General features: G+C 41.5%; 1 protein-coding gene across 2 annotated transcripts; it reads left to right on the top strand.

The window, feature by feature from the left end:
* Nucleotides 1-86958: 86958 nt before the first annotated feature.
* Nucleotides 86959-143884, top strand: STING1 (stimulator of interferon response cGAMP interactor 1). Of its 2 annotated transcripts, none has more exons than XM_063447474.1 (8): nucleotides 86959-86971; nucleotides 88779-88883; nucleotides 95844-96097; nucleotides 105261-105447; nucleotides 111248-111356; nucleotides 111490-111728; nucleotides 114493-114679; nucleotides 143585-143884. In XM_063447474.1, the coding sequence occupies exons 3-8, from the start codon at nucleotides 95844-95846 to the stop codon at nucleotides 143692-143694; spliced, it is 1086 nt and encodes a 361-aa protein (XP_063303544.1). In that variant the 5' UTR covers nucleotides 86959-86971; nucleotides 88779-88883; the 3' UTR covers nucleotides 143695-143884. The 2 variants fall into 2 exon arrangements, with proteins under 2 accessions (XP_063303544.1, XP_063303542.1); XM_063447472.1 differs by lacking the exon at nucleotides 86959-86971 and adding an exon at nucleotides 87252-87324.
* Nucleotides 143885-144179: the final 295 nt, after the last annotated feature.

Raw genomic sequence — 144179 nt, 5'->3', positions numbered from 1 at the left:
TCAGCTCCAGATCATTTGGGGGATTTTGTACCGTGATGCACCTGCTCCCCGGGGGGTGATGGGAGAGAGCAGAGTTGGGGCTACACCTTTTATTTTTAAAATTCCCCCTACTGCAGCAAAGCAGTACCCCCCAAAAAAGAGGGGGCAGAGAAAAGATACTGTATATCACTGTCCTGGACAGCCTGGACTCTGCATTGGGGACTGCTTCAAACGATACCACACACTGGTCCATTTTTTTTTTTTTTTAACATTTGCCGTTCAGTTTTTTTTTTTTTGTTATGTTTACCCTATGCATGGGGGGCATTGGTGTATTAAGGAGGCCTTGCAGAAAACAACCTGGAGTGTTTTCTTGCAATGACCAAACAACAGGCTCTCCTAAATCACAGTCAAAAAGCAATGTGTGTGTAAAAATGAAAATTGAACAATTACCATTACTCTCTCCAATTTTTTTGGCTAAAACAGTTGCATCAAAGGCATCAAAGCACTCCATATACAATAAATCTGGGTGTCTATGTTTCAAATATATACACTTTCATGGCAATAAATAAAACTGGGGTATGTGATAAGCCCCAAGCTAAATATAGGCCTATAAGAATAAATACTCTCAAGTTCAACTCAAATTACAAGTCATACAATTGTAACTGGACCTTCCAAAAATCCTGGAAAACCTATGTGTGTTTTCTTGCAATAACCAACAACAGGCTCTCCTAAATCATAGTCAAAAAGCAATGTGTGTAAAAATGAAAATTGAAAAATTACCACCACACACTTTCTCCAATTTTTTGAGTAAAACGATTGCATCAAAACACTGCATATACAATACGGTGGGGTGTCAACTGTTCAAATATATGCATGCTCTTTGCAAGAAAATAAATTGGGATATCTGAAAAGGCCCCCAAAAAGAAGATATGTAAAACTTGAAAAAAACATGTCAGATATTTGGCTTTGCTCCCCCCAATCAACCCTACAAACCTATGCATAGGTGGTATCACTGTACTTAGGAGATATTGCTGAACACATATTGGGGTGTTCTTTGGCAGTAACACCTAACAGGAGCTGAGAATCCATGCCTAAAGTAGAATAAGTGTGAAAAATAACACAAAAAAGGACTACCCAAACGTTTGACAGAGACTGGTGGTAGAATTAGTGCATGGAAAGTGTTAACATACCACCATTTGAAATACCCTAGGGTGTCTACTTTTTAAAAACATATGGTTTGATGGGGGCCAGCTATAAAAATGTCCCAAATGGGTGCATGATGACCAGCTGTAAAAATTCCACGTTGGAAAACTGGAATGCGCACCCTCTAAATAATTTCTTTTAGCCCCAAGGGAACCCAACACGCCTATACATGGGTGGTATTGCTGTACTCAGGAGATGTTCCTGAACACATATTGGGTGATATTTGGCAGTAACACCTAACAGAAGCTGAGAATCCATGCCTAAAGTTCGAAAAAGTGTGTTTTTTTGTAAAAAAAATTAATCATATTTAACTTTTTTTTTTCTAGTACATTTTATAATATGATGAAAATAATGGTATCTTTAGAAAGACCATTTAATGGTGAGAAAAACAGTATATAATGTGTGGGTCCAGTAAATGAGTAAGAGGAAAATTACAGCTAAACACAAACACCGCAGAAATGTAAAAGACCCCTGGTCTTTAATGGTAAAAAAATTGAAAAACGGCCTGGTCACTAAGGGGTTAAAGGTGACCATGTGAAAATTATTTGGACAGCTTCTTTTCCCCCCTAGAATACCTTGGGTTGGTTTCTCCATTTTTATTTTTTTTTATATTTACTTTACTTTATTTAACAGAAAATAAACGTGCTTTCGAAAATAGTGTTGATGTGACTGTTGTCCTTCAAATCCAGGCTATTTGCCTGCTGGTAGTACGTGAAGCTAGCAGTCAAATAGTTAAAAAAAAATCCTCTGCAGTATGAGGGTTAACAAGTGTGAAGGCTGGCCAGCTCCACTCACTGACAGATTACACTTCACACTTTACTCCAAAAACTATATGCAGTAAATGTCATGGTATTTTAACCCAAAGGTTTAATATTACTAACGCACTAACGTGTACCTTTTCATTAGAACATGTGGATTATAGAATACCTGTTGTTGCCCCTTTAAGGGATGTCTAGACAAATGAACTTTTCACAACAAATAGATGTTAATAAAATGATTATAAACTTTAGTGTGTAACTGTTGAAGAACAAAATGCTTCAAACAGGTGGTTATAGCTCTGCTCTGAAAATCGCCTCTTACCTCTCTGTGTCCTTTACAGTCCAGTCTGTAAAATACTTTTTTTTTATTCTTGTAAATTACAGCACTATTTTCCATGAGTCATCTGTATTGCTTGGCATGATCTATACTCCCCATTCAGAAGGCTGGTGATAAAGGCCACAGTGGCTGTGCCTGTCCATTGAAATTAAGGAAGCTGAGTCATCAAAGCAGCTGGCTTGTTATCAAATGGAATGATCTGCAAGCAGCACAAACAGAGCAGATATTGGTCTGTAATGGAAATAAATGTATCAGATTATGGTCCTCTTAGAAAAGCAGAGAATACCATGTAGAACGTTTGAATTATAATGTAATAGCAACATTGACATTGTTTCTCTGATTTATTTGATTCTCTCAACTTTCTTTGTATGTATGTGGTGCTACTAAGGAATTCAAAAGGACAATCTAAGCACTGGAAATACAGTGTGCTGTAGTGGTTATGGTCCCATGAGTGCCAAAAGTCAAACCATTCTGCCTTCTTCTGCTGTAGCTAAAGTAGAAGTTCCCCTTTCACATTAGATATATACATTTTGTCATTATTTGGATAGAATACATTTCGTCAGAGTGTCAGCTCAGATGAAGTGGTCTGGGTGCCTGAAAGACATTCAAGGGCTTGGACTCTCCATTTAAAGGACCACTCTAGGCACCCAGACCACTTCAGCTTAATGAAGCGGTCTCGGTGCCAGGTCCAGCTAGGGTTAACTAATTGTTTTATAAACATAGCAGTTTCAGAGAAACTGCTATGTTTATCAATTAGTTAAGCCTTCCCCTATTTCCTCTAGTGGCTGTCTCACTGACAGCCGCTAGAGGCGCTTGCGTGATTCTCACTGTGAAAATCACAGTGAGAGCACGCAAGCGTCCATAGGAAAGCATTATGAATGCTTTCCTATGTGACCGGCTGAATGCGCGCGCAGCTCTTGCTGCGCGTGCGCATTCAGCCGACGGGGAGGAACGGAGGCGGAGAGGAGGAGGAGAGCTCCCCGCCCAGCGCTGGAAAAAGGTAAGTTTTACCCCTTTTCCCCTTTCCAGAGCCGGGCGGGAGGGGGTCCCTGAGGGTGGGGGCACCCTCAGGGCACTCTAGTGCCAGGAAAACGAGTATGCTTTCCTGGCACTAGAGTGGTCCTTTAACTAGCTGCTCTGTAATGTGCCTTGACATTATCAATCAAAATGTGAAAATAAAGTTTAAAAAAACAACTTAAAAAAGGTTCCCATTGATACTTATTAAAAATAATCCTCAATGTTATCCTTAACTATTTAGCTACCACTAAGGGGCCCCAATTGACGTAGTAAATATTATCACTGGTATGAAGAAAACTGACAGGCTTAAACTAGAGCCAATACATTAGCCTTGTAAAACACTATTGGAATGCATTGTAACACTAACTGGTAAAGCCTAATCACCCAACATCACACCCTGCAATTACAGCACTAATACTGAACTGTTTAATTATCCATCATAGACCTCTATGTCCATCACAGAGCTTCCATACTTATCACTGACCCCATCAACCATGGGGACACCTGGGAGGGTTGTGAGGGTTTTTTTTTTTTTTGGTTTGCTGTGTGCCTTTCAGATACATATGTAGAATTAAAATATTGCAATATATTGTGCAAAGACTTGCATAACAAGATTTTAAAGGAAACACCTGCAGATCTTTTCTAAAGCTCTGCAATGCTGAGTAGCTGTTTAATTCAACTTCAGGAAATGCATGTTGAACCATTTAATTGATTCTGCATACTGTAAAATCACAATGTCTTGATTTAGTACCTGTAGAAGATTAATGAGTGCCCATGTCTAGAAAAGTGGTTCTTAACCTAGTTTAATCAGGGTTCCCTATTAGTGTTGTCGCGAACCCGGAATTTTCGGTTCGCGAACGCGAACTTCCGCAAATGTTCGCGAACCGGCGAACCGCGCGAACCGCCATTGACTTCAATGGGCAGGCGAATTTTAAAAACAACAGGGACTCTTTCTGGCCACAATAGTGATGGAAAAGTTGTTTCAAGGGTACTAACACCTGGACTGTGGCATGCCAGAGGGGGATCCATGGCAAAACTCCCATGGAAAATTGCACAGAGTCTGCTCTTAATCCATAAAGGGCAGAAATCACCTAACATTGACACCTGTCCTCAAAGCCCAGCCCTGATATACACTGACACAGAGCAGAATAGAGACTGTTCCCCCTACATATGGTCACTTGGCAGATATGGATTGACACCTGTCCTCAAAACCACTGATACACACTGACACAGAGCAGAATAGGGACTGTTCCCCCTACATAGGGTCACTTGGCAGATATGGATTGACACCTGTCCTCAAAACCCCTGATACACACTGACACAGAGCAGAATGGAGACTGTTCCCCCTACATAGGGTCACTTGGCAGATATGGATTGACACCTATCCTAATGATCCCTGATACACACTGACACAGAGCAGAATAGAGACTGTTCCCCCTACATAGGGTCACTTGGCAGATATGGATTGACATCTATCCTAATGATCCCTGATACACACTGACACAGAGCAGAATAGAGACTGTTCCCCCTACATAGGGTCACTTGGCAGATATGGATTGACACCTGTCCTCAAAACCCCTGATACACACTGACACAGAGCAGAATAGGGACTGTTCCCCCTACATAGGGTCACTTGGCAGATATGGATTGACACCTATCCTAATGATCCCTGATACACAGTGACACAGAGCAGAATAGGGACTGTTCCTCCTACATAGGGTCACTTGGCAGATATGGATTGACACCTATCCTAAGGATCCCTGATACACACTGACACAGAGCAGACTAGAGACTGTTCCCCCTACATAGGGTCACTTGGCAGATATGGATTGACACCTATCCTAATGATCCCTGATACACACTGACACAGAGCAGAATAGAGACTGTTCCCTGTCCACAGAGACCATGATACACACTGACACAGAGCAGAATAGAGACTGTTCACCGTCATCATCACACCGTACCTCCATGTGTTTAATGCTGCCTGCCTGAGACATATCCCTGTTATCTACATCCTCTAGCAATAATGGTTGCGCATCACTCATTTCTTCAAACGGGTGTGTGAATAACTCCTCTGACATACCAAGTAAAGCGGCTGTGGTGCTAGTTTTGGTGGTGGCGGCAGGCGGGTGAGTGCTATCTTGAGAGGTGCCTGAAGCTAAGCTGGAGGAGGATGGTGCGTCAAGGTTCCGAGCGGAGGCTGTACAAGATTGGGTGTCCTGTGTTAGCCAGTCAACTATGTCCTCAGAACTTTTCAAGTTCAGGGTACGTGGCTTCTGAAAACTGGGCATTATTCTAGGGCAAAAGGGAATCACAGCACCACGACCACGACGGCCCCTGCGGGGTGGCCTGCCTCTGCCTGTCATTTTTTTGGGGATTAGTGGTACTATGCGTGCAAGCTACTGTGAGACCAGATATGATTGGCAATGTGAACTGTAACAGTTCTGCAGAGCCTACACTGTAGGCCTGAGACACCCGCTTGAAGACAAGTAACTGCTATTCAATCTATAACAGTGAAAAACAAATTTTGGTTGTAAAAGCACGCTATAGAGACACAAGATATGAGTGGCAACTGTCAAAGCACACTGGCACAGGTCTGCAGAGCACACGCTGAAGTAGGCCTGAGACACCCGCTTGAAGACAAGTAACTGCTATTCAATCTATAACAGTGAAAAACAAATTTTGGTTGTAAAAGCACGCTATAGAGACACAAGATATGAGTGGCAACTGTCAAAGCACACTGGCACAGGTCTGCAGAGCACACGCTGAAGTAGGCCTGACACCCAGACGCTTGCAGACAACTAACTGCTCTTCTATTACAGTGAAAAAAAATATTTATTTTAAATCTAAAGCTTAAGCTATTGTAAAAACAGATATCAGTGGTGGCACTGGGCAAGAGGGCACAGTATCCACTGTGAAACTCACACAGAAGCTGGCAGGCAGGCAACTGCTCTTCTATTACAGTGGAAACAAAGTTTTGGTTTTAAAAGCACGCTATAGAGACACCAGATATGAGTGGCAACTGTCAAAGTACGCTGGCAGGGTTGTGCAGGGCACACGCTGAAGGAAGGCCTGACAGAGCCGCTTGAAGGACACTGACTGGCTGCTATTAGCTTACACTGGAAACCTTTTTTCTTTGTAAAAGCACGCTATAGAGACACCAGATATGATTGGCAACTGTCAAAGCACGCTGGCAGGGTTGTGCAGGGCACACGCTGATGGAAGGCCTGACAGAGCCGATTGAAGGACACTGACTGGCTGCTATTAGCTTACACTGGAAACCTTTTTTCTTTGTAAAAGCACGCTAAAGAGACACCAGATATGATTGGCAACTGTCAAAGCACGCTGGCAGGGTTGTGCAGGGCACACGCTGAAGGAAGGCCTGACAGAGCCGCTTGAAGGACACTGACTGGCTGCTTTAGCTTACACTGGAAACCTTTTTTCTTTGTAAAAGCACGCTATAGAGACAGCAGATATGATTGGCAACTGTCAAAGCACGCTGGCAGGGTTGTGCAGGGCACACGCTGAAGTAGGCCTGACACCCAGATGCTTGCAGACAACTAACTGCTCTTCTATTACAGTGAAAAAAAATTATTTATTTTAAATCTAAAGCTTAACCGATTGTTAAAACAGATATGAGTGGTGGCACTGACTGTGCAAATGGGCAAGGCATTCAACCTCACACAGAAGCTGGCAGGCAGGCAACTGCTCTTCTATTACAGTGAAAAAATTTTTTTTATTTTAAATGTAAAGCTTAACCGATTGTTAAAACAGATATGAGTGGTGGCACTGGGCAAGTGGGCACAGTATATGCTGTGAGCCTGACACACAGGCTGGCAGGCAGGCACCTGCAATTACATTACACAGGAAAAAAAAAAAAAAAAAGCAGCCTGATGTTCTAGCCCTAAAAAGGGCTTTTTGGGGTGCTGTCCTTACAGCAGAGATCAGATGAGTCCTTCAGGATTGTAGTGGACACTGAATACCCTAGCCTAGCTATCAATTTCCCTATGTAATCAGCAGCAGCTAAACTTTCCCTCCTCTCACTAAGCATGCATCTTCCGAATGAATCGAAAATGGATGCTGGGAGGGAGGTTGGAGGGTGTGGAAGGGAGGGAGTGCTGCTGATTGGCTGTAATGTGTCTGCTGACCGAGAGGCACAGGGTCAAAGTTTGCCCAATGATGACGAATAGGGGGCGGATCGAACTGCGCATGTGTCCGCCCGCCGTGGCGAACGCGAACAAGCTAATTTCGCCGGGAACTGTCCGCCGGCGGACAGTTCGGTACATCACTATTCCCTATCATGTACATGCTATTAACTTAGAGACCCAGTATTCAGTTGTACAATTAGCTTGGGGCATATTCTAAATTTGAATATAACAAATACTAAAATAAACAATTCAATTAAATAACTTCATTAGATTCTTCACATTGTTAAAAGGGTCTTCAATATCGTGGGACATGTAGTAGTGACATTATAAACACCCTATTATTGGCTATTACCTGAGGTCTACCATCTAGGTGATATGAAGTACCAATTACAACCAGTGGGAATTCACTAACATATCATGGGGGGGGGGGGGGGGGGGGGGAGGAGGGGTATTGCTTCTTCTGATCCAGGGTTAAGCTCCATTGTTCTAGAAACAGGGTGATTAATAAACTATAATTCTTCAAACTGACATCACAGATCTCAGAGTTCCTGGTTATCTGAGGCTAAATACATAAATTAGAGAAATCATCTAAGCACCAAAACCTCTTTGTGAAGTGATTTTGGTGCAAAGACCAGGTACTGAGGATAGTGGTGTTGTGGAGACAGGCACAGGCACTGAGGGTAGGGGTGTTGTGGAGACAGGCTCAGGCACCAAGGTAGTGGTGTTGGGGAGACAGGCTTGGAGACTATGGTGAGGCCTAATAGAAAGCAGTTGTTGTTGGAGGATTCTATCATAAGAGGTGTGGAGACGGACAATGATGGTCTTGTGAGATGTCTTCCCAGAGCTACTGCTCACAGAGACAGGAGACGTATTTGTAATATTGTTAAGCGAGCAAAGCAGGAAGGGGAATTGGATGTACTTGTCCATCTGGGGACAAATGACTTGGCTTGCAATGAGGTTTCAGAGGTTAAGGAAGTTCTTAGTGTTTTTGCCAATGATACACGGCAGGTTGCTTCCACACTGTCATTCTCTGAAGTTCTGCCTGGGAAGGCAAGAAAGGGGGAAGGGTGGCCCTGAATGTGAAGGATAGCATAAAATCTAGCCTAATAAAAGTTAGCGAGGCGAACATAGAGTGTGTTTGGGTTACGTTAGAATTTGGAGATCACACAGTAACTCATGTAGTGATTTACAGGCCCCCAGGACAAATAGAAGACTTAGATAATCTACTATTTGAGGAAATAGCTAAAATGACAATGAAGGGGGTAGTTATCATCATGGGTGACTTTAATCTTCCTGATGTGAACTGGAAATCCAAAATAGCTGCTTGTGCCAGGAGCACAGATGTTCTAAACTCCCTACTGGGATTGTCTCTAAAACAGCTTGTTGAGGAACCAACGTGTAAGGAAGCCATACTAGATTTAGTATTAACAAATGGAGATTTTGTATCAGATATTACTGTAGATTAAAGTTTAGAATCCAGTGATCATCAGTCAGTGTGGTTTAATATAAGAACAGTGACTGAGTCACACCACACTAAAACAAAAGTTTTAGACTTTAGAAAAACAGATTTTTTCTAAAATTAGAATATGTGTAAAGGAGTCATTATCAGACTGCAGCAATTTAACCCCTTAAGGACCAAACTTCTGGAATAAAAGGGAATCATGACGTGTCACACATGTCATGTGTCCTTAAGGGGTTAAATGGAGTCCAAGAGAAATGGGATTATTTAAAAGTTGCACTGCTGAAGGCAACAGAAAATTGCATTAGGCTTGTCAGTAAAAGCAAAAAATTCAAGAAACCCTTGTGGTACTCCGCAGATGTGGCCAAAATAGTAAAAAACAAAAAGTTAGCATTTAGTAATTATAAAAAAACAGAGTGAGGAAGACAGAATGATCTATAAGATTAGGCAGAAAGAGGCTAAGCAAGTTTCCAAATCACAATTTGAAAAAATAGCATTTTTAGATACATAAATGAGAAAAGGAAAGTAAAACAAGGATTAGTTACATTAAAAACAAAAGAAGGAAGGTAAGTAGAAGAGGATAAAGGTCGAGCTGACTGCCTCAATGAATATTTTTGTTCAGTATTTACAGATGAAAATGAAGGGAAGGGGCCTCAGTTAGGAAAAAGGACAAATTAGTCATTTGTTACATGTGACTTTACAGAGGAAGAGGTTTTATTTCAGCTGTCAAAAGTAAAGACAAATAAGTCAATGGGACCTGATGGAATACACCCACAGTTATTAAAATAGCTTAGTGGTATACTAGCAAAACCATTAACAGATTTATTTAACCAATCATTGTTAACAGGAGTAGTCCCAGAAGATTGGAAGTTAGCGAATGTTGTGCCCATTCACAAGAAAGGTAATAGGGAGGAGACGGACAACTATAGGTCAGTAAGCTTTACTTCAGTAGTGGGGAAAGTAATGAAAACCATGTTAAAGGATCAGATTGTTGAGACAACATGGGTTTACTTGGGTTTACTTGAGGGAGATCATGCCAAACTAATCTTATTGATTTTTTTTGAATGGGTAACTAAAATAATAGATCAGGGTGGTGCAGTAGACATTGCTTACCTAGATTTCAGTAAGGCTTTTGACACTGTTGCACATAGAAGGCTTATCAATAAACTGCAATCTTTAAGTTTGGATTCCAATATTGTTGAATGGGTAAAACAGTGGCTGAGTGAAAGGCAACAGAGGGTTGTAGTCAATTGAGTATATTCAAAGCATGGGCTTGTCACCAGTGGGGTACCTCAGGGATCTATACTTGGACCCATTCTCTTTAATGTTTTTATTAGTAATATTGCAGAAGGTCTTGATGGTAAGGTATGTCTTCTTGCTGATGATACTAAGATATGTAACAGGGTTGATGTTCCAGGAGGGATAAGCCAAATGGCAAATGATTTAGGTAAACTAGAAAAATTGTCAGAGTTGTGGCAACTGACATTTAATGTGGATAAGTGCAAGATAATGCATCTTGGGCGTAAAAACCCAAGAGCATAGTACAGAATATTTGATAGAGTCCTAACCTCAACATCTGAGGAAAGGGATTTAGGGGTGATTATTTCTGATGACTTAAAGGTAGGCAGACAATGTAAGAGAGCAGCAGGCAATGCTAGCAGAACGCTTGGTTGTATAGGGAGAGGTATTAGCAGTAGAAAGAGGGAAATGCTCATGCCATTGTACAGAACACTGGTGAGACCTCACTTGGAGTATTGTACGTAGTACTGGAGACCGTATCTCCAGGAGGATATTGATACTTTAGAGAGAGTTCAGAGAAGGGCTACTAAACTGGTTCATGGATTGCAGGATAAAACGTACAAGGAAAGGTTAAAGGAATTTACATGTATAGTTTGGAGGAAAGATGAGACGGGGGGATATGATAGAAATATTTAAATGCATAAAGGGAATCAACAAAGGAGGACACTATATTTAAAAGAAGAAAAACTACCACAAGAAGAGGACATGGTCTTAAATTCAAGGGGCAAAGGTTTAAAAATAATATCCGGAAGTATTACTTTACTGAGAGGGTAATGGATGCATGGAATAGGCTTCCAGCTGAAGTGGTAGAGGTTAACACAGTAAAGGAGTAAACTATAAGATAAGGCCAGGGACTAATGAAAGTATTTTAAAAAAAAAAATTGGGCAGACTAGATGGGCCGAATGGTTCTTATCTGCCGTCACATTCTATGTTTCTATGTTTCCATGTTTCTATATGACAATGTAAAACACTGCTGTTCAAGAAAAATATTAATAACCTATGGGGACTGTCAGGGAGCCACTAGAGACACCCCCTCATTGAACATGTTCAATTATTGACAGTTTTCATCGTTGGTGGTGCTTAAGGGTATGAATGCTTCTCCTAGAGCAGCACTGTAAGTGCTTCTCTGTGGGAAACATTCAATTGGACAAGCACAATGTTTGTCATGCATGCCCAGTAGGTCCACGGGATCTTCTACCAGGATAATCTCACAAGAGGATCGGTTAACCTTCACAGGGTTATTTACTAATGGGAGGATTGTTGGAAAATCAAAGTAATTTTAAAATGTAATACAAAATAGCATAACTGACATGTAGATTTTATTTTACATTTTTGCTTCTGTGGCCTAAAATTTGAAATGAAATTTGAATTCTCAACAGTTCAAACTTTAGTGAATACCGTGTTATACAAAATACCATGACAATGTACATACTTATACAAGTAATCATGAATACATTTGAATTTCTTCTATGACAAAAGTAATTTTTTTGTAGTCTGTTTGTATCCTTTTATTTGTATACATAAAATTTCATTCACTAACTGCCTGGTACAGGACCCCTGATGGCCTACACCGCATGAATGCAGATAACGGGGAGGAGTGCTGGAGATGCGGGTCGGACACTGGTACTGTGCTCCACGTTTGGTGGTCCAGTCCTGGTATCTCTCCCTTCTGGGTAATGGTGAACACTAAAATTAGGGATATCTCAGACCCATAGCTACCGCTGCAGCGTTTGCCCATACTATTGCACCACACAGGTATGACACTGAAATCCAAAAGAAGTCCTTTACAATTACCCACATATTGGAAACAGAAGGGTGTGGCCACCTTCTGGCAATGGTTTGACAGGGTGAGAGAAATCTATGCTATGGAAACAATGACTGCAGCCTTACAGGGTTGCTCTGAGAAGTGTACCGAGACATGGGCCCCATTGTTGATATACATAGCCGCGAATCACTCAAGCACCTAAACTAACTAATTTCCCCGCCCCCTCCCTCTTTTTTTTTCTCTTTTATTTCTCCACCCCCTCATCACCCTGTAAACTACTAGTCCCCTCCCCCCAAGACAGCCAACTAACCTGACCACTCTACCCCTTGGACTGGAGACAAACACACACTCGGAGGTTCATCACTTACCAGTTATGCATCTCTAATCTGACTAGATGATCTGGTGGGACACCACAATTCTTAGCTACAACTACTCCCCTTATATACCGTATGTTACACAAGTGTACTGCAATAGACAAAGTATAAAATTAAGGATTGCTAGAAAAGAAATCTACAGTATGTTAGAGTAATGAGATATAAACATGTACAATAACTGGGACAACACTGGTTCATGGATCTGTCTACTGCATGTTTCTCCACTATGCATGTTCTCATATTGACACACACACACACACACACAGCACCCTCATACACAGCATCCTCAGACACACACAGCAAATTAAATTCTCTGGATTTTCTACCTGGGTTATCAGGTAGGTCCCGCAAATTGTAATTAATAAAATGACTTAATTATGTAAAAATATTACATAAATATATACGTAGAATTAAATATATATATTATTTCGTTCTAAATGTATTTTGATATTAATATATTTATATTAATATCAAAATACATTTAGAACGAAATTACACATACCGTATATACTCGAGTATAAGTCGAGTTTTTCAGCCCATTTTTTGTGGTAGAGGTTAACACAGTAAAGGAGTAAACTATAAGATAAGGCCAGGGACTAATGAAAGTATTTTAAAAAAAAAAATTGGGCAGACTAGATGGGCCGAATGGTTCTTATCTGCCGTCACATTCTATGTTTCTATGTTTCCATGTTTCTATATGACAATGTAAAACACTGCTGTTCAAGAAAAATATTAATAACCTATGGGGACTGTCAGGGAGCCACTAGAGACACCCCCTCATTGAACATGTTCAATTATTGACAGTTTTCATCGTTGGTGGTGCTTAAGGGTATGAATGCTTCTCCTAGAGCAGCACTGTAAGTGCTTCTCTGTGGGAAACATTCAATTGGACAAGCACAATGTTTGTCATGCATGCCCAGTAGGTCCACGGGATCTTCTACCAGGATAATCTCACAAGAGGATCGGTTAACCTTCACAGGGTTATTTACTAATGGGAGGATTGTTGGAAAATCAAAGTAATTTTAAAATGTAATACAAAATAGCATAACTGACATGTAGATTTTATTTTACATTTTTGCTTCTGTGGCCTAAAATTTGAAATGAAATTTGAATTCTCAACAGTTCAAACTTTAGTGAATACCGTGTTATACAAAATACCATGACAATGTACATACTTATACAAGTAATCATGAATACATTTGAATTTCTTCTATGACAAAAGTAATTTTTTTGTAGTCTGTTTGTATCCTTTTATTTGTATACATAAAATTTCATTCACTAACTGCCTGGTACAGGACCCCTGACTCAAGCACCTGTATGTTAGAGTAATGAGATATAAACATGTACAATAACTGGGACAACACTGGTTCATGGATCTGTCTACTGCATGTTTCTCCACTATGCATGTTCTCATATTGACACACACACACACACACACAGCACCCTCATACACAGCATCCTCAGACACACACAGCAAATTAAATTCTCTGGATTTTCTACCTGGGTTATCAGGTAGGTCCCGCAAATTGTAATTAATAAAATGACTTAATTATGTAAAAATATTACATAAATATATACGTAGAATTAAATATATATATTATTTCGTTCTAAATGTATTTTGATATTAATATATTTATATTAATATCAAAATACATTTAGAACGAAATTACACATACCGTATATACTCGAGTATAAGTCGAGTTTTTCAGCACATTTTTTGTGCTGAAAAACCCCACTCGTCTTATACTCGAGTCAATGTCTGTATTATTATAATACAGACCAGGACCGCCGGGCTCATTACAAGCCCAGCGGTCCTGTTGGGGGCTGGCAGCAAGCTGTAACTTACCTTTCCTGCAGCTCCTGTCAGCTCCCTTCTCCTGCGTTCCAGTCAGCTCCCCTGTCAGCTCCACTGTAAATCTTGCAAGAGTCGCGGGGTCAGAGTGCGAGACTTACAGTGGAGGAGAAGGGAGCTGACCGGAACGCAGGAGAAGGGAGCTGACAGGAGCTGCAGCTTGCTGCCAGCCCCCCTCCTACACAGCCCATGCCACTGGACCACCAGGGTATTAGAGCCCCCCCTCTCTGGCCAGCTAACAAGCAGGGAGGGGGGGGACAAAAATACATAAATAAAAATGTAAATAATATTAAAATAAAAAAATAATAATAATATATAAAAAAAATAATAAAAATGCCCACCCCCCACCAAGGCTCTGCATCACATACACACACACACACACACACACACTGCCTTCATACACACACACACTGCATTCATACACACACTGCATTCATGCACACACACACTGTATTCATACACACACTGCATTCATACAAACACACTGCATTATATATACACACACACACACACACACTGCATTCATAATATACACACACTGTAAATACATATTCAATTCATATAATTTTTTGGGGATCTAATTTTATTTAGAAATTTACCAGTAGCTGCTGCATTTCCCACCCTAGTCTTATACTCGAGTCAATACGTTTTCCCATTTTTGGGGGGTAAAATTAGGGGTCTCGACTTATATTCGGGTCGACTTATACTCGAGTATATACGGTATATATATATATTTTTCTTTTTTTTTCAGTTTTAACATATTTATTTATAATTATTTATTTTATTTTATATATGTAAAGGCTTTGCCTGGAGTTGTGGGAGGGACTCCCCCCTTACCTACATCAGACGTTCGGAATTGGATCACTTCCGGTTCATGACTTCCGGGTCCCAGTCCCGGATAAGAACACCCTCAGACACACAGCACCCCTCTTACACCACTCTTACACACACACACACACACACACACACACAGTGCACCACTGCACCACTCACACACACAAGCTGCACCCCAACACATAATACGTGCCCCTCCCACATACAATACATCCAAACATAAAATATACACTCTGAATCCTCTACACACACACTCTGGGTCCTTTACACTCTAGATCTCCTACACACACACACTGTACCACCTACACATACTACATTCCTAACATACAAACTCTGGATCCCCCATGCACACACAACATTTCTTGTAAGCAAACACATACAACATTCTCTAAACACACACTCTCTACAACCCCTACACACACTATGCCCCCTATACACACACACACACTCTCTACAGCCCCTAGCCACACATATTACACCACAAACACGAATGAAATCAACCTATTTACACAATACCACACCACAATCAGCTCACTCTACACACACGCAATCCCACAAACAGGCTCCAAACACATGTACCATATGCTTTCCTGGCCCTTTGGTCCTCTGGTATCCCACTTATGGAGACACCAGAGACAAGTTAAAAACAAACACAGTGTTATTAAATTTGCTTGCGCTGTGCAGAACAAATACAGGGCCTTTTCCCATGCTTGAGCTCTTCAGCAGGGCTCTTTGCATTGAACTGACATGTTCACTTTGAGAGGGGGCGTGCTTGTCATTAGTCATGACAAAACACGTCCTCTCTGGCCCCGCCCCCTTCTCAGGGGGCCGCTGTGATTGAAAAATGCCCGGGCCAAATTTGTTTCCCAGTCCGGCCCTGCAGGGGAGGCTCAGTTTTAAATCACATAAATTGAGGGAATAAACCACTGGGAGACAGGAACTAATCCATACAGGTATCAATACACAATACTGGCAGACTGTTTTTTTTTTTTTTAGGTATTTTATGTTGTTGGCAGCAAGGGGAGGCATTACATAAGTATATGTGTGTATGTATGGTTTGTGTATATAGATATATGGATTGGCTCCCATATTAAAAGGAGTGTGTGCATATTGAAGCTCTTATTATCTACAGCGCACAGCCTCTTTTTATCCCCTTTATGTTTCATTACCCAGGAACGCCACACGTCAGTAGTGGCATTAACTGTTTTGTCTGGGTGTGATCTGTGGTCATATCACATATATTCATTATTTTTATATAAAGTTCAGTTTAAGATGGTTATATCCTGGTCAGTTATCAATTATGCTACTCACTTCATTACTATTTTAAGGCTAGTATTAACTGGGATTCCCCTACTTATTACTGTATGCTTACTTTTCAGGTTCAGGTTGGCTTATATCACTATTATGTTTCCTCAATCAAACCTCTATTATCACTTTCCAGTGAGTAAGGTGGAAGGGTAAGTTTTTTTTTTACTCTTTGCACATAAGGGGGAGTCCCTTGTTACTCATTATAACATATACTCCTCTTTCTGCTATCATTAGGTCTAAACCTCTCCTTTCACTATAGTTCTGTGTTGGGTTGTGACCACTTATCTGACATTACCAACACGCAAGTGGGTGTCAGGTATGTTTTTCCTAACCCTCCCCACTCTCAATTCTCCCCCCCCGCCCCCAAGGTTATGAGTTGACACTGTCCCAGTGGCCCACATTTGAGGATATTCGCCCCTCGGGCCAAATCATAGTTAGCTGCCTCGCACGGTTGCATAGAGAGGGCCTCCCTTGCTATCTTATGCTTTTAGTTGTCACCGAGAGGCCAACAACGTTTGTTGGCATATATTCCTAGGAAATAGATTCGCCACTTGGCACTAGATAGCCAGCCAGTAACCCATATGGTGCAGTTGCTGATTATGTTTTGAATATTTTTTCTTTTAGTATGCCTCAGCTCCCTGAAGATGCAGACAATTTGTCTCTCGTCAGTACTCCGGTCAGGTCCTTGTCTCCTAAATAGAAAGGCGACATTAGAAGCCCTACTTCTATACGATCATGAGAATTATTGAGAACCGCACTTATGCTTATGGTGATATTTTGGTGGTGTTAAAAGCCAGGGACCCAAGACTTAAACATACATTTTCTATACTTGATTTTGTTATTGCATTTGGTATATATTGGGATGTCATTTGCTTGGTATACCCGCATAGACGAGAGGAACTTGACCTCTCTTTGCACAAACTGGTGAACTTGGGAAATAAATACGGTGGCTCGTCTTTTTATGATTACCACCGGTCATTTTCGGCAAGGGCGTCTGCAATTTTGGCTCAGTACAACGTAAAACGTAAAAACTGGAGCTGCATGGGTACTGAGCTATTTTGCAGACACTTTGCTGGTCTAAAGACGCCGGCTTGTGCAATTTGTGCATCAACCTCGGAATAGACATCATTCTTGCAGAGGGTCATGTGCATGTATGTATATGTGTTTATGTGTATGTTTATGTGTATGTATGTGTGTTCATGTGTTTATGCATTTGCATATACATATTTGTGTGTGTGTGTGTGTGTATATGTATAAAGTGTACCATCTTCTGCACTGTCTGCTTGTTTTTTTCTCCCTCTCCCCATCACTCTGATCTTCAGAAAGTTATTTATGACCCTCTGCAAGAAGGGTGTCTATTTTCTAACAAACCTGTGTCTTATCTGCACTCATGTCCTTTTAACCCCTGTATCACAACTCAACTTTGAATTCTATGTGTCGTCTTGCTCAGAAATGCTTCAGACTTGAGAAAGGGAGGTTCTCCCGAAAGCTTGTCTTAAAAAACAATTGTTAGCCCAATAGAAAAGGTATTACAACATACAAATTTTATTTGTTTTTTACATATGTTGGAAGGCCATTTGGCCTGAATTTGTGGGAGGAGTTATGATCCTATATAAACCCTACCCCCCCACTTCCCTTTGTCGTCCAAGCTGTTTGTCTCCATAGTTACCTGCACTTCCGGTCATTGTTCCTGCCAGTCCTGCCTCGAACACTCTGTCTTCAGCAGCTCCTGCCACCGACCTCTGGTCGCGTCCACCGGCTGCCCCGCTGTATTCCTTACTTGTTACCCGGCTTCTTGCTTCCGGTCACGGGACGCACACATAAGCATCAACGCAGGAAATAGCATTCGGCGATTTCCCACGTTCGGGCCTAAAAACGCAGGGATAGGCTCCCTATATTACTTACCCATTCGTATAATTCTGCTGTTCGTGTACTTCTGCGTTCGTGCGGCTATTAGCCGACCGCAGAGTACACACTCTTTCGTTTTTCTTTCGTTAGTATTAAATACCGACCGCTTATACTCACCTACGTTCGCCTGTTTCTTACATACGTTCATTAGCCGAAACACGTACGAATAGCTGTTTTACTAGCTTTTCGTTTTTTCCTAATCTATCACATGCGGTCCTGTTATATCCCTCTTGCACTTTCATTAACCATACGCATGAAGTTTTATGCAGTTATTTGTATAATTTTAAGTATGTTTCTCAAATTTGTTCCTTTTAAAAAACATATGTACACAGTTCTCCCTACGTTTTCCTTATTTCAGAGTGTCACTATTCATCACCCATAGTCAGTTTTAATTATGCATAAATTCCCAGGGGCATTCTCTTAAATCTTAAAGATTACTCTTTTTTGATGTCAATAGGTCAAGCCCATCAAACCGCTTAAATTTATCCAGCTCCACGCTCAATTTGTCCATTAGGTCTTATTTCTAAAATCTCTATTTATATTAAAAAAACACTATACTCTGGTTCCTTATTTTTAAATAATGAACGTGTTTTAGTTTCTACTACTCTTCCTCAAGAAAACTCCAGGAGGTGGTTCCAGTATCCCGTATCAGGTAGAAAAAGGTTAACATTTTTACGTTTCTCCTGAGGCCTCATTTAGCCTCCACTGCCTTTTTTACTATCCCTCCCACCTCCCACAGTGGGCTCTAACTTCAAACACACAAGGTCTAAATATGCCTCACCCTCTATGTTACTATTATATTAATGTGTTAAATTTGTTTATCATTTCTACATATCATTACTTAGACCTGCACCATGTCGCAGATTCACTACGCCATCAACAAACCAACAGGCTACCTGGTCCCCGACGTTTCAGTATCAGGTATCATTAATCTTACTCACTACGATTACGTTCCTTCTAAGGCCTCATTTTGCCTTCGTATCTTTCACAAGTAATGCACATTTGTAGGAATCTCAAAATATTTGGACCAACGTTCAGGTCCCTCAGCTTACACTGGTTCTTACGCTACAGTTTCGCTGTTACACTCCTTTCCATACGTTCTACATTTTTACACTTGGCATACCATTGGCACGCCTCAGGCCTGCCAGCATTCTTTTACCCCTAGGTTCCTGGACTGGACCTGTTCTTTGCAGTATATATATATATATATATATATATATATATATATATATATATTTATACATATATATTGAAGTCGCCCTGAGCATTGTCTAAATATACAGGACAAACACTCGAGGTCAGTATCTACATACGTTACATACTTCCTTTCTAGAGACAAGCCCCGTCAGGTTAGAGAACTGGCTTTCAGGGTTAGGCGCTGGCCTTAGCTTTCCCAAATAATACTGCGGTCCGCGAGGTCTACACCCTCATCTCATACACGGAGGTTCAGCCCCACGACCAAATCATAGCTAGCCACCTCGCTCGCTCTTCTTTGGGCTACAGCTAGGTCTTCCCAAGTCACGGCCACACGTTTTGAATCTCTTACTGTCACCGAGAGGCCAACACCCTGCCACCTTGTTTGGTGGCCACAAAATCGCCTCGGCCCCAATCATAGGTAGAGCCTCTCACCGCCACTTGGCAATAGCAGGGCCTCACGTGTCACTTGGTCCTAGGTTAATTCTTCGCCTCGGCACTAGCTAGCAGGCCAGTTCTCCGGAGATCTCATCCCCACCTCTACGACACCTTACTTATCCAAATCATTATTTCTTTTCAGAATGTCACAAGAATCCATCCCAATAATCGGTCTACTGTTGAACAAAATACCCAGCACACCAGTCAGGCCTGGGTCTCCGAAGGAATCTCTCACCCTTTCTTTGTTAGTTCCCTTCTTTGTTCGTTCTATACATCCATACCCCTCATACAGCCCTATTTCGCCACCCAGCAGCTCAGGACTAACATTAAGCACTCTGCCTTCCACTACAATACCTCTACATATGGCCCTCACCAAGCCTTCACTCCATATGTTTACACATGGCCCACTACGGGCACTATGGCAATTCTGGACCCTCATTTGGGCAGTTACTTACGTCTAATTTCTAATATATGAGGGATAAAGAAATACAACCTTTCATACTACATTCCTAATATTACGCATGACCTCGTTAGGCCCACGCATGTCTTTTCACTCTCTCGGCACACACCCGAGAACCTGGTACCTATCACTATGCTTTTAACATATCCAGGCGTCTTGGGTCTGTCACAAATTTAACTGTTTAGTCCCTCTTACCACTCCTTCATCCCATGTCACTATACTGGGAGGCGGGCAGAAGGACAAGCGAGGCTGACCATTAATTTCCGGGCAAAGCGCTGGCGAGATATGACTTTAATGCTGGGGTATGCTATTTTCACTACATACAGGGTATAACACATCCGCTTCATCTGCTCCAGAACTCACACCTAGTCCACATATAGAGCCCATCTGTCACCCAAGATACGCCTAACTACGTCAACATTGACATCCTGGTATACTATCTGCATTTACACCCAGCTGGGCATATGGTAGATTCTGATGCCGGGTTTCTCACAGAGGTCTCACACATGCATTGGCGCCAACCCCATGGGTACACTCGTATGCCCTAACTTATTATCTACATCTATTGACCCACTTACGGTGGACCGCCTTCTGTCCACAGCAATCATACACGGCTTTCACGATCGGCCCTTTACGGTCTTCATGTTTTCTCATCTTGGTGTACCACTCCCATCGGGGTAGCCATTCACAGTACCCAAATACATTTGATCATAGACCTCTTCACACTGCCCTCTGCAGAAACCCTCTGCTGGCCGCTCCTAAATATATTCAGGTGTCCATCAGTCATCCACATTCTGGATGAATTGTTGTTGATTTTGCGGGTTCACAAACACCTAACAGTATTCACACTACCACACCCCCTATCCCCCCCGCCCTTTTCAGTTGGTCCCTCTTCCAGGCTTGTTTTCTGAGGCATAGTATTGGACTCCACTACTTTCCAAGCCAGCCTCCCAGATGTTCTGTTCCGCATTAGGAATGGATTTGTCCTGCTCCTGCGGAGTATTGCGCACTATTGGAGGGGGCTTAGGTCCTGGTTTAGGCCCCTCAACTTTGTTGTGCATATCATTCCGCAGGGTTGGTATCTTGTCCCTGGGCTACTTAAATTTGCTCCACGAGTTACCAAGCCCTGCCCAACCATTTGGGCGATCCAGCCAGGGCAGTTTTACACAATTGGAGTCGTTTTTGGCCGCATGGATCTCTTCGGTCATTCCCCCACTTTCAAACACTCACTTTCAATTCACACAGATGCAGTGGCACACACAGGGTTCGCAGCCTTTTTCGGCAACCACTCGTTAGGGATGCCTGGCCCACTGAGTTGGATGCCTTGCCGACCTTTGGAGAGATCTCTACTTTGTTGGAGATCTACCCTTTTGTGGTGGCCTCCCTCACTCTGGGTCATCTTTGGACCGGCAAGGCAGTTGAATGCTGCTCTGACGACTCCGCAGCCTGCGATTTCATTATCAAGTACGTTCATACTCACCGCCAGTGTGGCTGATTCGCAGGCTGATTTGGCAGGCTGCAACCCCTCAGTTCTTTCTGGTCTACATTTACATTCCTGGTGTCCACTACACAGCCGCTGACACTTTCGCACGCTCTAATTTTAAGGTCTTCTTTCAGGCACTCCCTATGATCCACTACATATCATCCAGGATACCACCATTCCATGAGCTAATCTTGGGCTAAGTACACAATTACACCACGTACAGGTGCGCTCGCTTCACGCAGTTTCACGACTACTCTAACACTCACGACAGGGCCTGTATATTGTACATGTCACAATTAGAGTTTGTTTGAATCAAGACTTTTGCAGTTAAATATGGTTATTTTTTGCCTCTTTCTCCAAACCTACTAAACAAGCATCTTACTTGAACCTCCTATGTCACTCAGCTTTACGTTTTCAAGGTCAACCACACACATCAGTCAACCACACACATCAGTTTTCAAGGTCAACCACACACATCTAAACCATCCATTAAGGTCGAGCTACATCATGGCTTCCTTTGTCAGCCTCTCTGTCACAAAGCGCTGCATCAGCAGCTTCAAGCTCTTACACCCCAGTCTACATCACTAAGTGTCGGGGCCACAGGCAATCCTCAGCGCAGTTACATATATACCTCAATCACAGTAAACACTCCTCACAAGCTTTCAGTACCCAGGCTGTATAAACTTGCATAAAGTGTGTTTTCTTTGAATCCTCTTTTGCCCTCTTTTACAGGCCTACTCGTACGTTGGTTTCGGCACACCTCAGCCAACTTTGCTTCTCCTTCTACATCCCATTACATATTAGATAAATTCCGAGCACAAGTTTGAAGGCCATTTGGCCTGAATTTGTGGGAGGAGTTATGAACCTATATAAACCCTACCCCCCTACTTACCTTTGTCGTGCAAGTTGTTTGTCCCCACCCACCTACACCCATCTATATTAACAATTCACCTTTGTGGGCCCTCTTTTACAGGCCTACTCATACGTTGGTTTCGGCACACCTTAACCAACTTTGCTTCTCCTTCTACATCCCATTACATATTAGATAAATTCCAAGCACAAATATATATATATATATATATATATATATATATATCAATACATACATACATACATACATATATATATATATATATATATATATATATATATATATATATATATATATATATGATCCAAGTATATAGTATTTCATTTTTAGTTTTTAACCTTTTTTTTAAACTTTATTACAGGCAGCAGGGGGACTACCTGTCATTCCAGGCACTCCACCTGCTGGCACTGCTATGGACGGCTATTCCATCCATGTCATTGTGAGGTCCTCGCAAGGACCTCGCGATCACATGGCCCAGTATGGCTGGATTGGCAGCAGGGGGACTCACTGAGATTCCAGGTAAGCCCCCCCATCGCGATCGCCGGCGTGGGATCACCAGCGTGGAATCACCGGTGAGCAGGTAAGTGGGAAGGCTGGCGTGGAGATGCTATGCCGCACGCCGGCGTTTAGAACCGGGTCCCCAAGGACAGAATAGCACGCCTGCCGTCCTTAAGGAGTTAATTGTGACAGGATAAGGGACAAAATGGAAAGCAGTGACCATTGCAACAGCATAGATATGCAACTGTTGCAGTACATAACAAAATAAAACAGATACATTGTATACGTACAGATCCATGTATATATTACCAATACATTAACATTTACTGTAAGGAGCCCATTGTAATTATTATTGCAAAGCGCTACGGAATTTGTTGGCGCTATATAAATGCCAATAATTATAATTGTGAGTTAACATTAAAATAAAGATACCGAAGCCCAAAGTGTCAATTTAAACAATATGACTAAAATCATATTATGATTATGATCAGTATTATTATTACTTATTTTTAATTTTTAATTTCTTTGTTTTTCAAATCAGGTTATAATTCTAACATTAAGAACATAGCAATGTGTAGAACAGTCCAGTCTCCAGGGACGCACTGCTTATGAGGTTACAAAATTAATACAGGATGGTTATAAGAAACATGTTGGACTATCATCCGTATTAAGCAAGATTAGTACATCACAGCGTTTTCTATGGTACTCATTATTATTATTATACATCTCTATTGATTAAAAAGTTCAAATACTGTATATATTAAAATTGAAATAGAAATGACACCACTGCAAGGGCTCAAAGTCCACAGGAGTTTTTATCGTCAGAAAACAAAAGGTAACAAACAGGGGGAAAGGTCACACCAAACACCTAACAAGTTTGAAGTCTACAGGTTAGACATAAGTGTTACCTTTATGGTTTTTTATTTATGCTTAGAGACTTATGCTAGTGACATTTTGGAGTTTTGCTGCCCCCGGTTCCAAGTTTTTTAAAATTTTGGTTGTACTGTATATGTTCTTCTTGTATTGGATTTGTACTGGATTAATGAACACAATTATGGAAATTTAGATATTGAAAAATATAAAATTAAGAGTTAAAGGGACACTCTAGATACTAAACTAACTTAAGGGTAGTGACGTAGTTTTGGTGCATCATATATGCCCCTGCAATCTCATTGCTCAATTATCTGCCACTTAGGAGCTAAGTCTGTTTTTATTTCGGTTTTTCAGGAAGTATTAAGGGAGACTGAGTGAGTCTTGGCCAGGGGAGGTGTTACTAGGGCTGCATAAAGTACCTTAACTTTTAAACAGCAGCTAATTAAGCGGTAAGACTGCAGTGGCATGATCTATATACGAAAAGTGCTTATTTTACCCCATCACAACCTAAATCTAATATACTTATTTTTATTTCCATCTATTTTGCAGAATAAAATGTATTTAATAAAGCCTCACTCATTCATACACGGGTTATGATCCTAATCGCTTGCCCTTTTGCTAGTCCCTGCCCAGGTCTCAAACGTTTTTTTTTCTGAATGGCGCCATTACAGAGAGAACATATACCATTTTCATATCTGTCTGATCCTGCCAACAAAGGAGAGATACAGCAATTCCAGATGATAGTTTCGGCTTTGTCTAGGCCTCATCAGTGAAATGTAGCTGATACCCCTCAAGGTACAAGAGCATGAGGTCCACAGTTGGATTACCTTTTTATCTCAGGGAAAGCCCAAGTTATTGCATTGCAACAAAAACAGAGAATATGAGTGATCTGAGGATGGGAAAAAGCTCTCACATTTTCTGAAAAAGAAAGCTCAACCCTGCATCCAAACAGTAAAGGACGTTTCAATAGGTTATACCATTTTTATAGTCAGAAAGGAGCAGTGAATGCACTCCACTGTTAGCATTACATTAGCTCTGCAGAGATGGATAAAGAAAGACAAAATTTACATTTCCTGGCTAATCTATGTCAGCATCACCTATTGGTTAAGCTCCTTCATCTCAGCTGATTAGAACAGGAATATTAATATTAAAATTAAAGTAAGCCATAAAGAATGGGAAGAACTCAGCTACAGTCCAAGCAGTTTGGGACTCCCTGGGTTAAAGTTACTATGTTTAAAAATAGTAGTTGAAGGTACTGGTGTGTGTTTATAATAATATCTGTGGGGAAACAATCCTATGAAGTGGTAAGGAAGCCACATGCATTGTGATAAATTTGGATATTCGTATATTCTTGTACTCACTCTTTGCCAGTATCCTCAGCTTTGTCCACTTTGGTAGCTTCAGAACTTTAACTAGGCATCTAACATATGTCATTCCTCAAACTAAGCAAGCAAGCAAGAATCATTGTCTTTAGAATTTATCGTATCACTCTTATTAGTGAAACATTGAGTTCCAAAGAATAAAGCGGAGTCCTACAGCCTGGACATAAAATCATCATATTCCCTTTTTACTCTTATTAGTGATATGTTAAGATGCCAAAGGATAAAGGTGTGTGTAAAGAGTCAGATATCTATTTTAAGGACCTACATAAGAAAAGGGCAATGTTACCAATGCAGTCAGCCATTAAAGAACTCGTGAAAAACGAATTGCAGAAACCAGAAAAGAGATTGTCTACACAAGGTAAAATTAATCGGCTAGAACCCTTTCTCGCCACTGACACAATACATTTTAAAATAGCACCAAAAGTGGACGCTGACACAAGAGTGGTAAAAATTCAGTCTTGCCCATTTACAATGTGGCTTTCTTGCGGGATCCAGTGGAAAAGCGCATGGATACAATCTTGATTAAAACATATACATCTCTGCTATGTATCCCTTTGTTGCTTTAACCACCCTATCTTGATGTTATGAGAGCATTGTAAATATATCTGGATAGAACAAAAGATGTTAGAAAAACTAACAGACTTTTCAACATTCCATCTGGATACCACAAAGCTTTCTTGGCTTCAGTCTCAACTATCTGATGAGTGATTACATCTGCTATTCAAAAAGCCTATAGGGTCACAATTACGTCGATCCCGAGGGCATCAAGGCTCACTCTGTAAGTGCTGTCTTGGCATGATGGGCATCCTTGGCGGACATTTCTATAGATGACATTTGTAAGGCTGCAATTTGGTCCACATCCAACACTTTTGTCAGGCACTATCCTCTGGCTGCTACATCTGCACCTACCTCCTCCTCTGGTTGTATCATTCTAAATTCTGCTGTGTCTCATTAATGCATTTATTTGTGGCAGTTAATTTTCTTGTTACTTGTCTCCCTCTTCCCCCCTTATGAACTGTGGAAGTTTCACAGGTGATGTTAACATGGATTAGCCAGGAAAACAGAACACTTTTTAAATACTTACCATCATTTTCTTTCCTTTGCTTATATCCATGTCAGCATCAAATGTTTCGTCCTTTGCCTCTTCTGGTTTACTTGGTTATGTGATTGCTGTTTTAGGGGTGGGAACTCACTTTATAGCTTACATTAATTTAGAATATTCATTTCCTAATCAGCTGAAATGGATGAGCTTAACCTATAGGATACCCATGTGCTGACATGAAAATTAGCCAGTAAAATAAAATGACAGTCATTATTTTTTTAAAGTTCTGTTTTTTGCTTTTATACTAACATTTCAGACTGTGTTAAATTTTGCAAGATAATAAAGGACACTTTATACTGTCTAAAGCTGTTTATTTCCCAAATATTTTTCTGAAGGCTAAATTAATAAATGAAAAATAAAAATTGTGTAAATTTACATGATTCCATTTTTTTTTACATATGTCTGCAAAGCAATATATGGTGGGCCCAGGGCAATTTTCGCACAAGGGCCCTGTGGTTTCTAGTTACACCTCTGCTTATATGCTTGTTAACGTATCCTTTGCTTCAAATACATGTAATTAAAAAAGAGCTTAGTAGGGACTGTTTTGGTGCTTAAAGTGACTCTTTGTTTAAAAATGAAACAAAAAATCTTTAAAAAAAAAAAATGTCCAATAATATTATGTATACATGATATCCTTCTTGGATATTCTAGGAATAGCTAACCATTTCTTTTATATTTTCTCCGAAAGAGGTGAAAATTCACTTTTTGAGAGAAGACTCTACAAAGTTATTTTATCAAAAATGTTTTTCTTTGCAAATTGTAGATTATGCTAGCTTTAGTGTACTGATAATCTTAATTTTATTAATGACAGGAGGCGAGTATTTGCTTAAGACTTTCTTTACTTAAGCTTCACAGCAGCCCTTTTTTACTTAGTAACAAGGTAACCAATCAGAAAAAAGATAACATGGTATAAAAGTCCCTCCCTGTGACGTCACTTCCTCTTTCTGGCTGCGAACCAAAGGAACGGGAAACTGTAAGGGAACCGATAAGAAATCCGGAATGCCAGACGAGAAAGTTGATGCTTGAGAGGGAACAGGAACGAAAACATGACTTCTAGGAGAGCTGAACTGATGCTTGAGATGAAACAGCAACTAAAGTTGTCCTCTTGAGGGGCTTTACGCTGAAACGAAAGAGCAGAGTCGAAACCAAGGATTAATCCGAGAATTGGACTTCTAAAATTATGGTGTCCAGTAATTAGAAAAAATCATATATAATAGACCACCTCCCCTAAAGTGTTAATTTATACAGCCATGGAGAGAAAAACTTAGCCCCTCCTGGTAGAATATACAATAGCGTGTTACTCTAATCTGAGATAAACTTACCTAAAGAGGCGACCTAAGGGGGGGAAAGAAAACGAAGGTGAATGGGTGGGAAATACTCGCCTCCTGTCATTAATAAAATTAAGATTATCAGTACACTAAAGCTAGCATAATCTACAATTTTATAACATGACAGGAGGCTTCGTATTTGCTGTTTTAACGCTCCCCCAGGAGGGCTAAGGAAGCGTGCACAGCTGGACGAAAGTAGAAGTTGCGGAACGTCTGTTCCCTGGACCAGTCTGCTGAGCGAAGGATATCCCGAAGGGAGGCTCCAGCGTTGAATGCTCCTGATGCCGCCGCACCCCTGATGGAGTGGGCTCCGAAGGAAGTTTCAATCCCGGCCAGGGAGAGCAACCACCTAAGCCATCTGGCAAGGGTTGTGGTTGATACAGGATGATGGGGTCGGACGTATGAGATCAATAGCTGGTTGGAGGAGGTTGAACGTAGAGAGGAGGTGACTGATAAATAACGAGAGAGAAGCGAGACCACACACAATTTTGGATGGTTAGGGAAATAAGGGTAAAATACTGAAGAGGAGTTTGATTTTGTCCGTCTGGACACGGAAAAGGTGACACCTTCTGGTGAGAAATTGATAGCGTTATGGTCAAATGCTCGAACGTCTGACACTCTTCGGAAGGAGATTAGGCAAAGCAACAGAGTGAATTTTGCTGAGAGTTGGCGTAGGGTTAGATCTTCGTTGTTCGGCCAAGCTTCAAGGAAGCGTATCATGACATTAACGTCCCATAGATGGGAGTATTTCGGAGTTGGGGGGCGAGCTAGTTTAATGCCCCGCAATAGTCTACAAACCAATGGGTCCTGGCCAACTGGAGCTCCATCTAAAGGTACGTGGGCCGCTGAGATTGCTGACCGGGCAACGTTGATGGAACGGTATGAGCGGCCTAAGTCGAACAGATGTGAGAGGAAATTCAAAATGAACTGTCTAGGGGCTGTAAGGGGATCGGTATTCCGTTCCAGGCACCAATTGCACCAAGCACCCCAGGAGGAAAGGTAGCATCTTCTGGTTCCAGGCGCCCAAGAATCCCAGAGGAGTTCCTTAGCTCTCTGCGATAATTCTCCGAAATTCCAGGATCCCCTGAAAGAGTCCAAGCCACTAGTTGGAGGTGGCCCTGAATTATCATCGGATGAGGGTTCCCTTGAGGGTCCTCTAGCAGGTCGAGCCATGGAGGTAGAAGGAGGGGATGTTGGCAGGATAGGTCCAGGAGATCTGGGAACCATGCTTGGCCCTGCCAGAGCGGGGTGAGTAGTACCAGCGTGACTTGTTGTCTGCGAATCTGGAGAAGGACTCTCGGGATCATTGCGAAAGGAGGGAAAGCGTAGGCTCCCGTAGTCGGCCACTTTTGAAGGAAGGCATCTACCGCCGAGCATTCTGGGTCTGGTAGCCAGCTGAAGAAATGTGGGACTTGAAAATTCGTTCGGGAGGTGAAGAGGTCCAGAGTAAACGGTCCTCTGAGCTTGGAGATGCGGAAGAAAACTGATTTGTGCAGGCGCCAGTCGCTGACGTCCCTCCAATGTCGGGAGAACCAATCCGCCGTAATGTTCGTCTCTCCCGGGAGATATTCTGCTCGAATTGTTATGTTGCGTTGGAAACAAAAATTGTAGATGTCCTTTGTCACTTCGGATAGGGTACGTGATCTGGCCCCTCCTAGTTTGTTGATGTATTGGACAGCTGAGATATTGTCCATTCGAAGGAGGATGCAGCAGTCTGAGAGGTGGTTGGCCAGACTGCGGATTGCGAACGAGCCTGCAATTAACTCCAGACAATTGATGTGGAGAGAGTGTTCCGCCGCAGTCCATGGTCCCCCGGTGGAAGTTGCTTGACAAGTTGCGCCCCAGCCTTGGAGGCTCGCGTCTGATTCCACCACAAAGTCTGGAGTGGGGCCGAAAATTGCTTTGCCATTCCAGGCAGACATGTGGCGGAGCCACCAGTTGAGTTCCTCCCTCACCTCGGTAGTGATCGGGACCCTCTGATCGTATGATGGATGGGTCTGGAGGAACTGAGCCTTCAAGCGTTGCATGGCCCGATAGTGAAGGGGACCTGGGTAGATCGCCTGAATGGAAGCCGAAAGTAGGCCTACAATCCGAGCTAAACCTCGGAGAGGTATATCCGCTTGTCGAAGCGTCTTGCGTAGTTCCTTCCTGATCGCAGTTAGTTTGGTTTGAGGTAGGCGGAGAACACAGGTAGAGGAGTCGATCTCGAAGCCGAGAAATTGAATGATTTGGGATGGAGTCAGTGAGGATTTCGCCTTGTTGATAACGAATCCCAAAGATTCGATCAATGAAGATGCGTAGTTCGTTTGTGACTGTATGCTGGATGCGTCGTCGCAGAGTAGTAAAAGGTCGTCGAGGTAGATTAGGCAGCGAATGCCTCTTGCTCGAAGATGTGTGGTGACTGGTTTGAGTAGTTTGGTGAAGCACCATGGAGCGGAACTCAGGCCGAATGGAAGGCAGGTGAATTGGAAGACCCGGTGGTGCCAGAGAAAGCGGAGAAAACGTCGGCTGGATGTATGTACCGGTACGGAGAGGTAAGCATTCTTGAGGTCGAGTCTGGTGAACCAATCGCCCGGTCGGAGGATGTCCCTGAGGAGATGAATCCCTTCCATTTTGAAGTGCCTGTATATCACGAAAGTATTCAACTGGCAAAGGTTGATTACTGGGCGAAATTCCCCTGATTTCTTCTTGACTAGGAAGATGGAACTTAGAAAGCCTTTGTCGTTTGGAGCTGGTTGAATAGCTCCTTTTGTCAGTAAGGAACGTAGTTCCGAATCGAGGAGTGTGGTTTGAGCTCTTGACATTATCGGGTAATGGGGAAAACCTGCTTGAGTAGGGAGAGAATAAAATTCTATCAAATAACCCCGAACTGTGTTTAGAACCCAGGTATCTGAAGACAGCGTCTTCCACATATCTATACAATGTAATAATCTGCCCGCATGATAAACCGTAGTAAGGTAAAAGGTAGGAAATCTCACCTGTAGGGTATCTGTTGCGACCACGGGCTCTGCTTCCTCTTCCCCTGTCTGCTCTTTGGGTGTAGAAACCCCTTGACTGGTAGTTGGGGAAGAAGGATGAGGTGGGGGGTCGCTGTCGTTGGCCTGTGGCCCAGAAGCGGCTGACTGTACGACCCCTTGAACGGCCAGCCCTTCCAAAAACCCGTGAGGGTTGTTGGTGGAATACTCTTTTCATGGATGATTGTGCTTTGTTCAAAGTAGTGTATAAGTTTACATGCTTGTGTAACTCTTTGATATAGGGTTCTCCAAATAATAGACCCTTAGCCTTGGGGCCCAATTCTTTGGTACCCAGATCGGTTAGTTTGGCATCCATACGCAGCAGCACTGCTTTTCTACGCTCCGTACATAGGGAAGTATTTGCATTGCCCAGCAGGCAAATGGAGCGTAGTGCCCATTCTCTTATAACCGATGGGTCTAAGGGGCCCTCGTTAGTGAGGGCTTCATCAGCCAATAATAGAATTCTTGCCAGGGGCCCCAGGACATCCAACATCTTGTCCTGGGTGAGGCGTAGGCTGCGCTCGATACCCTTTTTAGGGTCACGGCCAGTTCTGGCTAGGTATGTGCAGAGCATTGGATCGAACTCCGGGGTCATGGCAACCTTGTCCGGCAAAGTCGGCCTAGGGCATTCCGCTCTTAGGCGCTTGCGGACCTCCCGGTCTAGTGGTCTCCTGATCCAGAAATGGATATATTGGGAGAGATGAAATGGGAGTGACCATTCCGAAGACCGAGGATATCTGATATGCCGTGGGTCAAATAGGGGTTGACCCAGTGTATCCATAAAGGTTTCGGCGTCTTCCAAAGGGTTCTGTTCGGGTACTGAATCCGCTGTTGTGAGATCTCTATTAAAATCTTGAGGGAAAGGTGCCCCTTTAAAAGAAGCCACAGGCCAGTCTTCTTCATCTTCAGAAGAGTGGTCGGCTTGCCACTCATCTAGGATGGCCAAGGGGTGTAAATCAAAGGAGTCGTCCTCTTCCTCTGACAGAGTAGGTTGCACGGGATGTTTAGTTTTGGTGTCAGTCTGTTTCGGGCGTTTTGCCGGTTCTTTCCCCTTGCGTTTGAGGGGTTCTGGCCCATCCCCTTTCCAATATCTTTTATTGGGTTTGGAAGGGTTCCTTCTTGTGGAATCTGAATCATCCGCCTCTTCCTCAGAAGGCGGGGGCTCAGAAGTTTTTGGGTCTTTAGGCTCAATGGGCAGCACCCGAGCCAGGGCCTTTTCCAGTGAAGCGGCAACAGCCGCATTTATAACAGCTTGTAAGTTTTGGTCTTGGATTGAAGCCTCCATAGCAATAGTGATGATACCTATGGGGCAGAATAGGCCAGCATTAGAATGTATTGAGGCCGTCCGAAATAACACAAAACTTTATTAAAATGTTTTAAAACAGTGCAAGCTGTAGCTGGGGGTCACCCAGTCTTAATAACCTCCGGGAGTAATACTTCAAACCCGTATAGAGGTATGGCGGCACAGACAAAGCGGGCCAATCATGGGCTGTATATCATAACAGCAATCATAAATATATTTAGGGATTTACCCTCAAAATAATTCAGTATTAATGTGATGAAACTCAGGTTGAATGGTAATGGGGTAATCCCAACAACGGTATTGAGTTGTTTAATTGAATTCGAAATATCAATATTTGGTTCCAAGTAGTACTTCCCCTTCACCACCAGGGGGAGTAGTATAAGCCAGTAACTCATCAAACTGAAATTACAGAGTGAGATATTTCCAAGGGGAGTGAAATCAAACCTACTCAGAGGTAATATTATTATTATTATCTGAAATTAGCAGTGTAAAAAATATATATAGTTCTTAGTTAGAAATTAATATACTGCCGAAGTGCAGTTAAAATGGCCGCCGTGCGGCTATTTGGGCTCCGATCGCGGCTCCAAGAAAATGGCCGCCGCGATCGTGCTCATGCGCACAAGGAAGAGAAGCGGCCGTTTGGATCTCGCAGAGGTGCGCGAGATCCAAGATGGCCGCCGTGCGCACTCGGGGCCGCTGGAGGCGTTCTCCACGGCCCAGAAAGCCCGGGAAAGCGGGGCAAAATATGCCGACCGCAGCCCGGACCGTTAAAAAGGTAAATTTTCTAAAAAATTATTAATTTAATACATACAATAGATGCACGACAGAATATGGAACTGTAGAATGAGGAAAGAAAAATAAGGTGGTAATAAGAACTAAGTTAAAAGAAACTAAGGGAAAAAATAAGCTAGGGTAGGAAACCAACACCTATGAATAAGAAACCATATTTAAAGTCAATTGTGACAGAAACAGATAGGTAAAAAATAAGGAATAAAGAATAGAGAATAAACCACAGAAACCACAGAAAAGTAGGAGACAGTGGCACTCTGACCTGTACTGGTGTGAAGCAGCAAAGAAAGAGGAAGTGACGTCACAGGGAGGGACTTTTATACCATGTTATCTTTTTTCTGATTGGTTACCTTGTTACTAAGTAAAAAAGTGCTGCTGTGAAGCTTAAGTAAAGAAAGTCTTAAGCAAATACGAAGCCTCCTGTCATGTTATAAAATTATTACTTTTCACGATCATTTTCAATATGTAAGAATGTATGAAGGTCAGTGTGGGTTTATTTGCATGTATGATGGTGTATGGGAGCTTCTGTGTGCATAATGTCAGAGCATGATTATCAAATAGTTTTTGGGTGTGTATACATGTGCTACAGAGCAAGTACAAATACATCTCTGGTAACCTTTTCGTTAATAGGACTAGACCTCTCACAACCTTCCATCTGCCGTCTCCCATCCACTATGCTTCCTCCTCCAGAACACCCCCCCACCCCATCCTTTTAGGTATATCCAGATTAATTGATTCCTTCACGTCACGTAAAAATGTTAATGCTGGTACTTAATGAAAACCACAATTTAATTGCATTAAGCTTACTATAGTTCATGAAGTCAACATGTTCATGGCATGCTTTGAAGTTACATAATTACATGTTAATCTAGACTAAACCAATAATAGTCAAGTCCATTGGAATCAACCTTTAAACATCTTTTTATGCTGTTGATCCACAAGAATGCAAAAAAAAAAAAAACCTTATTTGAAGCAATGGACAATTTTGCCACAGCAAGGGGAAAAATCCTTCCTGACTCTATAATGGTAAACATATTTCTAATTGGATCAACAACCTGTTGATGGTGGAGGCACACTGGCTGAAAACCACTACCCTAAACTGCATCCACTGCCTAGGACTAGTTCTATACTGTGTAAAAAAACATGTTTCAAATGTATACCTTTATTATTGAGTTTTTAAAATAAATTATATATCAATTGCAAAATATCATAGGACAAAGTACAATGGTGGCTGTATGTATGTATACATAAATATTTACCTACTTAAACCTTCCACCCCACCATCACCAGTCATCCCTGGCAATGTAGGAAATAGTTTGTGTTACGTACTAGGTGCTAGCTGATTTTTAGCAATAGGCAGAGCTTCAAACAGATGTTTTTCTTTCTTCCTCTTGGCTGGGTTTGCTCATGTATCCCAGTGATCCTGTATTTCGAGTATCAAACACCATCCTGGAGACTTCCAGGTACAATTTTCATTAAACTTTTTTTATAGGTCATGTGTACCCTTTGTTTGCAAACTGAATCCTGCTTTCCATCTATTCATATTAATATTATCATTTATACAGCGCCTACAAAATACTCAGCACTGTACAACTAAATATTAATTACCATTGAAGCCTTGTGCTGCCACATCATCTATACCATCCTTAGTCTGAAACTGCAAGTAGTGAAAAATGCATAGCCAAGAAGAGCTGTAATTAAAAGGAGCCCATGAGTGTAGAAGGGTGATAACCGTATCAACAGCACCCTATACATCATCTATATACATCATCTATACCTAATACTTGTTTACTACCATGCCTTATGCCAACACAGTGACTGCACAGAAGGAATTTGTTATAAAGTTTTGGCTACTAACAGATTGCAGTTTCATCTAAGACGTCTCAAACATGAAGTGTTTTAAAAGATAGGTGGATGTGGCAGACCGCTTGGTACCCCGACTTGGTACCTCTGCCAAACACACTTCCTAGCTATCGCCGAGACACCATAAGCACTTTTAGCCACTGCAGCTTGGCTGAGGTCTCGCCGTGTCTTCCCACTTGGGATTAGAGTACTGTATCCAGCTCCCAGTGGTTTAAGCTCTCCAACAGAGAGTATAGCTGTATAGCAGTAATTATAGCCAATATAGCATTCCGCCGACACATTAGCTGAGACATAATGCTGGGAAGTGATCTGTTTAATGCAGGCAAGCACTTACAATTCATACATTCAGCAAACTTCTCCCCCGTGCCTGAGAGATAATTGAGTCAGTAACTGTACAGACTCAATTATCTCCAGGTACAAAAAAAGCCTACAATTTTAAAACACCCCAGAAGTACCTGGAAAATCCATGGAAACCCTTCAAGAGTCACATCCCCGGATAGCCCTGATCTGAGTGACTATCATATCCAAAATTCATTTAGATCGGTTCAGTGGTTCAGATTTTCCATGGAAGTCAACTTTTGACAGACCGCACACATGGCTTCTGCCCAAAATAGTTCCATAAGAAAAGTGGTAGCGGTCGGTCAATTTCGGGTGTCTAAAACTGAACAAAATAACGAACGTATTCTATAGCTGTTATGTAGAGATTGTTCAACTAATCCATGTGAACTTTTTCACCGAACAGTGCTCTTCTAAGTTGTAAAGAAACTAACACAGGCGATGATGGAAGTTCAGCGGTGTTCGAAAGGTAGAGTGCCCGGTTTTAGTTCCATGCACTCGATGACCAAACACCGCTGCCTGCGTTCGTGCAAACAAGATGGCTGCCAACTCAGTTCCCATATGTTCGTGCATATGAACGGTGGCCACCCAGCTAAACATGTCTTTGCCACAGTGGAGGTACCAGAAGCCCATAAAAGACTGAAGAAAGTTGTGAGAATTCTTTCTTACCAAATATGAGTGGTGCGAGATTTGAAACCAGTGAGGATCACCAGCCTCTTTCTCCCATTGTATCTCTGTTTGTGAAAAAAAAGTCCAATTTTATTGGGTAATAGTGAAGTGCATTAGTAGATTACAAACATGTAATAGGGTGAAATTGAGATACTCTTTTCCAAAACAATGAAACCATGAAGCCTGCAATCACCTAAACATGTATACATTATAAGAGTGTCAATATACTTAATACAGTGCTAGACACCAGCTTCAAAACACACAAAGTTGAATAGCTTTTTATAAAAGCAGCAAAAAAAATGAGGATTTAGTTAAAGCATATTATAGTCTCCCAGTGTTTCTTTATGTGGATGCATTGGATTGGTTGAGTTCATCAATCTTGATAATCCTAGCCAGGGGGGCAGAGAGGCCATGTTGAGACCACATGGCGAGAGAGTACAAGTAAGTAAAGCTAACTTTTACAGACTCACAGTGGGGGAACATCTAAATAGATAGGGGACCACTGTAGCATTACAAATACATGTTTGCATTCCAAATGGTATAGTGTTCTTTAAAGTTACTGATATACTCTTCTATACATAATATAAGCCCACTGTATCATATGACTTAAATATCTCTAGCCACAGGGGATACAGCTTCTACATCTTGATTACCCTGTAGAATTGAGTAGACCCTGCAAATATGTAAGTCATACTGTAAGAGAGTGGACAGGAGTTCAACAAGATTAGGTGGCCAAAATTAATTATGGCTCTGATGTCATAGATTATTATAAAGATATGACAGAACATATCTTATTAAAAGGAGAAAAAAATGGTAAAGCATTTACTTTAATCAAAAAGCTTATCTCTGGTATACCTCCTGATATAGTTCAAGTAGAAAATGATACCTTGATGCATTCATTCTGATGTTATTAACAAGCTTCATGTTTCTGACAATTTGTTGTATTATTGTCACCTAAGAAAAACAGTACCAATGTTCTGATTGCACAGTGAGGAGCAGCGATATAACAGGGCTAACTAGGTCATATGATTCAGGTCAGATTCTTCTAGCCATATGATTTTTGTGCATTTATGAAAATAATTGTTTAGTTAAATAAAAGGTGAACAAAACATGCCCTTGTGCTACGTCAGAAATGTTTGCCGTTTGAGCAGCTTATATTTTTTCAGGCCAAAGAAACATATCACTTTCCTTGTTACTGAAGTGCCCACTGTATAGTTGGTTAGTACTGAATATGGGACTCCTGTGTAACCTTCTTGTGTTTATTCACTACATTTGAGAACATCAGAGATAAATGTAGTGAAGATCACACTGTTTTGAGTTATAACTCATATATTGTTATGCAGGGAAAATACCACCTTTAAAAAAATAAAAAATAAAAATAAAGCTAAAATTGGCTATAAAAAGTGTCAATGTAAACTATATCCTATATATTTACAAGACTAGTACATTCAGTAACAAATTACAATTTGTAAAAATGTTGAAAAGCGTTGTATGCATCCTACAAAATGTAAAAAAAAAAAAGACAAACATGACACAGATAAAAGTTTTGGTTGCTTTGTGATTTAGAGATCCACCCATGACACCAAAAAAAAGATGATTGGTTAAGGGACAGCCATTTAATGCTGAATTTATTCACATATCAAGTGAGAACTAAAAAATAGACGGTAAGAAAGTAATAAAAATTTATATTTATCATGGGATAAATATCATCGTGAGCCTATCATTATATCATATGATTTATATATTATATTTATATTATGTATATATTTTACAATGCACTGATTGGTTAATTTTCGTGCCATCCTTGGTTCCTCCGAACCGTTTTCCCCTACACAGTCGCATGAATGAAAGTCGTCCAAGTCGAAACATCATATGAACAAATTGTTTCCACCATGCACAAATCTAATAGTTGCCATATTTGCATACTTAGTTACAGTATGTGATGCATGTTGTCTTCCATGTTGATTAAATCAATATAAACCTCAATCAAGGTTAAAAATTACTTAGAACTAACATTATACCTATATGTTTGATTCTGTCACTCTGCTGTTTGTTATATACTGTAAAGATTAGCAGAACAGCCAGCATTTTCCTATTAGCTATTATGGTGGACAAAATTAAAAAAATATTAAAAATATGTATCATAATATTAAAAGCAGCAATAAACTAGTCTTACTTTATGTTTCAGAATAGTTGTATATAAAATAAATTAGGTCCAGGCACTCAGGATGGCTGCAGGAAGGCAGGTTTATTGGAACCAAATGTGCAAAGTTTCGGCTTACACAGGAGCCTTTATCAAGGTATAGTATAATTGTATATCAGCTAAAACCTATTTGCAAGATGCAACATAAAAGTATGCTACTACTGATATTATCACTCTTCGAATCGGCTGGTGCAGATCTTTGGGCATCAGGGCCGGACTGGGATAAAAATTCGGCCCGGGCATTTTTTTATCAGAGCGGCCCACTAAGAAGGGGCGGGGCAGAGAGGGTGTGTTTTGTCATCACTAACGACAAACACGCCTCCTTCTCAAAGTGCAGGCCAGGGCAGACCATGCGCAGAGCTCTGCTAAAGATCTCTAGCATGAGAAAAAAGCCCTGTATTTGTTCTGCACAGTGCAAGCAAATTTAATAACATGCTTGCACTGTGTTTCCTTGCAACTTGTCTCTGGTGTCTCTATAAATGGATACCAGGAGACAAAAATGCCAGGAAAGAGTATTGTGCATGTGTTTGGAGCTTGCTTGTGGGATTGTGTGTGTGTATAGTGTGAGCTGATTGTGGTGTGGTATTGTGTAATAAGGTCGGTTTTAGTCGTGTTGTGTTTGTGGTGTAATGTAATGCATATGTGGCTAGGGGCTGTAGAGAATGTGTGTATAGGGGATGTAGCAAGTGTGTGCATACAGGCTATAGTGTGTGTGTGTGTGGGTGTGTGTATATATGTGATGTAGTGTTTGTAGAGAGTGTGTGTTTAGGGGTGTAGTATGCGTTTGCTTACAAGGAATCTAGTGTGTGTATAGGGGATCCAGAGTGTGTGTATATATATATATATATATATATATATATATATATATGTGTGTGTGTGTGTGTGTGTGTGTATGTTTGGAAGTATTGTGTATGTGTGTTGGGGAGGTTCTGTGTGTATGTGAGGGGTGCAGTATGTGTGTATGATGGATGCTGTGTATGATGTGTGTGAGGGTGCTGAGTGTGATGTGTGTGAGTCCTGAGTGTGATAGTGCTGTGGATGATGTGTGTGAGTGCTGAGGGTAATGCGTGTGAGAGTGCCGAGTGTGATAGTGCTGTGGATGATGTGTGTGAGTGCTGAGGGTAATGTGTGTGAGAGTGCCGAGTGTGATAGTGCTGTGGATGATGTGCGTGAGTGCTGAGTATGATGTGTGTGAGAGTGCGGTGTATGATGTGTTTTGTGATAGTGCTGAGTGTGATGTGTGTGTGAGTCCTGAGTGTGATGTGTGTGAGAGTCCTGAGTGTGATGTGTGTGTGAGTCCTGAGTGTGATGTGTGTGAGAGTGCTGAGTGTGATAGTGCTGTGTATGATGTGCGTGAGTGCTGAGTGTGATGTGTGTGATAGTGCTGTGTATGATGTGTTTTGTGATAGTGCTGAGTGTGATGTGTTTTGTGATAGTCCTGAGAGTGATGTGTGTGAGAGTGCTGTGTGTGAGTGCTGAGTGTGCTGTGTGTGAAAGTGCTGTGATGGGTTTGAGAGTGCTGTGTGTGATAGTAGTGAGAATGATGGGAGTGAGAGTGCTGTGTGTGATGGGAGTGAGAGTGCTGTGTGTGATGGGAGTGAGAGTGATGGGAGTGAGAGTGCTGGGAGTGAGAGTGCTGGGAGTGAGAGTGCTGGGAGTGAGAGTGCTGGGAGTGAGAGTGATGGGAGTGAGAGTGCTGTGTGTGATGGGAGTAAGAGTGCTGTGTGTGATGGGAGTGAGAGTGCTGTGTGTGATGGGAGTGAGAGTGATGGGAGTGAGAGTGCTGTGTGTGATGGGAGTGAGAGTGATGGGAGTGAGAGTGCTGTGTGTGATGGGAGTGAGAGTGCTGTGTGTGATGGGAGTGAGAGTGCTGTGTGTGATGGGAGTGAGAGTGCTGTGTGTGATGGGAGTGAGAGTGCTGTGTGTGCTGTGTGTGAATGTTAGAAGGGATTGAGTGTTGGGGGGGTAAAATAAAATGTAGCATTATGCCCCCCCCTCCCTTCTTACCTGTAGCCTGGGAGGTGGGAGGGTACCGGCACGCTGGTGAGTGAGAGGGGGGGACCGGCACGCTGGTATCTTCCCTGGCGGTCCAGTGGGTGAGTGAACTCTAGCCTGCGAGGCTAGAGTTCACTCTCGCGAGATCCGGTCATTGCCATGGCAACGCGCCGGATCTCGCGAGAGGAACCCGGCGGAGCTGCAAGATAGAGCTCCGCCGGGTCCTCTCCCTCCCTCCCCAGCCGCATGTCTCTCCAAGTGGGCCGGTGAGGGAGATCTCTGATCTCCTCACCGGCCCTTCATTGAAAACAGCGGGGCCGGCGCTCGGATAGTGCCGGCCCTGCATAGACCGGCAGGGGAGATCCTGGGACTTCCCCTGCCGGCCTCGGCCCCTGGCCACCGCGGCCCACCGGGCATTTGCCCGGTGTGCCCGATGGCCAGTCCGGGCCTGTTGGGCATATAATGTCCCTTTCTACAAATACATATGCTTAATAATGAGATATGGTTTGCAATGAATTTACCTTCAGCAATAGCTACTAAGCAAAAGGTAAAACATAGCTCTATACATTTACATGTAATCCAGCAATGAGGCAGTTTCCTCTAATGCTATTTGTCTATTTCAATGCTTGCTGCGTTCAGTGTCATGATGATGTGCATGTAAGCACATTGAGCAGGGCCCTCCACCTCTCTGTTCCTGTACGTCCAATTGTCTGGTTAAAATTACATGTCTGTTAGTCCACCCAATGTACAGCGCTACGGAATGTGATGGCGCTATATAAATAATAAAATAATAATAATAATAATAATAATGAAGACAGCAAGGGGAAAGCCTTTGAAAATCAAAGGTCTTAAGGAGAAAGAGTTTCTAGTGAAACTATAGGCGTGTCCCAGATAAATGTAAACATTGGCAATTCTCAGCACCTGCACTGTGTTACATTGTGCAAGTAAAGGGAGAGCAACCATGCACTAAAATGACTACATTGAGATGTAGTGGCTTTGGTGCTTAGAGTGTCCCTTAAACCGAGTACTGCTATCTGTGTATGTCATTAGTTTATATTCACTACAATCAGGGAAGAGATCTCTCATCTTTCTTCTTCCCCTTACAATACTTTCCCTAACCTCACTCCCTCTGCTGTTCTATGTTCATTCGCACCCGCTACAGCAGAAGAGCGGTCTGCTCTGCTCCAGTCCTCCCGCCCCACAACCTGCTCCCTAGATCCAATTTCCTTGCATCTCATCTGTACTCTGTCTTCTTCTCTACCTCTCACTAAAATTATCAATCTCTCTCTCTCCTCTGGCATATTTCCATTGCCCTTTAAACATGCAACTGTAATCCCAATTCTAAAGAAGCCCAACCTTGACCCTAACTCCCCGTCCAACTACCGTCCTATCTCGCTACTGCCTTTTGCGTCCAAGATCCTTGAAAGAGTTGTTTATGCGAGATTGACAGACTTACTCAAGTCCAACTCTCGGCTAGACCCGCTTCAGTTTGGGTTCTGCGCTCATCACTCTGTTGAATCAGCTGTGACCAAAGTATCCAATGATCTACTCGCTGCAAAATCTCGTGGTCACTACTTTATCCTAATTCTCCTTGACCTTTCTGTGGCTTGTGACACTGTTGATCATCAACAGCTTCTTCTCATCCTCCACAAGATATTGCTCTCTCTTGGTGCTCCTCCTACCTCTCCCTGCGCTCTTTCAGTGTTTCTTTCCCTGGCTCTGCTTCTTCTCCCCAACTCATATCTGTTGGTGTCCCCCAAGGTTCAGTCCTTGGTCCTCTACTGTTCTCTATCTATACTGCCTTCCTTGGTATACTGCCTTCATTAGCTCCTTTGGCTTCCAATATCATTTCTATGCGGATGACACGCAAATCTATCTGTCCTCTCCTGATCTTTCACTGTCCCTCTTGACTAGTGTTGTGCTCCCAACTTGCACCGTTACAGTCCATAATGAATGCAGTGGTGAGGCTCATCTTCGTGTTCGCCCGCACTGCCCACGCCTCACCCTTCTGTCATTCCCTACATTGGCTTTCTGTAAGATATAGGGCACAATTTAAAATTCTGGTTCTCGCTTTCAAATCTCTACATAATGCTACTCCCACCTATCTATCTTACCTAATACACAAGTATGTCCCGCCTAGGCTCTGCAAGACTTACTTAGACCGTACTCCCACCTCTGATGGTCACCTTCAAGACTTCCCGAGGGCTGCACCGTTCCTGTGGAACTCACTTCCCTCTCCATTAGATGCTCACCCAGTCTCCACTCCTTCAAAAAATCATTAAAAACCCACTTCTTCATAAAAGCATATCAATTAAACTGTTAATAGCTCCCGACTGATTCCTCTCTTGCAACTGTCATTAGTCTAATAGTATCCTTACCTTTTGTATCACTTTACCCCACTCTCTCTAGCATGTAAGCTTATTGAGCAGGGCCCTCAACCCCTCTGTTCCTGTGTTTCCAACTTGTGTGGTTACAACTACATGTTTGTTCGTCCACCCACTGTAAAGCACTGCGGCGCTATATAAATAATAACATAATACAATTGAGCCACATGTATGTATTCACAAATATTAGCTGGATGGGTTTTTATTTTTGTTTCTATAATCTAAACTAGAATATTCTGTTAATTACACAAACTGTTGTCCGTTGCTAGGCAGCGTCTGCTTAGCAAAATGTATTCAAATTAAGATATTTAGTTACATATTTGTTAAACCACTGTGCAGGATCAGTTATCTTCTCTTCAGCTCTTAGCTAAATATTAAAATCCAAATTTCATGTAGATATTATTTTCATCCGGAATCATGTCACTCTGCATTGCTGCTGCTTAACATTATCAGGAAGGGATGAAAGATATCTCCCATACTTATATAATGTGGGTCAGGTACATTAAAACAATTACATATTACATTATAATGATAGGAGCTATGCCAGGTATAGAGTGTTTTTTTTCCTATGTGGAATATTTAGTCCATTCCAAACATATACTCCTAATGCTACTTAGATCAGGAGTGCTCAATACGTTGATCGCGATCTACCAGTCGAATGCAAAGGTGATGCTTGAGGATTGAGGCCGGCTCTTGACCAGCAGGAGGTATTTTAAAATGGATATTACTGTAAGGGGCTGGGCAGTGGGTGACAGGGGTTTGTAGAAGGGAGACAGGGGTAGGGAAAAGGGAAACAAGTGTTTTGTAGAAGAGGGGGGACAAGGGTATGGTATAATATGGGGGCAGTTGTTGTTTAGAAGGGAAACAGGGGTTTTGTAGGAGGGAAAAAGGGGTTCTCTGGAAGATTGTGACAATAGTTTTGTAGAAATGACACGTTTTTTGTAGAAGGGGTGACAGGAGTTTTATAGAAGGGGGACAGGAGTTTTGTAGAAGAGAGGTGCAGATGTTTTATAGAAGGGGATGAAAGAGGTTTTGTAGAAGGGGACAGCGGTTTTGATAAAGGGGCTGACAGGGTTTTTAGAGGTTGGTGACAGGGGGTTTTGCTCTTTTATTTTTAAGATTAAATCAATATGATGATATGTGCAGTAGTCGCAATAAGAATTTTAATGTATGTAAGAAAAGATATGTGTTTTTTTGTTTCTTGTTTAGTGGGTACATCTCATTGAGCTGGTAATTTAAAAAGTAAATCATGACACTAAAAAGAGTGGGTATCCATGATTTAGATTATGTGCCACCAGTATTAAACTAAAAAAACAAACACTTTTTACATATCTTATTGTCCCTGGCATGCTAGTCTCACCAGTCCAATGCTTTCATGCATGCGCAGCAATCTGCATCTTCTCATAGCCATACATTGACACAATACTTATCTATGGACAGTGTTCATCATCTCCATGCAGAGAATGGAGATGCTGACCATTGATCCTGCAATCTTTGCAGGACCATATGCAGGAAGCACCTCTGAGTGACAACCACTAGAGGTGGCATTGAGAAGTAATGTAAACACGGTTTTATTTTTACAGAAAAGGCTGTGATTAAACTTCAAAGCCTGCTGCTTGACCCAGAACCACCACAACAAACTGCATTCATAAACAGACATGTGTGCAGTGATGGAAAGTAATATTTGTAACTGCACACTTAAATACAGGATTGAGAATGGTCAAAGAAAAACAGTTTACCCACCACTATTGTTGTATCTCATTTCCCCAGCATCAGCCAACCAGAGATGATTTTACCAATAGCATGGTTCTCAAACTTTTTAATAGATACTTTAATGAATTACCCTAATTTCTCTCATAATCATATTGCATCTCAATTATCCATCTGAAGAACAAACAGTCCCCTTTTTGGACTATAATCTTGCTGCCAAACTAAGAGGACGCAGGGAAACTGAGACTTCAGCAATTAATGCTCAATATTTGCAAGTTTTACTCTCTTACAATTGTTCTGATGCTCCCTCTGAAGACTCTTGCACTTCTGGGGATACTTTTGGTCCTGTTTTAATGGTCTTGTCCTTTGCGGCCTGGCAATTTCTCTGAGACAAGCAACGTGGCTGATATCTTATCCTCTGAATGCTACCAGTTCTGGCTGGTCCCCCACCTCCTAAACCGGAGGGTTATCCCTATTCCCTACAGCATTGTTTTAATATTTAATATGTTCAATAGGGAAACAGCTGTAACTCTACAAAGGAATGAGTAATACATAGTGTGAGATTGTTACAGGAACAAATGCAATTGTAATATGAATATTGCACTCACAGAAATCGCACAGGATGTCTGTCCCGATGTAAATGGGGGGCTAGATCCTCCTAAGTCCATGATGCCAGAGGATTGTGCCAGATTTATCAAGACTTCAGGTAGGTATCAAAGTAGATAAAAAAAAAAAATCAAAATAGGGGGCGGGGCCTGACCGCCATGCTGACCGGTCGCAGGCCGTAGAGGCTCCCGATCAAGCTGGTCCAATATAGCTAAAATGACAAGCAATAAAGCAAATTGAGCGACCAGAATACTTGTCGAGCATCCGGGCAGAAGCTGGAGCCACTGCAGACCCCGAGATCGGGAGTGCCGGAGCCCCCCATGGGCGATATGGGACTTCGGGGTCTGAGGCCTATGAGGGTGGAGAGCGGGACGGACGGCCGCCGTCCTGTTTGTGAACCTGGCCGCCACGCAACAGCCTTGTGATGCACCTCACAGGCCTCGCTTCCCCCCCCATGGACCGGGGGGGTTATCCCGGTCCCCACCGGAGGGAATCATCACCCTACAAAGCCCAGCACCGGACCTACCTGAAGGCGCGCACCACGAGCCAGGCCTCCAAAATGGCGGCACTGCAAACTGCACAATGCCACACAATCTCGTATGCCTGCAGGCGAAATCAAAATAAATATGCAAGTGCCTTCTGATTGCACGGAAAACAGGCCGGGGCAGGAGATGGAGGGTATCATCGGCAAACGGAGCCCACAGAAGCACCATACACCTGACTTCCCTGAGGCTGGGCCTGGACAAAGGCCGACGGAAGCGACACATTAGCGGCACCCACAGAAAACCTAAGCCGATGACCAGGCGCCACCAACCTACGAACGGCTCGCCCACACCAGGAGACTCAAGCACAGACCCCCATACCTCATCACCTAATGAAGATGGCTGACCCCAGCCTTGGACTTGCCGACCACGCAGTGCCCCCCCTATGTTATCTCAGAACACTGATGGAATAAGCAGCACTCAGGGGACAGGGACATGCTTAAAGACAGGTCTAACACCGGTGGCAATCACCTTTACCTAATCATCTTTACCTTTTAATCTTTAAAGATTCATGCTTGCTATTGCTAGCTATGTTGTAATGCTCATTATCGTATCCAATAGGCAGCATATGGCAGTTTCCCTCCATAAGCGATGAATATAACCATTTTGTTGCCATGTTAACCATTTCTTGTCTAATATAAAAAATGTGCAGCAATCTTAACATGTATAACGTTATTACTCATGACACTCTGTAACGCAATCTAATAACATGTTCATGCCGAGCTATGTACTGAATAATGCACTACCAAAATAAAGAATTAAAAAAAAAAAAAAAAATCAAAATAAACTTACAATAGTAATAAAACATATATAAAATCACATTTGCCAGTCCAACACGTTTCTTCCAATAGCTGGACTTCTTTAAGGCAAAAATTCACCATAAAAACAAACAAAATAATTGCAACCTACTTTCCTTCCACCCAGGTACTTATTTTATAGTGCTAGTTTTAAGCTTGTCTTTAATGCAGGGTCTCTGTGTTCAGGCATATGAGTGGACAATTCATGAGCCTATATTCACCTAGGATGGTAGCTGAGCAACATATGGCAGTCTACAAAGAAAATAAATCAGTCATCGCAAACGGATTGCGGCCTCCAGTCTTTGATCTTCGATGTGACGCATTTTGGAGGCCTTTCCAGGCGAGGAACAAGGTCAGTGCACAGCCTCAATGAGAGCAACTTCATTCACCCTTCTGCTCCGTCATGTAGAAAGTCCTGAGTGCTGATAAGCTCCAGGCATCTTGTGCCATGTTTCAGGTGGCGAGCACCCTGAGCTTCCTATCCACAACATTGCTGTTATCCCGGAGGTGCTGTAAGCTATGCCAAATAAGATTTTTTTCCTACCTTCATCTAAGCTCCAGTTCTCCTCTGCACCCAACTCCTGTGTCTTGAATGTCCAGACAGAGTGTAGTATCCTAGCTCACCACCCCATCTGGAGAATGATTGTCCCTGCCTGCAAAATCATAAATAATCTGCTGGAGGGCCTTCCTTGGCCTCCCTTCCTAGATCCAGTATCAAGTCTTCACATTAGGTGGCCCTGTCGGTACCAGACTCTGCCATTTCTCAAACTGCTCAGTTAAAACCATAGTGTCTCTAATTGTGATCTCTTATTTGTACTTTTTTCTTTCATTATTATTATGCCTATGTCTCATGATTGGGTTTAACCCCAACGTTCTGATGAAGGCATATATCAGCTCTCTTTCTGGCAATGTCTGTGGCTCTGATTTTTTTTTTTTATACCAATTTTAGTCTGTTTGCATGTGACCAAATGATTGAAACCCTGATCCGAAAGCTTAATATATTATATGTATATATTTTTTTAAAAGAAGACAACCTAAGGTATTAAACCTGGGGTATTTTGAATCATATCATGCAGCTATTTTACCATCAATCAATGCCAAATAATAAAAAAAAAAAAATAATTGGTGATTTTTTTCAGACACATAGCAATTTAAGAATATATGTACTGAGAACTTTAAGTGATACTGCCAAAGAACACCCCAATATGTGTTCAGCATCATCTCCCGAGTACAGGGATACCACCCATGTATAGGTGTGTCGGGTTGTCTGGGGGCTAAAAGACCTTATTCGGAGGGTGCGCATTCCAGTTTTCCAACTTGGAATTTTCACAGTAAGTCATCATGCACCCATGTCCCATTTGGGACATTTTTGAAGTCGGACAGTATAATTTACCCCCATCAAACCATATATTTTTGAAAAGTAGACACCCTAGGGTATTTCAAATGGTGGTATTTTAACACTTTCCATGCACCAATTCTACCACCAGTCTCTGTCAAACATTTAGGTAGTCATTTTTTTGTGTTATTTTTCACACACATTCTACTTTAGGCAGGATTATCAGCTCCTGTTAGTTGTTACTGCCAAAGAAAACCCCAATATGTGTTCAGCAACATCTCCTGAGTACAGCGATACCACCCATGTATAGGTGTGTCGGGTTCTCTGGGGGCTCGTTGGAGGGTGCACATTCCAGTTTTCCAACTTGGAATTTTCACAGTTGCACCCATGTCCCATTTGGGACATTTTTGAAGCCGGACAATATAATTTACTCCATCAAACCATATATTTCTGAAAAGTAGACACCCTAGGGTATTTCAAATGGTGGTATTTTAACACTTTCCATGCACTAATTCTACCACCAGCCTTTGTCAAACTTTTGGATGGTTGATTTTTTTGTGTGTCATTTTTCTCTCACACTGTACTTTAGGCATGGATTTTTAGTTCCGTTTATGTGTTATGGACAAAGAAACCCCCAATATGTGTTCAGCAACATCTCCCAAGTACAACAGTGCCCCCAATGTACAGGTTTTATGGGCTTTTGCAAACTTACAGAGGTCAAATGTAGGGCTTTTCCATGTTTGCACATTTAAATTTGTCAGATTGGTTTACTGGGCCTATGTTGCTTTTGAGACCATATAGCCCAGGAATTAAAATTAACCCCATCATGTCATACCATTTGTAAAAGTAGGCAACCCAGGGTATTCAAAATGGGGTATGTCCAGTCTTTTGTATTAGCCACTTAGTCACAAACACTGGCCAAAATTAGCATTTTTCTTTGTTTTTTGCATTTTTTTTACACAAAAACTGCACTTTTACTGGTGATTTCATTGTCGGAATAAATTTTACTGATTTAGAACACTAATATTTGTGTTCAACCAAGTCTCCCGAGTATAAAAATACCCCCCATATACAGGTTTTATGGTGTTTTGGAAAGTTACAGGGTAAATATAGGGGTTGCCCGATCTAGTTTACCAGATTGGTTTGCTGGACCTTAGTTGCCTTTTGAGACCATATGGTAGCCCAGGAATGTGAAATAACCCCATCATGGCATACCATTTTCAAATGTAGACAACCCAGGGTATTCAAAATGGGGTATGTCCAGTCTTTTGTAGTAGCCACTTAGTCACAAGCGCTGGCCAAAGTTAGCGGTTTTATTTGTTTTTGAATAAATGTTTTAGTTTTTAATTTTTATATAGATATATATATATATATATATATATATAAATAATACATGCGCGTGTATATATTATACATATATATACACACACACTATATATATATATATATATATATATATATATATATATATATATATATATATACACATACATACATACATACATACACACACACACATAATACGTGTCTGTGTGTGTATATATATCCACACATACATACACACACAATTTTATTTCCTATATATGTATAATATATTATAATTAAATAATTTTATAATATTATACATATATAATGCATCTATGATTTCTTCATAAGTGTATTTTGAGATATATATCAAAGTACACTTATAATGAAATCGTATAGATGCATTATATATGTATAATATATTATAAAATTATTTTCTAATATATTACACATATATAATATAGACACTCCTCACTTATCGACCGGGTTCCCTTCCTATGACCTGGTTGTAGAACAAATCGGTCGGTAAGTGAGGAGTTAAGGGATTTCCTGCTCTGGTGCATTTGTCTATGTTCGTGTATAGACGTATACACCAGAGCAGGGAATCCTTCTAATCTATGTTCGGGGAAATTTCCCTGAACATAGATTTGAGGGATTTCTTGCTCTTGTACGTTCGTCTATGTTCAGGAAACTTCCCCCAACATAGATTTGAGGGATTTCCTGCTCTGGGTCATTCATCTATGTTCGGGGAAGTTTTCCCGAGCATATACATAAGCACCAGAGCAGGGAATCCCAATGACGGCTTACACTAACGCCTGGTCGTAAGTGCGAGCCGTGGTAAAACAGGTAGGTCGCTAAATGAGGATCACCTGTATAAGTATAATATATTTATTTTATTATTTTTTTAGCAGCCTGGGGGACTGCCTGACAGCTCAGACAGTCCCCCTGCTGGCAGCTCCTAGAGTCCTATTGCGGTGATGTGATCATGGTGATCACATGGCCATGGAGGGCCGGGGTGGCCGAGCTGCTGTACGGGGACTGCTGGGATCTCTGGCAGTCCTCACCGACCGTGATTGACGCAGATCGTCGGTCCAGGGCACCTATCGCGGACGTCCTGTCGCTGACATCCATTCATTATATATACACACACACTGCATTCATACAAACACACACTCTGCATTATATACACACACTACAAACAAACACAAACACTGCATTCATACAAACACACACTCTGCATTATATACACACACACTACACAAAAACACACACACTGCATTCATTATATACACACACACACACTGCATTCATACAAACACACACTCGGCATTATATACACACACTACAAACAAACACACACTGCATTCATTATATATACACACACTGAATGCATACAAACACACACTCTGCATTATATACACACACTACACGCAAAAACACACACACTGTGTTCATTATATATACACACACACACTGCATTAATACAAACACACACTCTGCATTACATACACACACAAACACACACACTGCATTCATTATATATACACACACTGCATCCATACAAACACACACTCTGCATTATACACACACCACACACTCTGCATTGATTATATACACACACTGCATTCATTATATATACACACTACACACAAACACATACACTGCATTCATTATATATGCACACTACACAAACACACACACACACTGCATTCATTATATACACACACACTAAATAAATATTCAATTAATGTAATTTTATTGGGATCTAATTTTATTTAGAAATTTACCAGTAGCTACTGCATTTCCCACCCTAGACCCTAGGCTTATACTCGAGTCAATACGTTTTCCCATTTTTTTGTGGTAAAATTAGGGGCTCGGCTTATATTCGGGTCGACTTATACGGTATATATATATATATATATATATATTTTTAAATTATGTATCTAAATATGTCATTTTATTCTCACTGTATTTTGAAAAAAAAATAATAAATATATATATATATATATATATATATATTTTTTTATTTATTATTTTTTTTCAAAATACAGTGAGAATAAAATGACATATTTAGATACATAATTTAAAAATATATATTTTTACAGTTATTTTTAACCCCTTAAGGACTGAGCCAAATGTACACGTTGTGAACAAAACAAAACGTAAACAAAACCTGGCATTTGCGCTACATGTCTGTCCAACCGTAATTCACCTCTTTCATATTAAATGCACCCCCCCCTTATTATATATCATTTTATTCAGAGGAAACAGGGGTTTCATTTAATATCAAATATTTAGCCATGAAACATAATTTAATATGAACAAGGAGAAAATAAGACATTTTGTTATTTTTGTAGTTCTACGTGAGATTTTAACTGTCAATATCATAATACTGTTTGCTTTTACTGCAATAAAATACACGTATTTGTATTCAGTAAAGTCTCATGTGTAAAACAGTACCCCCTATGTACAGATTTTATAGTGTTTTGGGAAGTTACAGGGTCAAATATAGCACGTTACATTTGAAATTGAAATTTGCCAGATTGGATACGTTGCCTTTGAGACTGTATAGTAGCCCAGGAATGAAATTTACACCCATAATGGCATACCATTTGTAATAGTAGACAACCCAATGTATTGCAAATAGGGTATGTCCAGTCTTTTTTAGTAGCCATTTGGTCACAAACACTGGCCAAAGTTAGCGTTAGTATTTGTTTGTGTGTGAAAAATGCAAAAAATGCCAATTTTGCCCAGTGTTTGTGACTAAGTGGCTACTAAAAAAGACTGGACATACCCCATTTGCAATACCTTGGGTTGTCTACTATTGCAAATGGTATGCCATCATAGGGGTAATTTTCATTCTTGGGCTACCATAGGGTCTCAAAGGCAACGTTACCAATCTGGCGAATTTGAATGTGAAAAAAAATGAAACACAAGCCTTATATTTGAAGCTGTAACTTTTGAAAACACCATAAAACCTGTACATGAGGGGTATTGTTGTACTCGGGAGACTTCGCTGAACACAAATATTTGTGTTTCAAAACAGTAAAAAGTATCACAGCAATAATATCGTCCGTGTAAGTGCTGTTTGTGCCTGAAAATGCAAAAACTTCACTTTTACTGGCGATATCATCGTTGTAATACATTTTACTGTTTTGAAACACTAATATTTGTGTTCAGCGAAGTCTCCCGAGTAAAACAGTACCCCCCATGTACAGGTTTTATGGTGTCTTGGAAAGTTATAGGGTTAAATATAGTGCTAGCAAATTAAATTCCCTATACTTTCGGCATGGGTTGTCAGCCAGGTCCCGCTAATTGTAATTAATTAAGATACCTAATTATGTAAAAATATTACATATATATGTAGAATTAATATATGTATATATATATATATATTTATATATACACATACGTATGTGTATGTATATATATATATAATTTTTTTAAAATATTTGTATTTATATATAGGTATATACGTATATATTTATGTATATAGATATAGTGGAAAATTTATTCATACTTACAGTAATTTTCTTTTCCTGGCTATTATTCATGGCAGCATATACACATGGGTTAGCTCCTCCCCTTCAGCCGATAGGACAGGAAAACCACCAAGGTTTTAAAAGGAGGCTCCATCCCTAAGGTCCTCAGTCAGTTTACAAGCTCTACAGTACATAAATAGAGACATTAATGGGTGGGAAGTATATGCTGCCATGAATAATAGCCAGGAAAAGAAAATTACGGTAAGTATGAATAAATTTTCCACTTTCCTGGCTAATCATGGCAGCATATACACATGGGGAATACCCAAGCTTACAAAGGGAGGGACAGAATAGCCAATCAAATAATCAGAATAATTCAACATAGATAGAAGAATGAACTGAGTTAAGTACTTGAGTACCAATTGTGCATCATAGACTGTTTTAACGAACAGTATGAAATGCCAGACAAACGTGTCTAAAGAGGTTCAAATGCTAGCTTACAAAAAGTGTCAGCAGAAACCATTGCCATGGCAACCCATGATGCTGCAACAGCATGAGAGGAGAGTGCCCTGATACCCTCCAGCACAGGTAGAGAATGGACGTGACGTCCAAATTGTGCCTCATTAATTGCTTCAATGTCCAATATGTAATGCAGGACAAACTAGTTCAAAGAGGTCCAAATGCCAACTTTACAAAGTTTCAGCAGAGACCATTGCCATGGAAGCCCACGAGATGCTGTAACAGTACTAGTGGAGAATGCCCCAAATCCTTTGGTACAGGTAGAGAATGGCATTGAAAGGCTCTCACTTTTAGGCAGGATCTCTGGTGCTACATGCAAGACAACCATATCCTGTTGAAATTCAGTGAATGGGGGTACACAGGATCAAGCCTGGAGTTCACCCATTTTCCTTGCTGGGGTACCAGCCACCAGCACTTTCTGTGCTACCACCATGGAAGCTCCTTCTAGAGGTTCGAGTAATGGTTGTCAGGGCCCGTGAGACCAGTGGTACGTCACATATTGGCTTCACCACACTCAGTGGAGGCATGATATCATTCAATGCCTATATGAAGCAAAGTGCAGCTAAGTGCACACATTCACCTTGCTGAGGTACCAGTCACCAGCAACAGCAACGTCTGGGCTAACATCATGGAAGCTCCTGCTAGAAGTTCAGTCAGAGTCTGTGAGACCAGTGGTACGTCACATATTGGTTTCAACACTCTCAGCGGAGGCTTGAGTTCAATTGTTGCTTACATGAAGCAAAGCACCAGGGGCATCAATGCTCAATCGGTACCCTTCAGTACAGGTAGAGAATGACATAGATAAGCATTCACCATAGGCAGGATCTTCAGGTGCCAAATGCAAGACGACCATATCTGTTGAAAAGTAGTGAAAGGGGGTTCACAGGATTAAGCCTGGAGTTCACCCATTTTCCTTGCTGGGGTACCAGCCACCAGCACTTTCTGTGCTACCACTATGGAAGCTCCTTCTAGAGGTTCGAATAATGGTTCAGTCAGGGCCCGTGAGACCAGTGGTACGTCACATATTGGCTTCACCACACTCAGTGGAGGCATGATTTCAATCAATGCCTATATGAAGCAAAGTGCAGCTAAGTGCTCCTCTAGAGTGTTATAACACAGAACCTTTCAAGGCCTGAACAAGGAGTAATTCCAACAGACAAAAGCATGTCAAGCTTAGTAAAGCCTGTATAGAATTGTAGGAGGATCTCAATGACCGTCTCAGGGATGCCTATACTAATATGGACTCCCGCATCAACACCAGAACTTGAGGATCCTGGTGTGTCATGGGGCCTTGTAATAGGTCTGGACGTACAGGAATTTCCCTTGGAGGTTCCAGAATCATCTTATTCATCATAGGAATTAGAGTCGACACGGTCTTCCACTGTCACCTTTTGCATTGCCTTTTTAGGAAAGTCGAAAACAGGAAAATATGTACATCAGACTAAAATTCAAAATTTGAGTCAGTGTATCCTGAACCTGAGCATTCTGGTCCTAGCATGTAAAAAATACTTCTGGACCTGGCAGGTCCAAGAAATGACCATCAGATCTATGTAGGGTATCAGACAATCTGCGTCAACCCTGAGGATACGTCAGGACATGGTTGCCAATCCACCTTGTCCACAATTATTCTGCTCCAGCAAACAGCCATTGTATTCTGAGCCACTGGTTGTTCTTCTGTGCCCTGATCATTATGGGCTGGAATTCCATCAATACGTATCTGTGAGACCCATCTTGGTAGATATAGGATACAGTTGCATTGATATTTGAGCAAATTTGGACCCACTCATTCTTCAGCAAGCCTCTGAAGTGAAGAAGAACCTTGAAAATGACTCTTAGTTCCATACAAATGAATGGAAATATTGTGCAACATGGTCCAAACACTGTGCAACCAATCTTATAAAAACTGGAATTCAAGCTAATAAGCGACCAATGAGGTTCTGTTCACTGGAAATTAAGAGATCTAATCCCTCTTTCAGCTGCCAGGGTAAGGTGTAACGCCACTGATGGGGACATAGTAAGTGGCTGGCTCCAATAATCTTTCTCTTGTTAGACCAAGATAGGAAGTATCTGTAAGGAATCCAGAGATGCCATTGAGCCCATCTGACAAGTCTGCTAGTGGAAGCCAGGATTCCTAGTAGTTGCATCTATTTTCTTGCTGTTACCAAGCAGAAATGAAGAAACTGGGAGAGAAAACCTTTACAATCTGTGGAACTGTTCCAGAGATAGGGAAAAGCAGAGCATAGAATTTTCCCCTTGGGAAGTCAAACTTTAGGAGTTATGAAAGAATATATACCTCTGTGTGCCTGCCTTCTGAGGGTCTAAGGCTATCAGAAGTAGATCTTCCAGATAATGGAAGCAGGTGGAGTTCTGGACTCTCAATAAGACTATAAGCACATATAAAGATTCTTGGGGCCACATTAAGGCCAAATGGTAGGTTCTCTTCTGAGCTAATGCCGAAGATCTCTGCAGATTGGACTGAAAGTAAGCATCCTTGAGATATATAGAGGTAAGGAAATTATCCTTCCAGATTGCTTGAGATATGGATCTGATTTACTCCATCCCGAAGACTCTGACATTCAGCCTCTTGTTGGCCCCTCTTATGCCCAGTGTAGGCTTCATGTTCTTTTCCTCTTAGCACCAGAAGAGAGGCGAAACTTGTCCCTGGAACTGTTCTTGTTCTGGGACCTAAAAAAAAAAATCACCTCTTCGTCCAGAAGGCTTCTTCCTTCAGTGCTTTACCTTTTGATTCATTGGTCTTAATACTCCTGTTGGTATGGAGAGTCCTGTGCCCGTTAAGAAAAAACTCCAGTCTATATCAATCTGGACCATGGATACCACTCAAGCCTCCAGAGTATGACGAGCCCAAGTATGTGTGATCAGAAAAATGAGGCTCCTAGTACTGGAGGAGATCTGTTCATTGCTGAAGAGCAAAACGACTGCGTTATAGCTCCACTAGAACCTTGAAAGGCAGGTTTACCAACTGCCATGAGTCACCTCTGGAGTATTCCCTGCAGGGCCAGTAGCTCCATGTATCTCAGAAATACTGGTCACTGGAGGTTCTCCGGTCAGACTATGAGGAGCTGGGATCCTTGGAACTTCCATCCTAAGGTACCAATATCTTGCAGCCCTCATTCGCCTTTTCAATGGAATTATCCAAAGTTTTCCCAAACAGCACCACCCCTTCAAATAGAATGGTGTAGAGGGCAGACTTGGAGGATGAGTCATCATCACAGAAATAGAACCATAATGCTTCTTAGCTGCTATAGATAAAACCATTTGATCCAGAGAATATCCTAGTTACATCTAGGGAAGTTTCTGTGAAGAAGTCAGTTGTAACCTGAAGACTTCAGACTGCCTCTTCAATCTTGGCTTTTAATATCTCTCTCCATAGTAGCCTTTAGATCTTTAATCACATATTTCATGTTTGTAGAAACAGCAGCGGAAGTCACAGCTGGCTGGCCTCCTGCAATGGTAGGCGTAACATTTTGGACAGGTCTGCGTCCACCTATGATCCATAAGTGTGCAACTTAGGTGGTGTAGTTCGGGGGTTGGAAATAACTTCCTCCACAGGGTAAAGCCTGGCCTCTTTTCGTACCCCTAAGGCCTCTGGAACTTACTTTGTAAGCCCTGCCCGCATGTCATGTGGCTGCACAGTAATAGGTCATGCTGAAGCGACAACCTTCTGGAGGAAGTCAGTGCATAACCGATTCCTTCCACTGTTTTCTCCTCATAACCAGATCCTGGTGAAGAATCAGACACCTGACAAATAATAACTAAATATTACCTGTGGTAAAGTATTAAGAAAAAATGTGCATTGTCAAATTCTATAAGAAACCAGCAAAACAGCTTTAAAACAGGCTGAAGACAGCACTTATCCATGTCTGGAGACCCTGCAAATACTTACCGAAAAAGTGTGGTATGTTTACTGTAATTTTCCCTTTATTTTAGGCACTTTCTGGCAATTGCCCTTATCCAAGATGGCTGCCACAACCTGTATTCCCACATTGCAAGTCATCTGTATTAGGCCCAATAAGGCACAATCTGCACACATGTGGGCCTATTCCAAGTGTGTTTGCTGTTTAGAGACCAGGAGAGGACTCTGTCTGAAGCCTTCATGGCCCCTAAACACCCAGGGTACTGGGAATAAATCACTAGGACCGAGGGGAAGCAAAATAGATAACAAAAGTGCCTGCAAGGGAGTTGTAAAGGCAACCACGTGCAAAAAGTCAAAGTTTAAAGGCCTCAAGGTATAAAAGGTAACAGTTTTCAAAATGTATCAAAGTTTTAAAATATATCAGTCTTCAAATGCACTGCAGTTTTCCAAATGTACAGCAGTTTCCAATGACTTGCGGTATTACATGCAACAGTATTAAATGCAAATGTAAATGTAAATGAAACAGTTTTAACCCCTTCAGGACCGCTGACGGTTCAGGACCGTCAGCGGTAAAACGTGCGTTTGGACCGCTGACGGTCCTGAACCGTCATAACGGTTTTGGGCTACTTACCTGATCGCCGTCGGTCCCACGGCGGCGATCAGCTCTCCTCCCGGTCCAGGGGGACTGCCTGTCTGCCCGGGCAGTCCCCCCTCGGCAGATCAGGACCCCACGGCCATGTGATCACTCGATCACATGACCGCAATAGGGGTCTTTGTATCTGCCTGCAGGGGGACTGTCTGTGCTGACAGGCAGTCTCCCTGCAAGTGAAAAATCAGAAATAAAGTTAAAAAAAAAAACAATCAGTGTAAAAAAAATTATAATATGTGTATATATATATATGATATATATACATGTATTATATCTATATATATAATATATGTATATGTATCATATATATAATGTCACACTAAGTGTATTTTTATATTTATATATACGTATATTAATATAAAAATACACTTATATTTAAATTACACACGAATATATACAATATATATAATAACTATATATATGGTATATATATATTATTATAAAATACAAATAATATGTTAATAAAAATAAATAACAAAAAATAAAAATAATTTTTAATAATTAAAAAAAAATTATATATATATATTCAATTTTATTCTAACAGTATTTTGATATTGATATATATATATTTATATCAAAATACACTTAGAATGTAATGATATATATATCTATGTATAAATAAATAAATAAAAATAATACGAAATATACATATGTCCACATACAAAATTACATTAATAATTTCATAAATATACACGTAGACGTCAAATATATAAATATGTATATATATTAAAATTCTACGTGCATATTTATGTAATATTTTTAACTAATTAAGTAATTTTAATGATTGCAATTTGAGGGACCTGCCTGCCAACCCAGGCCAAAAGTCCAGATAATTTAATTTGCTAGCACTGTGCTTAACCCTGTAACTTTCTATGACACCCTAAATCCTGTACATGGGGGTACTGTTTTACTCGGGAGACTTCGCTGAACACAAATATTAGTGTTTCAAAACAGTAAAACATATCACAGCGATGATATTGTCAGTGAAAGTGAAGTTTTTTGCATTTTTCACACACAAACAGCTCTTTCACTGAGGATATTATTGCTGTGATATATTTTACTGTTCTGATACACTAATATTTGTGTTCAGCGAAGTCTCCTGAGTATAACAGTACCCCACATGTAGAGGTTTTATAGTGTTTGTGAAAGTTACAGGGTCAAATATAAGGCTTGATTTTTTTTATTGAAATTTGTCAGATTGGTTAGGTTGCCTTTGACAGCGTATGGTAGCCAAGGAATGAGAATTAGCCCCATGATGGCATACCATTTACAAAAGAAGACAACCCAAGGTATTGCAAATGGGGTATGTTCAGCCTTTTTTAGTAGCCACTTAGTCACAAACACCGGCCAAAGTTAGCGGTTTTTGCATTTTTAACACACAAACAAATATAAATGCTAACTTTGGCCAGTGTTTGTGACTAGGTGGCTACTAAAAAAGACTGGACATACCCCATTTTAAATACCCTGGGTTGTCTACTTTAAAAAATATGTACATGTTAGGTGTGTTTCGGGGATTTATGACAGATAACGGTGTAACAATGTCACTATTGATACATTTAAAATATATATATATTGAAACAGCAATTTCCTACTTGTATTTATAGGCCTATAACTTGCAAAAAAAAGCAATAAAGCATGTAAACACTGGGTGTTTTTAAACTCGGGACAAAATTTTGAATCTATTTAGCAGTTTTTTTCATTAGCTTTTGTAGATAAGTAAAAGATTTTTCAAGTAAAAGTCCAAAAACATGTTTTTTTTTTTATTTTTCACCATATTTCATTATTTTTTTTAAATACAATATATGACATAATATAAATACTGGTATGTAAAGAAAGCCCTTCTTGTCTTGAAAAAAACAATATATAACTTGTATGGGAACCGTAAATGAGAGAGCGGAAAATTACAGCTAAACACAAACACCACAAAAGTGTTAAAACTGCTCTGGTCCTTAACGTACAAACATCGCAAAAACAGGCCGGTCCTGAAGGGGTTAAATGCCACACAGCTTAACCCCTTAAGGACACATGACATGTGACATGTCATGATTCCCTTTTATTCCAGAAGTTTGGTCCTTAAGGGGTTAAATGCAACACAGCTTAAATGCTTCCTAGCAAAAGCACAACCGCATAATGTACCACAATGTTAAAAATAAGGTACAGCTGTATAATGCACTAGTTTAAAGATATCGAAGCTTAAATGCATCACAGCATAAAAGCAAAACTGCATAATGTACTACAGTAAAACAGGCAAATAAAGTAATGAAGATAAAAAACATACATGTCCGTAAGTAAAGGGAGCAAATTGCTCACGTCCTAAGGGCTGTAGGACAGGAAAAAGACTGAGGACCTTAGGGATGGAGCCTCCTTTTAAAACCTGGGTGGTTTTCCTGTCCTATCGGCTGAAGGGGAGGAGCTAACCCATGTGTATATGCTGCCATGATTAGCCAGGAAATATATTATTTTGTTCTACGTGTATTTTGATATAAATATATATATATTACTATCACAATACAGTTAGAACGAAATAACACACATAATTATATATATATTTAATCAGTATCAGTCTACGTGTAATTTGATATTAATATATATATAATTATATATATATATATTAATAGTAAAATACACCTAGGTAGTGTATGTGTGTGTATGTGTATGTGTATATATATATATATCCCTGGGAGTCCCCCCAACCGCGATCGCCGGCGTGGGATCGCCGGCGACCGGGTAAGTAAAAAATAAAACGGAGGGCGTACTATTACGCCCTGCAGTGTTTAGAGCCGCTTAGAATAGGGCATAATAGTACGCCCTCTGGTTTTAAGGGGTTAATTATTATTTATTTGTCAATATATATACATAATATATAAAATTATATATATTATATATATATATATATATATACACACACGTGTAATTTTACTGTGTATTGTTATATTAATATAACGTTATATGTATATATATATATATACGTATATATATATATATATATATCTTATATATAACGTTATGACGTCATATATAAGATATATATACACGTATTATATATAGATAATATATATATATATATATGTAGAAAGGCCATTAGGCCTGAATTTGTGGGAGGAGTACGTCCCCTACTTAAACTCCCAGCCCCTACTCACCTCTGCCGTTCTAGTTGATTGTCTATCCCCATAGCAACCAGCACTTCCGGTCCGAGCTTCCCGCCAAAACAGCTTCAGTCTCCTGCAGCAAGAGGTCCAGCGAAATCCTCCGTCCGTTCTGCGGCCCTGCCACCCGTTTTTTCCTCCCAGTCGCGGTACCTGGCTTCCAGTCACGAGACCGGCATGCTCACGTAAGCTAGTGAGGGAAATAGCGTTCGGCTATTTCCCTCCGTTCGGGCCTAAAAACGTAGGGGTAGGCTCCCTTTTTCCTTTACATGTATCCGTACTCGTTTCATGTATTCAGCGTTCGCGCCAAAATAGACGAACGCCCGTTATACTTACGCATCATTGGCGCATTCGTACGGCCAAAACTGCCGAACCATGTATAGGCATAACGCTGGTGTTAATTGTTATTTTTCTGTGTTACCTTTCGGTCATACGCACGAACCACGTACCTTATTTACTTACCCGTTTGTGCATCTTAAACGATTGATGTAAATCCTATTCACCCTTTGCATACTTCCTAATTCATTACTTTTCTATTCGTACGGTTTTAAACGAACGCACATTACACTTACCTGTACAGGTCCCTAGTACGGCTAATTCTACCAATCCCATTCTAATAATTCACACCTTTCATTCACACGAATTTCATTTTAAAGCTCATACTTTCTGTTCGGTCATTTAACTGTTTATACCTACCTGTCAGTATAAAGTTATTAAATCCGTTCAAACTACCATCTTTTACTAAACTGCGTTTGCCGGTTTGAATTATGTTTAAAACATTAAAAAACCTTTTTTTTTTAAACTAGTAATCAGTTCTTTTTCCTACAGTGATTAGTAAACTACGTTTAAATAGTCATTTATCAATTCAAATAGATTTCTCATGACACCAAATTAAAAGAGCAGATTTCTCTAATTTCACACCAACCATGTACAAACTCTACATACAGATATGAATTATTAAACACGATCTTCTAGGGCAATTCTGGTAAATCCACATCTGTACTACATCTTCTCCTTAAAGTCATGCAGTCATTTAATCTTGCCTCTGTCACATTTTCTTTGGCTTCACAGATTGCATCGTTTTCTTGCATTTCTGCTCAAAGTTAACTAATTCAAGTTCTTTTATTTACAGGACCAGGCATAGTATTTACTCACTTTGGTTTCATCCATGTCTATGCCTCAAATACAATACGCAATATAGACTTGTCACAGTAAGACATGTTGTTCTTTATTACATACTGTCACAGCTTTCACTAATCATGAAATATTCATTGGTTAATCCATAGATCCACTATTATTCTAGGCCTCCACCGGTTTCTACACATTAAACCAGTTCCGCTCATCATAGTTCCTGTACTACAAATCAAGGTATAGTTCTCTACTCTTTACAGGACCTTTCATACAAGACCTAACGCGGTCTCGATTCATTACGACTGACTCACGGTCTTACACCCTCGGTGTGTTAATTCTTTACAATTTCTCTACCCAGGCCTACGGTCATACTGCCATCAGGCCAGGAAAAACACCCAACCTACCTGACAGTTAACCCTCACTACAAATCATACGCCACCACGCTACGCATAAATACATCAAAATCTGTCTTAATCCTCAGGCTTCTTCTACGAGGACAGCAGCAGACAAGACTCACTACATTAAAAATACTAGAAGGTTCCAGTTATCGTTTACAACCTTTCAAGGTTAGTATCCACACATTACACCAGAATTCCCAGTCAAACTTAAGTATACAAGTGAACTGGCTACAGGGTCTAGGCTACTGCCTTAGCTCACCCTATTAGGAAATCCGGTCCCGTGAGACCATCTCCCATCTCAACACGGAGGTACTGCCCCACGCCCAAATCATAGTTATACGCCTCGCCCGCCCTACTACAGGGCTATAGTCAGGGCCTCACCTGTCATGGCCACACGTTTTGAATTCTCTTTACAGTCACCGAGAGGCCCACACCCTGCCACCACGTCTGTGGCCACAATTTCCTAAGCCAAATCATAGGTAAAGCCTCTCACTGCCACTTGGCATTAGCAGAGCCTCACCTATCACAAATTCCACAAGTTTTTCGCTTCGGCACTAGCATTACAGTCCAGTTCTTCTAAAAAATACAACCCCTCATATCCCTCCCACGTCCCTTACTCCCCTTCTAATATCTCATTCACTAAATCATTTTTTAGAATGTCCCAAGAACCAATCCCCATCGAAGAGTTGCCAGAAGAGATACCGTTTACGCCCACCAGACTGGAGTCTCCAGGCGAATCTCTCACCCCCTCAACTCCCACGTCCTTGAAAGCATGGACTATTCCTAAAATTACGGCCAAACTTAGGCTCAGCTACGGCTAGAAAGGCAGAACTTTACAGGCTGCTTACCTAGGCCAAGCACTAGCTCTCAAGGACAGCCACCAAGCACTGGCACGGCCACCCAGGATACCCTGGCAGCAATCTTGGCCAACTTGCAGACTCTTAATAGCAGGCTATCTAAGGTGGAGAGCGCCATCGCCTCCCCAGGTAATACCCCGGGCCTCCCAGTCTCCACCCCGGCTGTCCCCGCTGTGCCACCATGCCCCCCCATACTCCCCTCTCCAGCACCAGTCACAGCTGTAGCACCTTTCGAGTCACCAGCTCACTCCGTCCCTGACTCTATCAGGAAAGAAATCTTAGACGGGAAGGACGTGTGTCTGGTGTCTCTGCTCATAGTTTCCCAGGACATACTGGAGAACAAGGCATACAATTACGGGGACATATCAGTGGTGCTTAAGACGAGAGACCCCAGGCTTAATAAAAAACGATCAATCCCCCAGTTCGTGATAGCCTTCGGGATATACCGTGACATCATCTGCACGGTGTATCCCCACAGAAGAGAGGAGTTAGACCTCTACCTTCACAAGGTGGTGGATCTAGGCATCAAGTACGGGGGCTCCTCTTTCTACGACTATCATAAGTCAGTATTAGCGAAGGCGGCGACCCATCTGAAACAGTTTAATGTCAGAATTACCTGGTGTCAGATGGATACAGAACTATTCTGTCGCCACTTCGCTGGTCTCAGGCCCCCGTCTTGTGCCATATGTAACTCCACATCCCACACGGCGGACTTATGTCCTTCCGAAGCAGATCCTACCACCTCCACTCCCACCCCTCATCCCACTTTCACCCCTCACAGCAAAACAGCGGTTGGTCTACGTGACAAGCTGGGTAGACCCATCTCCTTTTTGGGCAAAGCGCAGGTGTGCAATAATTTCAACGCAGGCTCCTGCAGTTTCAGCGCCTGTAGATTATTGCAAATCTGCTCCATATGCTTTAGGGCACATACCAAGACCATGTGCCCAGCCAGGTTGTCCCCAAACAAATGACTAACCGACATTAATGTCGACAACCTGTTTTTTTTACCTAAGGTCACACCCTAGCAGGCACTTGGTGGAATATCTGTCCACGGGGTTCACACAGGGTTTTCTCACGGGTTTAGTAGCCATCCCCACAGGCACACTGGAATGTCCCAATCTTCTGTCAGCATGTCAAGATCCAGTTTCCACAGACACTCTCCTTTCCTCTGAAATTACCAACGGTTTCATGATCGGCCCTTTCACCTCCTCACCGTTTTCCTCCTGGCGCACTAACCCCGTTGGTGTTGCAGTACACAAATATTCTAATAAAAAACGGCTAATTATTGATTTATCGGCACCGCACTCCTCTTTTGTTCCCAGCATAAACGCACTCATACCAGCAGACAAATTCTCACTTCAGTACGTAACAATCGACGACGCCATACAGTCCATCATCTCTTCTGGTAGTCGCCCCTGGCTCAGCAAAACGGACATCACAAATGTGTTTAAATTACTACCCATGCACCCCTCACTCTGGCAGTTGCACGGTGTTAAATGGCGAGGAAAGTACTACTTCTCCACACAACTCACTTTCGGCTCTCGATATTTTTCGCTGAGACACTATGCTGGATGCTTCTGAACATCTTCAGGTGTCACTCCGTTATCTATTACCTAGACGACTTCCTACTGATAGAGCCAGGGGCACAAGCACCCACCGCTATCAGCAGTACTACAGCACTTTTTTCCACACTTGGTGTACCATTATCCCCATCAAAAACAATCGGCCCCACAACTAAATTAACCTTTTTGGGGATAGAGCTAGATTCTGTCACCCTCCGAGCTAGCCTTCCCCACGACAAACTGACCCGCTTGAGAGGGGAGATAGACATGTTCCTGCGGAATGATGTTTGCACCAGAAGGGAACTTCAGTCCCTTACATCTTAAACGTTCTCACAACACCATTAAACTTTACCTCACCGGGGTTCAGCACCATAGCCTCACCAATGTTCCTAACAACACCCCCTTCTTGTCATCATATCCCATTAAAAAGGTATTGAAAGGTATATTAAAGGTTTCAGTTCCACTCACCATCAGAAGACTACCTATAGATGGGCCTATCTTCAGATCACTTAGCAATCTCCTTGACGAATCCCCGTTCGATCCCAACACAAATCTAGTGATCAAATCGGCTATTTATCTTGCTTTTTATGGTTTTCTCAGACCCAGAGAGTTCACCGTTGTTTGTCAAGGAGCCTAAAAACATCACACCTCACAAAGGTGGAGGATCACTACCTACTTTCGATCCCATCAACTATAATCATTCACAACACCCCACTATAATTCCTCTCTTCCCTACGGATAATGCCTGGTGTCCGGTCAAGGCGCTAGACGACCTACGGTCAATCCATCACGCGCACTTACCAGACTCTCCACTCTTATCACTACAAGGGCACCCGCTCACCACGGCTAAATTCACGTCACACGTCAGAACACTACTATCCAAACTGGTTTTCAATACGGCTTAATTCTCCGGTCACTCCTTCCGAATAGCAGCCGCCTCATCAGCCTCTAGCACAAACACACCGGTCCACATCATCAAGAGACTGGGTCATTGGAAATCCTCTATATACCATACATATATACCACAACCGGAAAAAGAGCTTCATCAAGCTTTCAGAAACTTGGTTATGCAAAAGGCAATAAAGTGTGCATTTTCTCGAACTTCTCTTTTGCCCTCTTTTATTTACACGCCCACTCGTACGTTGGTTTCGGCACACCACAACCAACTTTGCCCTTACAGATACTATCCATTACGTATTAAATTCCGAGCACAAGTAGAAAGGCCATTAGGCCTGAATTTGTGGGAGGAGTAAGTCCCCTACTTAAACTCCCAGCCCCTACTCACCTCTGCCGTTCTAGTTGATTGTCCCCACTCACCTACACCCTGTTATAATTACATTCTCCTTGGTGGGCCCTCTTTTATTTACAGGCCCACTCGTACGTTGGTTTCGGCACACCACAACCAACTTTGACCTTACAGATACTATCCATTACGTATTAAATTCCGAGCACAAATATATATACACACAGTACACACACATTTTTAAAACTTTAATTAACTTTATTTTAACTTTTTTTTTACTTTTCCACCAGCAGGGGGACTGCCTGTCAATTCAGGCAGTCCCCTGCTGGCAGCACAGTGGACACCTATGGGGGCTATGGGGGTCCTAAATTGGAGAGGGGGGACTCTCTGGGCTCAGTCCAGAGAGCCCCACCAAAGAAGAAGACCGATCGCCGGCGAGGCATCGCGGTGATCGGTAAGTACATAGGGAAGGGGGGGGTGGGAAACTTTTTTTTTAATTTTTAATTTAATTTATGATGCTATAACTTTAAAAGTAGGCTAGTGTAGGCTTCCTCAGCTGGATCAAAAATACCTTTTTTTTTGTTGATCCATCTGAGGAAGCCTACACGGCGAAACGCGTCCTGGAGATATTGAAATACTGTGAATATTGGACTTTTTTATGCCTATATAGTGTTATTATTGTATGGATTATTTTATACTTTTAAAGTTATAGCATAATAAAGTAAATATATTTTTATACATTATTCACTATTGGCATATTTTCCTGCTATAAGAAAGAAGGAGTGTGGTCCTTAACCACATATGCTGTTTTATTGAGCCAATTTGGATGGCTCTGGGTTTGTGAGTACCCCATTTTTATTTTACTATTCACAAGGTATCTACCTAAGGTATTGCACTATAAATGCTCTATATCCTAGATTGAATACAAGAAGAAAAGATTTAAAAGAAGGGAGAGGGTCACCTCTACGGACCCTAAACACGCAAGAACTGAGCCTCAATCTTTTGGCTCTATATATTGTGAGTGGGAATAATCTCTTGCACCTTTTTAATTCTGTATTTTACAGTTTTACACTATGATATGGTTTTTGTGTTTATGTTTTTAAGGAACTATACACTACCTATTAGGATTTGGAGATTAGAGAAATATTAAAGGTATACACCAATACACTGTTTTATCCCACTATTACACCGTATAACCCCATTTCCATTAGTTTATTATATAGCGCTTCACCATCACTTTGGATTTCACAACTACATGTTTGTTCGTCCACCCACTGTAAAGTGCTGCAGAATTTGTTGGCGCTATAATAAATAATAAATAATAACATAATAATAATAATAATACTGCTAAATGTTGTTGCCGGATCATCCATATAGACAGTGTCATGGTCTTACCTGAATACACGTTCAGGAGACTTGAAAACAGGAACTGAACACATACACCAGGATAAGAGACTTGATAATGTTCTCAAGGAGGGGCAGTTTATATACCCAGCTGATGACTGATCTGTCTCAGGTTAAGCACATGCAATGACCACAGACGTAGTTCAGCCCCCAGTGCTGCAGACAAGCCAGAATTAACAGTATTAGAATAATTCAAAATAACCAGAACTGCAGTGGCTCAAAGGTAGTAAGTACCCAGGTTCAAATCCCCTGTTGGGTACTTATGGGGCGGCCATGCCTGGCCGTCTGTATGGCATGGTGAGAACCCTGACAGACAGGCCCCGTCAGTCGTGAGATAGAACCCATCAGTCCACATGACATGTTGAATCTGTTGACCTTTGCTTCTGACTGTTAAATCTCTGTGTGGTTCTTGTACCTTCTCCGATGTTCCCTCTCATACTTGGTTTAACCTGGCTACGAACCCATAAACCATCCCAGAACCCATGGGCAAAAGGTATCCTCATGTTCTGCTCATCACTCTGCAATAACACCTGTTTGTCTATGCAGATATATTCAATAAAAAAGTGCAGAAGTCTTACCACCAAGGCATCCATATGATTGCTCCATTGACCTACTCCATGGAGCACCCATTCCATATGGACGCATCTTCCCACTCGCAGAAGCAGAACTGAACTATCTGAAAGAATACATTAAAGGATTCATAAGGCCCTCCACTTCTACGGCTGGGGCTGGGATATTTTTTGTTGGCAAAAAAGATGGAGGCCTTCATCCCTGTGTCGATTTCCGTGCCCTCAATAATATAACAGTCAAGAACAGATACGAGCTTACCTGCTCGTCAGCGAGCCAGGAACCGCTCCTCCGCGTCTTCTGGGCAGCGCGCCAAAACTAAAGATGGCGCTGACCATTTGGTTGCGTCCATCAAAGGCTCCGCCCCTAAAAGTTATGCGGACGTGTGCGTGACATCACAACGTCAACGCACACGCACCCTCTGACCAATCAGAGAACAGAGAGGGATATTTAAATCCCTGATTTGCCCCAGTACCTTGCCTTGTCGTGGTTTCCTGTTCCTGGTTTCCTGAGAGTGCGTTTTTCCCTGTGATATTGATATTCTGGTATTCTGATCTTGCCTGTTCCTGGTTATTTCGATTTGTGGTTCCCCTGACTTGGCTTGTTTAAACGGTATTGTGTATTTCTGGCTTCCTTAACCTCGGCTTTCCCTTTGACCATGTCAAATGTGTGCGCTTTCGTTTTATCAGTTATGGCCATGCGTTCGAAAACGTAAAATTGTTGCAGCTTGTCCCTTAAGTGGGTTCTAGTTGGGCACAGCGCGGATTTCCAGTTTAGGGCTATTAGATTGCGTGCTGCTAGGATGGTGAGGGCACTCAGTTGTTTATGTGATTTGTCAAATAGTGCAGGAAATCGCATAAGCAGGAATACTTCAGGGGTTTTCTGGAAGATGGGCACATGAAGGGCCAAAAGTGTATGATAGACCTCTGTCCAGAGAGGTTGAATGTTAGGGCAGTTACATAGTTACATAGTTACATAGTTACATAGTTAGATAGCTGAAAAGAGACTTGCGTCCATCAAGTTCAGCCTTCCTCACACCTGTTTTTTGCTGTTGATCCAAAAGAAAAAAAAAAAAAAAAACAGTTTGAAGCACAATTTTGCAACAAGCTAGGACAAAAAAATTCCTTCTTGACCCCAGAATGGCAGTCAGATTTATCCTTGAATCAAGCAGTTATTACCCTACATTGAAAGATTATATCCTTGAATATTCTGTCTTTGCAAGTATGCATCTAGTAGCTGTTTGAACATCTGTATGGACTCTGATAAAACCACTTCTTCAGGCAGAGAATTCCACATCCTGATTGTTCTTACAGTAAAAAAACCTTTCCTTTGCCTTAGACGAAATCTTCTTTCTTCCAGTCTAAACACATGGCCTCGTGTCCTATGTAAAGTCCGGTTTGTGAATAGATTTCCACACAATGGTTTGTATTGGCCCCGAATATATTTGTATAATGTTATCATATCCCCTCTCAGGCGACGTTTTTCTAAACTAAATAGGTTTAAATTTGTTAACCTTTCTTCATAGCTGATATGTTCCATTCCTTTTATTAATTTTGTAGCCCGCCTCTGCACTTTTTCTAGTGCCATGATATCCTTCTTTAGAACAGGTGCCCAAAATTGCACAGCATATTCAATATGTGGTCTTACCAGTGATTTATAGAGAGGCAAAATGATATTCTCGTCCCGAGAATGAATGCCCTTTTTCATGCATGACAATACCTTACTGGCCTTGGCCACTGCTGATTGACATTGCACATTGTTGCATAGTTTGTTGTCTATAACAATTCCCAAGTCCTTTTCGTGTGTTGTTATCCCTAATTCGCTTCCATTAAGGGTATACGTTGCTTGTGTATTCTTTACGCCGAAGTGCATAACTTTGCATTTTTCAACATTAAATTTCATCTGCCATTTGAGTGCCCAGTCCTCCAGTCTATCTAAATCCTTCTGAAGCAAAGTAATATCTTGCTCACATTGTATTATTTTACAAAGTTTTGTGTCATCTGCAAACACTGAAACATGACTTTCAATGCTGTCTTCAAGATCATTTATAAAAATGTTAAATAGAAGGGGTCCCAGAACAGACCCCTGAGGGACACCACTTGCCACCTCTGTCCAGCTTGAAAATTTACCATTAACGACAACTCTTTGTATTCTGTTTTTAAGCCAATGTTCTACCCAAGAACAAGCATTTTCATCGAGACCGATTTCCTTGAGTTTGAACACTAATCTTTTGTGTGGAACTGTATCAAATGCCTTGGCAAAATCCAAATAGATCACATCCACTGCAACACCCTGATCTATACTTCTACTTACTTCTTCGTAGAACGCAATTAAGTTAGTTTGACATGACCTGTGCTTCATAAAACCGTGCTGATTTTTGCTGATAACCATATTCTTCTCAAGGAATTCTTGAATATTATCCCTTAATAACCTTTCAAATATTTTACCAGCCACAGAAGTTAAGCTCACAGGTCTATAATTTCCAGGCAAGGATTTTGAACCCTTTTTGAATATAGGAACCACATCTGCCTTCCTCCAATCCTCCGGAACACTTCCTGAAAGAAAAGAATCTTGAAAGATTAAAAACAGAGGTTCACTTATTTCTACACTTAGTTCCTTAAGTACACGTGGATGGATACCGTCAGGCCCTGGAGCTTTGTTTATATTAACTTTCTTTAGTTGCTGCAGCACATTGTCTTGAGTTAACCAATTACAATTATTCTGCAAGTTTTTAGTAGCAATCATTTGCACATCTATTGCCATGGGTTCTTCTTTAATATATACGGAGGAGAAATAGTTATTTAGAATTCCTGCCTTTTCTTGGTCTTCATTAACTAACACCCCCGTTTCAGTTTTAAGTGTACCTATACTTTCATTTTTGGGTTTTTTGGAATTTATGTACTTAAAAAATGCTTTGGGGTTGGTTTTGCTCTCTTTAGCTATCATTTTTTCATTTTCAAGTTTAGCAAGTTTAATTGCCTTTTTGCACGCATTATTTGCTTTCTTATATCTTTTATAAGATGCATCTGATTTGTCTGATTTAAATGCTTTAAATGCCCTTTTCTTATTTTTAATCTCTTGTTTTACTTCTCTACTAAGCCACATTGGTTTTAATTTGTTTCTTTTATACTTATTTCCCAATGGTACATACTGAGAAATGTACCTTTCTAATATTTGTTGGAAGATGATCCATTTATCCTCAGTGTTCTTTTCACTAAAGAGTTTATGCCAGTCAATATATTGTAAAGCTTCCCTTATCTTATTGAAATTGGCCTTTTTAAAATTATATGTTTTAGTATACCCCATGTGCTTTTGTTTTTTTGAGTTTATTTCAAAGGACACTATATTGTGATCACTATTTCCCAAGTGCTCACCTACTTGAATGTTGGTCAAAAGATCAACGTTGTTTGTTAAAACCAGGTCCAGACAAGCGTCCATTCTAGTTGGCGCTTGTACAAGTTGTGACATGAAGTTGTCATTTAACAAGTTTAAAAACCTAATTCCCTTTGCTGAGCTACTAGTCCCTATGTCCCAATTTATGTCTGGATAATTAAAATCTCCAATAATTAAAGTGTTACCAAGATTTGCAGCTTTCTCAATTTGCTCAAACAGCTGTTGTTCCTCGTCAATATTAACATTAGGTGGTTTATAACATATCCCAACCAATAGTTGGTTTCCCTTCTTTTCCCCCAAGCAGATATTTACCCATAAAGCTTCCACATTTTCCTCATCGCATTCAATTTGCTTAAGATTTGGCTTTAAATCATGGTTGACATACAAACATACCCCACCATATATGTATGAGCGTACCTTCCGCAGCTTTGCATCTCCAGCATAGAGAAGATGAATTTGGGTATATTTTGTGAAGCCTACTCGGGGTCAAGTACAATCTATATAGGAGTTTCCTGTGTGCTTTGATGTGCGTATAGCATCGTGACCATTTGGATATATCATTTAGTGCACGTACCCATTCCACCTCCGTGAGTTGGATAGAGCAATCTGCCTCCCATAACGCTTTGCATTTAGGTGTAGTAGGGGTTAAAGTGTCTTCCCACGCTTTATAACAGAGGGTGATGGCGTTAGATTTCGTTGGAGTTTTTCTACATCTCTCTATTATTGCATCTGCTGGGAAAGATGTTTGATTCGGGATGGAATGTTGTTGGGGTACATGTGTGGTGAGAAGCCCCTTGAGTTGGAGGTAAGTGAATATGGCGTCATTGGGAAGGCTCCTTTTCTTTTGGATGTCAGGGAATTACATCATTCCTCGGAGCAGTAATATGTGGTTTATATGCGTGATTCCTGCGTGCAACCATTTTTGTATGTGAATGTCAGGTGAAATTGATCTGAGGGCTGTCAATGGCACCTTAGGATGGAACATATGTTTAGTTCCCAGGGACTCTAGGAAGTTTGTCCACACTTGCAGGGTAAATCTCGTGGTAGGGAGTAAGTCTGCTTTTGGCAGTCTAAGTTTTCTTGGTGTCCACATGTAGTCTATGGCAGTGTTTTCTCGGAATTGGGCTTTTTCCATGTCAACCCATTGGATATTCCCTACTGGGGTGTGTAGTACTATTCCCGCTGTTAGGGCAGAGGCTTTATGGTATAAGGCTATGTTAGGCAGTCCCACACCGCCTTGTGATGAGTGTTTCTGCAATATAGTATGTGGAATGCGTGGTCTCTTATTTCCCCAGATAAATCTGTTGCATATAGTTTGAGGGGATTTGAGGAGTGATTGTGGGATATGGATGGGAAGCATTCGGAACATATATAGTATTTTTGGCAAAACTACCATTTTAAAGACGTTAATTTTCCCTAGCCACGATATGTTCGTCTGTGTCCACTTATGAACTTCTTTGGTGCATTGTTGTGGGAGAGTGTTGTGGTTGAGTTTCGTTATCTCGCCTATCGATGGAGCTATTTTCACCCCTAAGTATGTCAAGGAGGATGATCTCCAATCAAACTTGAATTTGTCTTTTAGTGAGGCTTTAGTGGCCATGGGGAGCCTAACAGGCAGAGCCTGGGTTTTGTCTTGGTTTAAGCGGTAGTATGATATATCGCCAAACTTTTTTAGGGTTTCCATGAGGTTAGGCACTGATGTTTGAGGATTTCCTAGTGTCACTAGGATATCGTCGGCGAAAAGTGACAATTTGTATTCGTGAGATAAGACTTTTATACCCTCTATGTCAGGATGGGAACGTATTTTTTGGGCTAGGGGTTCTAGGGACAGGATGTACAGTAACGGAGACAGGGGGCAGCCCTGACGTGTCCCATTTGTTATGGGGAACGTGTTGGATAGAAAGCCGCTATGTGAAACCTTGGCCGCTGGTGCTGCATATAACGCCATAATACCTCTGATAATCTCAGGAGGTAGTCCATATTTCAGGAGCACCTCCCGCATATATGTCCAGTTTAGACGGTCAAAGGCCTTCTCCGCATCTAGCGCAAGGAGAAGGCCCTCAACCGAGTTATGTTCCATGGTTGCTATTATGCCAAGGACCTTTCGAGTATTGTTGGAGCCTTGACGCCCTCTTATGAACCCGGATTGGTCGTTGTGCACTAAGCTGGTTAAGACTGGTGTAAGTCGGTTACTGATTATTTTTGCGTACAATTTGGCGTCACTATTTAAGAGGGATATGGGCCTAAACTTTTTACACACAGTAGGTGGTTTGCCAGGTTTGGGCAAGGTGGAAATGTGGGCTAAAAGCGTCTCTGCTGGTAGTGCTCCTTCTTCCATGCCTTGTCGGAAGAAGTTGGTTAGATGTGGTGTTAATATGTTGGAGAATTCTTTGTAGTATCAGTTGGGCAGGCCGTCAGGTCCTGGTGATTTGTTTTGGGGGAGGTCTGTTATGGCTTTGATCACCTCTTCGGAGGTTATTGGTTGTCGAAGTCGTTTGACTTCGTCTATTGATAGGGAAGGTAATTGGACATCATCCAAATAGCTATTAACATCTTCTAGTGTGGGGACCTTTACCTCCCCTACCGTTCCCAAATTATACAGCGCATGATAATAGTCAGATAATTCATTTACTATTTTCTTCGGATCTATGATTTTTTGACCTTTGCTATGTGGTGACATTCTGTCATCAAACTAACATGGTGACCAGGGGTCATGTGACCAAGTTCATGTAGATCTTTCTTACAGGGGGATAAGCTTAACCTTTGATATGGTAATTCAATACCTTTACAAGTCAGGAAAGAGATAACACTCCCCCTCTATCCTCATTCCTCTCTGTTCCTCTCTGTTCCTTCTTGGCTGACCAATCAGAGAACAGAGAGGGATATTTAAATCCCTGATTTGCCCCAGTACCTTGCCCTGTCGTGGTTTCCTGTTCCTGGTTTCCTGAGAGTGCGTTTTTCCCTGTGATATTGATATTCTGGTATTCTGATCTTGCCTGTTCCTGGTTATTTCGATTTGTGGTTCCCCTGACTTGGCTTGTTTAAACGGTATTGTGTATTTCTGGCTTCCTTAACCTCGGCTTTCCCTTTGACCATTCTCTGTCTATAACGTATTAGTTCGGCCATTCTAAGGTCCGGTTTACGGTCTGTCCTTTTATTTCCTTTCTTATTTCTATGTATAGGTTTACATAGTTTCTGCGTGTTGGACCACACTAGCAGTAGTGACACAGATACTTTGGAACAACACACTGAACATGTGAAGAGAGTCATCCAACACCTTTGAGACCATGGGTTCTATGCCACGCTGGAGAAATGTGTCTTTCACACCATGATAGTAGAATTTTGGGGGTAAACCATCACCCCTGGCTGCATCCAAATGGATCCACACAAACCGTACTGGATTGTCCCAGTCCCAAGGATAAAAACAGAGTACAACGGTTTATGGGCTTTGCTAACTTTTATCATCTACAGTTTATATGTGGATTCTCACAAATATGTGCTCCTACTACTGTTCTTACCAAGAAACTAGAGAGGTTTGCTTGGACACCCCAGGTACAGTAGACCTTCAATCATCTCAAGAAACTGTTTACGCAAGCTAGTGCATTTTTTCTTGAATCCTGTCCCAATGAGGAGAAAAGGATAAGCGCCACCATCCCGTGGCCTTCTATTCCTGTAAATTGACTCCCCCAGGAAAAAACTATGACATGGGAGAGAGACAGCTCCTAGCAATTAGGTGTGCCTTAGAGGAATGGCGATATCTGTTGGAGGTGTCCTTTTTTCCTGTCTACACTGGTCATCGTAACCTGGAATATCTACGCTCTGACAAACGACTCCGGTCACACCAAGCCCGGTGGGCTCTTTACTTTTCTCATTTTCCTATACAGGTTACTTATCGACCTGGCTGAAAAAAACTAAAGGCAGATAGTCTATCCCGTATGTATGACACAGAAGAACAGGATCCCTCCATCTCAGACAATATTCTGTCACCACAGCACTTCCTTGCTACACAAGTGTTGAGCCACCAATTGTACACCCTCCTCTGTACACAAGAAAAGGCCTCTGGTACCATGATTCCTAAATATATGAACCCCCATCTCTACAACCTGACGTTCTCAACCATTTCCATGATTCACTAGCCGCAGGTCATGGAAGAATCACAAAAACACTGGAAAGTATCAACCGCTATTTCTGGTGACCTGACATCAAACTAGACACCAAAGACATCATATCTTGTGGTGTATGTGCCCATTCGAAGACACCTCGTGCTATTCTGCTGGCTTCTGGTCCATGAACTGATATTACCATGGACTTTATTGTGGATCTGCCTCCTTCTCACAAATACACTACCATCCTGGTAATTGTAGGTAGGTTCACGAAGATGGCTAATTTTATCGCCACCATTGGATTACTTACAGCAGCCAGAACCGCTACCTTGTTCCTACAATAAGTCTACCGTTTGCACAGTGCACCTCGTTCCATCATCACAGACCGCGTTACACACTTCACATCACACTTCTGGTCTCATTTCTGTAAACACCTGAGAATTCAACAAAACTTGTCCACCGCCTATCACCCCCAGTCGAATGGCCACATTGAACGAACCAATGAAACCCTGGAACAGTACCTTCGCTGCTACACTTCATATTTACAAGATGATTGGCTATTCCTGCTCCCAACTGCTGAGTTTTCCTATAATAACCATGTTCATCAGTCCACAAAGTATACCACTTTTGATGCCAACTATGGTTACCATCCCCTTGCCTTACCAAACCTTCTTTGTCCCACTACCATCCCTGAAGTTGCTCACTGCTTGAACACTTTAAGACAACACAGACAAATATTACTAAGCACCTTAAGTAAAGCACAACAATGTTCTCGCATGCGCACCAGATTGTACGCCCCACGTAGGTCGATCTTGGTGAATACAGAGTCTTTCCAAAAGAGACATGCAGAAAGGCAAAAGGTCCCTAGAGCCACTTAATGCGCCAGGTGATAAGGTATGGCTGTCCACACATAACTTGCGTTTGTCCTGTCCTTCCAAGAAGCTAGGACCACACTACATTGGTCCTTTCAAGATAATCAAAGTGATCAACCCAGTGCCAGTATGATTGGAACTCCTTCCAAGGTACAAATTACACCCTGTATTCCATGTTTCTCTCTTAACCCCTTAAGGACACATGACATGTGTGACATGTCATGATTCCCTTTTATTCCAGAAATTTGGTCCTTAAGGGGTCCATAACGCCATTAAGGTCAGTCTGCAGCAGTTAAAGTGCCTGTGGCTGCTGCACCCTAGTCTGCATACTCTAATCCTCGTTTCACAGCCAGGAAACTCAGAGCGATTGCTCCAGCATTCCAAGATGGCAGCTGCTGCATGAGGAGACTGGTCAGAGGTTGAAGGAGGTGTGGCTGAGGGGCGGTGTCCCACACTCAGCCACATTGACCTCAGTTAACCCCTCCTACAGGTGAGACCAGGTTATGTGATTGAGCCACTCTTTTTTATAAGCAGGGCACACCTTTCAGTCAGTGCTTGGTTGTTTTGTTGCCTGCCTCTGGACCGTCTGACTCTGATTTCTGCCTGACCCTTCTTTGGATACCTTCCCTTGGATTTTTCTGTTATTTTATTAATCCCCCCGTGCCATCACTGAACCAACCGAAGTTTCAAAATTGCCGAAGTGCCGAAGTTCTGAAGTTGCTGAAGTGCCGAAGTTCCGAAGCATAGTATTGCCAAAGTACTAATATACCTACCCAGTGGAAGAATGAAGAATGTTACACTGTATACAAGTTTAAATAAAAAGTATGCAAGCATAGCCAGGATTCAGCTGTAAGCATTTGCAACACTTACTACAATCAAGTAACACATATTCATATAAAATGTAAGTTACTTAGCCAGTCAATGGAATGACAGGAATGAATAAGTAGAAAAACTCCCTAATTCCCACGGTATTAGGGAGCTATCTACTAAAAGGCTGAAAGACCTAAATTGGCCTTTCAGCCAAATTTACTAATACTAAGTAAAGAGTACTTAGTATAAGTAAATTATGCCCCTACTCGCTATACCGCGAGTAGGGGCATGTCTAGTAAACAATGTCTAGTAATCACTGTAAAAAAAAAAACACTGTGTCCCCCCTCCCAAGCCCCCACCCGTGCCGCGCGAGTGGAGGCTTCTAACCTGAAGGGGTGACCTATGGTCCCTCCCCCCCGTCCTCACCCCTGAGTGGCGGGTGGGGGCCCTAAAGTTAAATAAGGGGGGAACCTATTGTCCTCTCCTCCCCAACCCCCACCCCTGAGCTGCGGGTGGGGGCCCTAAATACCAATAAGGGGGGACCTATTGTCCTCCCCCCTGGCCCCCACCCCTGAGCGATGGGTGGGGGCCCTCAATTAAAATAAGGGGGGGACCAATAACTAGGTATCTGTAAAACATAAATAAATACGACGTTGCATTTGATACCTTCTTTTTTCTAAAATCTTTTTTCAGCCCCAAAAAGGGCCAAATAAAAATCCATAATAACCGTTGCACTGAAAAAGGAAAAAAAAAACCTGAGCGCAAAAAAAATAATCCATCTTCACCCATGAAGGGCTCCGCACAGACTGAGCTCTGCAGGGCGGGGGAAGGCTTATAAAGCCTTGCCCCGCCCTGCAATTAGGCTCAGAGCACTCTGGTTGGTTGGTTTAAGCCATCCAATCAGAGTGCTCTGACAGGTAAATGAAGAGACTGACAGGTAAGTCTCTACATTTACATGTCACAGCACTCTGATTGGTTAGCTTGAAATCCAGCCAATCAGAGTGCTCTGTATCATTTTACACAGCGTGGGAAAGTTCTTTGGAATTACTTTCAATTAAACAATCAGAGTGTTGTTATGAGTCAAATTACACAGCGTGTGAAAACATTTTTTGCTCTGTTTTATTGGATTAATCAAATAATAGTGCGTTGCCTACCCTGGTCTTTACCTCCTGCATCTGTAATTAAAATGACTAGACCAGAAACAAAGTGACTTAAAGCCACAAACTCCAGATCAAACTGAACCCACCCACATCGACTTGAATACAACACATCCGACAACAAAAAGGGAGAACATGCCCACGAGTACTAAAAGCAACAGCTGCAAATTGACAAACAGATGGCTATCAAATTGACCTCCCATCCAGCCAAACTCCACCTTTTCCCACACGGATTTCCTCTTTTCCTATCACCGATTCCAAATCAGGCTGAACAAACAGAATCCAAAACCCAACTGAAAAACTGTCTCGCAACTTGTCTGCTTCCCTAACTTTGGGATACTGACCTAACCACGGCAATATTTCTACCATGTTCATTGGTATCCTCTGATTGAGGAATGTAATTTTTCTTGGAGGGCTGCATCACTTTTTTAAAGCAGCACACTGCAGGGTAAGCACCCCTGCAGTGGGAGCATTTGTGCTTGAAACAATACGAATGATACAATCTGAAATGGTCATCATTAGACAGCCAGCAGACCCCTTTATTTGCTCTAGCCGGTGCTCCAGAGTGAGCACTGGCTACTCCCTGAAAGGGTGATGGGTGTCAGGCTGTCATTAATAAAAACCATATGTTCTTGTCTTGGACACTAAAGTCCAACCGGGCAGGAAGCCATTTTTTTTTCAATATAATTTTTATTGATTGGTTTTCAGCATTCAAATCTTACGTAGTATTGTCAATAAAGGTATATTTTAACGGTATATTTTGATGTAAAAGTATAGTTTTAACAAAAAGGGTAAACATAAGGAGGTCAATAAAGGTAATACAGCAAGGTAATGGTGAATTACACATACATTTGGTAAATCGTAGCAAATGCTCCTGGTATGCTATAAACACGTATGTTCGTTAACATAATACATATTCCGTCACATCTCGTTAAGCAAACATGTCTCGCCCTTTTTACATTTCAGTTAACAAGTAACCAATGAGAAACAGTTATCCTGCATTGAACATCTCGCCCCTTTTATCTACTCTCTACACGTACAGTCAGGGGGTGTCTATGAGGTGATTAGGGTTACGTTGGTTGCTTCAAGGGGATATCAATGTGTGGTTGCGTTCAGTTTGACCCACGGGGCCCAGGTTGATTGGAATGTGTGCGCTTTCGTTTTATCAGTTATGGCCATGCGTTCGAAAACGTAAAATTGTTGCAGCTTGTCCCTTAAGTGGGTTCTAGTTGGGCACAGCGCGGATTTCCAGTTTAGGGCTATTAGATTGCGTGCTGCTAGGATGGTGAGGGCACTCAGTTGTTTATGTGATTTGTCAAATAGTGCAGGAAATCGCATAAGCAGGAATACTTCAGGGGTTTTCTGGAAGATGGGCACATGAAGGGCCAAAAGTGTATGATAGACCTCTGTCCAGAGAGGTTGAATGTTAGGGCAGTTCCACCATATATGTATGAGCGTACCTTCCGCAGCTTTGCATCTCCAGCATAGAGAAGATGAATTTGGGTATATTTTGTGAAGCCTACTCGGGGTCAAGTACAATCTATATAGGAGTTTCCTGTGTGCTTTGATGTGCGTATAGCATCGTGACCATTTGGATATATCATTTAGTGCACGTACCCATTCCACCTCCGTGAGTTGGATAGAGCAATCTGCCTCCCATGACGCTTTGCATTTAGGTGTAGTAGGGGTTAAAGTGTCTTCCCACGCTTTATAACAGAGGGTGATGGCGTTAGATTTCGTTGGAGTTTTTCTACATCTCTCTATTATTGCATCTGCTGGGAAAGATGTTTGATTCAGGATGGAATGTTGTTGGGGTACATGTGTGGTGAGAAGCCCCTTGAGTTGGAGGTAAGTGAATATGGCGTCATTGGGAAGGCTCCTTTTCTTTTGGATGTCAGGGAATTACATCATTCCTCGGAGCAGTAATATGTGGTTTATATGCGTGATTCCTGCGTGCAACCATTTTTGTATGTGAATGTCAGGTGAAATTGATCTGAGGGCTGTCAATGGCACCTTAGGATGGAACATATGTTTAGTTCCCAGGGACTCTAGGAAGTTTGTCCACACTTGCAGGGTAAATCTCGTGGTAGGGAGTTTTCTTGGTGTCCACATGTAGTCTATGGCAGTGTTTTCTCGGAATTGGGCTTTTTCCATGTCAACCCATTGGATATTCCCTACTGGGGTGTGTAGCACTATTCCCGCTGTTAGGGCAGAGGCTTTATGGTATAAGGCTATGTTGGGCAGTCCCACACCGCCTTGTGATGAGTGTTTCTGCAATATAGTATGTGGAATGCGTGGTCTCTTATTTCCCCAGATAAATCTGTTGCATATAGTTTGAGGGGATTTGAGGAGTGATTGCGGGATATGGATGGGAAGCATTCGGAACATATATAGTATTTTTGGCAAAACTACCATTTTAAAGGCGTTCATTTTCCCTAGCCACGATATGTTCGTCTGTGTCCACTTATGAACTTCTTTGGTGCATTGTTGTGGGAGAGTGTTGTGGTTGAGTTTCGTTATCTCGCCTATCGATGGAGCTATTTTCACCCCTAAGTATGTCAAGGAGGATGATCTCCAATCAAACTTGAATTTGTCTTTTAGTGAGGCTTTAGTGGCCATGGGGAGCCTAACAGGCAGAGCCTGGGTTTTGTCTTGGTTTAAGCGGTAGTATGATATATCGCCAAACTTTTTTAGGGTTTCCATGAGGTTAGGCACTGATGTTTGAGGATTTCCTAGTGTCACTAGGATATCGTCGGCGAAAAGTGACAATTTGTATTCGTGAGATAAGACTTTTATACCCTCTATGTCAGGATGGGAACGTATTTTTTGGGCTAGGGGTTCTAGGGACAGGATGTACAGTAACGGAGACAGGGGGCAGCCCTGACGTGTCCCATTTGTTATGGGGAACGTGTTGGATAGAAAGCCGCTATGTGAAACCTTGGCCGCTGGTGCTGCATATAACGCCATAATACCTCTGATAATCTCAGGAGGTAGTCCATATTTCAGGAGCACCTCCCGCATATATGTCCAGTTTAGACGGTCAAAGGCCTTCTCCGCATCTAGCGCAAGGAGAAGGCCCTCAACCGAGTTATGTTCCATGGTTGCTATTATGCCAAGGACCTTTCGAGTATTGTTGGAGCCTTGACGCCCTCTTATGAACCCGGATTGGTCGTTGTGCACTAAGCTGGTTAAGACTGGTGTAAGTCGGTTACTGATTATTTTTGCGTACAATTTGGCGTCACTATTTAAGAGGGATATGGGCCTAAACTTTTTACACACAGTAGGTGGTTTGCCAGGTTTGGGCAAGGTGGAAATGTGGGCTAAAAGCGTCTCTGCTGGTAGTGCTCCTTCTTCCATGCCTTGTCGGAAGAAGTTGGTTAGATGTGGTGTTAATATGTTGGAGAATTCTTTGTAGTATCAGTTGGGCAGGCCGTCAGGTCCTGGTGATTTGTTTTGGGGGAGGTCTGTTATGGCTTTGATCACCTCTTCGGAGGTTATTGGTTGTCGAAGTCGTTTGACTTCGTCTATTGATAGGGAAGGTAATTGGACATCATCCAAATAGCTATTAACATCTTCTAGTGTGGGGACCTTTACCTCCCCTACCGTTCCCAAATTATACAGCGCATGATAATAGTCAGATAATTCATTTACTATTTTCTTCGGATCTATGATTTTTTGACCTTTGCTATGTGGTGACATTCTGTCATCAAACTAACATGGTGACCAGGGGTCATGTGACCAAGTTCATGTAGATCTTTCTTACAGGGGGATAAGCTTAACCTTTGATATGGTAATTCAATACCTTTACAAGTCAGGAAAGAGATAACACTCCCCCTCTATCCTCATTCCTCTCTGTTCCTTCTTGGCTGTGCTGCTGAGCAGATGTGCAGACATGTGAACCATGTTATACTCTATTGCTTCCTTTTCTTCCTTGGTGGATGTGATGTTGGACTTGCAGCAGTGAGCCATTACTAGATGTGAAGGCCTAACCGTGGGTGAGATCAAACGTGTGGGGAAGGGGATTACTAGATAGATAGATTTAAAAGGGTTGTTGCACCGTGAGTCTGGGCTGTGTGTTTGTGATACATTTATAGTATTGTGTTGTTGTCTTTCTAAATAAATACCTTTTAATGTAGACGAACCTTGTGTAAAATATTTATATTAATTTGGTGATTACACCACATGCTATTGTTTAGGAAGGCAATCCTGGAGGCGGCTGATCTTTGTTTGAGTTGTGAGGCTAATTTTGCTCCAGCTCTATTGCCATAGGCAAAGAATTTGTGTTTGGCTTTTTGCAGTAGATATGTGGTTTTGGCCAGTTCAAAGTCTCGAAGGTCAGAGTGTGCCTTGAGTAGGGCTGTCTGTATGTCTGGCGATGGCATATGTTTATTTCTGTGAGTTAGCGACATTATGTTCGCTATAATTTGCAGGTATTGCGCTTGGCGTGTTTTCTTAGCCTGGCTCGCATGCTTTATAAAGCTGCCTCTGATCACCGCTTTATGTGCTAACCAAATGAAGTTAGGTGTCGTAGCAGTTTGTATGTTTTCTGCAAAATAGTGTTGGAGGTCTGTTGAGATTTGGGAGACTATTATCGGGTCATTAAGTAGGGATTCATTTAGCCTCCAGGCGGTGCGACCGTCCGAGGGGCAGTGATCTGATAAGGTCAGCGTGATAGGGGCATGGTCTGACCATGTGATAACGCCAATGTCAGTGTGTGTCACTTTCTCCAGTGATGTAGCTTTGATCAGAAATCTATCTATCCTGGAGTAACTTTTGTGTGCTGCTGTGTAGTCGATATCCGTCGGATGTGAGATTCTCCAAGGGTCTATGAAGTTGTGCGTCATTAATGTTTGTCGAATATTGGTTGTCTGTGTGTGTCGTTTGTGTGAGGTGTTTGTATTTACCGTTCTAGAAGCGGATGAGTCCATATCTACATCTAAGAGGAAGTTAGTATCGCCTCCAATGATTACCTCCCCAAAACTGTACAGTGACAAGAGAGAGAAGACATTAGCAAGAAACACAGTTTGATTATCATTCGGGCAATGGACATTCATCAATGTGTACGGTTGATTGTTAATGTGACATTGTATAATAAGGTATCTACCTTTTTTGTCTCCAATTTTTCGTACTAATTCAAATGCCACAGTATTGCTTATTAGAGTGGACACACCTCTCTTTTTTGCATGATAGCATGTGTGGTAATCAACCGGGAACCAAGGGGAATTAAACTTGGGTTTGGAACCCCATTTAAAATGGGTTTCTTGAAACAATGCCACATGTGCACCCTGTTTCTTAGCTTCCTGTAAAGCTAGCCTACGCTTGTTGGGTGAGTTCAACCCTTTGGTATTGAGGGAAATAATCTTTAACGGCATGATGACTCTATGTTATTCTTTAGTGGCAAGTGGTGATGATAGGGTGCAAATACAGATTAAGAATAAGTATGTGCACCGAGCACCTGTTACCCTGACTGTGGGGTATCGGTCCAAATGGGTCGTCGAAAGGGGAAGGGTGGAAAAAACTATATACAATTGCCCGTTAGCCCTTGGGGCTGTGTGCAGTAGGTTGCAAACGGGTATATGTTGGCTTAGTCTGTAAGCCGCGTGGGGGGTAGTGGTGGTTTCAAACTATTGTAGTATACAATATCGGTCGTACGGGTTGTAAAGTTATGGTCATAATAGAACCCTCCTACCGCCTGGGGGCCTATGGCTGTGCTCACATGGTGGTGTCTACTTGCTCTAAGAATCATACAGCAGGGTATACATTTAACAAATATTTTTAACATAGCAAGACATTAAAGCATAGTGAATGGTAAGGTTACGTGTCCTGGTGTTTGTAGCGCGGTGCTTCAAATATGTGAGTTCCTTCGGGTCCGCGGGTCTGTTATATTCCACGGAACTCGTTGTCCGTCTCTCGCCATTTTACGTGCTGGTGGTGATGTACCGGATCTTTGCCTGTCGGTTGTCTGGATCGGTATATTCCAGTCTTCTAGAGTCTTTAGTCCGTCTTCTGGGGTGAGTATTGCTCGGTGCACACCATTTCTATTGACCAGCAATTTGGCAGGGAACCCCCATTTATACACGATGTTGGCATTGCGTAGGGCTGCGGTGATGGGGGCAAAAGATCGCCTCTTGTACATGGTGGCAGCTGAAAGGTCAATGAAGAGTTTGATATCTGCGTATTCTCTTGGGAGAACGTTGCCAAGTCTGGATGCCTGCATAATCCGGTCTTTGACTGTAAAGTAATGAATTTTCGTGATAACATCTCTAGGGGTAGCCGCAGGTAGGTGTTTGGGTTTGGGCAATCTGTGTATTCTATCCAAGCGAAGGTCTGCGTCTTCTAGCGCTGGGATTAAAGCTTTGAATAGCTTTTGCGCAAATTGGACTAGGTCTTGCGGCCCTATAGTTTCAGGAACGCCTCGGAGCCTGATGTTATTCCTCCTGTCCCTGTCTTCGTTATCTGCTATCTTTCCCTCTAGGTACCTGACCTTATCTTCTAAGGCTGCATGTGCATCAGCCAGGTCATTATGTGCTTCCATGAGGCCTTCTGCTTTTTCCTCAAGATGAGCTGTTCTGTCCCCCAGGGTCTGAATATCAGCTCGTATATCCGACGCTATTTTCAGTAAGTCAGAACGTAAGTCAGATTTAAGGGTCTGTAACATATTACTCACTGAGGCATCAGTGGCTGGGAGTACAGTGGCGGTGCAGGAGCTGCTCTGACTGTCTGCAGCTTCCATTTCATGTGTGGGTGATCGCGGTGCTCCGGCGCCATCTTGGATTCGCATGCTCGCTGAATGCTGTGAGTTTAAAAGCGAGTCCATCGTTTTTTGTTTTAATTTCTTGCCGGGCTTGGTCGACATAGTGTTCCCTGAGTCCTCGGCCACCCGTCGGGATTTTTTCCGTGAGATTGCGGCTGTTAAACTCGATATTGGGCCCACAGAAAGGCGGAGCTCTCCGTTTATGCGACTGCTTCCATGCGGTCCGTGGCCACGCCCCCAGGAAGCCATTTTTTTGTCTGAATTGCTAGTCATATCTAAACTAGCATTGACACCTGTATACCTTGTATGTACCCCAAATCAAGTGAAGATAAAAAAAACAAGGAGGGGCTTGCTCAGGTAACCTACTACTAACTATACTGGCAAAAATCTCAAATCCCGGCAGCCAATTACCAAATCCTAGGTGTGACGGACCGCCTGGCACCCCAACCGGGTGCCTCCGTCAGTCGATGCTCCTAGTGCTCACCGAGGACTCCAAGCACTCCGCCAGACACCATAAGCACTGTAGTCTCCACATCCAGCATTACAGCTTGGCTGGGAACTCGCCGTCCTCCACCCACCCTGGACCCAAGACCAGGATCCAGCTTCCAGTGGGTGAACCTCTCCTACTCCAGAGAGCGTAGCAGGAACAGCTCTTAAAAGAGCTAGTGATTATAATCCCAGGGGAGTATAGTGATATAGCAATTCCCAGGGTAGATACAGCCATTTTCCCCACACATGAGATGAGACTCTATGTTGAGGGTAAGCAGGAACTCAAATTTAATGGAGGCACACTGGCCTTTTATGCAAATTTCCCAACAAGGGTGACACCCAGGTGGACCTTGTTGGGCACAGGGACACAAAGGGAATAAACCAAAAAGAACAGTAATTAACTCTACAACACTCCCCTAACACACATACAATCCCTCCCCTCTGTCTATGAGATAATTAAGGCAGATAATGCATTAGCTTTATTATCTCCAGGCAGAACAACACACATTTTTACAAAGTCCAAGCCCCATAAGTCACATCCCCTGTTAGCCCTGATCTGGGTGAACAACATATCCAAAAATCACCCAGGTCAGAGCAGGGGTTTAGGAAATTCCTGGAAGTCTCTTTTTAACTGACCGCACGCATGGTTTCATGCCCAAAACAGTTCCAGAGAATTAGGCCTTGCGGACGGTCTATTTCAAACCGTCGAAGTACCATTCGAATTACCGAACGTACTGGTGAATGAACATAGTCAATGTGTGTCCCTTGTTTATGTGCTTCGACTCACCAAACGCCGTTCGAATTGTCAAAGTTCCCTGGAAGTTCCCTGTGTTCGAATGTCGAATGGCGGCAACTTCGACACTTCAACTATAGTCGAAGTGCCACTTTGAAAGTTCAAATCTGTTACAGTTAGAAGTCCAAAAGGCAGAAACAGTATCTTTAAACCCCAGTTCACCATAGGGCCATAGTCACAGGGTAGGCTGGCAAACAGGCCTCTCCAAAACCCAGTGGCGAGGTCACTTTCGCCACACTAGGTATGTGCTTATGGGTGGGGGCCCTCAATTAAAATAAGGGGGGGACCAATAACTAGGTATCTGTAAAAAATAAATAAATAAGACGTTGCATTTGATACCTTCTTTTTTCTAAAATCTTTTTTCAGCCCCAAAGAGGGCCAAATAAAAATCCATAATAACCGTTGCACTGAAAAAGAAAAAAAAACAGAAACAGTATCTTTAAACCCCAGTTCACCATAGGGCCATAGTCACAGGGTAGGAGGCTGGCAAACAGGCCTCTCCAAAACCCAGTGGCGAGGTCCCTTTCGCCACACTAGGTATGTGCTTACCTTTGTCACCATCCGCCAGTTCTCATCCCTTTGGTCTATCCACCATTTCCTTATCCACCGGCACTAATTTCAGTCAACTTACTCACCCACAGCAATTTTCTCTATGACCTCTAACGACACATGTAAACTCAAGGGGACTAGAGAACAGAGCAGGGTGCCTGCAAGGGGCCACACAACAGGTGCTTCCAACCCAAACTAATCCCCATTCACGCCCCCTAAACTAGCGAGGGGATGAGATGAACTAGGAAAACGCTCAAAAATTTGTATTTAACGTGACGTGAGCTGCTAAAAAATTAAAAGGATTTCTGATTACTTTTTGTTTTACTTTCTGTTTCTATTTTCGCTGCTTTACCTAAATAAGGGAAGGGTTAGTTAATCATTTGTGTGAAATCCTACTACACCCTTTATTAGACAAGACTTGCTCACTGTATTTTCTCTATAAATATATGTAAGTGGAATTTTATCACCCAGGTATTAGAAGAACACAGGCATTGAGGTAATAACCATCATTTTTATTTAAAGCTCCACGACTATTGTTCTTGGGTTAATAGTGGGTTGTAGAAATACTAGAGAACTGAATCTAGGGCTTTTATCTCAGTGGCAGGGAGGTAGTAGCTCATATTGAAGGTTTACAGTGACAAATTGCAACACTAAGAAGCAGGTGTTGGAGCTTGGTAGAGTAAAGAGGAAGAATGTGACCAGTCCTGATTTTTTCCATACCAGCTAATTTGTAAATTGAAGTGAAGATTTGTGTCGACTTAGGACTGGTTGAGCTGGAAATAGCTGTTCACTCGAAGTCCTAAAATGGATGGGACGCAGAATGCAAGAAAGCTACACAGTTTTGGTTAGGTAATGTTATTATAACAAAGAGTAATGTACCATTTTGTCCATATCGACAGAATAATTTTCTGTCAGATATTTATGAGATATTGTTACATTCACTGTGGCACAAAGGCAGCTGGAGATCAGGGAGCTTAAGACATGGCAGAAGTCTTGATGTAAGATGGAGGTTTTTAGTATTTAAAGCAATAGGCTGATTTTGCATATTCGTTCTTTTTAATTGTGTTGGATTGAACCTGAATAGAAGATAATCTTCTTTGTGTAATGGATCGCCCAAAACCCCAAAATAAAGCATTTTATAATGCTTTCCTATAGGGGAAGTACAAATGCAAGGACGGACATTTAGGTCTCACCCGGCGCTGGACTCAGGTAAGTGACTGAAGAGTTTTTTTCTGCTCTCATTTTTCTGCTATCATTGGGATATGACAGAAACATTTAAATACATAAAGGGAATCAACACAGTAAAGAAGGAGACTATATTTAAAAAAAAAAAAAAGAAAAACTACCACAACAAGAGGACATAGTCTTAAATTAGAGGGGCAAAGGTTTAAAAACTATATCAGGAAGTATTACTTTACTGAGAGGGTAGAGGATGCATGGAATAGCCTTCCAGCTGAAGTGGTAGAAGTTAACACAGTAAAGGAGTTTAAGCATGCGTAGGATAGACATAAGGCTATCCTAACTATAAGATAAGGCCAGTGACTAATGAAAGTATTTAGAAAATTGGGCGTACTTGATGGGCCAAATGGTTCTTATCTGCCAGCACTATAGTATCCTGGCACTATAGTTTCCCTTTAACTCCTTAATGTAAGGCAGCGCACAGGACTTTCAGACACCATAACAACTCAATTGAGCGGAAGTGAAGTTGTTATGGTCTCCAGAGTGTTCTTTTAAAAGGGCACTCTAAGTCAGTCTAGGCTCCATAACCACTATGGCACACTGTTGTAATCACGATGCCAAGAATCCCCTGGTACGGTCCCACAGATTTGCTGACTTCTGTGATATTGCTAAAACATAAGTTCCTATTCCTATATAGAAATATGGGTTTTGTCTGACTTTGGACATCATTCATTGTCTGATCGATTTTATATTTTTATGATTCATTTCATGTTATGTCTTAGTTAGGAAGCTGAATAGAAACACATTACGTCATCTAAAACATTCTGTGTTCGGTTAATTCAGTGCAGGCTTGTAACTGGAGAACTTGAACTGTAAAACTGATAATATTTTGTCTGACATTTTATTTGCGCAGTAGAGCATTAGGATTTAGCACAACATAAGTAATAATCTGCATAGCTAATATTTTACATCTGTTTGCTAAAGACATTAATAAAATAGACAATTTAATTTGCACAACAATTTTGAAGCCAGGTTGCATATTTCTGTTTTGCCTCTGCAAGCTGACATTATGTATGCTTCCACTTTAAGCACAGTAGATCTTTTGTTTCATTTCCCACGTTTAGCGCGTGTGCCAGGAAATGTGAAAGCTGAAACTACTTTGCTATACATTTAAAGATCTCAGCTTACATCCGCACAGCAGACGTTTTTTTTCATACAGGAAAACAAAGGTAAGACTACCAGTTTTGTATCACTGAAAAAGGGACTTTGATGGTTATCATTATTCTGTAAGACACTGTTTTCATAACATATTCTCTGAACTCTGATCAAATCTTTGTGCAACTTGCATTTTTCATTGACTTCCTGGTTTTACTACTGAACACTTTCAGTGTTAACTTATAAAGGAACACTATGGTGTCATGAATACAAACATGCATTATTGATACTATATTCAGGGCCAGATTAAGAGCCCAGTGGGCCTGAAACTGACAATTATGATGGGCCTAATTACAGAATCTTATCGACCAAACACACTAAAACAACCATACCTCCCAAGCGTCGTGTATCTGATGGAGATGGTGTTGGAGGGAAAGGATGCAGCTATACGAAAACACATACTCTATGCTAATCTCTCTCTAATTTATGCTTTCATCTTTCAAGTAAATCCATACCCCCTAATAGCATTGTCCAGTGAAGCAGGAAGTCAATGGGCAGGGTAAAAGGGTGGGCCACTGATGCGAATCACGTGACCAGACCTGCCAAAAGGGGTAAACATGCCCCAAAAGGGGACATGTTTGTCCAAAGAATTGAAAGGCCAGCCTGGCATGAATGCATGTCAGGCTGCCTGCCAATCATGCAGGCTGTCCAACTAAGGGCTATGCAGGCAGCACCCTGAGCTTGACATAAATGCATAAAATGATGCGCCTACTCCACGCTTTCTAAGGACTGTCCCCTAGCACTCACATGTCCACTTATCTCCTTATCGTCTTACTAGCAGGCAGACGTTCCTGGTATATAGTCTGGGACAGAGTAAAGGTGTAGGTAGTGAGTGTAGAATAAAGGGAACATGCCACAGTGTTAGAGAAACCAAAGTCTGCATTACCTAAACTAATTTTATTGTCAGCCAGTCAACACAAGTTTTGTTGCCATACAACCCTCTTAAGCTTCCAAACTTAAAGGGACACTATAGTCAGTATAGTATAGTAGAATCATTCCCTTCAGGCTTTTTGCATTATACACTGTCTTTTCAGAGAAAATAACTCCACTAGCCACTCCTTAGATGGATGCTAGAGGTGTTTCCTGGGGCAGTACTGCTTAGTGTGCAGCACTGCCACGCAGTGTCTCCACCCTCTGTATGCAGACTGAACTTTCCTCATAGAGATGCATTAATATAATTTATCTTTATGAGGAGATGCTGATTGGCAAGGGCTATGTTTGACTTGTGCTGGCTCTGCCCCTGATCTGCCCAGTTGAAAGTCTGAGCCAATCTTATGGGGACGCATTGTAATTTGCTCAGATCACCACTTCTGATTATGTCAATTCAGAGGCAGAGCCAGCATCTACAGACTTGAATACAAGTAAGATTTTACTATATTTAGGCAAGAGGGGGTCAGGGGGGCTAGATGGTGTTTTTTTACATAATAGGGTCAGAAATACATGATTGTGTTCCTGACCCTATAGTGTTCATTTAAGCAAGAGTATATGAAAAGTAGTTAGGGTTGCCACCTTTCTTGGAAAAAAAATACCAGCCTTAATCATTTGTATAATTAATTAGTTATGCATGACATCACATGATGTAAATCACAAGGAGTGACATAAGAGAAAATTATGTAAAATCACCAACAAACTACTCACAGTTTTATTCTGCTGAATAGCTGAATTGCTCCCAGTGTCTCCCTGTCTTCCAGTGTCTGTCTCGCTAGTCACCCAGTGTCTCAGTGTCCCTATGTATCAGTATCAGTGTCCCCATGTCGCCAAGTCCCATAGTCTCCCAGTGTCCCCATTTCTCTCAGTGTCCCCATGTCTCAGTGTGTCCCGATGTCACTAGGATACTAGGGGACACAGTGAGACATGGGGGCACTGGGAGACTGAGACACTTGGGGACACCGGGAGACATGGGGGTACTTGTGAATTCAGACATGGGGACACTGGGAGACATGGGGACACATACATTTGGGGACACTGGGAGAAATGGGGACACTGAGACACTAGGGACACAGACACTGGGAGACAAGGGGACACTGAAACATTTGGGGACACTAAGACACTAGGGACATTGAGAGACATGGGAACACAGACACCGGGAGACATGGGGACACTGGGAGACATGAGGACACTGGGAGACTTGGGGACACTGAGGACACTGGCTGGGAGACATGGGGACACTGGGAGACATGGGGACTTTGAGTCACTAGGGACACTGAGAGACATTGTGGGGATATTTATGGGATAATAATAGTAAACAGTTGAGAATTGCCCACTATTTCAATTCTCAGATCCCAAAGATCATTATCATGTAAGTGAAATGTATTCCATATAAATAGAATCACAATTTGTTATAAAAATAGATACAATTTATTGTGACATTTTTAAAATAATAATAATAAGTAACATGCGTGACAATAATCAATGACATTTTAGTATAACATGAATATGCAATACAAATGGTAATATATTTTCCAACGGTTAACACAGCTTAGAATCTACAACATTAGCTGTCAAGAAGATTTATGATGGGCTTCACAGAGACAAAGAAAGTTTCACATAGAGACAGAGCTGCAGCGTAAAGCCATAAAAATTTAGCTGACAGTTAGAATAACCCTTTCAATGCTGGCTAGACCTCCTAGGTAATTAAGATCTATTCTCATGTAATTTTAATTAAAATAACAATTAAACCAGTTCATTAGTCACTTCCTGGAACCATCCAATAAGAGAAATCTACCAAATTCTACAAGCTGAATTTTTAACTTGCCTAAACAGATATTTTATCTTATTTTAGAGCAAATCAATACACCTGGATAAATATCACGATATGCTAACATGTGGTATGTCACATAAATACATACTTATTCATTTCTATCTGCAGAATAGAAAGTTTATAAATGTACTTCTTATTTAACTAAGATTTCTAAATATCGAAATCTGATCGTGATTTATCCAGTCATATATCATGCTATTAGAAAATTTTAATTAAATTAGATTAATTAAATGAAACCAGTATATTTACCAGTTAAAGAGATGTTCTCACCAGATGTTCTCAGGTAGCTAAGTGTCAAGGAATGTTTCTTTCTCGTCTACTTTGTCTTGCTTTGCATCCTTCTGCCACCTTTTGCTTTCTCTGCATTCCTCTCCTGATTCCCCTGCATCCCTTCTCTTGATTACCCCTCTCTTCCCTTTGTCTTAACTTTTAAAGGAAAAGATTCTCTGGGTGATAGACCAATAGAAACACTCGGGTGTGGTTACCTTCTAGATAACAATTTAAGTATTTGGTCTATAGAGGGCAGTCTCGTCCCACTAAACATACCTATCCAGGAAAGAGTTAACTTTTCCTGGTGGCTATTTTGATGTCATTTACCTTATCTTTATAGTTGATATAATTTAAGTTTACTCGTCAGTTCAAACAGTTTCTTTGGGCTTTCTTCAGACTATGTGTCTGGCAAATTCTGCTATAATTTCTAATATGACAGTTCGTAAACTTAATATCACCTTTCACTACAATGGGACGTTATACAATATTGAAAGTAAAATTTAATTATTTAATCTTCTCTGTCACAAATGTCTGGGTTTAGAATTTATTCTATTCCATTAGCATTTATTCTATTGAAGGGGTTGAAACCCCTTCAGTCACTTACCTTTCTCCAGGACCGTGCTCCTTTGGCGCTGGGAAACTCTCCTCCTCCTGCCGACGTCACCGCCGAATTCGAAGAGCCGCGCGCGCATTCAAACCGCCCATAGAGCCGCGCGCGCATTCAAACCGCCCATAGGAAAGTATTACTCAATGCTTTCCTATGGACGTGAGCGTCTTCTCACTGTGATTTTCACAGTGAGAATCGCAGAAGCGGCCTCTAGTGGCTGTCAGTGAGACAGCCATTAGAGGCTGGATTAACCCTCAGTGTAAACATGGCAGTTTCTCTGAAACTGCTATGTTTTCAGCTGCAGGGTTAAAACTAGACGGACCTGGCCCCCAGACCCCTTCATTGAGCTGAAGTGGTCTGGGTGCCTATAGTGGTCCTTTAAAAAAAATATTTTACACAAAGCAGGGTGATGTCACGCTTTGTTCAGTAGCATCATAACCAATACAAAGGGCTGTAGTGGTGATGGTGCTTTGTTTGCCTTGGTCAACTTGGTATTGTAACTAAGCTGCAATCTTTTTTGTTGATAGTTCTTAACACACAATTTTTTTTCTTGTCTGATTTAATTCCCCAACCCCAGGCACATCAAACAAAATGCATGCATGGTATGCCATAATTCTTATTTCTCTCAACCGCATTCAGGTGAAATACCTCAGACTGGCTCATAGATGCAGCCTCAACATATTCACCTGGATGGTGGTTGCACCATCAGCATTATTGGAATTACAATTCTGTAGTTTTTCCTTCAATAGGAGAGACTGAGGTAATATAGACCTAGTGTCTGACATAATAAGATCAACACAAGAATGTCAGAGAAGTGTGACGCTGGAATGACACAGTGTTTGTATAGAACAATGGGTAAAGCATTCCGCATCATTCTTGACGCTGAAACAATGCTCTGCATCAATTTTGATGCCAGAATGGCGCACTCCGTCATTTTTTTGATGATGGAGTAACATCAAGTGGACAAACGACGATGAGTAGAGATGTGTACCCTGACACATACAAAGCCTCACAACAATATTTTCCCTCTCTAATCCAAAATCAATCATTCCACTTTTCAGGCTCATAGTCATTTTTTTTTTCACCCTTTCCCAGTGAGAGCTAATCTATGTCGATTTTCACACCTTGCAACACTTCGGATGTCCACTTTAATTTTTGTTTGGTTGTGCGTGGGCTGTTCTGAGCAATGGAGCTCTTTTGTACACTCAGACACAACAGCAATATGGCGCTCCTAGAAAAGGGGGCATTAGGATAGAAAAGAAGGACAGAGGGATTTAGGCCAAAATAGAAACTGTCCCTCCTAAATGACACTTGGAAAGTATTAAATCTTCCTTTAATAGTAGAGAAGGCATGGTTGTGAAATCCTATGTCCACATGCTCCCCAAATAGGCCAGATTAGATGTATACTTACAGTTGTAATCAAAACTATTTAACCCCCATTGAAAATCAGGTTTATTGTCAAAACGTACAGATTCTCAGCTGTTTGCAATGAACAAATCAGACAAAAGCAATTGATATAGCTCAACACAATTCATGCATCAATCCTCAAATTCAACTGAAAATGCAACTTATAATGACAGTCTCAAAATTATTTAACCCACTGGAATCCCTTAACAGCACAATAGGCAGGTGTTTTCTCAAGCACACCTAATGCAACTAATCAAGGGTTTCAACAGTTGCACCAGATGTGGAACACTTGAAATACCAGAACTGGCTAGGGGTTTATTTAGTGTCATGTTTGACTGCATGTTAGAAATGAGTCAATACAGTGGTCCACAGTGTACCTACAGTTAAGTATGATGGTGTCTCGGTGATGCTCTGGCACTGGAGCTGAAAACCTGCAAGATGGATTAATGTGGAAGGCAAGATGGATTAATTGAAGTATCAGGAAGTCCTAGGAGAAAATGTCATACCATCTGTGAGAAAGCTGACAACAGGACAATGATCCCAAGCATACCTAAAATTCCACCAAGGCTCAGTTGCAGAAGTAGTCCTGGAAAATTCTATATTTTATAATAATTTTGATACTGGAGAAGTCATTTAAGTTGCATTGTCAGTTGAATCTAGGGAAACCAGCATTCGTTGTGTTGAGCTATTTCAATTGCTTTTGTTTGATTTGTTCATTGCAAACAGCTGAAAGTCTGTAACTTTTGACAATAAACCTGATCAATAGGGGTTGAATAATGCTGATTACAACTGTACATGCTAACAGCATCTTGTGCACACATGTCATACAAATAACTGTCCAGCACAGTATCCTTTGTGATGCTGAAAATCATTTATATTTTGGAAATTGCTTTAACTATACGCCTCTGAGAAAAGGGAAAACAAGGTGTTTCTTGCATTGTAACCTGTACAAAAAGTGGCAGGGTTTTTCACTAAAGTGAGAATTGTCAGGAATTCAAAGTGATTTTCAAATTTAAGACTAAAGTACCTGAATTGGAAGCATAGCTGACTGGGAGAATATTTCCAGTTCGGCTACTTTGACCTTATATTTGAAATTCACTTCGATCTCCTGACAATTCTTAGTTTAGTAAAAAAAAAAACAAAAAAAAAAAACACCTGTGTCGCTGTAATCCCAGGGTAAAACTTAAAATGATTTTAATGTACAATATATTTTTTTTTAAATGTTATCTGCACTTCATTGAAAGTTTTATCAAGCAAAGAAATAACAGGAAGTAGACAATCAGTCTGCATTGAATAACAAAAAAAAGAACATAAAAGTGTACAAAGAATATAAATAAATAAAATCACATCAGAGAAACGACAATAAGTCCACGGTGCAATTTATGAGCCATATAGGTTTTGGCATGCTAACTACGAGGCAATTTGTTATTAACATAGGATATTGTTAACCAAAAATATCTGGAAACTACACAGGTAGATAACATCATTGGTCAGAGTTAAATTGGTTTATATGCATGAGAATATCCACATTACGCAAGGGTATTATATTGGAAAAAAATGAAGAAGATATGGCTTAACTTGAGTCAAATATTACACAAACTGGTAGAGTCATTCATTATTAATCTCAGATAAGACGAGTAAAGTCTCAGTACGGGTCTCATTCCAGTATCTATACCTTTATTTCCACCCCTGCTCATTTCTGGATTTAGTTTTGGCTGTGGTGCACACGCTTATTTCATTAGCTCAATTTTGGGCTACTTGTTTACTTAATGTGTCTATGGTTGAAGTTTTAACAGATCTCCACACAATTTATGTTTTTTAACTAGTGGTCACTCTATATTGTTGGCCACTGAACTGAAAACTAGAACAACATAGGAGTCTGTATTAATAAATGTCAAACTATATTATATAAAATGTGTTTCTCAACAGATGTTCGTAACAAGAATACGGGAGGAAACTCATGACAGAAATATTATTCCAGAAGCAAGAGGGCACAGAGCTACCAAAACAGTTTGCATATGTATTGCCGTATGCATTATTCTTCTATATACATTTGGAATTGGCAATTATAGCATTACTCAAATTGTATTCAGCTTGACAGTATTTTTTTTAAGCATTCCAAGTTGGAATTTAATAGTTGGCATATGTGAGTTTTCCGAAGAAATTAAACATGTGAATGCCAGGTATAGTGACTGCTATATATATATGTATACTATTATATGCTTTAATTAAGTTTTATTTACAGTTAATTTTTATATTGTATTTTTCATATTATATTTTTTCTACCATAACATATTAATCCTAGGTGTTTTGAAACTACTATGGAAAGTAATAATAATAATAATAATAATAATAATACTATCACATAAAAGTTTGACATACCTTAAGTAAAAAGAAAATAAAAAAGTGGTATTTTGATTCAATCACTATAATAAAAACACAAATTATTGAAATTATAGTGGGCATAGGATCAGATTTGGATAAAAAAAAGTATTATTATTTTGCCATTCAATTACTTGCTTAGCACATATTGAAATATTATAAATATAAATTGTAATGTTTCATGGATACCATGACCAGTACCAAAACACTGTCATGGTCCCAGGTGAAGATAAGATTTATGTTTGAAAAAAATTATGAAGTATTTAATGTACTGTGTTAGAGTTCCCTAAGAATACTCTTGTTTTAATAACATAGGATAAACTTTTAAAATTATTTAATATTTTGTATAAGCTTTTAAAATTATGTAATATTATGAAAACTATTTTAGCATGGTAGTATTTTGGATCTATACAGAATTATTAAATTATTTTAAAGCATGTCAAATCATATTTAATCAAGGCCAATGGCCTTGTTTTAAAGGCTTTCCAATTGATTAAATACTGGAAGAAAAACTTTCCAAATGATTTATCTAGAAAAAAAAAACCATAGACTTTAATGGTGACTTCTGTAAAAAAATCATTTGGACATTTTTTTATTTTTTTTTCAAATTCTTTATTTTTGTGGGCATAAGAGACATATAGCGGTAACAATTTAAATGCCAACAATAAGACAGAAGCATACTAGTGTTATATAATGGAGATAGTGTCCAGTTTAGAATTTAAAATTTAGGTAAACCATACGCAGCATCATGCGATTAATCACAGGCAGGCAGTATAAATAAGGCGGTCCTCTGATATAAGGCATACGACTTCTAGACAAATAAAAATGATCATAATCTAAATATGAAATATTTTCTGCTAATGTGAACACTTTGAGTAGTGCTCCATTACCCTTAGCTCAGGGGCAGGGCCGGACTGGGGATACAAAGCAGCCCTGGAAAAAAATCTGTGCCAGCCCCATAAGTCATTGCGCCATATATTGTCACATGTAATATGTAAGGCTATGTCTTGCCACCCCAGATGACTGAGTAATATATATATATATATATATATATATATATATATATATATATATATATGTATATATATATATATTTCTTTTTCTAATATAAAATATTGGTCCTTTCAGAGTAAAATGTTTAATTATGCAGTAAGCATACTCACATGCAGACACAGACAATCTCACTGACACACAAGCTCATTGAAACACAACCTCATAGATAAACAATCTCATTTATATATATATATAAGCTCACTGACATAAAAACACAAGCTCACAGATGCAACACATAGGCTCACTGACATACAATCTCACTGACACACACAGACAAGCTTATTGGTATACACACAAATGTAGTACAGACAAGCTTTGACACGCACAAGCTTTCTACAGACAAGCTCACTGTCACACACGCTCACTACAGAAAAGCTCACTGATACACACATGCTCACTACAGACAAGTTCACTGACACACACATGCGCCATATAGAAAAGCTCAATGACACACACATGCTCCCTACAGAAAAGTTTGTAATAAACATGGTCTAGATATTCTGTGACCACCCTTTACTTTTTTCTGCAAACAAGTGATTGGCACAGTGCCACACCTACAATGGAACAGATATGATTATATACTTCTAAAACCTTGCTTTAGAGGGATCTTGTTATATATGTAGTGGATAACCTCGAAAACAATCTGACAGAATTCATGAGCGGTATGCACCGATTTGTAGAGCTATAACCAATGACACACGTACACACACAAGCTCACTCACTAGCAGGCACACATACACACACGCTCACTCACTAGCAGGCACACACACAAGCTCACTCACTAGCAGGCACACACACACAAGCTCACTCACTAGCAGGCACACACACACACGCAAGCAAGCTCACTCACTAGAATGCACACGCACACACACAGCTTAATATAGTGGTTCTGGTGTCTATAGCCTGTCCCTGCAGGCTTTTCAAAGTAAACACTATCTTTTCAAAGATCGTGAAAGATCGTCATGGTGGCAGTTTCAAACGGGTAGGAAGGATGTTCTCTCACTGCTTTCATGAATGCATTATGTACTGACATTGTCTGGAACTGGAAGATAACTTCCTTTGGGGAGCCTGTTAGTGCTCTAATCGCTAAAATCTTCAGGTACAATCTTTTTATGTAGTGTGGCAGTTCCACAGGGATAACACTTTCAGGAATGAAAGATTTTCAAAATTCTGCTACATGTGCCTGTCTTCCATGTTATCTAGGCATTGATTAAGTATTACTTGGGCTTGTTGGAGCCTCCAAGGTGGTGTAACAGGTAGGGAGGCCTTGCGTATCCTCCCCCACTGCCTTGATGCGGCACTCCACGCTCGTAGCCCTCATCAGAGGTGGAGTGGGACAGCCCCCAGTAGTTGGGATCTCGTCCAACACATATATGGCCTGATCCTTGGAGTAGGCCAAAGCAAAATCACCATTTTCTTTTGGCATGAAGGTTTCAGGGGCCCTCGCAGGTCGAAGCAAATTAAATTCTAAACCCTGGGAAACCTGAAGATTTGACAGTTCCCTGGCATCTGGACTTCCCTATTATATTGAGTGTCTTTTCATTGATTTTTAAAGTGGTTAAACCATGCTTGGTTCTCAGAGCTCCACTGCCATATGTCCAATTTAGAAAGTTTTTCTAACAGTATTTCTAACCACGATGAATCATTTGGAAAGCTTTTTAAATTGAAGACAAAGTTGAAATGTCCCCAGAATGGATTCTCAAAAATAATCCTGTTTTGTCCATGGATCATCACAATGCAAAATCCAGACATTGTTCTTAACACCACCTCCAATTAATTTGCGTGTGGTCCAGATTTCAGCCTGTCCAGATCTAACCAACCAGCAGAAGTCTGGAACTGAATAATAGAAAAAAATGCAAGCAGATTCCCACATTCAACAGAATTGGCAACAATATGCCTGCAAATTGGATTCAACCAAACTTGGTTGAAACAAATTTGCAGGCAGATAGTGGTCAATTATAATACAAGCCAATACATTACAAAAATCCATCAACCACACTTTACATAGTTAACTATGAAACTGTTTAGAAGCCTGCATGATTTAGAATGTGTAGCATAAGTCGATCTTATAACCAAATAGACAAGGATTGATCCATCATTTATATGTAAATAATACATTCAAAATTCTACAAGAATCAAGGAAGGGATGGCAAGTAGTGGCAAGTATAAATAAGCCCCCTTGCCAACCTTCCCATGCTTGAAGCTTGGGGGGGACTATTGCCCTCTTGCCAGCACTCCCATGGTTCTAAGTCACTTTCAGGGGGAGGCCATTTTTAAAGTATTCTATGACCTTTGCACTTATCCAACTTATGGTGCTTAGAGGGACTTTCGTCACAATCAATCTTTCCTGGCTAATCATGGCAGCATTTAACATATGGGTTTAGCTCCTCCCTCTAACCCTCAGGACAGGAAACACAAACAATCAAACAATTAAGCCTACCTTCCCCTAGTATATAAGGTACCCCAGTATCCTCCACACCTCAGTCTTTTCCTGTCCTCCTAGCCCTAGGACAGTTTATTTATTTATTTTTTCAGTTTTGTCTGGATATTTTTTTTTTTGCTCACCTGACCATGTTTGATATGGTCTTGTCCCTGTGGAGGTCAGCCTCCCTCCTCAGGAAGCCCAGGCACATGTAGCCCATTCTTCACGGAGTTGGGAAACCCTGGGAGCCTGGGTGGTTAGTTCCACAGGCTGTGGGAATCCTCTGGCGTCCTGTGTGTGATGCAGACCTCGATCAGACGATCAGCATGAAGGTAAGACGCTCGCGCATGCGCAATGCGTCCGACCGGACTCAGAGTGAATTTTGCCCATATCCAAAATGGCGGTTTCGCGATCTCGCGACCAAGTGCGCATGTGCGATCCTTTAAAGGGGCAGAGCGGGAAATTTGAAATGGCGGTAATTAGACTAAAAAACGCTCATTTTCGTTCCCTTCAAAGATACAGTGCTCTTGTAGGCTGCTATTAAAGCTCTGCAGGTAAGTGAATTACTTTTTTTTACAAAGCTTCATAATATTGGGCTGAGAATACATTTTTTTTTTTTTTTAATGTTCTTAGCCCTACAGTCAGTATGGATCCATCATCCCCTTCTGCAAAATCAACGAGATCTGCAATAGGTCATAGATGAGCAACATTTTTATTTTTATTTTTTAATTTTCTTCACGTTACTAAAAAGAGTGCATAGAGGGTACAGTCTTATGACTTCTGTATCTTACAGCCCTCGTGACCGGTCCTGTCCCAGATCCCCATCGAGGAGAAGGGAGAAACCGGCAGCCTGCCCTGGATGTGGAGCAAGGCCTATGGATAACTGCAGGCTCTGCAGAAGATGCTTAGCCATGGTCGCAGGAGAATCTGATCGCCAGAAGTCACCGCAAGCCTCTACCTCCTCAGCCAAAGATATGGCTTACTGGATTAAACAAGCGGTGGTGGAGGGAATTGCTGAATCTCACAAGAATAAGAGATCAAGAGGTGAGACCTTCGGCATTGATTCAGATCAGTCTGAAGATGAATACAGACAGCCTTCAGCTTACCTGGATTTAGAGCAAATCTCTTCCAGTGAAGAGGAGTATATGGAACAACCTTGCTCCTTGGACTCCAAAACTATGGAGCATTTGATTATGGCTGTTAGAAGAACATTGGATTTGCCGGAAGAGGCCAAAGAATGTTCAGCTTCTGACAGACACTTTGGTGATTTGCATAAGAAAAGACCTTCCTTCCCAGTTCACAGCTCTATTAAAGAACTGATGAAGAACGAGTGGAAAATTCCCAGCAAGAGGATTACTAGTCAAGGAAGGCTTTCGAAGTTATATCCGATCAAAGAGGAGGATTCCAGAATGTGGACTACGGTCCCTAAAGTTGATGCTCCTATCATTAAGGTTGCTAAAAGATCTACGCTTCCGATTGATAGCAATGCTTCCCTTAAGGAGCCCATGGATAAAAGGATTGACGCTGATTTATCTAAAGCATTTATGACAGCAGGTTTAGGTTGCCATCCGGCTGTATCCATTTCTGCTTTGTCTAGAGACATGCGTTCCTGGTTGCTTGACTTGGAGGATGACATCGATAAAGGTGTTAGTAGACGTCAGATGGCTGAATCCTTAAGAGATATCAAACTCGCCAGTGACTGGCTTTTGAAATCCTCCACTGACCTCATTAGAATTCTTTCTAAGGTTATGGCTCATTCAGTCACCGCTAGAAGGGCGCTTTGGCTGAGGTCCTGGGGGGCAGACCTTTCCTCTAAGAATAATTTATGCTCACTTCCCTTTATGGGGGAAGTGCTTTTTGGAAAACCGCTGGATGAAGCTATTAAAAAAGCGGCCGAGGTTAAACAGGTTATGCTGCCACAAGATAGACGTCCTAAGAGACCTCATTTGGACCGCAGACCTTTTAGGGATCAAGGCTACTTTAGGGAAAGTAAGACCTACAGACCGGGCAGAGAATTCTCGAGGCATTCCAATTGGAAGAGCGGCCAGAATGTAAAATCCTCTCGGGGCAAGACGCAGACTTCTTCCTTTCGCCCCAACAAGCAGTTCTGAAGGTGGCTTACTCCAGGCTCCTCGAGTGGGAGCACGTCTTTCATTCTTTCAGAGGGCCTGGGAAATCATTCCAGATGCTTGGGTGAGATCCATTATCAGCGGAGGTTATCATCTGGATTTCGAAGAATATCCGCCTCCACCAAGGTTTATTCGCACAAGGCTTCCTGCCAACATCCAAAAAAGAGAGATTCTGAATCTTTATGTCTACAATCTGCTTATGGAAATAGCCATCGTGCCTGTACCCATAAGAGAAAGATTCCAGGGTTATTATTCTCCCCTGTTTTTGGTCAAGAAGCCGGAAGGAAAATGGAGACCTATTCTAGACCTCCACCAGCTCAACCTTTATCTAAGAGTCAGAAGATTTCGCATGGAATCCATTCGCTCCATCATTCCTGTTGTTCATCACCAAGATTGGATGATATCTATAGATCTCAGGGATGCCTATTTTCATGTCCCAATCACGATCGCCCATCAAAAGTTTCTCAGATTTTGTGTCCGGAAAGAACACTTTCAATTTCAGGCCCTTCCGTTTGGTATAAGTACGGCCCCAAGGACCTTCTCGAAGGTTCTGGTCACCATCATTGCCTTGCTCAGAAAAGAAGGTGTAGCGGTGTTCCACTACCTGGACGACATCCTGGTAGTGGTCCCGGACCGAGGATTAATATTTCAACACAGACGACTAGTCCTCGACACTCTCTCTCATTTCGGCTGGCTCATCAATTACGAGAAGAGTCACTTGCATCCTTCAAGAGAACTGATATTCCTGGGAGCAAAGTTCAATACAGACACGGCGATTGTATCCCTCGCACACGACAGAAAGATCGTACTGCAAGATCGGATAAGGGACTTCAGACTGAAGACTTCAGCCTCGGCAAGAGAGTTTATGAGGCTCCTGGGGACTCTTTCTTCCACAATAGAGCTTGTCTGGTGGGCTCAGTGGAACCTTCGCCCTCTTCAGCAATTTTTTCTGGAAAATTTCAGGACCAGCTCAAGAGATTGGGAGATGCTGATTCGCATTCCTTTGGTTCTGAAACAGAAGATCCTTTGGTGGATGTCGTGGGAAAATATCTCCCGAGGGTTCCCCTTGCGGGAAATAGATTGGGTGGTCATTACGACGGATGCCAGTCTGACAGGTTGGGGGGCGCATTTAGGCAATCGATTTTTTCAAGCAAAATGGCCTCCGAAAACTCAATGCTTACCTTCCAACATCAGAGAACTAAGAGCTACTTTCCTGGCCCTTCTTCATTTTCAACATGTCATCAGGTATTGCTGGGTCAAGTTGAGAGTGGACAACAAAGCAGCTGCTGCCTACATAAACCATCAAGGCGGAACAAGGAGTGTAGCCCTGATGAGAGAAATCGTTCCCATTATGACCTGGGCTCAGAATCATGTGGAGGGCCTGTGTGCCACCTATCTTCCAGGGAAGGAGAATGTATTAGCGGATTTCCTCAGCAGACACCTGATAGAAGCTTCAGAATGGCAACTTTCCAGGAGGATCTTCACCCAGTTGGTCCAGAAGTGGGGTCTTCCCCAAGTGGACCTCATGGCGACCATTCGGAATGCGCAGGTACCATGCTTTGTGTCGAGGAGATACCATCCAAAGGCGGTTGCTCAAGATGCTCTATCCATCAATTGGGTGTTCAATCTGGCTTATGTCTTTCCTCCGATTCCCCTCATACACGCTGTTCTGAGAAAGATCTCCAAGGAACATTGCAAGGTGATAGCGGTCCTTCCCTTCTGGCCCTCGTCGCCCTTGGTTTCTCCTGTTACAGAGGTTATCGATGGACCTGCCTTGGGAACTTCCAGTCTCAGAAGACCTGCTGTTTCAGGGACCAGTGTTTCATCCGGAGCCTCACAAATTCAGGCTCCATGCATGGCTATTGAGAGGAAGTCTCTAGTTGAACATGGCCTTTCGAACCAGGTTATCTCAACCCTGTTACGTTCCAGGAATCCTTCTACTTCTTCTACGTACCATAAAGTATGGGAAGCCTTTGCACGATGGGGTAATTCCACGGTTCAAGATTTAAGTTCCCCTTCCGTATCTCAGGTTTTGGGTTTCCTACAAGCAGGCCTTCAACTTAACACGCTTAAAGTGCACTGCTCGGCTCTTTCAGCTCTTTCTGGTGTTCGTTGGGCATTAAATCCTATGGTGATTCGATTCTTCAAAGCAGTCATTAGGATTAGACCTCCTATCAAGGGATTCTCGGCTCCTTGGAATCTGCCTCTGGTTCTGCAGGCCTTGACGGAACATCCCTTCGAACCTATTGATGAGGTCCCTATGCAGGTTCTTTCTCTGAAGACCCTGTTGTTGCTGGCCTTGGTATCTGCTAGGAGAATGTCAGATATTAGAGCACTGTCATCTGAGGAACCGTTCACTACCTTCTTCGATGATAGAGTTGTGCTACGGCCTAGACCTGAGTTCCTTCCTAAGGTTGTTACATCCTTCCACCTGAATCAAGAGATTGTCCTGCCGGGGTATTTTCAGGAGCCATCTTCTCCTGAAGAAGAAAGATGCCATACGCTAGACCTGAGGAGATGTCTTTCCACATATATTGGTCGCTCAGCTAATTGGAGGAAGTCTCCCCAATTGTTTGTGATACCTTGGGGTTCTCGTAAAGGTGAAGCAGCCTCTGTAGCTACCCTTCGTTCCTGGACGGTTCAGGCTATTTCTAGAGCTTACAGAGCGAAACAGGTTCCAGTTCCCAAGGACATCAAGGCACATTCCACAAGGTCCATTGCTACTTCATGGACTGCAGAGTCAGGAGTTCCTGCAGAGAGCATCTGTAAAGCTGCCAATTGGTCATCGTTGAGGACCTTTGTACGTCACTACAGAGTGGATGTCTCTTCTCATTTAGATTCAGAGTTTGGCCTGTCGGTCTTGAACTCTTTTAAGCCTTAAGTGGATATTAAACAATTTTTGTAGCATGACTTACCCTCCCTGAGTGGTTATTGCTTTGGGAATCCCATATGTTAAAATGCTGCCATGATTAGCCAGGAATAGAGAAAATGTATTGATACTTACCGTAATTTTCTTTTCCTGGCTATTATTCATGGCAGCATTTGGTCTCCCACGCTATCTTGGTTTATTTGTCTTGTTACTGGACTGAGGTGTGGAGGATACTGGGGTACCTTATATACTAGGGGAGGTAGGCTTAATTGTTTGATTGTTTGTGTTTCCTGTCCTGAGGGTTAGAGGGAGGAGCTAAACCCATATGTTAAATGCTGCCATGAATAATAGCCAGGAAAAGAAAATTACGGTAAGTATCAATAAATTTTCTCTAATACTCTGTATTAACACATATACAATATAAGTATTTTTATTAATGCTGTTTAGGTATTTAGCTTTTCTTATATTACATATATTTTCTGATTTTAAAGGTACAATGGACACTACCTGAAGGCTTTCAAAGCAAGTTTCAACACAAAATATATGTCTGTTGTGATTCCATCTTTTATTTTGTGCTACATATTTTACGAAGAGGAATATTTGCCCAATTTCCCTAGAAAAATTAGTTTTCTTCTGATTCTTCTTGCACATTTTCTGGCATGGCTCCTTGGAATTCAGGTATGGCACACAAATCTAATAAATAGAGTTGTTTTTTTAAAAGATGTGTAGTTCTGTGCATGATACAATAACTATATTAATTGATATGGTTAAAATATAAATTAAGGCATCCAACTGCCCACTAGTGATGTCGCGAACACAAAATTTTCGGTTCGCGAATGGCGAACAGGAACTTCCGCAAACGTTCGCGAACCGGCGAACTGGGCGAACCGCCATTGACTTCAATGGGCAAGCAAATTTTAAAACCCACAGAGACTCTTTCTGGCCACAAAAGTGATGGCAAAGTTGTTTCAAGGGGACTAACACCTGGACTGTGGCATGCAGGAGTGGGATCCATGGCAAAACTCCCATGGAAAATTACACAGTTGATGCAGAGTCTGGTTTTAATCCATAAAGGGCATAAATCACTTAACATTCCTAAATCATAATGGATATGGATTGACACCTGACATATGACATATTGACACCTTGACATATGGATTGACACCTGTCCTCAGAGACCCTGATACACACTGACACAGAGCAGAATAGGGACTGTTCCCCATACATAGGGTCACTTGGCAGATATGGATTGACACCTATTCTAAGGATCCCTGATACACACTGACACAGAGCAGAATAGGGACTGTTCCCCCTACATAGCGTCACTTGGCAGATATGGATTGACACCTGTCCTCAGAGACCATGATACACACTGACACAGAGCAGAATAGGGACTGTTCCCCCTACATAGGGTCACTTGGCAGATATGGATTGACACCTGTCCTCAGAGACCATGATACACACTGACACAGAGCAGAATGGAGACTGTTCCCCCTACATAGGGTCACTTGGCAGATATGGATTGACACCTGTCCTCAGAGACCATGATACACACTGACACAGAGCAGAATAGAGACTGTTCCCCCTACATAGGGTCACTTGGCAGATATAGATTGACACCTGTCCTCAGAGCCCCTGATACACACTGACACAGAGCAGAATAGGGACTGTTCCCCCTACATAGGGTCACTTGGCAGATATGGATTGACACCTGTCCTCAGAGCCCCTGATACACTCTGACACAGAGCAGAATAGGGACTGTTCCCCCTACATAGGGTCACTTGGCAGATATGGATTGAAACCTGTCCTCAGAGATCATGATACACACTGACACAGAGCAGAATAGAGACTGTTCCCCCTACATAGGGTAACTTGGCAGATATGGATTGGCACCTGTCCTCAGGGACCCTGATACACACTGACACAGGGCAGAATAGGGACTGTTCCTTCTACATAGAGTCACTTGGCAGGTATGGATTGACACCTGTCCTCAGGGACCCTGATACACACTGACACAGAGCAGAATAGGGACTGTTCCCCCTACATAGGGTCACTTGGCAGATATGGATTGACACTGTCCACAAGGACAAGCTGCAGGCTTCCTGGCAGGGCCCATACAAGGTGGTAGAGCATGTTTGTGATACCACCTTTGTGATCGGTGCGGTCACAGGCACGGGAGGCAAGTGCATGCTCCATGTGAACATGCTCAAGCCATACCACGAGCGCACGGAAGAGGTAACCACGATCTGTGCATCTGCCACTGAAGATTATGATAATTTGCCACTCCCAGATCTCCTAGACCAAGAGGGCCAGAGTGGAGACCTGGGAGAAGTACAGTTAGTAGAACGGTTAGACCCCCAGGAGCGAACCCAGGTCCAAAGACTAATCCAGGACAAGGGGGCCACGTTTTCAAACCTACCTGGGTACACTCCGTTAACCACTCACAAAGTTGAAACCCTAGACCAGACCCCCCTTCGCCAAACCGCCTACCGCATACCCGAAGCAGTTAAAGAAAATATGTGGAAAGACATTGAGGAAATGATGCAGTTAGGGGTGATAGTACACTCTGACAGCCCCTGGGCCTCCCCGGTAGTACTAGTACCGAAACGGGGCGGCACGACCCGTTTCTGTGTAGACTACCGGAGGCTAAACGATAAAACAACCTCAGACGCCTACCCTATGCCCTGGATAGACGAGCTCCTAGACAAAATGGCCAGAGGCCAGTACCTCACCACAATAGATCTGTGCAAGGGGTACTGGCAAATTCCATTAGCCGAGGATGCCATCCACAAGTCGGCATTTGTCACCCCGTTTGGCCTGTATCAGTTTAAGGTCATGCCAATGGTAGATCGGCTACTGGATGGGTTTCAGGAGTATGCCTGCGCCTACTTGGATGATATAGCCATTTTTAGCTGCTCCTGGCCCGAACACCTGACCCACATAGGAGCTATACTAGACCGGATTAGGGAGGCCGGACTGACCCTAAAGCCCAGTAAGTGCCATATAGGAATGGCAGAAGTTCAATACTTAGGGCACAGAGTCGAGAGCCTGCTACAGAAACCAGAACCCGCTAAAATAGAGGCAGTCGCCAAGTGGCCAACCCCCCGCACTAAAACCCTCGCAGGGTACTACAGGAAATTCGTAGTTAATTACAGCACCCTAGCTAAACCTCTCACGGATCTAACACATAAAAACCTCCCCAAGATAGTAGTATGGGCCCCAGAGTGTGAACAAGCCTTCCAACAGCTCAAGACGGCGCTCATTAAATCACCTGTACTTTCTGCTCCTGATCCAACTAAACGCTTTCTCGTCCATACAGACGCTTCTATGTTTGGATTGGGAGTAGTACTGAACCAAGTCAGAGCAGATGGCGGCGAGCAACCCGGGGCTTATCTAAGCCGGAAACTTTTGCCTAGGGAAGTAGATACACTGCCATTGAAAAGGAGTGCCTGGCAGTGGTGTGGGCCCTCAAAAAGCTGCAACCTTACTTGTATGGACAACCGTTTACCTTACTCACAGATCACAACCCGTTGGTGTGGCTGAACAGGGTGTTAGGAGACAATGCCAGGCTGTTGCGCTGGAGTTTGGCGCTACAGCCTTTTGACTTTACAAGTCACTATCGCCCTGGGAAGCAAAATGGCAATGCTGACGGGTTATCCAGACAAACAGACCTTGAACAGTGATCTGTGAGTACTTCTCCGGACATCCCCAAGCCGATCCTGGCCTGCTTCAGGACGTCCTGTAAGCCTGGGTACTTATGCACAAAGCATTGTACGATCAGATTACACACATGTGCCATGCACGGCACATGTGTCAACTTGCCCAAATTCAATGCCGCCAACAAATTTGTTCCATTGTCACAAACCACTTTGCCGATCTCCAGTTGGTGCGGAGTAAGCCACTTTTCCACCTGTGCGGTTGGGGGCGGACAGGAGTGCTGGTCCGGTGTGACTCTCTGCTTTCAAGCAAGTCAAACCCAAGACGGCGTGACACTGCCGTATCCGGGATGTGGAATAGTACCTGGGGATCTGGGGGGGTGCCGTTGATGTGGAGCAAGATGCAGCAGCAGAAGAGGACTCAGCCGAGGAGGTTATGGAAGAGGATGGAGTAGGAGGAGTAGAGGAGGTGGCAGCAGGCCTGCCTGCAAGTCGTGGCGGTGTCACCAACTCCTCTGCAGAGCCACGCATTCCATGCTTGGCAGCAGTCAGCAGGTTTACCCAATGCGCAGTGTAGGTGATATACCTGCCCTGACCATGCTTTGCAGACCAGGTATCAGTGGTCAGATGGACCCTTGCCCCAACACTGTGTGCCAGACATGCCATTACTTCCTTTTGCACAATCGAATACAGGTTGGGGATTGCCTTTTGTGAAAAGAAATTTCGTCCGGGTACCTTCCACTGCGGTGTCCCAATAGCTACAAATTTTTTGAACGCCTCAGACTCCACCAGCTTGTATGGTAAAAGCTGGTGGGCTAATAGTTCAGACAAGCCAGCTGTCAGACGCTGGGCAAGGGGGTGACTTTCTGACATTGGCTTCTTACGCTCAAACATGTCCTTGACAGACACCTGACTGTGGGCAGATGAGCGGGAACTGCTCAAGGCGAGAGACGGAGTGGTGGATGGTTGAGAGGGGGAAAGGAGGACAGCAGTGGTTGACGTGGCTGAAGATGCTGGACCAGGAGGAGGATGGCGGCTTAGAGTTTGCGTGCTGCTTGTACTCATGTGTTGATCCCATAGGCGTTTGTGATGTGCGATCATGTGCCTACGCAAAGCAGTTGTACCTAGGTGGGTGTTGGACTTCCCACGACTCAGTTTCTTTTGGCATAGGTTGCAAATGGCATCGCTGTTGTCAGAGGCAGACACACACAAAAAAAAGACAACTGGCAGACAACTAACTGCTATTCAATCTATTACAGTGAAAACAAGTTTTTGTTTTTAAATGCAAGCTTAAGCTATTGGGACACCAGATATGAGTGGTGGCACTGGGCAAGTGGGCACAGTATCCACTGTGAGCCTGACACAGAAGCTGGCAGACAACTAACTGCTATTCAATCTATTACAGTGAAAAAAAATGTTGTTTTTAAATGCAAGCTTAAGCTATTGTGACACCAGATATGAGTGGTGGCACTGGGCAAGTGGGCACAGTATCCACTGTGAGCCTGACACAGAAGCTGGCAGACAACTAACTGCTATTCAATCTATTACAGTGAAAAACATTTTTTTTTGTTTTTAAATGCAAGCTTAAGCTATTGTGACACCAGATATGAGTGGTGGCACTGGGCAAGTGGGCACAATATCCACTGTGAGCCTGACACAGAAGCTGGCAGACAACTAACTGCTATTCAATCTATTACAGTGAAAAAAAATGTTTTTAAATGCAAGCTTAAGCTATTGTGACACCAGATATGAGTGGTGGCACTGGGCAAGTGGGCACAGTATCCGCTGTGAGCCTGACACAGAAGCTGGCAGACAACTAACTGCTATTCAATCTATTACAGTGAAAAAAAATGTTTTTGTTTTTAAATGCAAGCTTAAGCTATTGTGACACCAGATATGAGTGGTGGCACTGGGCAAGTGGGCACAGTATCCACTGTGAGCCTGACACAGAAACTGGCAGACAACTAACTGCTATTCAATCTATTACAGTGAAAAAAAAAATTGTTTTTAAATGCAAGCTTAAGCTATTGTGACACCAGATATGAGTGGTGGCACTGGGCAAGTGGGCACATTATCCACTGTGAGCCTGACACAGAAGCTGGCAGGCAGGCAACTGCAATTACATTACACAGAAGAAAAAAAAGAAAAGAAAAAGCAGACTGATTTTCTAGCCCTAAAAAGGGCTTTTTGGGGTGCTGTCCTTACAGCAGAGATCAGATGAGTCCTTCAGGACTGTAGTGGACACTGAATACCCTAGCCTAGCTATCAATTTCCCTATCAAATGAGCAGCAGCTACACTTTCCCTCCTCTATCTAAGAATGCAGCTTCAGAATGAATCTAAAATGGATGCTGTACAGGAGGTGGGAGGGTCTGGAAGGGAGGGTCTGCTGCTAATTTGCTGGAATGTGTCTGCTGACCGTGAGGCACAGGGTCAAAGTTTACTCAATGATGACGAATAAGGGGCGGATCGAACCGCGCATGTGTTCTCCACGCGAACACGCTATGTTCGCCGGGAACTATTCGCCGGCGAACAGTTCGGTACATCACTACTGCCCACCAATATCATAAAATGCATTACCAAAAGCAATGCAAGTGGTTTTTTCAAGTGGCAGCATTAAACACAAGACACTCTTCATTTCATATATACATCTCAGTCTTAACATTTTTAAAGGATCAGTCTAAGAACAACAAATTATTTGTAGTAGAATGCAATACCTTCAAAGGTAATCCAAATATTATATTTATTGTATTTGTTGACTTAATATGTTTGTGAATTCAAACAAATTTAAATTCTACACGATATTGCTTTTATTTCTGAATAGGAAACATCTCCAGCAGGTATTTCCAAAATTATTGAAAAGAAACATATGAATGTTGCACATGGGCTTGCATGGTCCTATTATGTGGGATATTTGAAGTTTGTTTTACCAGGTAAGAAATCATCGGAACAAAAGTATTTTTTTTTTATATAGATGGTTGGATATATTGACATAAAGACAAACATACATGTATGTTAGGCTGGTGACTGGATTTGATATTTGATTATTTTTTTATGTGTTTGTAGAATTGAAAAATTTGGTGAAAAAATTTAATGAAGAAAACAATAACTTACTTAAATCATCACAAATGTGCAAATTGCATATTTTAATACCATTAAGTTGCAAGTTATATGGTGATTTAAACGAAGGTGATGAGAATATAACATTTCTCAAAGAGATTCCTCCACTTTGCAAGGATCGTGCTGGCATTAAAGGGCGTGTTTTCAAAAATAATGTATATCGCATTTTGGATGAAGAACACAGGGTATGTAAAATATCCTTCAGAGCTATTATGTTGTTTTTAATTAGTAGTATATTCTTTAAACTCAAGCTAAATTACACTATACGGTTTATTATGTTTACAATGTGTTTGGACTGTATAATAGAAAAGACAATACATTATAAAAAAAAAATAGGGTTCATAATAACTAGGAAGATGCAAACATTGTGTAAATTTACCAAAACTGTCAATAAAGGACCTAGATTAGGAGTAGGCAACCTTCGGCACTCCATTTGTTGTTAACTACATCCCCCATGATGCTTTACCAGCACTATGGCTGTAAGAGCATTATTGGAGGTGTAGTCCACATCACCTGGAGTGCCAAGTTTGCATACTCCTCACTTAGAAACTGGTATATACAAAATTACTTCTAAACCCTGCATAATAGAATTCTGATCATGTATAATGGTCTACAGACCAAAATAATGTGGTAGAAAGGACATGAGAAGAAGTAAAATTGAGTGGATGCAAGAATGTAAACCTGTACAACCTATGTAGCAGTTCCAATCATCATATTTGTTAAATGGATTTGCTGCCAATTACTGGGTGTGCAGGTTGTGGGATATGCTCATCTGCCTTTGAAAATAATGGAAACATCTTTATGGCCAATTCCTGTTCTAGATAGAGCTCACTCCCAACTCTGAAAAAGCTTGTGGATATGAAGCAAATGCAGGAACTTTAATTGTTGAAGTTATATTGAAAATATGGCAAGTAGGTGGATGGTTGATTATACAGTTGATGCTGAAAAAAGTTGGGTTGATAAGATGTGTCCTTAGTGAGTTAACACAGGAAACAAGTCACCAACAGAAGTCTGCAGTTACCCTAAAGTGGCATATTTTTTTTTTTTTACATTTAAATGAGAAGGAGGTTGACTGTAATAAATCAATGGAAATGGGGGCGGGGCCTGCTTGCCCTGCTGATCGGTCGTATGCTGGAGAGCAGGGCCGGACTGGGAAAAAAATTTGGCCTGTGTATTTTTCAATCACACCGGCCTCCTGAGAAGGCCTCACTAATGACAAGAACGCCCCCTCTCAAAGTGAGCATGTTGGTTCAATGTGCAGAGCCCTGCTGAAGAGCTCTAGCATGAGAAAAAGACCCTGTATTTGTTCTGCGCAGCGCAAGCACATTTAATAGCATGCTTGCGCAGTGTTTGCTTGTAGCTTGTCTCTGGTGTCTCCATAAGTGGGATACCAGAGGACAAAAAGGCCAAGAAAGAGTATCGAGCATGTGTTTGGAGGCTGCTTGTGGGATTGTGTATGTGTAGAGTGAGCTTATTGTGGTGTGGTATTGTGTAAATAGATCAATTTCAGTTGTGTTTGTGGTGTAATATGTGTGGCAAGGGGCTGTAGAGAGTGTGTGTATAGGAGCATAGTGTGTATAGGGGATGTAGCGAGTGTGTGCATATGGGCTGTAGTGTGTGTAGGTGGTGCAGTTTGTGAGTGTAGGGGATCTAGTGTGTGAAGGACCCAGAGTGTGTATAGGAGATCTACTGTGTGTGTAGAGGATTCAGGGTGTATATAGGGATTGTGTGTCCGTGTCCGTGTGTGTTTGTGTGTGTTGATTAGATGATCCAGAGTTGGGTAAAGGATCTAGTGTGTATCTGGAATGTAATGTGTGTAGTGGTTCGGTGTGTGTTTGTGAGGGCTGCTGTAGTATATATATATGTTTGGAAGTATTGTATATGTCTGAGGGGTGCATTGTTTTGTGTATGTGTGTGAGGGTGCTGTGAGTGTGTGTGAGGGTGCTGTGTGTGTAAGGGTACTGTGTGTGTGTGTGTGTGTGTGTGTGTGTGTGTGTGTGTGTGTGTGTAAAGGTGCTGTGTGTGTGAGGGTGCTGTGAGTGTGAGGGTGCTGTTAATGAATAACCGTGTTGGCATTCAAACATCATAGGGATATAGTCTTATAAAGATGTATCATTTATATTGGCTGGTTGGAGCAATGGAAATGTCACTGAATTAGAAATGGGTTTGATGCCCTGCCCGATCACCTCACCAGTGAGCGATCCCTGGGCAAGGAACCTAGAAATATCTATTCGCCTACCTCAGAGAGGTAACAAAACCACAGTGTCACAACTGGAATTAGATGGACTAAACAAAGAACATGCATGATCCATGAGGAGGAATAAACTCCAATAACCACATCAATACTTGCAATGAGATTATCATGGAAAAGCTAGCAGTCCTTGACCACTGGACAAACCTACCACAGTCACTGGAAAACTAACACAAGACCGTATCAAATGAGAAGGTTGACAAATCAGAAGGTCTGAAAGGGGAGTTAGAAGTGAAAAGGAAAGTGACATCGGTAGTAGTCTCAGTTGTGATAGGAGCACTTGGGGCTCTAAGCCCCAAAATATGAGAGTGGCTTCAGCATATTCCAAGTGGGACACCTGAGATCTCTGTCTAGAGGAGTGCAGTTCTGGGACAGCTAAGATGCACAGAAACCTCAGACACGTAGGCTTGAGAATGAGGAATACACACACACACACACACACACACAAAACCCTGAGAGGTGACGAAGTCTATTTTTATTATATATAAATGTATCTCACCAAAAGGCTTGCACTCTTACACTCTTACAAAGTAACAGTTTCTTGGCCAGGTGCTCATATTCAGCAGTTCTTAAAATATAAAATTATTTCTTATTTATTTCTTGAGTTTTACATGATTTCCTGTAGTCACCCCTAATTTGCACTAGTAATATTAAGATATGTCACAAGCTTAAACTACTTTCCCCTTTACTTTATGTAGCCATATTACTGCATTGTGGAATATGCTACCCCTTTAGCATCCTTGCTTCAAATGTCTGATATCGCAAGTGCTGCCTTTAGTGCTGAAGATCGCATTCAACAAACAAAACTGTTTTATCGCACGTTAAAGGAGATCTTGGAGAACTCACTTGAATGCCGAAACAGCTTTCGACTAATAGTTTATGATGGTGAGTGACCTTTCATTCGTTCTGCTTTTCTTCTTGGATGGCTTAACTAAAAAAATATCTGTAAAAGCTGAAATATATTTTTCTTTATACCAGACTCATATTCAAAACACATTTACATTTCCCCCTTCCACATTCCTCCACAATTTATGTTCTCTTTTCTCCCTCCATTTTTATAAAAATATGAGCCTAAAGTATTCTGTTTTTTTAAAATGCCCTTTCTTAAACACTGGTATGAATATTCAGAAAAAAACGTATTGACTTAACAAATAGGAGAAGACAATACTGAGACATATATCTATATGGAAATGAAAATAATATTATTTTTCCAATCATTTCTTGTTAATAGGAAAATAAACATATTTGGGCTTTGACACATAATGTATAAATTTTTATCATAGGCCAACTTATTTGAAAGTGAATGGGTGAGAGGTGGGAGAGGTGGGGGAGACTGGACCTTTATTCATCATTTCCCACACCCCCTTTTCCCAGATCGTCTCTCATAACTTCTCTCTTTCTTATATTTTTGTTAAATTCTTTCTACTCTTAAGGATTTTCTCCCCCCTTTTGCACTACAAATATCATAGGAGTTTTATATTTGTTTATAATGACATATTCCGCATTGCACTTATGTGCAATTTATTTGTTCTCCTTTTTATTGTAGTAAGTGTTTGTATGAAAAATGGTATTGTCATTACTATTGTGAATAAATAACACATTAAAATAAGAATCCAAGAAATTATCTGGTGACCATGTACATTTAGATTATATTATGTTACTGTAATAGTGTACCTAAAAAATAACAAAATTACTAGGAGCCAGTATATATGTCTGGTCTAACAATTTATATTGTGCTTAATCTTTTGCTTTTTATTCACTATAAGTACCATTTTAATTAACTCCCTGTTTATGAACTTTATAGCCTAAAAATTGCTGTTAATAGTAGTCATGGGGAGGTTATGTATCCATAATGTATTATTCCATCTGTGACTTAATTGCACATTTTAAGTTTATATTGCCCATGTAATATGTAGCCTTCAGTGTTCCAGTACTTAGTAGTTGCCAGTTATATTTCTTTTATTTTTATGTAGTTAGTATTGTCTTTTCCACATGCTCAATTTACTCATTTTCTCCTTATAGCAACAATCTGTTTACATACATATCAATTATATCCTTAAATATTCTATTTATGCAAAAAAGCATTCATGCCTTTTTTTACACTTATCTATAGAATCTGATAAGACAACCTCTTTAGGTAGAGAATTCCACATCTTTTATCTGCCTTATTTGTTGTATATTACTACAACTGAACTGGTTAGCACATAGCGGTGTATACTGACCCTGTATATATTTGCATAGGGCTGTCATATCCTCCCTGATGCACCTTTTTTTTCTATAGAAAACAAGTGCGTTTTTTTTTAGCCTTTCTTGGTAACTAATGGTTTTCATCCCCTCTATTGATTTTGTAGCTCATCTCTGCAAATGTTCTAATTCTGCAATATCCTTCTTTAAAACTGGTGCCCAAAATTACACTGCCTATTCAATTTGGGGTTTAGCCATTGATTTATAAAGAGGCAACATTATATTTTGATAACTTCAATATCATAGAAACATAGAATGTGACAGCAGATAAGAACCATTCGGCTTATCTAGTCTGCCCAATATTTCGAAATATGTTTTATTAGTCCCTGGCCTTATCTTAAGTCCTATCCCACACATGCTTAAACTCCCTCACTGTTTTAACCTCTACCACTTCAGATGGAAGGCTATTCCATGCATCCACTACCCTCTCAGTAAAGTAATACTTCCTGATATCATTTTTAAACATTTGCCCCTCTAATTTAAGACTATGTCCACTTGTTGTGGTAGTTTTTCTTCTTTTAAATATAGTCCCCTCCTTTACTGTGTTGATTCCCTTTATGTATTTAAATGTTTCTATCATATCCCCCCTGTCTCGTCTTTCCTCCAAGCTATACATTTTAAGATCCTGTAACCTTTCCTGGTAACTTGTATCCTGCAATCCATGAACCAGTTTAGTAGCCCTTCTCTGAACTCTTTCTAGAGTATCAATATCCTTCTGAAGAAACGGTCTCCAGTACTGCATAGAATACTCCAAGTGAGGTCTCACCAGTGTTCTGTACAATGGCATGAACACTTCTCTCTTTCTACTGCTAATACCTCTCCCTATACAACCAAGCGTTCTGCTAGCATTTCCAGCTGCTCTAATACATTGTCTTCCTACCTTTAAGTCATCTTAAATAATTACTCCTAAATCCCTTTCCTCAGATGTTGAGGTTAGTAGGGTATCAAATATCCTATACTCTACCCTTGGGTTTTTACCTCCATGGTGCATTATCTTGCTCTAATCCACATTAAATGTCAGTTGCCACAGCTCTGACCATTTTTCTAGTTTACCTAAATCATTTGCCATTTGGCTTATCCCGCCTGGAACATCGACCCTGTTACATATTTTAGTATCATCAGCAAAAAGACACACCTTACCATCAAGACCTTCTGCAATATCACTAATAAAAATATTAAAGAGAATGGGTCCAAGTACAGATCCCTGAGGTACCCCACTGGTAACTAGACCTTGCTTCGAATATACTTTATTGACAAAAACCCTCTGTTGCCTGTCATTTAGCCACTGCCTAACCCAGTGGTGGCGAACCTTTTTGAGCCTGAGTGCCCAAACCGCAATGCATGCCAACTTTCTTCCCCTCAAAGTGCCACCTTAACAACATTATGGGCCCCTCGGCAAAGCAGTGCACTGGGGCCCTGCCTACACACAACTCACAGGAATACAAATTAAAATTATAGATAAAATTAGGCTTATATTTATTAGTATCTTCAACAAATGCAATACATACATAAAATACATACACACAGACTGCTGAATACATACACACGGACACACACGGTCCGCTGAATACATGCACACAGTTTGCTGCATACACGCACACACAAACATACACACAGACTGCTCAATACATAAAGACTGCTGAATACACACACTGCTGAATACACATACAGACAGACTTCTGAATACACACACACACACAGACAGAATGCTGAGTACAGACAGACTGCCGAGTACACACAAACAGCTGAATACATACACACAAACACACACACATGCTGCATTGAGGGGTGCAGTGTATGTGTTTGTGTGTACGGGTGCGGAGTGTGTGTGGAGTGCTGTGTATGAGGGGTGCAGTGTGTGCGAGAGGGGTGCTGTGTGCGAGAGGGTTGCTGTGTGTGTGTGTGTGTGTGTGTGTGTGAGAGAGGGTGTGCTGTGTGTGCTGTGTGTGTGGGGGGGTGCTGTGTGAGGGTTGTGTGTGTGGGGGGTGCTGTGTGTGTGAGGGGTGCTGTGTGTGTGTGGGGGGTGCTGTGTGTGGGGGGGTGCTGGGTGCTCTGTGTGAGAGGGGTGCTGTGTGTGAAAGGGGTGCTTTGTGTGGGGGGTGCTGTGTGTGTGTGTGAGGGGGTGTTGTGTGTGTGTGGGGGGGTGCTGGGTTCTCTGTGTGAGAGGGGTGCTGTGTGTGAAAGGGGTGCTGTATGTGTGTGGGGGGGTGCTGTGTGTGTGGGGGGAGGTGCGGGGTGCTCTGTATGAGAGGGGTGCTGTGTGTGAAAGGGATGCTGTGTGGGGGGGCTGCTGTGTGTGTTTGTGGGGGGAGGGAGTGCTGCAAATATATTATTACAATCTGTATCCCCCCTCCCTTCTGCTTACCTTATGTGAATGAGGGGTGATCACATAAATCCCTGGAGGTACGGTGGTGGTAAGAGGGACAGGTCCTGCAGCTCTCCCGTCCTCCCGCCCGCCTGCGCGACGCTGTGTAGAGCGTTGCCATGGTAATGCGCGGCAACGCTCCACACTGATTGCTCACGGGAGGACGGGAGAGCTGCTTCTCAGATCCCTCCACCTATCCTCCCGACACGGAAGCAGAGTAGGCGCCTGCCATTTTGGGCAGGCAGGTGCCTATTCTGCATTGATGGCGAGCTATGGCCGAGTGCCCACAGAGAGGGCCCGGCATGCCACAGGTTAGCCATCACTGGCCTAACCCATTCAACAATATTTCACTCCATTGACTACAACCCTCTGTTGCCTGTCACCCAACCACTGTTTTACCCATTCAACAATATTGGAATCCAAACTTAAAGATTGCAATTTATTGATAATTCTTCTATGTGCAACAGTGTCAAAAGCCTTACTGAATTCTAGGTAAGCAATGTCTACTGCACCACCCTGATCTATTATTTTAGTTACCCAATCAAAAAAATCAATACGATTAGTTTGGCATGATCTCCCTGAAGTAAACCCATGTTGTCTCTGATTTTTAAATCCATGTGATTTTAGAGGTTCAACAATCCTATCCTTTAACATAGTTTCCATCACTCTCCCCACTACTAAAGTAAGGCTTACTGGCCTATAGTTGCCGGACTCCTCCTTACTACCTTTCTTGTGAATGGGTACAACATTCGCTAATTTCCAATCTTCTGGGACTACTCCTGTTAACAATGATTGGGTAAATAAATCCGTTAATGGTTTTGCTAGTACACCACTAAGTTCTTTTAATAACTTTCGGTGTATCGCATCAGGCCCCATCGACTTATTTGTCTTTACTTTTGACAGTTGAAATAGAACCTCTTCCTCTGTAAACTCACATGTAACAAATGACCAATTTGTCCTTTTTCCTAAATGAGGCCCCTTTTATTCAATTTCATCTGCAAATACTGAACAAAAAATATTCATTGAGGCAATCAGCTAGACTTGTATTCTCTTCTACATACCTTCCTTCTTTTGTTTTTAATCTAACTAATTCTTGTTTAACTTTTCATTTATGTATCTAAAAAATGTTTTGTCCCCCTTTTTTACTGACTGTGCTATTTTCTTTTCTGTGTGTGCTTTGGGAGCTCTTATAACTTGCTTAGCCTCTTTCTGCCTAATCTTATAGATCTGTCTGTCTTCCTCACTCTGTTTTTTTTATAATTACAAAATGTTAAATACTGTATTTGTTTTTTTACTATTCTGGCCACATCTGCGGAGTACCACAGTGGTTTCTTAAATTTTTTGCTTTTACTGACAAGCCTAATGCTATTTTCTGTTGCCTTTAGCAGTGCAAGTTTTAAATAATCCCATTTCTCCTGGTCTGCCTTTAAACTGCTCTAGTCTGACAAGGACTCCTTTATGCATATTCTAATTTTAGAAAAGTCTGTTTTTCTAAAGTCTAAAACTTTTGTTTTAGTGTGGGTTGACTCAGTCACTGTTCTTATATTAAACCACACTGACTGATGATCACTGGATCCTAAACTTTCACCTACAGTAATATCTGATACCAAATCTCCATTTGTTAACACTAAATCTAGTATGGCCTCCTAACGAGTAGGGAGTTTAGAACATGTTTGCTCCTGGCACAAGCAGCTATTTTGGATTTCCAGTTCACATCAGTAAGATTAAAGTCACCCATGATGATAACTTCCCCCTTCATTGTCATTTTAGCTATTTCCTCAAATAGTAGATTATCTAAATCTTCTATTTATCCAGGGGGCCTATAAATCACATCTACACGAGTTACTGTGTGATATCCAAAATCGAACGTAATCCAAACAGACTCTATGTTTGCCTCACTAACATTTATTAGGCTAGATTTTATGCTATCATTCACATACAGGGCCACCCCTCCCCCTTTATTGCCTACCCTGTCTTTTCTATATAAAGAGTACCCTGGTATTGCTGTGTCCCAGTCATTTTTCTCATTATACCATGTCTCAGTTACAGCCACTAAATCTACATTCTCAGTTGCCATTATTGCCACAGGTTCATGGATCTTATTCCCTAAACTGCGAGCATTTGTAGACGTGACTCTAAGCTTATCATTTTTTAACACACTCGTTACAGTTACTTTCTGTCCTTGTTTTGGGGGCAATTGGATTGATGTTTTATCACCCTTTTGTCCCCCCCGACCTAGTTTAAATACATCCTAGTAAAACCTCTGAACTGCTCGCTAAGAACATTTGTTCACTTTCGAGGAAGATGCAAATCATCTTTTTTGTACAGTTCATTTCTATTCCAAATAGAGCTACCATGAGAAACAAAGCCAAATTCTTGCTCTACGATTCACCAAGACACAAGTTAAAGTTCCTAATACGCATCCGCCTGTCATTCTGAGTGTTATGCACAGGCAGAACTTCAGAGAATGACAGTGTGGAAGCAACCTGCCGTATATCATTGGCAAGAACAGAAAACACTTCCTTTACCTCAGAAACCTCATTACAAGCCAAATCATTTGTCCCAAGATGGACAAGTACATCTAAATTCCCTTTCGGCTTTGATTGCTTAACAATATTACAAATACATTTCGGTGAGCAGTAGCTCCAGGAAGACATCTCACAAAGCCACTATTGTTCAACTCCACACCTCTTAAGATAGAATCCCCCAACAACAATTGCTTTCTATCAGGTCTCGCTTTGTCCATTTTTGTCCTTGGGTGCACTCTTGATCCCCTTAGGCATAGAGGATGGTGGTTCCACAAACTCTGTGCCTGAGCATTTCTCCGTAACACAACTACAATCTGAAAGTGAAGAAAATTAATTATGTAAAGACACAGACTTTTATCCACAACTCTAAGTCTACCACATCCTACAGTAATCCATCTGCCATTCCTATGACATCTCTGTAGCAGTGGCTTTGCAGCAGGCCCAGCCTGAGTTTGTTGATCAATATCCCTTTTAAACACAGCCTTACTCGCTTTTGCAATTCATACTGTTGCCAAGTTTGTTATCTATAATTGTGCTCAAGTCCTTTTCATTGAATGTTATCCTTAACTCACCCCCATTTAATATATTAGTGACTTGTGGGTTCCTTATTCTAAAACTTTGCATTTATCGTTCCTGAATCTCATCTTCGACTTACTAGCCCATTTGAAAATTATCCACTTATTACTACTCTCTACTACTATATATTTTGTTTCTATTTATCACCCCCCTATATAGCACTGCTTTGCATGTTTGCACATTCTTAAAGGATATTTAAAGGTATAGCAGCATTATCTTTGTATTTTTGCACATTTAAAGGGATATTCCGTTTATTTGAGATCTCCACTCATAGCACCTTTATTCACATTTTTGCACATTTATAGGGATACTTTGTCTATTCCAGATTTAGGCATAGTACCACATATTTATATTTTTATATTTTTATTCTCTATTTAGTAGTATTTTAGCCATTAGTCACCGAGCCAGCTCCTGGTATTCCCACTCTTCTAGAGAGTTATTTTCCCTTGTTCTATATAGGTTTTTAGTGAATCCCTATCATTACCAGTTTTCGAGCAGCTTAGTGCTAGTCCGTCTCCCTCTCTCCTGTGTGGTACATTAGGTACACCAGAACCGTTCTACATATCACAGTGAGTGCCTGAGACTTTTTTTTACTCAGTAAATAAAAGACACATTAACACTGAGATTTTTTTTACCTGGGAAGATGAGAAGGTCCAAAGTTTCCCTGCCAGGCCCAGGTTCCAAAGCCTTATGATGTGGTGTCTAGAATAAAGTGGAGGGATCACTTCAATTGTCCTTCTTGCTCTACTCTCCTTTTCTTCTCCTTCATTTGACACAGTCTTCTTATTCTTCTGACACTGTCTTCTCTCCTCCTTGGCTTCTTCTGCTCCTTTACCTTTCTGCTTGTTTTGCTCCCTTCTGCTCCTTTCTATTTCTGATCCCTTTCCTTGCTGGCCCTTTCTACATAGTTACATAGTTACATAGTTACATAGTTAGATAGCTGAAAAGAGACTTGCGTCCATCAAGTTCAGCCTTCCTCACATTTGTTTTTTGCTGTTGATCCAAAAGAAGGCAAAAAAAAACCCCCCAGTTTGAAGCACAATTTTGCAACAAGCTAGGACAAAAAAAATCCTTCTTGACCCCAGAATGGCAGTCAGATTTATCCTTGGATCAAGCAGTTATTACCCTACATTGAAGGATTATATCCTTGAATATTCTGTCTTTGCAAGTATGCATCTAGTAGCTGTTTGAACATCTGTATGGACTCTGATAAAACCACTTCTTCAGGCAGAGAATTCCACATCCTGATTGTTCTTACAGTAAAAAAACCTTTCCTTTGCCTTAGACGAAATCTTTTTTCTTCCAGTCTAAACACATGGCCTCGTGTCCTATGTAAAGTCCGGTTTGTGAATAGATTTCCACACAATGGTTTGTATTGGCCCCAAATATATTTGTATAATGTTATCATATCCCCTCTCAGGCGACGTTTTTCTAAACTAAATAGGTTTAAATTTGTTAACCTTTCTTCATAGCTGATATGTTCCATTCCTTTTATTAATTTTGTAGCCCGCCTCTGCACTTTTTCTAGTGCCATGATATCCTTCTTTAGAACAGGTGCCCAAAATTGCACAGCATATTCAATGGTAATTCATATTACCAGTGATTTATAGAGAGGCAAAATGATATTCTCGTCCCGAGAATGAATGCCCTTTTTCATGCATGACAATACCTTACTGGCCTTGGCCACTGCTGATTGACATTGCACATTGTTGCATAGTTTGTTGTCTATAACAATTCCCAAGTCCTTTTCGTGTGTTGTTATCCCTATTTCACTTCCATTAAGGGTATACGTTGCTTGTGTATTCTTTACGCCAAAGTGCATAACTTTGCATTTTTCAACATTACATTTAATCTGCCATTTGAGTGCCCAGTCCTCCAGTCTATCTAAATCATTCTGCAGCAAAGTAATATCTTGCTCACATTGTATTATTTTACAAAGTTTTGTGTAATCTGCAAACACTGAAACATGACTTTCAATGCTGTCTTCAAGATCATTTATAAAAATGTTAAATAGAAGGGGTCCCAGAACAGACCCCTGAGGGACACCACTTGCCACCTCTGTCCAGCTTGAAAATTTACCATTAACGACAACTCTTTGTATTCTGTTTTTAAGCCAATGTTCTACCCAAGAACAAGCATTTTCTTCGAGACCGATTTCCTTGAGTTTGAACACTAATCTTTTGTGTGGAACTGTATCAAATGCCTTGGCAAAATCCAAATAGATCACATCCACTGCAACACCCTGATCTATACTTCTACTTACTTCTTCATAGAACGCAATCAAGTTAGTTTGACATGACCTGTGCTTCATAAAACCGTGCTGATTTTTGCTGATAACCATATTCTTCTCAAGGAATTCTTGAATATTATCCCTTAATAACCTTTCAAATATTTTACCAGCCACAGAAGTTAAGCTCACAGGTCTATAAATTCCAGGCAATAATTTTGAACCCTTTTTGAATATAGGAACCACATCTGCCTTCCTCCAATCCTCCGGAACACTTCCTGAAAGAAAAGAATCTTGAAAGATTAAAAACAGAGGTTCACTTATTTCTACACTTAGTTCCTTAAGTACACGTGGATAGATACCGTCAGGCCCTGGAGCTTTGTTTATATTAACTTTCTTTAGTTGCTGCAGCACATTGTCTTGAGTTAACCAATTACAATTATTCTTCAAGTTTTTAGTAGCAATCATTTGCACATCTATTGCCATGGGTTCTTCTTTAATATATACGGAGGAGAAATAGTTATTTAGAATCCTGCCTTTTCTTGGTCTTCATTAACTAACACCCCCGTTTCAGTTTTAAGTGTACCTATACTTTCATTTTTGGGTTTTTTAGAATTTATGTACTTAAAAAATGCTTTGGGGTTGGTTTTGTTCTCTTTAGCTATCATTTTTTCATTTTGAAGTTTAGCAAGTTTAATTGCCTTTTTGCACGCATTATTTGCTTTCTTATATCTTTTATAAGATGCATCTGATTTGTCTGATTTAAATGCTTTAAATGGCCTTTTCTTATTTTTAATCTCTTGTTTTACTTCTCTACTAAGCCACGTTGGTTTTAATTTGTTTCTTTTATATTTATTTCCCAATGGTACATACTGAGAAATGTACCTTTCTAATATTTGTTGGAAGATGATCCTTTTATCCTCAGTGTTCTTTTCACTAAAGAGTTTATGCCAGTCAATATATTGTAAAGCTTCCCTTAACTTATTGAAATTGGCCTTTTTAAAATTATATGTTTTAGTATACCCCATGTGCTTTTGTTTTTTTGAGTTTATTTCAAAGGACACTATATTGTGATCACTATTTCCCAAGTGCTCACCTACTTGAATGTTGGTCAAAAGATCAACGTTGTTTGTTAAAACCAGGTCCAGACAAGCGTCCATTCCAGTTGGTGCTTGTACAAGTTGTGACATGAAGGTGTCATTTAACAAGTTTAAAAACCTAATTCCCTTTGCTGAGCTACTAGTCCCTCTGTCCCATTTTATGTCTGGGTAATTAAAATCTCCAATAATTAAAGTGTTACCAAGATTTGCAGCTTTCTCAATTTGCTCAAACAGCTGTTGTTCCTCGTCAATATTAACATTAGGTAGTTTATAACATATCCCAACCAATAGTTGGTTTCCCTTCTTTTCCCCCAAGCAGATATTTACCCATAAAGCTTCCACATTTTCCTCATCGCATTCAATTTGCTTAAGATTTGGCTTTAAATCATGGTTGACATACAAACATACCCCACCACCCTTCTTGTTTTTCCTATCCTTCCTAAATAACATGTACCCATTTAAGTTAACTGCCCAGTCATGTGTCTCATCACACCATGTTTCAGTTATGCCTATTATATCATATTGTTTTGTGTATGCTAATGCCTCTAGTTCCCCCATTTTGTTATTTAGGCTCCTTGCATTAGTAAGCATACATTTAATATCATGCGTCTCTTGTTTATTTTGTGAATTACCAACATTACATAGCTTCTCTGTTCTGAGCTTTCCCCTCCACCCGTCTCCACCCTCCTTTCTGCTTCATCTCCTACCTTTGTGCTCATTCTGCCCCTTCCGGCTACTGCCCCTTCCTGCTCATTTCTGTTCCTTCTCCTTTGTGCTCCTTCTCCTACTTTACCTGCCTGCTCCTTGCTGCCCTTTCTGTTCCTTTCTGCTCCTTCTCCTACTTTACCTTTGTGCTCCTTCTGATTCGTTCTGCTCCTTTACCTTTGTGCTCCTTCTGTCCCTTCCTGCCCCTGCTGCCCCTTTCTGCTCCTTGCAGACGCTTTCTGCTCCGTGCTGACCCTTCCTGCTAATTTATTTTCCTTTCTGCTTCTTCTTCGACTTTACCTTTGCGCTCCTTCTGCCCCTTCCAGCTCCTTGCTGCCCCTTTCCAGCTCATTGCTGGCCCTTTCTGCTCTTTCTCCTACTTTACCTTTGTGCTCCTTCTGATTCTGTCTGCTCCTTTACCTTTGTGCTCCTTCTGTCCCTTCCTGTCCCTTTCTTCTTCTTGCTGCCCCTTCCTGTTCCTTGCAGCCCCTTTCTGCTCCTTGCTGACCTTTCTGCTCCTTGCCGCCCCTTCCTGCTCCTAGTTGACTCTTTCTGCTCCTTGCAGACCATTTCTGCTCCTTGCAGACACTTCCTACTTCTTGCTGCCCCTTCCTGCTCATTTCTGGCCCTTCCTGCTCATTTATGTTCCTTCCTGCTCCTTCTCCTACTTTACCTTTCTGCTCCTTCTGTCCCTTCCAGCTCATTGCTGACCCTTTCTGCTCCTTGATGTCCCTTCCTGCTCATTTCTGTTCCTTCTCATTTCTGCTCCTTCTCCTACTTTACCTTCCTGCTCCTTGCTGCCCCCATCCCTCACTTACTTGATCTGTAGGCTGCCCCCCCATGCCTTACTTACCTAATCTGTATGCTGCCCCCCCATGCCTCCCTCACCTGATCTGTAGGCTGCCCCCACCCACTTAACTGATCTGTATGCTGCCCCCATCCTTCAATTATATTATCTTTAGGCTGCCCCCCATGCCTTATGTCCCTGATCTGTAGGCTGTCTCTCCATCCCTCACTTGCCTGATCTGTAGGCAGCCCCCCATACCTCACTTACCTTATCTGTAGGCTACTCCGTACTGTAGTACGGAGTATTCTACATGCTACTACAGTAGAGAGCCGACTTATATGGCTCTCTAAAGTGTGAGTGCTCCTAATCATTTTTCATACCAGATATTGGTTTATGCATATTGCCCTATGATAGTTGTCTAGGTTACAGATTATCTCATCAATCATCCATTGTGTGCGCAAAACCACCTTTTCCTGTATCCATTTGTACTAATGTAAGTGTTTTAAGGGTGACTAAAACACTGGTTTGGTTTTAGACGCACTGGGATCTGTTTTTCTTTATCTATTTATATATTGTTTAGCGCCACTTACCCTATTGTTTGTGCTTGTTATCTGTAGGCTGCCTCCTCACTTACCTGATCTGTAGGCTGACCCCCATGCCTTTCTTGCCTGATCTGTAGGCTGCCCCATCCCTCACTTACATGACCAGTAGGCTGCCCCCCATGCCTCACTTACCTGATCTGTAGGCTGCTCCCCATCCCTGACTTACCTGATCGGTAGGCTGCCCCCTTCCCCACTTACCTGATCTGTAGGATTCCACCCATGCCTTACTTCCCCGATCTGTAGGCTGAACCCCCATGCCTCACTTACCTAATCTGTAGGCTGCCCCCCATCCCTCACTTAACTAATTTGTAGGCTGGCCCCCATGCCTCACTTACCTGATCTGTAAGCTGCCCCCCATGTCTCACTTACTTGATCTGTAGGCTGCCCCCCCATCTCTCACTTACTTGATCTGTAGGCTGCCCCCCTGAGCAGTGGGTGGGGGCCCTAAACAAGAATAAGGGGGGGAATCTAGTGTCCTCCCCCTGGCCCCCACCCCTCAGCGGCGGGTGGGGGCCCTAAATACTAATAAGGGGGGGACCTAATGTCCTCCCCTCTGGCCCCCACCCCTGAGCGGTGGGTGGGGGCCCTAAATTGTAATAAGGGGGGCCTAGTGTCCTCCCCCCTGGCCCCACCCCTCAGCGGCGGGTGCGGGCCCTAAATACTAATAAGGGGGGACCTAAGGTCCTCCCCCCTGGCCCCCTCCCCTGAGCGGCGGGTGGGGGCCCTAAATCAGAATAAGGGGGGGACCTAATGTCCTCCCCCGTGGCCACCCCTGAGTGGCGGGTGGGGGCCCTAAATTGTAATAAGGGGGGGACCTAGTGTCCTCCCCCCTGGCCCCCACCCCTGAGCGGTGGGTGGGGGCCCTAAACAAGAATAAGGGGGGGGACCTTATGTCCTCCCCCCTGGCCCCCACCCCTGAGCGGTGGGTGGGGGCCCTAAACAAGAATAAGGGGGGGCCTAGTGTCCTCCCCCCTGGCCCCCACCCCTCAGCGGCGGGTGGGGGCCCTAAATACTAATAAGGGGGGGACCTAATGTCCTCCCCCTGGCCCCCACCCCTGAGCGGTGGGTGGGGGCCCTAAATTGTAATAAGGGGGGCCTAGTGTCCCCCCCCTTATTCTAATTTAGGGCCCCCACCCGCCACTCAGGGGTGGGGGCCATGGGGGAGGACATTAGGTCCCCCCCTTATTCTTGTTTAGGGCCCCCACCCACCGCTCAGGGGTGGGGGCCAGGGTGGAGGACATAAGGTCCCCCCCATTATTTTACATTAGGGCCCCCACTTGCCGCTCAGGGTTGGGGGCCGGGGGGGGCAATCGTTTTTTGGGTTTTTTTGTTACAGTGAGCTCACTGTTTAATAGACATGCCCCTACTCGCGGTATAGCGAGTAGGGGCATAATTTACTAATACTAAATAATCTTTACTTAGTAATAGTAAATTTGGCTAAAAGACCAATTTAGGTCTTTCGGCCTTTTAGTAGATAGCTCCCTAATACCGTGGGAATTAGGGAGTTATCTACTTATTCATTCCTGTCATTACATGACTGGCTAAGTAACTTACATTTTATATGAATGTATGTTACTTGATTGTTGTAAGTGTTGCAAATGCTGACAGGTGAATCCAGGCTATGTTTGTATACTTTTTATTTAAAATTGTATACAATGTAACATTCTTAGGCTTCGGAACTTCGGCACTTTGACACTTCGGAACTTCGGCAACTTCGGAACTTCGGCATTTCAGCACTTCAGAACTTCGGTACTTCGACACTTTGGAAATTCGGTAATTTCGGAACTTCGGGACATCAACAATTTGGCACTTCGGCACTTCGGCACTTCGGACATTCGGAAGTACCCGAATGTCCGAATTGTCCAAAATTCGTCCGAATCCCTATTCGGACCGAATGAATTGCCCATGTCTACTGTGCACCTGTTTTCATATATATCAGATGAGTGCCGATTCCTTCCTTACTGATTACAATGTAGTTTCTGGCTTTACCACATCTAATGGACCAACACTTTAATTAATAACCTTTTTGACATTAAAATAATTGTAAAGGTTTTTGGGATGGGCTTGCTCTCTTTGGTTATAGAGTTAAGCCCATCTAATCACAAGTCCTACTGATATGCTTATATTTGATATAGTATGCTATTTATTATAGTATGCTATTGTTTTGTTTTGAATTCTCTTTTCTTATCTATTATTATTTGACTGAGCCTTGTACCAAGCCACATTGGTTTTAATTTGCTTATATCATATTTGTTTCCCAGTAGTATGTATTAAGAAATGTGCTTTTGAAGAATTTGTTTAACGATCTTTCATTTATTGTCTGTGCTCTTGCCAGATAATAATTCTTGCCAGTCAATTAGTTGTAAAGATGCCCTTATCCTATTGAAATCCACTTTTTTTTGTTAAATTTAAGCATTTTTGTAAAACTCATATAAATTAGTTTTTTTTTTTTTAGTTAATCTCAAATGATATTATATTATGGTCACTATTTTACAAACTTGAATGTTTGAAAATAGGTCAACATTATTAGTTATGACAGGATCACTTGTGTCATAACAAAGAAGAACCTATATCATTTGCATATCAGACTGATCCCTCCTAAACTGATCTGCTGAGAGATACAACAACCCTGGATGATCGTTTCGGCCTTCTTTGGGAATATCGGGAATTCACCTTTCTGCATGCCAGTCCCACGTGACTGGCTCCCTCTCACCATAATCTTCCCCGCTCCAAGATTGACGAGTGGGCGGCATGTCGGTCTCTTCAGCTTCCTCACGGTTCAGATGGTGCCCCGAATCTTGGCATGTTGGCATAGCTTACTCTTTGGGATTTACAAAACACATAGGAAAAATGAAGGTATAGCACTTCTTCACTTTCTTTACTACAATTTTAAAATACTCTGTGCTTAATGTGAACCCTCCTCTTCTAAGCAGATGTATGGGAACTCAGTTCCTTCTGTAAAAATAATAAGGGCACAGAGTTTATATGGATACCAACAGCACTAGAGTGATGTGTATCCTGATACACAGCATTATCTATATATATAAAAGGGGGGGATGTGATTAATGAGATGTGACATAATAACCAATGAGACAAAGACAAGAAGCAAACCTTATTGCCCCATGTTATGGAATTTGGAAAATAACACTGACATGTCTTTAATGGCTCTGAATCTCAAAAAAATCAGAGACTCGTGTGCTGAGGTGTTTAATTTCTACTTTTTTACATAGATATATCACACTGTGTATTGGGATCCATCTATTTCCTTCAAGTACTCATTCATTATTTGTTCCATAATAAAGGGACATGCATCACTTGATAATTGTTTTAAATCAGCAACCAAGCGCTGAAGTTTTTTAATTAGACAATTGTCTCAAAGTAATCTGTGTCCCTCTAAGATGTCGTAATGAAAGTCCCATACATGGAATTAAACACTTATTTTTGTACATAGATGTAAGTTGTAAGACCAGTGAAGGCCTCCTTTTTCTACTTAGCACCTATTTTCTTCTAAGGCTAAATATATTTCTTGGGAACAAAATTAATGCATTGTATGGCCCTCAGAAAATACTCTATATTTTAGTTGATTTTTATCTGATGGAACAAAAGGTTATACTAGAATGCAAAATCATCTGTTATTCATTTTGTTTGTTTTCACAGCCTGTGCTTTTGTGCTATTGGATTTTTTTTCCCCTAAATGATTTGGGTTAAGTGGAAATATGTGAATATGGTAGCTTGATAGACTATGGGAAGGAAATGATCATCACTTGATGATAAACACATGTTTTTTTCTTTGTGAGATGTTTATTCATTAAACCAGGAGATTATGGAGACAGAAAAAGAATTGCAAAGCTTGAATCAACAAGGCCAAGCTGAAAAAATATAAAAATATTCTTGTTCTGATGTTCTGAAAATCCCTTGTCAATTTCAATTTGTAGTGAATTTCATATATCTGTTGAGATCCAATGAGTTGATCTATGATTGTAATAATTTTATATATATATATATATATATATATATATACATATATATATATATATATCAAGGGCAATATATTAATATATATTAAGGCCAAAGGCCTGTATTTGTGGGAGGAGTATGGCCCTATATAAACCCCACTTATCTGCCACCTTGGTTACCTTTTGGACTTGAACACTCACCTTGCTCCAGCGTCCCATAAGGCGAAGGGATAAGGGTTAAGGTGAACATTCACATACATGTTAATTTGGTACTTTGCATTTAGTATTTTCATTCGTTTGTTTCCGTGCTTCACTTCGGTTCCCCCTTGACGTTCGAGCTTTGCTCTGTTCGGGGGAACATTCGTGGGTTTAAACTTTGTTTGCCTTTCAGTACTTTGTTTATTAGATAAGGTTACCTTGACCAGTTCGGCATTTAGTCCCAACCCAGGTTCAAGCTTTGCTCTGTTTTGGGGGAACAGTTACGTATAATGACTGTATGCAAGTATGCTGTTCGGTACTTTGCTTGTTTCGGTTCCCCCTTTTGAGTTCGAGTAATTGCTCCGATCAAGTCGCAGGTTAATATGCACACTTATATGCCTTGTTCGGCACTTTGAATTGCTGGTTCGTGCTTTAAATGATTGTTTGTATAAATTCAAGCTATATACTGTATATCATCGGTCACTTTCTGCTGTCCTCCTTCATTCATATTTATTAGTAATTATTTCCTTCACTCCATTAACCCCTTAAGGACCAAACTTCTGGAATAAAAGGGAATCATGACATGTCACACCCGTCATGTGTCCTTAAGGGGTTAAAGGGGCCATCTACTAAATTAGGTTTGGTTATTTTACATGGTATCCATATATTTTCTGCACATTAGTCAAAGTCATTTTATATTAATATTGCATTTAGTTACGACCAATTCATGTTTTATTCACTGTCTGTGTGCATGTCACTAATTACACCCTTATAGTTCGGTTTTCTGCATTTTTCGTGATATGCTTATTGTATACTGTGTTTACTTGGGTACTACCAGTTATATATGCCAAAAGATAGCTGCTCACCGGTCTTTTCAAATGCTTTATTTAAATCAGGATAAAATCAGCGACCAAAGTTTCAGTCCCCGCTCAAAACTTTCCTCAGGGTCAAAATGATAGGACAACCCTGAGGAAAGTCCTGAGCGGGGACTGAAACATTGGTCGCTGATTTTATCCTGATTTAAATAAAGCATTTGAATTTTAAAGTGAGCAGCTATCTTTTGGTATTTTGTATCTTTGGAGTCCAAGCTTTGGCACCCGACTAATGTGGATCTACTAAGCCTGAAGTTGTGGGAGGGGCTTGGTTCCCCTTCTTAAGGAGCACCAGCCCTTCCCTCACCTCCGTCTTAGGTCTGGTGAGTTGTGGAGAGTGATTGTCACTTCCGGTCGATCCAAACTCCATTTTACTCACCTGCATCTCGTGGGCAGCTTCCTGGGTCCCAACAGTTCCAGTTCCTCCGGTTTCGGCTGTCTGACTTGGGAATCAGACAAGGGGTTTCGCAGGGCTTCTCGTGGTGGCATCCGGTCGCAAAATCGTAAGTTCTACGGCCGTCGCAATTCCGGCACGGCCGATTACGTCATCAAGGGTCGACAGGCGCACGCATTGTAGCGCATTTCGGGACACATTTTAGGCGAATGCTGGCGTTCGGGTACGGCATACATATTCAATATAACAATGGGTAACAGGGTTTATTCGGTTGGGGCAGTCTTCACGTATCCTGGCTATCTTATTGCCGTTCGGTTGCCGAAACACTGTCCTATATTAGAGGATAAGATATTTTATATGTGCTAGGGCGACCTCCAGTGGCTGGATCATTATAGCTGGTAATTTATTTTTTTTCCTTTCTCCTGGTTACAGCACATTTTCTGTATTAAGTTTAAAGATGTCTGACTGACCCCTGGTGGTCATAAGGGTTATGGCTTGTGGCATAAATTATATTTAAGGTTTTGGGCATGGTCACAAGATATATGAAGACATATGTCATAACAACGCTACTGGTACTAATGGTCTGGATGGTATTGGCAGCAGTAGTTTGTGGCACGTATATGCTTGTTAGGATATATGTCTTAAATATTTCCGGTGGTCAGGAGGGTGGTTACAAGAAGTGTGATACCTTGGCTTACTGTGTTTACTTTTCTGTCTCTAGTTCATCTATATCTTAGCACGTACATCATATGTACCCATCTAGTTGTATCAAATGTTCTGTAATTGTGTACAGGGCAGATATTCAGGTTTGGGCGATGTTTAGCAATTCAGTGATTATGGACCTCTTATGTTTCAGTATCAACAGCATCCACAGTGCGCTGCTACTCTACCAACTTTTCACCTGCTATAGGTCAGTAATCACGATTAATTATCCTCTGATGGTCTAGCAAGACCTTGGTCCTTATGTGTATTTTTCTGTATTACTAGGTATACGCATCCTTGCTCCTTTTAAATATTTGGTTCCAGTCTCCTACTGTTGGAATATGTACCGGTAGGTATCTTGTTAGCAGGGGGAATGATGGGTACATTTTGATATAACCCTGAAAATTCACAATTACTTTCGTAGGTTACTACAGATCGCCTGTATCATCTTATCCTACTACCTTGCAATTTGCTCATCAGGTATGTCATGTTTCTCTCGATAATTCTCCCATCCTCCCTACCCTTTTCGGGTCATAGTACAGATATATACTGGCATATAAAATAGGAGCCTCTACGTATGTTTTCTGGATTTCTGCGCCTTACGTTAGTGGTCCCGAGAGGCCAACACCCATCCTCATTTTGGAGGTACGGCATTCCGGCCAATTCATAGGTAGCCGCCTCTCTCGGTTGCATAGAGAGGGCCTCACTTGTCACTCCCATTCTGTCTTATGCTATTACAAGTCACGGATAGACCATCACCCCGCCATAATGTCAATGGCCACGTACCCCACACGAGCCAAATCATAGATAGTGCCTCTCAAAGCCGCATGGCAACTAGCAGGGCCTCACCTGTCACGTTATTAATTAATAGTTTCGACGCTTGCCATTAGTTGCATCAGCCAGTTGGGTAGTGCCCCAGGTAACATGTTATTTTGTTTTGTAGCATGTCACAAATACCTGAAGGCGGGGGAGAACTGTCCATCCCCAGTACACCGGCTAGATCGGTCACTCCATCCCGGGGTGACGACAACGCGAGCCCTGCATCACTCAGGGCATGGACCATTCCTAGGATCACTGCCGAACTGAGAAAGAGGAACATTCTTTTCCCAGCTACGGCTAGGAAAGCCGAATTATATAGACTGCTGAATACTCAGACTGATAACTCGGGGGCGAGGGAAGGGTCCAGTAGCAGCCAGTCGGCTGATCTACATACTATTTTGTCTTCAGTCCTGACCTCTTTGCATCGTATTACTGCCAAACTTGATAAGATGGATGCAGATAGCCAGCAAAGGTCACCTTCAGCACTGGAGAATCCGGTCGCTACGGTTTGCCCAGACCCCCTACCGGGTAATATTCCAACCAGTCTGAAAGACCCGCATATTATTAACCCTGCACATATGGTGCCTGCAAACATCAAGAAGGACATCTTGGGAGGGAAGGATATCAGTCTGGTATCACTTCTTATTGCCTCGCAAGATGTCCTTGAAAACAAAACTTATGCATATGGGATGTGTCGGTTGTGTTAAAATCTAGGGACCCTAGGTTGAATCGCAAGCTATCCATACCCAAATTTGTGTTGGCTTTCGGGATCTACAGAGACGTGATATGCTCTGTATATCCTGATAAGAGAGAAGAATTGGATCTGGGGGATTTGGGGCACAAGTACGGTGGTACGTCTTTTTAAGACTACCACCGTGCTTTTTCTGCGAAGGCGTCGGCTGCTCTACCCCAGTTTAATTATCAAGCTGATTGGGGTGTGCTTGATACGGAGCTTTTTTGTCGACACTTTGCGGGCCTCAAAACCCCAGCTTGTGCCATTTGTTCATCCAACTCCCACACGGCGAATCTGTGCCCTAACTCTCGGGAGGTGAATGCCTTATTCCCCCCTACTAATATGATGTCCACTGGGAGAACAGGCAGAGTGCTGAAGGATAAGCTGGGACGCGATATAGGGTTTTTGGGAAAATTTAACTCTGGCACGTGCGGATACAGTGCCTGCAGACTACTTCATGTCTGCTCCCAATGTTTCCGGGCTCACTCTAAAGTAATGTGTCCAAATAAATTATATCCTAAGCAGTGCCTTTCGTCTCTTTATGTCTCCCTGCTGAAAGAGTTATTGTGTGGTCACCCATCTCAACATCTCGTAGAATTTTTGGTGGCAGGATTTACTTTGGGGTTTCACACGGGTAATATTCATATGCCTACTGGAATCTTAGAATGTAAAAACTTACAGACTGCCCAGGCAGCTCCCGACACGATTGGCCTACTTCTCCAGAAAGAAATTGACAAAAGGGTTCTTAATTGGCCCTTTCGACTCCCCGCCTTTCGCGATTTGGACAACTAACCCCATAGGACTGGTCACGAGTAAATCCTCCAATAAGCAAAGGTTGATTCTCAACCTCTCTGCTCCCCATGCATCACCTACCCCAAGTCTTAACTCGCTCATTGCATCAGAAGAATTTTCTCTCCAATATGCTACCATAGATAATGCTGCCACTGCCATCCTCTCGGCTGGGGTGGGGGCATGGCTTAGCAAAATGAATATAGTGAACGCTTTTAAGTTACTCCCTATCCATCCGTCCCTGTGGCATTTACATGGTGTTAAGTGGCATGGTTCATATTATTTTTTCACGCGTCTCATGTTTGGTTCTAAGAGCAGCCCCAGGATTTTTTATATATTTGCTGAGACGTTGTGCTCGATGCTGCTTAACATCTGTAAATGCCCCACCATTATCCATTACCTGGACAATTTTCTGACTATAGAAAGTAACCTGTTACCTCCCAGTAACCTCCTTTCTGTAACACGACTGTTCACACAACTAGGAGTACCTATTTCACCAACAAAGACGGAAGGTCTGGATACGATCATCAACTTCTTGGGGGTGGTGCTGGACTCTGTGCATATGCATGCTAGCCTCCCCGTGGAGAAGATTGAACGTGTCCTTTCAGCCCTTGACCATTACCTAGCAGGGGGTTCTTGTAATAGGAAGGAGTTGCAATCCCTGTTGGGTTTACTTAATTTTGCGATGGAAATCATTCCATAGGGGAGAGCGTTCATATCCCGATTATTTAGCTTATTTCCCCTATTACAATCTGATTCCTCCCGTGTTACGTTAGATGTACATGCCACCGCTGACCTACACATGTGGATTTTTGCTGCACTGGAATGGGAAAAGCATTTTTATTCCAGTGTGGACGGATAGGTCTGTGTCTGTCTGGACGGATGCCGCGGCCACTTCTGGATTTGCCGCAAATTTTGGCAATCAATGGATGTGGGGCAAATGGCCTGGGGAAATTACTGAGATCCCCGAGTTCAAGGACACCTCGGCGTTATTTGAGCTTTACTCAATTGTGGCAGCAGCAGTTAAATTGGGAGCTTGCTGGTCTGGGAATACGATGCGTTGCTTCTCGGACAACATGGCAACGTGCCATATTGTAAACAAGGGATGTTTCTGTTCCCTGGCCATCATGCGATTTATGAGGACTCTCACGTGGCTAGCTGCAAAACACAGTTTTCTCTTAACTTGCATACATGTGCCTGGGGTTCTGAATATCGCTGCTGATCATTTATCGCGATCTTGATTTCAGGAGTTCCGGGCGGCACTACCAACAGCTACCCTGATACCAACTCTGGTACCGCGGTGGCAGGAGATGGTTTGGGACTAAAGGAACTACTCACTTACGGGCATCAACTCTCTCAACTTGGTCTTTCTGATAACACCAGGAAGGCATATGGCAGGGCTTTTCATATTTTTAATAGATACTTGCTGGACTTTAATATCACAGACCAATTTTCCATGGAAACAATGATTGCATTAATTTCCTTTTGCCACCTTCACCTAACACTATCATTCAATACCATTAAATTATATATCACCGGCCTTCAACATCACATCCTCACCACCTAATAGCCTAATAGACAACGCTTTCTGTCATCTTACCAGGTGAAAGCCATACTTAAAGGTATCAAGAACTCCACCCCTACACCCACACCATCCAGATTACCCATCCACGATCTATTGTTCCAGTCACTCATACTCATCCAGTCATACTACAATACTCAATCAGGTCATTAAAACAGCCATCTATTTAGCTTTTTACGGTTTTCTTCAGCCCAAAGAATTTACCACTGCTAAATACAACTTCCCCAACTTCATCACAAGGTCAAACCTGGTAAAATCACACGATCACTATTTACTGTCCCTACACCATACAAAAACTAGCGCCAAAGGACAGATGGCCACTATTACCTATTATCCCACTAGTAATAAATGGTGCCCTGTGGAAGTTTTTGACCAATACCTCTAATACCTCTCCTTCTTTGCATTGGCTCCAACTACTGCTAGCCTTGCACGGCAATAGGCTCACTATGAGTGAGTTCATGCTCTATGTAAGAATGTTGTTGGTTCGGTTAGGCTTGAACCCAGCCAAATATTCTGGTCATTTAGAATAGGAGCAGCTACTACCGCTTCTAAAAGGAATATCCCTGCGCACATCATTAAAATATTGAACTGGTGGAAGTCCACGGCTTACACCAGATACATTCCTCAGCCAGTACAAGAGGTGCGCCGAGCATTTAAAAATATGATTATGTGATATACTATGGTGTATTGTAGGCTGAATAAACTGGTTACATCTTTGTGCCCTCTTTTATTTCAGGCCTACTACCTCGTCAGTTCCGGCACACCAGAACTGACCTTTCCATCCCCTGTTTGTCTTATGTTACTAATGCTACGGCTTTATGCCCTGACCACAAATGGAAGGCGGGGCCTGAAGTTGTGGGAGGGGCTTTGTTCCCCTTCTTAAGGAGCACCAGCCATTCCCTCACTACCGTCTTAGGTCTGGTGAGTTGTCCCACCCACCACACCTCCTTTTATTAGGATTTCATAAGGTAGGCCCTCTTTTATTTCAGGCCTACTACCTCGCCAGTTCCGACAAACCACAACTGACCTTTCCATCCCCTGTTTGTCTTATGTTACTAATGCTACGGCTTTATGCCCTGACCACAAATGGAAGGCGGGGCCTGAAGTTGTGGGAGGGGCTTTGTTCCCCTTCTTAAGGAGCACCAGCCATTCCCTCACTACCGTCTTAGGTCTGGTGAGTTGTCCCACCCACCACACCTCCTTTTATTAGGATTTCATAAGGTAGGCCCTCTTTTATTTCAGGCCTACTACCTCGCCAGTTCCGACAAACCACAACTGACCTTTCCATCCCCTGTTTGTCTTATGTTACTAATGCTACGGCTTTATGCCCTGACCACAAATGGAAGGCGGGGCCTGACGTTGTGGGAGGGGCTTGGTTCCCCTTCTTAAGGAGCACCAGCCATTCCCTCACTATCGTCTTAGGTCTGGTGAGTTGTCAAACCCACCGCATCTCCTTTTATAAGCATTTCATAAGGTAGGCCCTCTTTTATTTCAGGCCTACTACCTCGTCAGTTCCGGCACACCACAACTGACCTTTCCATCCCCTGTTTGTCTTATGTTACTAATGCTACGGCTTTATGCCCTGACCACAAATATTTGTATATGTATATACATATATATATATATATATATATATATATATATATATATATAAAAAAACGAGAAACCTGAATATGACACCTGAATATGTGAGTACACTAATTTAGATTCTCCCTATATAAGCTTGCTTGTTTCATTGTTTAAGTTGTCCTGATGAAAGCTCCATGAGGAGCTGAAACGTTGACGTCCTGAACTGAATAAAAGAAAACTTGTATTATTGAGAATTCCTGGAGTGCCGGTATTTTTTTGGATATATTATATATATACATACATATATATATACACACATTGAACAAAATTATAAATGCAACACTTGTTTTTCCCCCCATTTTTCATGAGCTGAACTCAAAGATCTAAGACTTTTTCTATGTACACAAAAGGCCTATTTCTCTCAAGTATTGTTCACAAATCTGTCTAAATCTGTGTTAGTGAACACTTCTCCCTTGCAGAGATAATCCATCCACCTCACAGGTGTGGCATATCAATATGCTGATTAGACAGCATGATTATTGCTAAAGGTGTGCCTTAGACTTCACTGAACACAAACATTAGTGTTTAACCCCTTAAGACCGTAGGGCGTACTATTACGTCCTTTTAAAAGCGTCTCTAAACGCCGCAGGACGTAATAGTACGCCCTACGGTTTTTAGTAACTTACCCGGTCGCCGGCGATCCCACGCCGGCGATCACGGTTGGGGGGACTCCCAGGGAGCCCCCCGCGGCACGTCCGCCCTCCAGGAGCCCTCCCGGCCATGTGAGAGTGAGGTCCTTGCGAGGACCTCACAATCACATGGCCGGGATAGCTGGCTGCTGCATTGCCAGCAGGGGGACTAACTGAAATGACAGTTAGTCCCCCTGCTGGCTGAAATCAAATTTAAAAAAAAGTTAAAACAGTGTAAAAAAAAAAAAATTATATACTTAGATCATATATATATATATATTATATAAATATGATCTAAGTATATATATATACACATATACACACATACACATACACATACACTGTCTAGGTGTATTTTAATATTAATATATATAATTATATATATATATATATATATATAAATATATATTAATATCAAATTACACGTAGACTGATACTGATTAAATATATATATAATTATTGTTACATATATATTTATAAATAATATAAAAAAAAATGTAAATACGTAAAAAAATAAAATAAAAAATAATGAAAAATAAAATATTAAAAAATATATAGATGTGTTTTATTTCGTTCTAACTGTATTATGATATTAATATATATATATTTATATCAAAATACACTTATAACAAAATAATATATATATCTATAAACATAAATATATACGTATATATCACTATATATACCTATATATAAATAAAAATGTATATATATATATATATATGTATATATATATACATATATATACACATATATACAGGGAGTGCAGAATTATTAGGCAAGTTGTATTTTTGAGGATTAATTTTATTATTGAACAACAACCATGTTCTCAATGAACCCAAAAAACTCATTAATATCAAAGCTGAATATTTTTGGAAGTAGTTTTTAGTTTGTTTTTAGTTTTAGCTATTTTAGGGGGATATCTGTGTGTGCAGGTGACTATTACTGTGCATAATTATTAGGCAACTTAACAAAAAACAAATATATACCCATTTCAATTATTTATTTTTACCAGTGAAACCAATATAACATCTCAACATTCACAAATATACATTTCTGACATTCAAAAACATAACAAAAACAAATCAGTGACCAATATAGCCACCTTTCTTTGCAAGGACACTCAAAAGCCTGCCATCCATGGATTCTGTCAGTGTTTTGATCTGTTCACCATCAACATTGCGTGCAGCAGCAACCACAGCCTCCCAGACACTGTTCAGAGAGGTGTACTGTTTTCCCTCCTTGTAAATCTCACATTTGATGATGGACCACAGGTTCTCAATGGGGTTCAGATCAGGTGAACAAGGAGGCCATGTCATTAGATTTTCTTCTTTTATACCCTTTCTTGCCAGCCACGCTGTGGAGTACTTGGACGCGTGTGATGGAGCATTGTCCTGCATGAAAATCATGTTTTTCTTGAAGGATGCAGACTTCTTCCTGTACCACTGCTTGAAGAAGGTGTCTTCCAGAAACTGGCAGTAGGACTGGGAGTTGAGCTTGACTCCATCCTCAACCCGAAAAGGCCCCACAAGCTCATCTTTGATGATACCAGCCCAAACCAGTACTCCACCTCCACCTTGCTGGCGTCTGAGTCGGACTGGAGCTCTCTGCCCTTTACCAATCCAGCCACGGGCCCATCCATCTGGCCCATCAAGACTCACTCTCATTTCATCAGTCCATAAAACCTTAGAAAAATCAGTCTTGAGATATTTCTTGGCCCAGTCTTGACGTTTCAGCTTGTGTGTCTTGTTCAGTGGTGGTCATCTTTCAGCCTTTCTTACCTTTGCCATGTCTCTGAGTATTGCACACCTTGTGCTTTTGGGCACTACAGTGATGTTGCAGCTCTGAAATATGGCCAAACTGGTGGCAAGTGGCATCTTGGCAGCTGCACGCTTGACTTTTCTCAGTTCATGGGCAGTTATTTTGCGCCTTGGTTTTTCCACACGCTTCTTGCGACCCTGTTGACTATTTTAAATGAAACGCTTGATTGTTCGATGATCACGCTTCAGAAGCTTTGCAATTTTAAGAGTGCTGCATCCCTCTGCAAGATATCTCACTATTTTTGACTTTTCTGAGCCTGTCAAGTCCTTCTTTTGACCCATTTTGCCAAAGGAAAGGAAGTTGCCTAATAATTATGCACACCTGATATAGGGTGTTGATGTCATTAGACCACACCCCTTCTCATTACAGAGATGCACATCACCTAATATGCTTAATTGGTAGTAGGCTTTCAAGCCTATACAGCTTGGAGTAAGACAACATGCATAAAGAGGATGATGTGGTCAAAATACTCATTTGCCTAATAATTCTGCACTCCCTGTACATATACACATATATTAATTCTACACATATATTTATGTAATAATTTTACATAATTAGGTATCCTAATTAATTACAATTAGCGGGACCTGCCTGACAACCCATGCCGAAAGTAAAGGGAATTTAATTTGCTAGCACTATATTTAACCCTATAACTTTCCAAGACACCATAAAACCTGTACATGGGGGGTACTGTTTTACTCGGGAGACTTCGCTGAACACAAATATTAGTGTTTCAAAACAGTAAAATGTATTACAACGATGATATCGCCAGTAAAAGTGAAGTTTTTTGCATTTTTCACGCACAAACAGCACTTACACGGACGATATTATTGCTGCAATACTTTTTACTGTTTTGAAACACAAATATTTGTGTTCAGCGAAGTCTCCTGAGTACAACAGTACCCCTCATGTACAGGTTTTATGGTGTTTTAAAAAATTACAGCGTCAAATATAAGGCTTGTGTTTCATTTTTTTCACTTTAAAATTCGCCAGATTGCTTACGTTGCCTTTATGACCCTATGGTAGCCCAAGAATGAAAATTACCCCTATGATGGCATACTATTTGCAATAGTAGACAACCCAAGGTATTGCAAATGGGGTATGTCCAGTCTTTTTTAGTAGCCACTTAGTCACAAACACTGGCCAAAATTGGCGTTTTTTGCATTTTTCACACACAAACAAATACTAACGCTAACTTTGGCCAGTGTTTGTGACCAAATGGCTACTAAAAAAGACTGGACATACCCCATTTGCAATACCTTGGGTCGTCTACTATTGCAAATGGTATGCCATTATGGGTGTAAATTTATTTCCTGGGCTACTATACAGTCTCAAAGGCAACGTAACCAATCTGGCGAATTTTAATTTCAAATGTAACACGCTATATTTGACCCTGTAACTTCCCAAAACACCATAAAACCTGTACATAGGGGGTACTGTTTTACACGTGAGACTTTGCTGAATACAAATATGTGTATTTTATTATGATAACAGTATTATGACATTGACAGTTAAAATGTCATGTAGAACTAAAAAAATAAAAAAAAATCTTATTTTCTCCCATTTATTTCATATTAAATTATGTTTCATAGCTAAATATTTGATATTAAATGAAAGCCCGGTTTCCCCTGAATAAAATGATATATAATAAGGGGGGGTGCATTTAATATGAAAGAGGTGAATTACGGTTGGACAGACATATAGCGCAAATGCCAGGTTTTGTTTACATTTTGTTTCGTTCACAACTTGTACATTTGGCTGCGGTGTTAAGGGGTTAAAAACAATAGCACATATCACAACGATTATGTCGTCAGTAGAAATGCAGTTTTTTGCATTTTTCAAACACAAACTGTACTTTCACTGACAATATAATTGTTGTAAAATGTTTTACTATTTTGAAACACTAATATTTGTGTTCAGCGAAGTCTCCTGAGTATAACAGTACCCCCTCCCCACCCCCCACCCCCCCACCCCCCAGCCCCCGTACAGGTTTTATTTTAAGATACTGAGTCAAATATAAGGCTTGAATTTACTTTTTTTTCACATTGAAATTTGCCATGTTGAAAATTACCCCCATGATGGCATACCATTTGCAAAAGTAGTCAACCCTAGGTATTGCAAATGGGGTATGTCTAGTCTTTTTCAGTAGCCACTTAGTCACAAACACATGCCAAAATTAGCATTCAATTTAGTTTTTTGCATTTTTCATACACAACAAATATGAACGCTAACTTTGACCAGTGTTTGTTTTTAAATATTCTCAATTTGAAAATGGTACAATCTTTGCATTTATAATTATAAAAACAAGTAAGCTGTTAAAATTATTGGATTTTGTGAAGTTATTGCATTTTGCTTATTGTGGATGTTTGGTTACATTTGAGAATTAGGATTTTACGGAAGAAATGTAAGTGAATCAAAATGGTACCTACATGATGAAATACATATAATTATCCTTTATATATGTGCACTGTATATATTTAATGCTTTATTAGTTAAATGAAATAATGACTGTTCATAATATTTTGTTTTCAGATTCCCCTAAAGATAACATGTATCGACCACACATGTTGTCGACAGAAATACTGAAACATCTAAAGCAACAGCATTCGGAGGAATATAATCTTAATCAGGATACCAGATAATTTACTTCAAAGTGCTCAACAGATTTAAAAATAAATGTACAGAGTTTATATAACATTAACGTATTGCTATATTATACTAACAATATACTAACAATACAAACAGCCAAGCTTAGATCCTGGTAAAATGATATCCCAGCAAACCGACTTCCTGAAATATGCCATCTATTTTCAAGAAAATCATTTATTTATTTTTAATTAAGTAAGTTTTAAAAAATTAGGATATATTTGCTGGAGTAGCATGCATCAGGTATCCAAAATACACAGTCAGATTCCAAGGTTAACGCGTAAGCTATTAAATTTAAAAGACAAATATACCAAATGATGGAAACTTTATGGTTATATATTAACAAACAATAATTATGCAGTTACAGTGATCACAAATGCACTGCACGTGTACAGAAAACATGCATCATATCTGTTTGCATTAATGTAAAAATCGATGTAGGCTTCATTAACACACCCTATGCAAACATGGTGCATCAGTA

Source organism: Pelobates fuscus, chromosome 3, assembly GCF_036172605.1.
Source record: "Pelobates fuscus isolate aPelFus1 chromosome 3, aPelFus1.pri, whole genome shotgun sequence".
Classification (NCBI taxonomy): Eukaryota; Metazoa; Chordata; class Amphibia; order Anura; family Pelobatidae; genus Pelobates; species Pelobates fuscus.
Note: the sequence above shows the minus strand (reverse complement) of the source record. Positions and strands in the feature narration are given on the sequence as shown.

Excerpts from the sequence above, each read along its gene's own strand:
- STING1 (XM_063447474.1), top strand. The coding sequence starts at position 95,844 with ATGTTCGTAACAAGAATACGGGAGGAAACTCATGACAGAAATATTATT. Across the intron at positions 111,357-111,489 it reads TTTGAAGTTTGTTTTACCAG|AATTGAAAAATTTGGTGAAA; the intron begins GTAAGAAATCAT and ends ATGTGTTTGTAG. Across the intron at positions 114,680-143,584 it reads TCGACTAATAGTTTATGATG|ATTCCCCTAAAGATAACATG; the intron begins GTGAGTGACCTT and ends TTTTGTTTTCAG.